The following is a 144,179-nucleotide window of genomic DNA, read 5'->3' as shown; positions in this document are numbered from 1 at the left end:
GAGAAAGAGTGATAAGTTTAAAACACTAAACTACAGACCTGTCTCCCTTCTCACCACTACATATGAACACTTTTACTACATATGAACACTTTTCACATTCTCCCATGCAACGTGGCTACTAGACCTCACTTAATGCGAAATCTTTAGGTTCTATCTCATTCCAAGTCACAAAAGCCGGCAAAAAAGTCAGTAATCGATAAATAAAACATGAATTGTATTGCTTCTTACTAGCTTTTACATCAACTTAGAAGCTTCTTCTGTGTTCTACTATGGTGCTTTTAGTGTCTCCGCATACTGCAACACGCGACATAGCTTTGTACACGATAAATGTAACCGTTTCAGAGAGAAGAGCGGCCAATGTGACGATCTGGCATTAAGTCGATTCGATAGTAAATGACGAAAACGGGCGGATTTCTCAGGTTTTTACTACATATGAACACTTTTCACATTCTTCCGTGCAACGTGGCTGCTGGACCTCCCTTCACGCGAAATCTTAAGGTCCTAGCTCATGTCCAAGGCACCAAAGCCGGCTAAAAAGTCAATAATCGATAACTAAAACTTGAGTTTTACTGCTTCTTACTGGCTATTACATCACCTTATAACTTCTTCTGTGTTCTACTGTGTTGATATTAGTGCCTCCACATACCGCAGCATGCAACATAAGTTTGCAGGCGATGAAGGTAACCGTTTCAGAGAGAAATGTCAAATTCTGTGTCTGTGTCTGCTGCCTGCTCATATTGTTTAAAGCAGGTTGCTCTAAATGCGCAGTGGATCTGATTCCATTGATACCCATTCTAAACAAACTCGGAATGGGAAAGACCAATCTCTGCTTATACTTTAGTCTGGAAATTTGACATATCTTAGAGAGTAAAGTATGATGGTTAAAGATGTCCACTGAGTATTCCCATATACACTGAAATTAGCTTTGAAAAACAAATTAATAATTGGCCACCTACTCTTGGCTCAATAGCTTCTAAGAACTTTCATTGGTGAAGGAGGTGACGACATTATTACGTCCATTAGAGGCTTCTGTAGTTTGCTGAGAATGATGTGAAATTACTGTGCCTTGTGATTTTCTGTGGAGTTCCATAGTAAGTTCTATACTGGTGCAGGATATTCATTCCTGTTGCTCTCATTCGAGGCAATCCTGGATTCTGAATCTCAAGCGCCGGAGGATTAGAAACAGCAATGCAACCTCTGTCTTTCTGGCTGTGCACTATTTCAAAGTGCTGAGGTTGACAGTCTCTTCTCGTTGTGAAATACTTGTAGATTATTGTAAATGGATTATCTGTAATATTTAGAACATCTCATTCTAAACTTTCTAAAGAATGAGACTTTTCTGTCATGACCACTTTTTGTGTGAGGTGATAAATACCAGAAATTTGGTAGTATTTTGAGGAGCTAATGGTGACTGAGATTAGTGTCTGTGTAAATTAATGAAACTGGATTTCTCCCGAGGTTGGCGGTTTTCCGAAGGTCGGCGTTTTTCCCGAGGTCGGCGATTATCCCGAGGTCGGCGTTTTCCCCTCAAGGTCGGCGTTTTCCCCCCGAGATCGGCGTTTTTCCCGAGGTCGGCGTTTTTCCCCCGACGTCTAGAAATCTATCGATATATTGAAAATCCAAAGTATTTTCATGTATATCGAACTATACTGATATGTCATGTCATCTTGAAACATATATCCGACCACTAGATATTGTTATTTATCGAGATAGCGATATATTTCGATATATCTATTTCGAGGATCGTTTTCTCAGAGGTACAGATTTATTTCGAGACATCGATTCAATTCCCATTATCGATTCCTTTCGATATAACGATATATATTGAGGAGCATGATTACTTTGGGATGTCGATTTACTTCGAGATATCTCTCTATATCGAGAAGTCGATTCATTTTGAGGTATCGATTGATTCCGAATTATCCGTTTGTGTAAAGATACCGATTTATTTTGATATACCAAAACAATTCGGTTTATCTGTATATTTCGAGGTATCGATATATTTCCATATATCGGTGTACTTCAGATACCGATTTCTTTCGAGATTACGTTATGTTTTCAAGTATCTCTATATCTCAAATAATCCATAAATTTCTAGATATCGCTATTTTTAGATATATCTTTATATTGCCAGGTATCGATATATTTCGAGATATCGACGTATTTCTAGACCTCGACTTATCTCCATATGTAGAATTATTTCGAGATATCGATCTACGTTGTAGGTCCTACTGCGTCTTGGTGTCGATATAATTCCAGATATCGACTTATTTCGATATACCGGAATATTGTATGTGTCGATTTATTTCGAGGTTTCGATTTATTTCGATGTGACGATATATTTTGACGTTATTTGTCGACTGCATCAGCTTAGAACCTATTTCGTACAGAGTGGTGCGACTGCATACCTCAGCACGCGACATTAATTGCCAGACGATAAATGTAAACGTTTCCGAGACAAAAGCGTCCTATGTGGCATTGTGGCATTACTTCGTTTAGTAAAGAAAGGACGAAAACGTAAGGTTTTCTTGAGTTCTTTTTACACATTAGCACTTCTCACGTTTTCTCGTGTAACGTGGCAGCCAGGCCTTGGTTCATGCTAAACCTTAAGGTCCTAGGTCAACTCTAACGCAGCAAATGAGGCCAATAATTGAATTTTCGATAACTAAAACATGACTTGCACGGCTCCTTACTTAAGCTTCTATCTCGTACAGAGTGGTGCGACTGCATACCTCAGCAGGCGACATTGATTGACAGACGATGAATGTAAACGTTTCCGAGAGAAAAGCGTCCGATGTGATGAATTGGCACTACGTCATTATGAAAACAAATGACGAAAACGTTAGGTTTTCTTCGGTTTTTCTGCCACTCAAAGTGCTGCCAACTTTCACCCCACCCCCTCCTCCCCCTCCCCAGTCGTGGCGATCAGCTGGTGTGATGGTAATGGACACAGGAAAGTAATAACGTTTCATGAAATCCCATTCCAGGGACGTGCTAGGGTAAATGTTCCAGACCGTTTATTTCCATTAAGACACGCATACTGGGCATCTACAGTGTCACATCTGCCAGATCGTTTCTATTGTGAGCAGTGGAAAACAAAACAGCGTACTGAAGAAGCCATAGTGAGACGCGGTTTTTGGTAGACGAAATAATAGGAATACTCGAGCCACTGATAATGATGAACTAATGAGAATTCTGTTTCTGTTTTGAAAGATGCATTTAAATATGCATTGAACGTAGCTCCAAATTATTTTGAGGATTATAATTGCGGTATGATGAATCTACATTGGAGATTTTGTAATGCAAAACATTTCGATCTCAGATTACTTTACGTGATAGAACGGCATTGACCTTGTGTGTCACTAGGTAAAGTTAATTTGCCGCCATTAACATAAAATTTATGTGACATTAACGTAAAATTTATGCGCCATTAACGTAAAATCTATTTTTCAGCGCACTGTAATAAGGACTCACTTCAGATGACTGGACAATTAAAGAGTAATCAAGCCGTTATTTTAATAGTATTCGTAGGTCCAATGCAGCATTTACCGTGGACAGTCCATCAGCCAAGACTGGCAGTTTTATGTAGGGAGCACTACTTTAAAATAGCACTCCGTCTTCAGGCCCCAAGTGGCCAGTCAGGACCATCCGACCGCCACGTCATCCTCACTGAGGGTGGAGGAGGAGCTGGCTCTCCCACTAGTTGTGGTAGTTTCCTTTGAGTGGAGCCGCTACTGTTCGGTCGAGTAGGTCCTCAATTGGCATCAGAAGGCTGAGTGTAACCCGAAAAATGGCAACAGGGCATGGCGGCTCGGATGGTCATCCATCCAAGTACCGACCGCGCCCGACAGTGCTAAACTTCAGTGATCTGACGGGAACCGGTGTATCCACTGCGGCAAGGCCGTTGCCCCTACCCCTTTTTCATGATATTTTTGATCATAGATCAGGTCCGTTTGCTCGAAAGAATAGACGTTTACCATGTTATGCACATTTATATTTTCCCTACGTCGACACAGCTGGTCCAATTACGACCACAGGTGATGGTAGCCATAATGATGGAGCCAAGCATCCCGCGTACATTAGTTGCACCCAAGTGTGTGGGCAGCAGAGCATTCGTGACATTTAAATTTGTTACTTCTTTGCTACTATATTCGCAATAAATTTCGCAGACAGTATCCGCATATGACGCTGAATGTACCTACAAAATTATATCATTGTACGACACATGTTTCAGGAGATACGTCATAAAAACTCAGGACAAGGCCAGACGCTGCATAGTACGGACGTGGACGCACAGCTGTAAATAAATGCCTGGTCAAGGCCAAGCTTTTCCGCTAGTCATCTATAAAGATAAAAAATCCCCAATATTGTCCACCAGCGTATTTTTGAAAAACCTTTGTTTTTTCATCCATTTTTTTCCTGTAAAAATCGTAAATACCGTGCATCATTGTGTTTTTAAAAATCGTCTCTTATTGTCATCTCTTTTTATGTATTTTAAACGATCTATCGCTTATGTAACCGTGTGGCTACAAGTCCATTCCCTTTATGGGGGAATCGAAATAATAAACAACGGAAAAAAGTGTGGGTCAATTTCTTCCTCATTTTTCGGAAGTTCTGATAATAGTAAATCGTTGGCTTTTTGAGGGCATGGTAGGTAGATACAAGAGATTAGTGTAAGATTAGAATTTGGGTCAGATACAGTGCCAGGAGGTTCTGTTTCTATCTGGCTAGCTTCAGAGTACTTCACCATCTACTAAGTAATGCGTTTCAATGTGAATAGTGTGTTCTGTGCTAGGTCTACCCTTTACTGCACAATGCTGTTCCTTCGATGCTATTAAAACCAGGATGTTATCAAAATATATGCACAGTGGGAGACTGGAGTCTGCAGAAATATTTCCAGTGGAGGGGAGGGCGGGAGGCGCGTCGGGGCTGGAGTGCATGATTCTGAAAACTGGCACTCTGTGTACAAATCAGCTGGTCAGTTACGAGGTGCATCAAGCTACGAGACACTAACTCTATAAGCGCTACAACTGGTCAAAGCTAAGGTTTAGCAGTATTGTGGAGAATTCTTATCTGGAAGAGTATAAGTATACTGTGACGAATAAAAACTCTTTACACCAGATTCCAGGGAGGGTTGGGGGCGATGGGTGAAAGTGCCCTTTTGCCTCTCCTCCCCTCCCCACCTCCTCCCCTCCCCCTCCCCTTCCAACTCGCGGACGCCAATGGCTGGCCCGTTCATTTTGAGAACATCAGAGCTGCAGTAACCTTTCTGAGAAACTGTTCTAGATGTCCTTGCGCGTCAATCTTACCACTCAGAACTCCAGGGGGAATGTCGGTTAACGCTGAAACAACTGGTTTTTGACTCTTATCAGTTTCCCAGCCTCACTTTAACCTAATTGTTAAAGCCCATCACAATACCAGTTATTGTAATAACCGATTTTTAGTCTTTTATTTACATTATTTCCTCTACTAAACGTAGAAATCAAACAGAGAGTAAAAAAAATTGACTTTTTCAAGTTCTTGATAAATGGAATCAAAACGTTAAATTAAATACTTTTATGATGACCTGCAGCCGTCCAGAACGAAATTAGAATTATATTAATACCGTCAGCTGCTCACGGGTTTCGATATATATCAACGGGGACAGGTGACAACGTGTGCCCCGTCTGGGACTCGAACCCGGGATCTCCTGCATACATGGCAGACGCTCTGTCCATCTGAGCCACCGATGGCATAGTCGATAGTGTGACTACACGAACTATCTCGCGCACGCCTCCCGCGAGACTCACATTCTCACCTTGCATGTCCACACACTACATTCGTAGTGTCCCACACCGACACACTCATTACTCGTGGAACACATTCTTACCAAGTCCCGTAACAGTTCGGGGAATACGTGTGCATCTTCACAGAAGAAGGTCATGGCTGGTATTGCCAGAACCATATACTTATATGGATATGGTGTCTGTTCTTTCGGACATGTCTTCCACGAGGAATGAGTGTGTTGGAGTGGGACTCTACGACTGTAGTGTATGGACATTCAAGGTGAGAATGTAAGTCTCGCAGGAGGCGTGCGCGAGATAGTCCCTGCAGTCGAACCATACACTGTGTTCTCGGTGGCTCAGATGGATAGAGCGTCTGTCATTGTAGCAAGAGATCCCGGGTTCGAGTCTCGGTCGCGGCACACATTTTCACTTGTCCACGTTGATATTTATCAACGACCGCGAGCAACTGATGGTATTAATATAATTCTAATTTCTTTAAATTAAATAGTCCAATAAAACTTTGTCCGCTCTTCGCTGCTGGCGAGTGCTTCTGTACTACAGAAAACTGCCAGTATTATCCTACTGATTTTAGTTTTTAGAAGCTCTGCTCAAAAATTATATTGTAATCGGTTATCACAGCACTATGCGGGCATTACGTATAGTCCAGCGATTAAGAGTGAAAACTGCGGCAGGAGAACTCTCTTTTTCGTTTTAATTTCTCTGTTTTTAAGGGCTACAAGCAGATAACGGCATACTACGTAGACACAGGCAGCAGATCAGGCACTTTCCATTTTTATCCCGAAAGATGAATGATTTGTTAAATTTTAACTTTTTTCCTTGTATGCTGTCGCAAGTCGACCATATCGACCATTGCGCTTCACTCGTACCGCATATCGTAAAATACTTCCAGATGGTGCCATTCTGTGTTACAACTGACGTTCGACAACAGCGAAACACGGCGTGTATAACAGGCACAATATTGTCTCGGCAATGCTGGACCAATCCATTTGTTGCTCGTTTCTGTCAGCAGTGTTATTAAAGTGGCATACATCACTTTTCCCATTTTTCTGTAATAACGCAGTGTTTCAGAGCTATGGAAATCTTACGAATAAAAATAACTCGTCTTTTTTAAAAAAGGTTTATTTGAAAACAAAAAATTTTACTACGGCAGCTGTGGCTAATTGATATATCTGTTTTTACGTGGTTATCAGGAAAAAATAAAAAGATACTTGTTATAACCGAGAACAAACAAATGCCGAAAGACATCGGTTATTCAGAACTAAAATACCCATATCGTTTTAACTGATCGGTTTTTCTATCCCTAAACTGCAGTGTCGCTATAGAAAAGTGTGTCGTCACATCATTGTCCATAGCAACTTTGAGATATGTAAGTGTTTATGCGCAATATCGGCAAATGGAAACACGAAGAGGTAATAAGCACCTGAGCGATAGAATTTATTTCACAGTCAGAAAAGTCGAGTGACAGACAAGACTGAATCACTGTAATAGAAATTATATGGAAAGCTGTGTAAAGGAAAATTTCCAGTTCTTTCGTGGATTCCAAAATTGAAGCAAATTCCGGGACATCAAGGTGACATAGTCTTATACGGATAGTATTCCATGACTAACGTAATTGGCCCACATACTGTACTGGTCTACGGATAATATCACACTACTAACGTAATTTACCTGAAATAATTTACAAACATGTTACTATAACATTTGCTACTACTCATTACGCTAATTCACCTTCAGCCCTTAAGCGCAACCGCAGATCACAGTTGTGATAAGTGCGCCATTCAAAATTTTATCAAGGTAGTAACTAAACACAACTACAAACGATAATTGTGTGCAAAATAAATAGCATGCCTCATAAGAAGAACATGACGGGTTTGAATGATTCCCACCGCAAAGGATTAAAAATTCAGGCTCGCACACCAGACCACTTGATAACTAACCTGAAACTCAGTTTAGTTGTAACTTGGGTGACGATCGTCTTTTTTACATTTTCCCCTTAAACTAGATAATTATGAAATGTATGCAGCTACTCTAAAATATCTGCGGCAACGGACTTGCCGCGGAGGTTGCATCGGTTCACGTGAGATCACCGAAGTTGAGTGCGTTGTTGGGCGTGGTCGGCACTTGGATGGGTGATCATCCAGGCCGCCATGCGCTCTTGCCATTTTTCGGGGTGCACTCAGCCTCATGATGCCAATCGAGGAGCTACTCGACCCAATAGTAGCGGCTCCGGTCAAAGAAAACCATCATAACGACCGGGAGAGCAGTGTGCTGACCCCACGCCCCTCCTGTTCGCATCCTCCACGGATGATGACACGGCGGTCGGATGGTGCTGTCCCAGTAGGCCACTCGTGGCCTGAAGACGGAATGCTTACAAAGCAACTACTCTCCAGTGGATGGTCGTACTACTGAGACCTTGATGCCTGGCATCAATAACAGATGGCAGCACACGAGGTTGGCTTCCGCCTACTGCCGAATTTTGCGATCTGTCGTAAGCCTGCCGAAACACGTGGGGCCTTCCGTCTTAAGTGCAAGCATATCCATAGCGTTTTCTGCCGCGCGACGTGAGTGGAATGTTTCATTATTTCTGAAATTTTATAGAAATGTTTTTCGTTGTATGTCCTCTCCATCGGTACTGAATTTACTGTAAAATTATTTGCTCAATTTTCGGAACTTCCGTTCATGGTAAATCGATACTATTTGAAGCCGTGGTAGACACGAGTCTAGTGTGCTTCACCTTCAGCACCTTGTGTGTCAGTCTCGGTTCCTATGTCGCTGATTTCACAACGAACAGTTCGTTGTCTACTGAGTATACTGTCTATTGCACGACACCATCCTTCCCACGCTGCTAAATGTGGGTCGTCGGCAAAATATGAGTGCAGTGGAACAAGGGCGTCTGCAGAAATTTCCCCAGGAGGTGGTGGTGGCATTGGTAGGTGTGTGTGTGTGTGTGTGTGTGTGTGTGTGTGTGTGTGTGTGTAGGCGTATTACTATGAAATTCACACAGTCCAAACCGCCAAGGAAAATAAACCTTGATATTTGGAAAGGGTGTTGATCTTATACCTCTTATACTGCATATTTCGAAATTCCACGTCTAAGGGGGAGACACAGGAAATGAAAGGATTTATGAAACATATAGCTATTAAGCTAAGTTTGAAGCTAGACATACGAAAATTTGTATCTGGTTTCTAGGTCAGAAATAAAGAAATATGTGTTCCAGTATTATTGGGAATTTAACCTCTATGAGGTGAAACAGTGGGTGAACCTTTTATTTTGAGATAAATAACTGTGGAAGAACTATTAAAGGAATTTTAAGGCTACATCTACGAAAATTGCTATTTGACTTCAAAGTTACAAATAAGAAAATACGTGTTTCAGTGTTTTTGGAAATTCTACCCCTAAGGGGATGAAATAGAGTGAGCTGGTGCGTTTCTGGCGCCAGTTTCTGTCGATAGTTGTTTCGATCTTTGAGTCGCGGTCCAGAGGACACTGCTCCCTAACCGACTGTAGTAGTTCTCTGTGCGGCCCAACATCGGGCTTACCGCGCTTACACTGGACACAGTTGCCAACAAAGCGCCTGCCATCGCCATATAGGTTGGGCCAAAACACGTGTTCCCGAACTCGGTTCAAGGTCTTGTAGAACCCCAAATGACCCCCTTCCGCCGAATCGTGGAAATATCTGAGTGCCATGCTAACTCATTCCTCTGGAATACAGACCTTCACTTGACCACGGTTGTCTCCCCCTTTACACAAGAGGCCCCCCCGAAGGCAATAGCCAGTAACGACCTCGCCATCCGTCAACTACTGCCGAATCGGTCCCCACCTAGGGTCCTCAGCCTGTTTGTCAGCTAAGTCGCAGAAGAAACCGGGTGTCTCGGAGAGAAGGAAATTCACCCCAAGATCCGGCTCCACGTGGCCCTTGCTTTCCCCATACTCTGTCGCGAACATACGGATAAGAGCGTCGGCCACTTCGTTGTCACTACCCCTGGTATACCGAACCTGGAGATAAATCTTGCCATCTTAACTTTACGGCATGATTTTTAGCGAAATTTAAGGGCTGGCACTGCACAAGTAACTCACGGAGGCTCATTGGTTTCAGTCCAGTTGTATTGCTCACCTATTCTCCAGATAAGGTACTGTAGTTTATGTCTCAGAGTACTGCCTGCCGTTGATGTGTGTTGTGTTCGAGATAATTGGGAGCGGGCGACGCTAGCATACATGGGAGCAGAGAGAGATTTAAGGCCATGTCCTCTCCTTTACACTCTGTGTTATGTTGTCACTTTTGCGTGATTCCATCTTTCCGGTGGAGGATTGCAACATCCGAAATTCAGTTGCATTGCAAAGTTGAGTATATTTCTATGTCATTCCCTGTCTCGTGGATCTCTCGTATTGATTTGAATCCTTGGTCTGCTCGCGTCTATCGCCAATTCACACGAAATATTGAAGCAAGCTCATTTTAAGGGTATTGTCGTATGGTCATGTTCTAATTGTAATCATTCTAAGAATATTGTTGATTAATCAACTGAGTAAGCAAATTTGAAGATCGGTTTGGTCAAAATTAAAGCACTCCCTTAATTGTTTTAGTCATTTGTATATGGTTTTGTTTAGGAAAGTTGGCTAGCCAAATGTAAAAAAAATTGTGTTCTTACGCTTAATCTGTTCCTCAGCTGATTGCAAGTAATGAGAGTTCTGCTGGGAATTCTATGGACATTTGCACTATTTAAGTAAAGCTTTACCGAAGTATATTTACCTAGTCACATTCAACAAGTTTTACGGGTCTTGTTCTGCTTAAAGAGATTTATTTATTATTTGTCCAACAGATCTGGCCTTGTAAGGCAGTCTCCTGTATTATTGTGTAAGCATTGGGACTGGTGACCTCAGCAGTTTGGTTCCATAGGAGCTTACCATAGATAGACGGTTGCCATGGGACACTCTTGAGTGGGAAACGCTCTGCTCAGGTACGCTTCTCCCTCCGCTTTTAGAATACTGCTGCACGGTGTGGGATCCTTAGCAGATAGGCTTTTCGAAGTACATCGAAAAAGTTCAAAGAAGGGCAGCACGTTTAATCGCGAAATATGGGCTGGACATCATTAAAACAAAGGCGTGTTTCATTGCGAGGAAATTCCAGTCACCAACTTTCTCCTCCGAATGCGAAAATATTTTGTTGACACCGACCTACATAGGGAGAAACGATCACTACGATAAAATAAGAGAAATCAGAGCTCGTACGGAAAGATGTAGGTGTTCGTTATTTCCGTTCGCTAAACGAGATTGGAATAATAGAGAATTGTGAAGCTTTATGCAGATCGTAACTGTTCTCGAAAGAACGGATACCATTTATGACCGTGCAGCTCCTCTAGAATAAAAATTAATTGAAATCCTCAGCCGCCGACTGTTGTTGTTGATATACCTCGGGGCACACACACATTCAGCTGTCCCCATCGAGGTATATGAACAACACCTGTCGGCAGCTGAGGTTGGGTTGGGTTGTTTGGGGGAAGAGACCAAAAAGCGAGGTCATCGGGCTCATCGAATTAGGGAAGGACGGGGAAGGAAGTCGGCCGTGACCTTTCAAAGGAACCATCCCGGCATTTGCCTGGAGCGATTTAGAGAAATCACGGAAAACCTAAATCAGGATGGTCGGACGCGGGATTGAACCGTCGTCCTCCCGAATGCGGGTCCAGGGCAGCAGAGGGTTTCAATTAATTATCAGTTGTGAAGGTAATTCGATGAACCCTCTGCCACCACTTAAATGTGATCTGCAGAGTATCGATGTAAATGAAAACTCGTCGCGTGACGCACGTGCACAAAATGATTCATACTGCAGAATGCATGCAAACATACTCGCCGAAAATACTGACGAGTAACGAGTGCTGCATATCCAGGTTACACAGATCGGCTTTTCCTGCCAAGAAGAACAGGGGGTTGCTGTCTAGGAACAATTCGAGCTAGAGGAAGGGTTGATAAGTACTCCTTTGAATTGCAGACTAAACGTAAATAACGAAAATGCATTTTTGGTAAAAATTGGTCAAAACATAATCCTGTGCCCTCCGTATTGGATTAGCCGTTTTGAATATTGAAAATCTAACTTCAGATTCGTGTTCAGCGACATTAAACACTCAGTTTATTTAACACTCAGTTTATGCAAGTCGAAGTAATAATATAACTACAAGTTTTCCCTAAACTTTGAACTTTTTTTTTTTTTTTTTTTTTTTCGAGAAACGATTTTCTCAGAACGGCATGCAGCATATTCTAAAAATGGTTCACTCTCTTAACTTCTTTCTTGGACCCCGAAAAGCAAACACTTTTCTCAGGAGCTTATACCTATAATATATGACATTTGTTAAAAGTAACTAATTTTTGTGTAGGCATAAGGAGTGAAACAAACCCCACAAAATCGAACTCAAAGTTTGAATTAGCACTGTATCGTTAAATTTAAGGTTGTTTCGTTGCGGTTATGTATGCGCTTCCATAAATTTTATGTAATATCGACTGATATTATCCATTTTTGATTTCAGAGGAATAATGTAGTATCAACTGATGTTATCCATTTTTGATTTCAGAGAAGTAATTTAGTATCAACTGATGTTATCCATTTTTGATTTCAGGTAACATCTGAGAGGCCACACTGCACGCTGTCTGCGTACTACAGACTCGCAGGCCCTTGATCAAATCATAATTACGGGCGCCGTTTACTTTTTACTGAAAATCTAAAATAAAGCTCATAGTATGATCACTCGTAATTCGCAAACAGATCCTTGGAATGTATTTTCATTTTCTAGTAAAAATTCCAAATGTACAATTTTTTGCTCATTTGAATGAGAACGTGGCCGTAACGCCGGAGATTTTTTTCGGAGACGCTGTATGTTCCCGAGAAGTATTTTGTTCTGCGCGTCTCGATGGACATCCCACTGATATTACTGTGAGTGTTCTAAGCAGTCTTGCCATTTGAGTGTACATGTTTGCATAGTTTTCCTTTCACGATGTAAACACTGCTCGGCTCAGTTGCTAACTGGTCAGTGGGTGGTTCCGAAGGTGTCGGATGTGCGGTGCGTTCGGCCAGCTATGACAACAGACTGGCGTGGTGCGATGGCAAAAGCAGACACTGAGGGAGCTAGCTGCTGGGACGCCAGCGAACAATTTATGCCAAGTAAGACGAAGAGGACTCTTCTAAAATGATGAGCCGTCTGAAAAGTGTTTACCATTAGTAAATCTTGTAGTTGAGACTGACAATCAATCTACAATAACTGACAGTTTTGTCTAGAGAGACTCCCCCCCGCCCCTCAATGAAATTTTGGTTGTGATGACAGGCCGATGGGCAGTGTAGCCCGAGGTCTAAGTTAGGTTGGAAGGGGGTAATTTGATTGAGAGTTGTTTATTCCAACGCCGGCCGTAGTGGCCGTGCGGTTCTGGGCGCTACGGTCGCAGGTTCGAATCCTGCCTCGGGCATGGATATGTGTGACGTCCTTAGGTTAGTTAGGTTTAATTGGTTCTAAGTTCTAGGCGATTGATGCCCTCAGACGTTAAGTCGCATAGTGCTCAGAGCTATTTGAACCATTTTTATGCCAAGGATTATGAATGCCGAGTAAACGTTGTGCAAGCAGATTGCCCTGTAGCGTGGCCTAGTGTTTCCGTCCGCGCCATATTTAACACACTTTCTCTGGCTGTGTACAAAAGTTGCACAACAGTCACGAAAACTACGTTTCTGGTGGGTGGGGGGGAGCGGAGAGTCCACCATGTAACGTTCACTACAATTTTTAGTAAGCACCGAAACTAGCCGAAATAGAAGCGTAATTTTAACTACATTTCCTTTTGTGGGAAAATAGTGATTCTCCTCTTTCGCCAGCAATTACAATACGTAGGCGACTTATTAGTGTTTTTTAACTCTGAATAATGATAGGAATAGACGCAGAGCTTTTTTTACGTTACTTGATTCGTGGTCGATAGTAAACAATGCAAGGTATTGGTAAATTCTTTGAAGTGTGACGGCGTCTGAAATGTTCGTAAGGCCAAGTTTGTATATATTCTGTGTCTGTTTAATTAAGGCGAGGAGGATAATGTTCAAGGAGCAGTGCATTACCAGTCTATGGAGAAGTTGAGAATTTGGATCTGACGAACGGCATGCTCGGGCAGTTCGTGCTATTCTGTTGACCACTGTGTAATTCGGACACAGTGATCATTGCCTCTCTCTAGTAACCAGGGGACTCGGGTGCTAATCCTGGTCTCGCACAAATTTTCAACAGTGCCCATTGACTAAAGTCAGTGCCCTTTGTCAGGTAATGTCATTCTTTCGGTGTTAAATTGTATTTTGTTCACGATACGCCGTTTAACTTATTCATGGATAACAGCTTTGGAAAGCGTACAGGCTGTACAGGTTATATTGATATTCGCTCGTCGTTAGTCTATGTCAACTAAAAAAAAAAAAAAACACTTTTGACAAATCTTAGGTATCCGAGTAATAAGGAATTAGTATATTTCATCAAAATATACAAGGTATTAGAGATAAAGTTAGTGAACTGCTTATAGATGTTGACTCTGAAATTATTGGTATATCTGAACACTTCTTAAATAAGGAGTAATTCAGAGGCTTTATTTACCAGGATACAGGTTGGCTGGCAGCTTTTCTAGGAGCTCTTTGCGGTGTGGGGGAGCAGCCATGTATGTGAAAAACGGCATCCCATTAGAGTCAATTGATGTTTCAAAGTAATGCACTGAAAAGGTGTTTGAATGTTGTGTAGGTGTGGTTAAATTTAATGGAACTAAACTTCTAATTGTTGTTATTTATAGATCCCCAGACGCCGATTTGACAGCATTTTTGCTAAAGCTAGAGGAGGTTTATGGTTCACTTTATAAGATATACAATAAGTTAGTTATATGTGGTGACTTCAGTATTAATTGTATAAGTGATTGTGCAAGTAAAAGGATGGTGGTAGACCTCCTTAATTCATATAATCTTATGCAAACCGTATTCTTTCCGACGAGAGTGCAAGGGAACAGTAGAACAACAATAGACCACATTTTTGTTCAATCCTCATTACTAGAAGGGCATTTTGTTAGCAAAAAGGTGAATGGCCTTTCAGATCACGATGCACAAATTTTAACTCTAAAAGATTTTTGTGCTGCAACACATGTTAGATGTGGTTATTAACTGTGTAGGAAAGCTGATCCAATTACTGTAGAGACCTTTGTAAACCTTATCAAGGAACAAGAGTGGGAAGATGTTTATAGCGCTGATACAGTAGACGATAAATATAATGCTTTTTCCAAGACTTTTCTCGTGCTCTTTGAAAGTTGCTTTCCGTTAGAACGTTCAAAACAGGGTACTAGCACAAACAGGCAGCCTGGGTGGCTGACTAGAGGGATAAGAATATCTTGTAGAACAAAGTGGCAGTTGTATCAGAACGTTAGTCAAAATCTAAATGCAGCAGCCCATTACAAAGAGTATGGTAAGGTGCTTAAAAATGTTATTAGGAAGACAAAAAGTAAGTGGTATGCAGATAGAATATCCAGGTCTCAGGATAAAATTAAAACTATGTGGTCAGTCGTAAAGGAAGTGGCTGGTCTGCAGAGACAGGTCGAGGATATAGAATCAGTGCGCAGTGGGAATGTTCGTGTTACTGATAAGTCGCATATATGTACAGTATTTAATAGTCACTTTCTGAATATAGCAGGTGAACTAAATAGAAACCTAGCCCCAACAGGGAATCATATAGTGCTTTTAGAAAATAGTGTTCCGCGACTGTTACCTGAAATGCTTCTTCATGATACTGACAAGAGGGAGATTGACTTAATTATTAAATCACTAAAGACTAAAGAACTCTCATGGATATGACGGGGTATCTAGCAGAATGCTGAAGTATTGTTCTGTGTATGTTAGCCCAATACTTAGCTACACTCCTGGAAATTGAAATAAGAACACCGTGAATTCATTGTCCCAGGAAGGGGAAACTTTATTGACACATTCCTGGGGTCAGATACATCACATGATCACACTGACAGAACCACAGGCACATAGACACAGGCAACAGAGCATGCACAATGTCGGCACTAGTGCAGTGTATATCCACCTTTCGCAGCAATGCAGGCTGCTATTCTCCCATGGAGACGATCGTAGAGATGCTGGATATATTCCTGTGGAACGGCTTGCCATGCCATTTCCACCTGGCGCCTCAGTTGGACCATCGTTCGTGCTGGACGTGCAGACCGCGTGAGACGACGCTTCATCCAGTCCCAAACATGCTCAATGGGGGACAGATCCGGAGATCTTGCTGGCCAGGGTAGTTGACTTACACCTTCTAGAGCACGTTGGGTGGCACGGGATACATGCGGACGTGCATTGTCTTGTTGGAACAGCAAGTTCCCTTGCGGTCTAGGAATGGTAGAACGATGGGTTCGATGACGGTTTGGATGTACCGTGCACTATTCAGTGTCCCCTCGACGATCACCAGAGGTGTACGGCCAGTGTAGGAGATCGCTCACCACACCATGATGCCGGGTGTTGGCCCTGTGTGCCTTGGTCGTATGCAGTCCTGATTGTGGCGCTCACCTGCACGGCGCCAAACACGCATACGACCGTCAATGGCACCAAGGCAGAAGCGATTCTCATCGCTGAAGACGACACGTCTCCATTCGTCCCTCCATTCACGCCTGTCGCGACACCACTGGAGGCGGGCTGCACGATGTTGGGGCGTGAGCGGAAGACGGCCTAACGGTGTGCGGGACCGTAGCCCAGCTTCATGGAGACGGTTGCGAATGGTCCTCGCCGATACCCCAGGAGCAACAGTGTCCCTAATTTGCTGGGAAGTGGCGGTGCGGTCCCCTGCGGCACTGCGTAGGATCCTACGGTCTTGGCGTGCATCCGTGCGTCGCTGCGGTCCGGTCCCAGGTCGACGGGCACGTGCACCTTCCGCCGACCACCGGCGACAACATCGATGTACTGTGGAGACCTCAAGCCCCACGTGTTGAGAAATTCGGCGGTACGTCCACCCGGCCTCCCGCATGCCCACAATACGCCCTCGCTCAAAGTCCGTCAACTGCACATACGGTTCGCGTCCACGCTGCCGCGGCATGCTACCAGTGTTAAAGACTGCGATGGAGCTCCGTATGCCACGGCAAACTGGCTGACACTGACGGCGGCGGTGCATAAATGCTGTGCAGCTAGCACCATTCGCCGGCCAACACCGCGGTTCCTGGTGTGTCCGCTGTGCCGTGCGTGTGATCATTGCTTGTACAGCCCTCTCGCAGTGTCCGGAGCAAGTATGGTGGGTCTGACACACCGGTGTCAATGTGTTCTTTTTTCCATTTCCAGGAGTGTATATCTGTAACTTTTCCTTTAGGAGTGGTCGGTTTCCTGACCGATTCAAGTACTCTCTAGTGAAGCCACTTTATAAAAAGGGAGACAGGGATAATGTTGACAACTTTAGACCTATTTCCATGCCATCGGTGTTTGCTAAAGTTATCGAGAAGGTAGTATGTACAAGGTTGCTGTAGCATTTAAATTCACATAATTTGTTGTCAAATGTACAGTTTGGTTTTAGAAATGGTTTAACAACTAAAAATGCTATATCCTCTTTTCTGTGTGTGGTTTTGGATGGATTAAATAAAAGGTTGCGAACGGTAGGTGTTTTCTTTGATTTAACGAAGGCTTTTGACTGTGTTGACCACAAAATATTACTGCAGAAGTTGCACCATTATGGAGTAAGGAAGTAGCATACAATTGGTTCGCCTCTTACTTTAAGAACAGAAAGCAGAAGGTAATTCTCCGCAATATTGAGAGTGGTAGTGATGTTCAGTCGCAATGGGGCTCTGTTAAGAGGGGCGTACCCCAAGGGCCGGAGACGGAGCCACTGCTGTTTCTTATTTATATAAATGATATGTCTTCTAGTATTACAGGTGATTCAAAAATATTTCTGTTTGCTGATGACACCATCTTGGCAGTGAAGGATCTTGTATGTAATATTGAAACAGTATCAAATAATTTAGTTCATGAAATAAGTCCGTGGCTTGTGGAAAACAATTTGTTGCTAAATCACAGTAATACTCAGTTTTTACAGTTTCTAAATCACAATTCAACAAGGACCGATATTTTGATCAGACATAATGGGCATATAATAAGCGAGATGGAACAGTTCAAGTTCCTAGACGTTCGGATAGATAGTAAGCTGTTGTGGAAAGCCCATGTCCAGGATCTTGTTCAGAAACTAAATGCTGCTTTATTTACCATTAGAACAGTATCTGAAATAAGTGACAGTTCAACACGAAAAATAGTCTACTTCGCATATTTTCATACGCTTATGTCGTATGGTATTATTTTTTGGGGTAATTCTTCTGATTCAAAAAGGGTATTTTTGGCTCAATACGGGCTCTTCGAGCTATATGTGGTGTAAGTTCGAAAACCTCTTGTCGACCCCTATTCAATAGTCTGGGAATTCTGACATTGCCCTGACAGCATATATTTTCTTTAATGTCGTTTGTTGTTAGCAGTATTAGTCTATTCCCAACAGTTAGCAGCTTTCGATCAGTTAATACTAGGCACAAATCAAATCTCTATGTGGAATGCACTTCCTTGACTCTTGTGCAGAAAGGAGTGCAGTATTCTGCTGCATCCATTTTCAATAAGCTACCACAAGAACTCAAAAATCTTCGCAGCAGCCCAAGATGTTTTAAGTCTAAACTGAAGAGTTTCCTCATGGCTCATTCCTTCTATTCTGTCGAGGAGCTCCTGGAAGAGCTAAAAAATTAAGCAAATTCCAGTGTTACATTCTTGATTTTCTTTATTTAAACTTACGACTTGTCGCCAGAATATGTTTTTATATTTCATTTTATCTGTTTCTACTATCGTGTTATAATTTCATGTATTGCATCGTTCCATGACCATGAAGATTTCTCCTTAATTTGGTCCCACGGAACAATTAATAAATAAAAAAAAACATTTGGAGAAAAGAGATCCACTTGCATGCATATGAAGAGCTCAGATGGAAACCCTGTTATAAGCAAAGAAGGGAAAGCAGAAAGGTGGAAGGAGTATATAGAGGATCTATACAAGGGCAATGTACTTGAGGACAGAATATGGAAATGGAAGAGCAAGTAGATGAAGATGAAATAAGAGATGATATACTGCGTGAAGAGTTTGACAGAGCACTGAAAGACCTAAGCCAAAACAAGGCCTACTGACAGCCTTGGGAGAGCCAGCCCTCAAAAAACTCTACCACCTGATGAGCAAGACGTATGAGACAGGCGAAATACCGTCAGACTTCAAGAAAGATATAATAATTCCAATCTCAAAGAAAGCAGTTGTTGATAGATGTGAAAACTACCGAACTATCTGTTTAGTAAGTGACAGGTGCAAAATACTGACGAATGGAAAATCTGATAGAAGCCGACCTCGGAGAACACCAGCTTGGTTTCCGTAGAAATACTGGAACACATGAGGCAATACTGACCCTACGACTTCTCTTAAATGCTAGATTAAGGAAAGGCACACCTACGTTTCTAGCATTTGTAGACTTAGAGCAATCTTTTGACATGTTGACTGGAATACTCTTTCAAATTCTGAAGGTGGCAGTGGTAAAATACAGGGAGCGAAAGGATATTTACAATTTGTACAGAAACCAGATAGGGGTTACAAGAGTCGAGGGGCATGAAAGGGAAGCAGTGGTTGGGATGGGAGTGAGACGGGGTTCTGGTCTATCGCCGATGTTATTTAATCTGTATATTGAGCAAGCAGTAAAGGAAACAAAAGAAAAATTCGGAGTAGGAATTAGTCAGTGGAGAAGAAATTAAAACCTTGAGGTTCGCTCATGACATTATAATTCTGTCAGAGACAGCAAACGACCTGGAAGAGCAGCTGAATGGAATGGAGTGTCCTGAAAGAATAATATAAGATGAGCATCAATGAATGCAAAACGAGGCTAATGGAATGTAGCCGAATTATGTTTGGTGATGCTGAGGGAATTAGATTAGCAATTGAGACACTTAAAGTAGAAAAGGACATTTTGCTATTTGGGGAGCAAAATAACTGATGACGGTCGAAGTAGAGGGGATACAAATTATAGACCGGCAATGCCAAGGAAAGTGTTTCCGAAGAAACGGTTACATTTATCGTGTGCAAAGCTATGTCGCGTGCTGCGGTATGCGGAGACACTAAAAGCACCATAGTAGGACACAGAAGAAGCTTCTAAGATGATGTAATAGCCAGTAAGAAGCAGTACCATTAAAGTTTAGTTATCGATTTTTGACATTTTAGGCGGATTTGGTGCCTTGGACATGAGCTAGGACCATCCAATTTTGCATGAAGGGAGGACTAGCAGTCACGTTGCACGGGCGAATGTGAAAAGTGCCCATATGTAACAAAAACCTGAGAAAACCGCCACGTATCGTCATTTGCTATCGAATTGACTTAATGAAAGATCGTCACATTGGCCGCTCTTTTCTCTGAAACGGTTACATTTATCGTGTGCAAAGAAGGCGCATGCTGCGATATGCGGAGACACTAAAAGCACATAGTAGAACACAGAAGAAGCTTCTAAGTTGATGTAATAGCCAGTAAGAAGCAGTACAGTAAAAGTTTTAGCTATCGATTTTTGACTTTTTAGACGGCTTTGGTGCCTTGGACATGAGCTAGGACCTTAAGATTTTGCATGAAGGGAGGACTAGAAGCCACGTAGCACGCTAGAATGTGAAAAGTGTTGATATGTAGTAAAAAACTGAGAAATTCGGCCGTTTTCGTCATTTGCTATCGAATCGACTTAATTCCAGATCGTCACATTGGCCGCTCTTCTCTCTGAAACTGTTACATTCATCGTGTGCAAAGCTACGATGCGTGGTGCCGAATGCGGAGACACGAAAAACACCATAGTAGAACACAGAAGAAGCTTCTAAGTTGATGTAATAGCCAGTAAGAAGCAGTACAATAAAAGTTTTAGCTGTCGATTTTTGACTTTTTAGACGGCTTTGGTGCCTTGGACATGAGCTAGGACCTTAAGATTTTGCATGAAGGGAGGACTAGCAGCCACGTAGCACGCTAGAATGTGAAAAGTGTTCATATGCAGTAAAAACCTGAGAAATCCGCCCGTTTTCTTCATTTGCTATTGAATCGACTTAATGCCAGATCGTCACATTGGCCGCTCTTCTCTCTGAAACTGTTACATTTATTGTGTACAAAGCTACGTCGCGTGGTGCGGAATGCGGAGACACTAAAGGCACCATAGTAGAACACAGAGGAAGCTTCTAAGTTTATGTATTAGCCAGTAAGAAGAAGTACAATTCAAGTTTAGTTATCGATTTTTTACTTTTTAGCCGGCTTTGGTGCCTTGAACATGAGCTAGGACCTTAAGATTTTGCATGAAGGGAAGACTAGCAGCCACGTTGCATTCTAGAATGTGAAAAGTGTTCATATGTAGTAAAAACCTGAGAAATTCGGCCGTTTTCATGATTTGCTATCGAATCGACTTAATGCCAGATCGTCATATTGGCCGCTCTTCTATCTGAAACGGTTACATTTATGAAACGTCCCCATAGAAAAATTTATACACGACTGTAATTAAACTGACGCACAATATTTTTAGTGCAACGCAATCTGACTTCCAAAAATCCCTACGAAAGAATGGCCCTGACTAACATTAACCTATACGTTTCACAAATCACTTACCTCACAAAAATCTTCGTTACTCAAGCTACTGCAATACAGCGAGCGCCACTACTGCCAGCTAAATAAAATATTCAAACTACTGAAGGCACTAACTACTGATAGGCATAGTTGGCAAATGAAAGATTTTAATACAGAACAAACAATGTATTTACCTTAATAGTCAAAATATAGATGATAGTTCATGACATACAGATTTACAAGTTACGAAACTCCGCCATATCTCTCCACACGTCCACCACTGCTGGCAGCTCACCTCCAACTGGGCAACGCTACGGGCTGTTAGCATCCAGCTGCCGTTGCCCAACACTACAATGGCAGACAACAATGCAAACCAGCCACAGACTGCACACGGCAAAGCCAGTGATATTTATACAGAGCGCTACGTGGCGGCGGCGATACCAATAAAAAAACCTAAACAGCCTACTTACACATTTATCGTGTGAAAAGGAACGTCGCGTGGTGCGGAATGCGGAGACACTAAAAGCACCATAGTAGACCACAGAAGAAGCTTCTAAGTTGATGTAATAGCCAGTAAGAAGCAGTACAATAAAAGTTTTAGCTGTCGATTTTTGACTTTTTAGCCGGCTTTGGTGCCTTGGACATGAGCTAGGGCCTTAAGATTTTGCATGAAGGGAGGACTAGCAGCCACGTTGCACGCTAGGATATGAAAAGTGTTCATATGTAGTAAAAACCTGAGAAATCCGCCCGTTTTCGTCGTTTGCTATCCAATTGACTTATTGCCAGATCGTCATATTGGCTGCTCATCTCTCTGAAACTGTTACATTCATCGTGTGCAAAGCTATGTCGCGTGCAGCGGAAATCGGAGACCCTAAAAGCACCATAGTAGAACACAGAAGAAGCTTCATAGTTTATGTAATAGCCAGTAAGAAGCAGTACAATTGAAGTTTAGTTATCAATTTTTGATTTTTAGCCGGCTTAGGTGCCTTGAACATGAGCTAGGACCTTAAGATTTTGCATGAAGGGAGGACTAGCAGCCACGTTGAACGCTAGAATGTGAAAAGTGTTCATATGTTGTAAAAACCTGAGAAATCCGCCCGTTTTCGTCATTTGCTATCGAATCGACTTAATGCCAGATCGTCACATTGGCCGATCTTCTCTCTGAAACTGTTACATTCATCGTGTGCAAAGCTATGTCGTGTGCTGCGGAAATCGGAGACTCTAAAAGCACCATAGTAGAACACAGAAGAAGCTTCTAAAGTTTATGTAATATCCAGTAAGAAGCAGTACAATTCAAGTTTAGTTATCGATTTTTGACTTTTTAGCCGGCTTTGGTGCTTTGGATATGAGCTAGGACCCTAAGATTTTGCATGAAGGGAGGACTAGCAGCCACGTTGCACGCTAGAATGTGAAAAGTGTTCATATGCAGTAAAAACCTGAGAAATCCGGCCGTTTGCGTCATTTGCTTTCGAATCGACTTAATGCCAGATCGTCACACTGGCCGCTCTTCTCTATGACACTGTTACATTCATCGTGTGCAAAGCTATGTCGCGTGCGGCGGAAATCGGACACACTTAAAGCACCATAGTAGAACATAGAAGAAGCTTCTAAGTTGATGTGATTATCTGTCCGAAGCAGTACAATTCAAGTATTAGTTATCGATTATTGACATTTTAGATGGCTTTGGTGCCTTGTGTAACATTACAGGACATATTGGGACATATTGAAGTATTCGATACTGTAGACTTTTAGGGGATGTCGATACAGATATGCAAAATGTAAAGGGAAACTTTGGTGATGTTTAAATATTGTACTGTGTCAATATTAGGACATTTTGCACAGAAAGAACAAAAATAGAATTAATGTAAATATATATTAGTGTTAGTAACCTGTTTTCATTCAATTTCGTAATTATGTTTCGTTTTGTAAATGAAATACTCACTGTTTGCTGTAGTTCTTATTAATTGTATAAATTATCAGTTTTGAGCTAAATTATTTCATATAATATGGACAAGATACTTTTAAAAACTCACCAGCTAAAGAGAAAGTCTGTGAATGATCGTTTAATGCACACTTCTGGAACTTTCTATGGAGAAATTCTATATTATGATCGCAAAAATATGAAAACTTGTGAAAACTGTTTCATAATCTAATTTCGAAAGACGATTTGTATCAAGAAATATTGCTAAAAAGATTTGTTTGCGTTTTGAAACACGATTTAAATCATTTTACATATAGATAGTTGTTCTAAATCACTCAAGAAATATCCAGAATCAAATGTCAAGATTTTTCTGGAAACATCGGTACAAATCTGGTGAAGGTTATCCAGAAACTGGTAGAAAAATGTTATAAAATCTATTTGGAAATTATGCTTGTAAGAATTTATATGTACTGATCCTTTTACTTAATTTAATCAGTACTAAAATTCTGTAACGTCTAATTTAGTTTTAAGTCGTGAATTGCTATCGTATTGTAAACAAAACATTGTCAAAGACTCTCATTGTTTGGAAAGATATTAATACACCTAGGAGTTGTCAGTTGCCAGTTCAGTTCGGATATGCAGTGCGGTTAGCTCGGAGAGTCAATTCTTGAGTCTGTGAAGTCTGTCAGTGCTGTTTTGTAAATAAACGTCTATAATGAAGAATTACTTGTTGTCGTCAATATGAACTCAAGACCTTTTGCACGAAGCAGACACCTCCTAATGCAACGTTTTAATTTGGTTGAGGAAGCTGGGATCGCTATAAGTGCAAACAAATTGAAGTGCGACGTTTTACTTTGGTGTTGAGGAGCTGAAAGTTATACTTGGATATGAGCTAGGACCTTAAGATTTTGCATGAAGGGAGGAATAGCAGCCACGTTGCCCGCTAGAATGTGAAAAGTGTTCATATGTAGTATAAACCTGAGAAATCCGCCCGTTTTCGTCATTTGCTATTGAATCGACTTAATGCCAGATCGTCACATTGGCCGCTCTTCTCTCTGAAACTGATACTTTCATCGTGTGCAAAGCTATGTCGCATGCTGCAGAAATCGGAGACACTAAAAGCACCATAGTAGTCCACAGAAGAAGCTTTTAAGTTTATGTAATAGATAGTAAGAAGCAGTACAATTCAAGTTTAGTTATCGATTTTTGACTTTCTAGCCGGCTTTGGTACCTTGGACATGTGCTGGGACATTAAGATTTTGCATGAAGGGAGGACTAGCAGTCACGTTACACGCTAGAATGTGAAAAGTGTTAATATGTAGTATAAACCTGAGAAATCCAGCAGTTTTCGTCATTTGCTATCGAATCAATGCCAGATCGTCATGTTGGCCGCACTTCTCTCTGAAACGGTTACATTTATCGTGTGCAAAGATATGTCGCGACCTGCGGTATGCGGAGACACTAAAATCACCATACTAGAACACAGAAGAAGCTTCTAAGTTGACGTGATAGCCACTACGAAGCAGTACAATTCAAGTTTTGGTTATCTATTATTCACCTTTTAGACGACTTTGGTGCCTTGGACATGAGCTAGAACCTTAAGATTTTGCGTGAAGGGAGGACTAGCAGCCACGTTGCACGCTAGAATGTGAAAAGTGTTCATATGTTCTAAAAACCTGAGAAATCCGCCCGTTTTCGTCATATGCTATCGAATCGACTTAATGCCAGATCGTCATATTGGCCGCACTTCTCTCTGAAACGGTTACATTTATCGTGTGCAAAGCTACGTCGCGTGGTGCGGAATGCGATGACACTAAAAGCACCATAGTAGACCACAGAAGAAGCTCCTAAGTTGATGTAATAGCCAGTAAGAAGCAGTACAATTCAAGTTTAATTATCGATTTTTGACTTTTTAGCCGGCTTTGGTGCCTTGGAAATGAGCTAGGACCTTAAGATTTTGCATGAGGGGAGGACTAGCAGCCACGTTGCACGCTAGAATGTGAAAAGTGTTCATATGCAGTAAAAACCTGAGAAATCCGACCGTTTTCGTTATTTGGTATCGAATCGACTTAATGCCAGATCGTCATATTGGCCGCTCTTCTCTCTGAAACGGTTACATTCATCGTGTGCAAAAATATGTCGCTTGCTGCGAAAAATGGAGACAGTAAAAGCACCATAGTAGACCACAGAAGAAGCTTCTAAGTTGATATAATAGCCAGTAAGAAGCAGTACAATTCAAGTTTAGGTATCGATCTTTGACTTTTTAGCCGGCTTTGGTGCCTTGCACATGAGCTAGGACCTTAAGATTTTGCATGAAGGGAGGACTAGCAGCCACGTTGCACGCTAGAATGTGAAAAGTGTTCATATGTAGTAAAATCCTGAGAAATCCGCCCGTTTTCGTCACTTGCTATCGAATCGACTTAATGCCAGATCGCCACATTGGCCGCTCTTCTCTCTGAAAGGGTTACATTTATCGTGTGCAAAGCTACGTCGCGTGGTGTGGAATGCAGAGACACTAAAAGCACCATAGTAGACCACAGAAGAAGCTCCTAAGTTGATGTAATAGCCAGTAAGAAGCAGTACAATTCAAGTTTAGTTTTGGTTATCTATTATTGACTTTTTAGACGACTTTGGTGCCTTGGACATGAGCTAGGACCTTACGATTTAGCATGAAGGGAGGTCTCGCAGCCGCGTTGCACGGGGGTACGTGAAAAGTGTTCATATGTAGTAAAAACCTGAGAAATCCGCCCGTTTTCGTCATATGCTATCGAATCGACTTAATGCCAGATCGTCACATTGGCCGCTCTTCTCTCTGAAACTGTTACATTCATCGTGTGCAAAGGTATGTCGCGTGCTGCGGATATCGGAGACACTAAAAGCACCATAGTAGAACACAGAAGAAGGTTCTAAGTTGATGTATTAGCCAGTAAGAAGCAGTATAATAATAGTTTTAGCTGTCCATTTTTGACGTTTTAGACGGCTTTGGTGCCTTGGACATGAGCTAGGACCTTAAGATTTTGCATGAAGGGAGGACTAGCAGCCACGTTTCACGCTAGAATGTGAAAAGTGTTCATATGTAGTAAAAACCTGACAAATCCGCCCGCTTTCATCGTTTGCTATCGAATCGACTTAATGCCAGATCGTTACATTGGCCGCTCTTCTCTCTGAAACTGTTACATTCATCGTGTGCAAAGCTATGTCGCGTGCAGCGGAAATCGGAGACACTAAAAACATTATAGTAGACCACAGAAGAAGCTTCTAAGTTGATGTAATAGCCAGTAAGAAGCAGTACAATTCAAGTTTAGTTATCGATTTTTGACTTTTTAGCCGGCTTTGGGGCCTTGGACATGAGCTAGGACCTTAAGATTTTGCATGAAGGGAGAATAGCAGCCACGTTGCACGCTAGAATGTGAAAAGTGTTCATATGTAGTAAAAACCTGAGAAATCCAGCCGTTTTCGCTATTTGGTATCAAATCGACTTTATGCCAGATCGTCATATTGGCCGCTCTTCTCTCTGAAACGGTTACATTTATCGTGTGCAAAGCTACGTCGCGTGGTGCGGAATGCGGAGACACTAAAAGCACCACAGTAGAGCACAGAAGAAGCTTCTAAGTTGATGTAATAGCCAGTAAGAAGCAGTACAATTGAAGTTTAGTTATGGATTTTTGACTTTTTAGCCGGCTTTGGGGCCTTGGACATGAGCTAGGACCTTAAGATTTTGCATGAAGAGAGGACTAGCAGCCACGTTGCACGCTAGAATGTGAAAAGTGTTCATATGTAGTAAAAACCTGAGAAATCCAGCCTTTTTCGCTATTTGGTATCGAATCGACTTAATGCCAGATCCTCATATTGGCCGCTCTTCTCTCTGAAACGGTTGCATTTATCGTGTGCAAAGCTACGTCGCGTTGTGCGGAATGCGGAAACACTAAAACCACCATAGCAGACCACAGAAGAAGCTTCTAAGTTGATGTAATAGCCAGTAAGAAGCAGTACAATTCAAGTTTAGTTATCGATTTTTGACTTTTTAGCCGGCTTTGGTACCTAGGACATGTGAAGGGACATTAAGATTTTGCATGAGGGGAGGACTAGCAGTCACGTTTCACGCTAGAATGTGAAAAGTGTTCATATGTAGTTTAATCCTGAGAAATCCAGCCGTTTTCGTCATTTGCTATCGAATCGACTTAATGCCAGATCGTCATATTGGCCGCTCGTCTCTCTGAAACGGTTACATTTATCGTGTGCAAGGCTATGGCGCGTGGTGCGGAATGCGCAGACACTAAAAGCACCATAGTGGATTTCAGAAGAAGCTTCTAAGTTTATGTAATAGCCAGTAAGAAGCTGTGCAATTCAAGTTTAGTTGTCGATTTTTGACTTTTTAGCCGGCTTTGTGTACCTTGGACATGTGCTGGGACATTAAGATTTTGCATGAATGGAGGACTAGCAGTCGCGTTGCACGCTAGAATGTTAAAAGTTTTCATATGTAGTAAAAACCCTGAGAAATCCTCCCGTTTTCGTCATATGCTAAAGAATCGACTTAATGCCAGATCGTCACATTGGCCGCTCTTCTCTCTGAAACGGTTACATTTCTCGTGTGCAAAGCTACGTCGCGTGGTGCGGAATTCGGAGACACTAAAAGCACCATAGTAGACCACAGAAGAAGATTCTGAGTTGATGTAATAGCCAGTAAGAAGAAGTACAATTCAAGTTTAGTTATCGATTTTTGGCATTTTTAGCCGGCTTTGGTGCCTTGGACTGTGCTAGGACCTTAAGATTTTGCATGAAGGGAGGACTAGCAGCCACGTTGCACGCTAGAATGTGAAAAGTGTTCAAATGTAGTAAAAACCTGAGAAATCCGCCCGTTTTCCTCATTTGCTACCGAATCGCCTTAATGCCAGATCGTCATATTGGCCGCACTTCTCTCTGAAACGGTTACATTTATGGTGTGCAAAGATATGTCGCGTCCTGCGGTATGCTGAGACACTAAAATCACCATAATAGAACACAGAAGAAGCTTCTAAGTTGACGTGATAGCCACTACACAGCAGTACAATTCAAGTTTTGGTTATCTATTATTGACTTTTTAGACGACTTTAGTACCTTGGACATGAGCTAGGACCTTACGATTTAGCATGAAGGGAGGTCTCGCAGCCGCGTTGTACGGGGGAACGTGAAAAGTGTTCATATGTAGTAAAAACCTGAGAAATTCGCCTGTTTTCGTCATTTGCTATCGAATCGACTTAATGCCAGATCGTCTTATTGTCCGCACTTCTCTCTGAAACGGTTACATTTTTCATGTGCAAAGGTATGTCGCGTCCTGCGGAATGCTCAGACACTAAAATCACCATAATAGAACACAGAAGAAGCTTCTATGTTGACGTGATAGCCACTACGCAACAGTACAATTCAAGTTTTGGTTATCTATTATTGACGTTTTAGATTACTTTGGTGCCTTGGACATGAGCTGGGACCTTACGATTTAGCATGAAGGGAGGTCTCGCAGCCGCGTTGCACGGGGGAAAGGGGAAAGTGTTCATATGTAGAGAAAACCTGAGAAATCCGACCGTTTTCGTCATTTGCTATCGAATCGACTTAATGCCAGATTGTCACATTGGCCGCTCTTCTCTCTGAAACTGCTACATTCATCGTGTGCAAAGGTATGTCGCGTGCTGCGGATATCGGAGACACTAAAAGTGCCATAGTAGAACACAGAAGAAGCTTCTAAGTTTTGGTAATAGCCAGTAAGAAGCAGTACAATTCAAGTTTAGTTATCGATTTTTGACTTTTTAGCCGGCTTTGGTACCTTGGACATGTGCTGGGACCTTAAGATTTTGCATGAAGGGAGGACTAGCAGCCACGATTCACGCTAGAATGTGAAAAGTGTTCATATGTTCTGAAAACAATAGAAATCCGCCCGTTTTCGTCATATGCTATCGAATCGACTTAATGCCAGATCGTCATATTGGCCGCACTTCTCTCTGAAACGGTTACATTTATGGTGTGCAAAGATATGTCGCGTCCTGCGGTATGCTGAGACACTAAAATCACCATAATAGAATACAGAAGAAGCTTCTAAGTTGACGTGATAGCCACTACGCAGCAGTACAATTCAAGTTTTGGTTATCTATTATTGACTTTTTAGACGACTTTGGTGCCTTGGACATGAGCTAGGACCTTACGATTTAGCATGAAGGGAGGTCTCGCAGCCGCGTTGCACGGGGGAACGTGAAAAGTGTTCATATGTAGTAAAAACCTGAGAAATTCGCCCGTTTTCGTCATTTGCTATCGAATCGACTTAATGCCAGATCGTTACATTGGCCGCTTTTCTCTCTGAAACTGTTACATTCATCGTGTGCAAAGCTATGTAGCGTGCAGCGGAAATCGGAGACACTAAAAGCACCATAGTAGACCACAGAAGAAGCTTCTAAGTTGATGTAATAGCCAGTAAGAAGCAGTACAATTCAAGTTTAGTTATCGATTTTTGACTTTTTAGCCGGCTTTGGTACCTTGGACATGTGCTGGGACATTAAGATTTTGCATGAAGGGAGGACTAGCAGTCAAGTTTCACGCTAGAATGTGAAAAGTGTTCATATGTAGTATAAACCTGAGAAACCCAGCCGTTTTCGTCATTTGCTATCGAATCGACTTAATGGCAGATCGTCATTTTGGCCGCACTTCTCTCTGAAACGGTTACATTTATCGTGTGCAAAGCTACGTCGCGTGGTGCGGAATGCGGAGACTCTAAAAGCACCACAGTAGAGCACAGAAGAAGCTTCTAAGTTGATGTAATAGCCAGTAAGAAGCAGTACAATTGAAGTTTAGTTATGGATTTTTGACTTTTTAGCCGGCTTTGGGGCCTTGGACATGAGCTAGGACCTTAAGATTTTGCATGAAGAGAGGACTAGCAGCCACGTTGCACGCTAGAATGTGAAAAGTGTTCATATGTAGTAAAAACCTGAGAAATCCAGCCTTTTTCGCTATTTGGTATCGAATCGACTTAATGCCAGATCCTCATATTGGCCGCTCTTCTCTCTGAAACGGTTGCATTTATCGTGTGCAAAGCTACGTCGCGTTGTGCGGAATGCGGAGACACTAAAACCACCATAGTAGACCACAGAAGAAGCTTCTTAGTTGATGTAATAGCCAGTTTGAAGCAGTACAATTCAAGTTTAGTTATCGATTTTTGACTTTTTAGCCGGATTTGGTACCTTGGACATGTGCTGGGACATTAAGATTTTGCATGAGGGGAGGACTAGCAGTCACGTTTCACGCTAGAATGTGAAAAGTGTTCATATGTCGTATAATCCTGAGAAATCCAGCCGTTTTCGTCATTTGCTATCGAATCGACTTAATGCCAGATCGTCATATTGGCCGCACTTCTCTCTGAAACGGTTACATTCATCGTGTGCAAAGCTACGTCGCGTGGTGCGGAATGCGGAGACACTAAAAGCACCATAGTAGATCTCAGAAGAAGCTTCTAAGTTTATGTAATAGCCACTAAGAAGCAATACAATTCAAGTTTAGTTATCGATTTTAGACGTTTTAGCCGGCTTTGGTACCTTGGACATGTGCTGGGACATTAAGATTTTGCATGAAGGGAGGACTAGCAGTCGCGTTGCACGCTAGAATGTTAAAAGTTTTCATATGTAGTAAAAACCCTGAGAAATCCTCCCGTTTTCGTCATATGCTAAAGAATCGACTTAATGCCAGATCGTCACATTGGCCGCTCGTCTCTCTGAAACGGTTACATTTATCTTGTGCAAGGCTATGGCGCGTGGTGCGGAATGCGGAGACACTAAAAGCACCATAGTGGATCTCAGAAGAAGCTTCTAAGTTTATGTAATAGCCAGTAAGAAGCTGTGCAATTCAAGTTTAGTTGTCGATTTTTGACTTTTTAGCCGGCTTTGGTGCCTTGGACATGAGCTAGGACCTTAAGATTTTGCATGAAGGGAGGACTAGCAGCCACGTTGCACGCTAGAATGTGAAAAGTGTTCATATGTAGTGTAAACCTCATAAATCCGCCCGTTTTCGTCATATGCTATCGAATAGACTTAATGCCAGATCGTCACATTGGCCGCTCTTCTCTCTGAAACGGTTACATTTATCGTGTGCAAAGCTACGTCGCGTGGTGCGGAATTCGGAGACACTAAAAGCACCATAGTAGACCACAGAAGAAGCTTCTGAGTTGATGTAATAGCCAGTAAGAAGCAGTACAATTCAAGTTTAGTTATTGATTTTTGGCATTTTTAGCCGGCTTTGGTGCCTTGGACTGTGCTAGGACCTTAAGATTTTGCATGAAGGGAGGACTAGCAGCCACGTTGCACGCTAGAATGTGAAAAGTGTTCAAATGTAGTAAAAACCTGAGAAATCCGCCCGTTTTCCTCATTTGCTACCGAATCGCCTTAATGCCAGATCGTCATATTGGCCGCACTTCTCTCTGAAACGGTTACATTTATGGTGTGCAAAGATATGTCGCGTCCTGCGGTATGCTGAGACACTAAAATCACCATAATAGAACACAGAAGAAGCTTCTAAGTTGATGTGATAGCCACTACACAGCAGTACAATTGAAGTTTTGGTTATCTATTATTGACTTTTTAGCCGGCTTTGGTACCTTGGACATGTGCTGGGACATTAAGATTTTGCGTGAAGGGAAGACTAGCAGTCACGTTTCACGCTAGATGTGAAAAGTGTTGATATGTAGTAAAATCCTCAGAAATCCGCCCGTTTTCGTCATTTGCTATCGAATCGACTTAATGCCAGATCGTCACATTGGCCACTCTTCTCTCTGAACCGGTTCCATTTATCGTGTGCAAAGCTATGGCGCATGGTGCGGAATGCGGAGACACTAAAAGCACCATAGTAGATCTCAGAAGAAGCTTCTAAGTTTATGTAATAGCCAGTAAGAAGCAGTACAATTCAAGTTTAGTTATGGATTTTTGACTTTTTAGCCGGCTTTGGGGCCTTGGACATGAGCTAGGAACTTAAGATTTTGCATGAAGGGAGGAATAGCAGCCACGTTGCACGCTAGAATGTGAAAAGTGTTCATATGTAGTAAAAACCTGAGAAATCCAGCCGTTTTCGCTATTTGGTATCGAATCGACTTAATGCCAGATCCTCATATTGGCCGCTCTTCTCTCTGAAACGGTTGCATTTATCGTGTGCAAAGCTACGTCGCGTGGTGCGGAATGCGGAGACACTAAAAGCACCATAGTAGACCACAGATGAAGCTTCTAATTTGATGTAATAGCCAGTAAGAAGCAGTACAATTCAAGTTTAGTTATCGATTTTTGACTTTTTAGCCGGCTTTGGTACCTTGGACATGTGCTGGGACATTAAGATTTTGCGTGAAGGGAAGACTAGCAGTCACGTTTCACGCTAGATGTGAAAAGTGTTCATATGTAGTAAAATCCTCAGAAATCCGCCCGTTTTCGTCATTTGCTATCGAATCGACTTAATGCCAGATCGTCATATTAGGCGCACTTCTCTCTGAAACGGTTACATTTATGGTGTGCAAAGATATGTCGCGTCCTGCGGTATGCTGAGACACTAAAATCACCATAATAGAATACAGAAGAAGCTTCTAAGTTGACGTGATAGCCACTACACAGCAGTACAATTCAAGTTTTGGTTATCTATTATTGACTTTTTAGACGACTTTGGTGCCTTGGACATGAACTAGGACCTTACGATTTAGCATGAAGGGAGGTCTCGCAGCCGCGTTGCACGGGGGAACGTGAAAAGTGTTCATATGTAGTAAAAACCTGAGAAATTCGCCCGTTTTCGTCATTTGCTATCGAATCGACTTAATGTCAGATCGTCTTATTGTCCGTACTTCTCTCTGAAACGGTTACATTTTTCGTGTGCAAAGATATGTCGCGTCCTGCGGTATGCTAAGACACTAAAATCACCATAATAGAACACAGAAGATGCTTCTATGTTGACGTGATAGCCACTACGCAACAGTACAATTCAAGTTTTGGTTATCTATTATAGACATTTTAGAATACTTTGATGCCTTGGACATGAGCTAGGACCTTACGATTTAGCATGAAGGGAGGTCACGCAGCCGCGTTGCACGGGGGAATGTGAAAAGTGTTCATATGTAGAGAAAACCTGAGAAATCCGACCGTCTTCGTCATTTGCTATCGAATCGACTTAATGCCAGATCGTCACATTGGCCGCTCTTCTCTCTGAAACTGTTACATTCATCGTGTGCAAAGCTATGTCGCGTGCAGCGGAAATCGGAGACACTAAAAGCACCATAGTAGACCACAGAAGAAGCTTCTAAGTTGATGTAATAGCCAGTAAGAAGCAGTACAATTCAAGTTTAGTTATCGATTTTTGACTTTTTAGCCGGCTTTGGTACCTTGGATATGTGCTGGGACATTAAGATTTTGCATGAAGGGAGGACTAGCAGTCACGTTTCACCCTAGAATGTGAAAAGTGTTCATATGTAGTATAAACCTGAGAAATCCAGCCGTTTTCGTCATTTGCTATCGAATCGACTTAATGCCAGATCGTCATATTGGCCGCACTTCTCTCTGATACGGTTACATTTATTGTGTGCAAAGCTACGTCGCGTGGTGCGGAATGCGGAGACACGAAAAGCACCACAGTAGACCACAGAAGAAGCTTCTAAGTTGATGTAATAGCCAGTAAGGAGCAGTACAATTCAAGTTTAGTTATCGATTTTTGACTTTTTAGCCGGCTTTGGGGCCTTGGACATGAGCTAGGACCTTACGATTTTGCATGAAGGGAGGACTAGCAGCCACGTTGCACGCTAGAATTTGAAAAGATTTCATATGTAGTAAAAACCTGAGAAATCCAGCCGTTTTCGCTATTTGGTATCGAATCGACTTAATGCCAGATCCTCATATTGGCCGCTCTTCTCTCTGAAACGGTTGCATTTATCGTGTGCAAAGCTACGTCGCGTGGTGCGGAATGCGGAGACACTAAAAGCACCATAGTAGACCACAGATGAAGCTTCTAAGTTGATTTAATAGCCAGTAAGAAGCAGTACAATTCAAGTTAAGTTATCGATTTTTGACTTTTTAGCCGGCTTTGGTACCTTGGACATGTGCTGGGACATTAAGATTTTGCGTGAAGGGAAGACTAGCAGTCACGTTTCACGCTAGAATGTGAAAAGTTTTCAAATGTAGTAAAAACCTGAGAAATCCGCCCGTTTTCGTCATTTGCTATCGAATCGACTTAATGCCAGATCGTCATATTGGCCGCACTTCTCTCTGAAACGGTTACATTTATGGTGTGCAAAGATATGTCGCGTCCTGCGGTATGCTGAGACACTAAAAGCACCATAGTAGACCACAGAAGAAGCTTCTGAGTTGATGTAATAGCCAGTAAGAAGCAGTACAATTCAAGTTTAGTTATCGATTTTAGACGTTTTAGCCGGCTTTGGTACCTTGGACATGAGCTAGGACCTTAAGATTTTGCATGAAGGGAGGACTAGTAGCCACGTTGCACGCTAGAATGGGAAAAGTGTTCATATGTTCTAAAAACCTGAGAAATCCGCCCGTTTTCGTCATATGCTATCGAATCGACTTATTGCCAGATCGTCACACTGGCCGCTCGTCTCTCTGAAACGGTTACATTCATCGTGTGCAAAGCTATGGCGCGTGGTGCGGAATGCGGAGACACTAAAAGCACCATAGTAGACCACAGAAGAAGCTTCTGAGTTGATGTAATAGCCAGTAAGAAGCAGTACAATTCAAGTTTAGTTATCGATTTTTGACTTTTTAGCCGGCTTTGGTGCCTTGGACTTGAGCTAAGACCTTTCGATTTTGCATGAATGGAGGACTAGCTACCGCGTTGCACGCTAGAGTGTGAAAAGTGTTCATATGTAGTAAAAACCTAAGAAATCCGCCCGTTTTCGTCATTTGCTATCGAATTGACTTAAAGCCAGATAGTTACATTGGCCGCTCTTCTCTCTGAAACTGTTACATTCATCGTGTGCAACGCTATGTCGCGTGCAGCGGAAATCGGAGACACTAAAAGCACCATAGTAGAACACAGAAGAAGCTTCTAAGTTGATTTAATAGCCAGTAAGAAGCAGTACAATTCAAGTTAAGTTATCGATTTTTGACTTTTTAGCCGGCTTTGGTACCTTGGACATGTGCTGGGACATTAAGATTTTGCGTGGAGGGAAGACTAGCAGTCACGTTTCACGCTAGATGTGAAAAGTGTTCATATGTAGTAAAATCCTCAGAAATCCGCCCGTTTTCGTCATTTGCTATCGAATCGACTTAATGCCAGATCGTCACATTGGCCGCTCTTCTCTCTGAACCGGTTCCATTTATCGTGTGCAAAGCTATGGCGCATGGTGCGGAATGCGGAGACACTAAAAGCACCATAGTAGATCTCAGAAGAAGCTTCTAAGTTTATGTAATAGCCAGTAAGAAGCAGTACAATTCAAGTTTAGTTATCGATTTTTGACTTTTTAGCCGGCTTTGGGGCCTTGGACATGAGCTAGGAACTTAAGATTTTGCACGAAGGGAGGAATAGCAGCCACGTTGCACGCTAGAATGTGAAAAGTGTTCATATGTAGTAAAAACCTGAGAAATCCAGCCGTTTTCGCTATTTGGTATCGAATCGACTTAATGCCAGATCCTCATTTTGGCCGCTCTTCTCTCTGAAACGGTTGCATTTATCGTGTGCAAAGCTACGTCGCGTGGTGCGGAATGCGGAGACACTAAAAGCACCATAGTAGACCACAGATGAAGCTTCTAAGTTGATGTAATAGCCAGTAAGAAGCAGTACAATTCAAGTTTAGTTATCGATTTTTGACTTTTTAGCCGGGTTTGGTACCTTGGACATGTGCTGGGACATTAAGATTTTGCGTGAAGGGAAGACTAGCAGTCACGTTTCACGCTAGATGTGAAAAGTGTTCATATGTAGTAAAATCCTCAGAAATCCGCCCGTTTTCGTCATTTGCTATCGAATAGACTTAATGCCAGATCGTCATATTAGGCGCACTTCTCTCTGAAACGGTTACATTTATGGTGTGCAAAGATATGTCGCGTCCTGCGGTATGCTGAGACACTAAAATCACCAAAATAGAATACAGAAGAAGCTTCTAAGTTGACGTGATAGCCACTACGCAGCAGTACAATTCAAGTTTTGGTTATCTATTATTGACTTTTTAGACGACTTTGGTGCCTTGGACATGAACTAGGACCTTACGATTTAGCATGAAGGGAGGTCTCGCAGCCGCGTTGCACGGGGGAACGTGAAAAGTGTTCATATGTAGTAAAAACCTGATAAATTCGCCCGTTTTCGTCATTTGCTATCGAATCGACTTAATGTCAGATCGTCTTATTGTCCGTACTTCTCTCTGAAACGGTTACATTTTTCGTGTGCAAAGATATGTCGCGTCCTGCGGTATGCTAAGACACTAAAATCACCATAATAGAACACAGAAGATGCTTCTATGTCGACGTGATAGCCACTACGCAACAGTACAATTCAAGTTTTGGTTATCTATTATAGACATTTTAGAATACTTTGGTGCCTTGGACATGAGCTAGGACCTTACGATTTAGCATGAAGGGAGGTCACGCAGCCGCGTTGCACGGGGGAATGTGAAAAGTGTTCATATGTAGAGAAAACCTGAGAAATCCGACCGTCTTCGTCATTTGCTATCGAATCGACTTAATGCCAGATCGTCACATTGGCCGCTGTTCTCTCTGAAACGGTTGCATTTATCGTGTGCAAAGCTACGTCGCGTGGTGCGGAATGCGGAGACACTAAAAGCACCATAGTAGACCACAGAAGAAGCTTCTAAGTTGATTTAATAGCCAGTAAAAAGCAGTACAATTCAAGTTTAGTTATCGATTTTTGACTTTTTAGCCGGCTTTGGTACCTTGGATATGTGCTGGGACATTAAGATTTTGCATGAAGGGAGGACTAGCAGTCACGTTTCACCCTAGAATGTGAAAAGTGTTCATATGTAGTATAAACCTGAGAAATCCAGCCGTTTTCGTCATTTGCTATCGAATCGACTTAATGCCAGATCGTCATATTGGCCGCACTTCTCTCTGATACGGTTACATTTATTGTGTGCAAAGCTACGTCGCGTGGTGCGGAATGCGGAGACACGAAAAGCACCACAGTAGACCACAGAAGAAGCTTCTAAGTTGATGTAATAGCCAGTAAGGAGCAGTACAATTCAAGTTTAGTTATCGATTTTTGACTTTTTAGCCGGCTTTGGTACCTTGGACATGTGCTGGGACATTAAGATTTTGCGTGAAGGGAAGACTAGCAGTCACGTTTCACGCTAGAATGTGAAAAGTTTTCAAATGTAGTAAAAACCTGAGAAATCCGCCCGTTTTCGTCATTTGCTATCGAATCGACTTAATGCCAGATCGTCATATTGGCCGCACTTCTCTCTGAAACGGTTACATTTATGGTGTGCAAAGATATGTCGCGTCCTGCGGTATGCTGAGACACTAAAAGCACCATAGTAGACCACAGAGGAAACTTCTGAGTTGATGTAATAGCCAGTAAGAAGCAGTACAATTCAAGTTTAGTTATCGATTTTAGACGTTTTAGCCGGCTTTGGTACCTTGGACATGAGCTAGGACCTTAAGATTTTGCATGAAGGGAGGACTAGCAGCCACGTTGCACGCTAGAATGTGAAAAGTGTTCATATGTTCTAAAAACCTGAGAAATCCGCCCGTTTTCGTCATATGCTATCGAATCGACTTATTGCCAGATCGTCACACTGGCCGCTCGTCTCTCTGAAACGGTTACATTCATCGTGTGCAAAGCTATGGCGCGTGGTGCGGAATGCGGAGACACTAAAAGCACCATAGTAGACCACAGAAGAAGCTTCTGAGTTGATGTAATAGCCAGTAAGAAGCAGTACAATTCAAGTTTAGTTATCGATTTTTGACTTTTTAGCCGGCTTTGGTGCCTTGGACTCTAGCTAGCACCTTTCGATTTTGCATGAATGGAGGACTAGCTACCGCGTTGCACGCTAGAGTGTGAAAAGTGTTCATATGTAGTAAAAACCTAAGAAATCCGCCCGTTTTCGTCATTTGCTATCGAATTGACTTAATGCCAGATAGTTACATTGGCCGCTCTTCTCTCTGAAACTGTTACATTCATCGTGTGCAACGCTATGTCGCGTGCAGCGGAAATCGGAGACACTAAAAGCACCATAGTAGAACACAGAAGAAGCTTCTGTTGATGTAATAGCCAGTAAGAAGCAGTACAATTCAAGTTTGGTTATCGATTTTTGACTTTTTAGCCGGCTTTGGCGCCTTGGACATGAGCTATTCCTAAGGATTTTGCAAGAAGGGAGGACTAGCAGCCACGTTGCACGCTAGAATGTGAAAAGTGTTCATATGTTCTAAAAACCTCAGAAATCCGCCCGTTTTCGTCGTTTGCTATCGAATCGACTTAATGCCAGATCGTCACATAGGCCGCTCTTCTCTCTGAAACGGTTACATTCATCGTGTGCAAAGCTACTACGCGTGGTGCGGAATGTGGAGACACTAAAAGCACCATAGTAGACCACAGAAGAAGCTTCTGAGTGATGTAATAGCCAGTAAGAAGCAGTACAATTCATGTTTAGTTATCGATTTTTGGCATTTTTAGCCGGCTTTGGTGCCTTGGACTGTGCTAGGACCTTAAGATTTTGCATGAAGGGTGGACTAGCAGCCACGTTGCACGCTAGAATGTGAAAAGTGTTCAAATGTAGTAAAAACCTGAGAAATCCGCCCGTTTTCGTCATTTGCTATCGAATCGACTTAATGCCAGATCGTCATATTGGCCGCACTTCTCTCTGAAACGGTTACATTTATGGTGTGCAAAGATATGTCGCGACCTGCGGTATGCTGAGACACTAAAATCTCCATAACAGAATACAGAAGACGCTTCTAAGTTGACGTGATAGCCACTACACAGCAGTACAATTCAAGTTTTAGTTATCTATTATTGACTTTTTAGACGGCTTTGGTGCCTTGGACATGAGCTAGGACCTTACGATTTAGCATGAAGGGAGGTCTCGCAGCCTTGTTGCACGGGGGAACGTGAAAAGTGTTCATATGTAGTAAAAACCTGAGAAATTCGCCCGTTTTCGTCATTTGCTATCGAATCGACTTAATGCCAGATCGTTACATTGGCCGCTTTTCTCTCTGAAACTGTTACATTCATCGAGTGCAAAGCTATGTAGCGTGCAGCGGAAATCGGAGACACTAAAAGCACCATAGTAGACCACAGAAGAAGCTCCTAAGTTGATGTAATAGCCAGTAAGAAGCAGTACAATTCAAGTTTAGTTATCGATTTTTGACTTTTTAGCCGGCTTTGGTACCTTGGACATGTGCTGGGACATTAAGATTTTGCATGAAGGGAGGACTAGCAGTCAAGTTTCACGCTAGAATGTGAAAAGTGTTCATATGTAGTATAAACCTGAGAAATCCAGCCGTTTTCGTCATTTGCTATCGAATCGACTTAATGCCAGATCGACATATTGGCCGCACTTCTCTCTGAAACGGTTACATTTATGGTGTGCAAAGATATGTCGCGTCCTGCGGTATGCTGAGACACTAAAATCACCATAATAGAATACAGAAGAAGCTTCTAAGTTAACGTGATAGCCACTACGCAGCAGTACAATTCAAGCTTTGGTTATCTATTATTGACTTTTTAGACGACTTTGGTGCCTTGGACATGAGCTAGTACCTTACGATTTAGCATGAAGGGAGGTCTCGCAGCCGCGTTGCACGGGGGAACGTGAAAAGTGTTCATATGTAGTGAAAACCTGAGAAATTCGCCCGTTTTCGTCATTTGCTATCGAATCGACTTAATGCCAGATCGTTACATTGGCCGCTTTTCTCTCTGAAACTGTTACATTCATCGTGTGCAAAGCTATGTAGCGTGCAGCGGAAATCGGAGACACTAAAAGCACCATAGTAGACCACAGAAGAAGCTTCTAAGTTGATGTAATAGCCAGTAAGAAGCAGTACAATTCAAGTTTAGTTATCGATTTTTGACTTTTTAGCCGGCTTTGGTACCTTGGATATGTGCTGGGACATTAAGATTTTGCATGAAGGGAGGACTAGCAGTCACGTTTCACCCTAGAATGTGAAAAGTGTTCATATGTAGTATAAACCTGAGAAATCCAGCCGTTTTCGTCATTTGCTATCGAATCGACTTAATGCCAGATCGTCATATTGGCCGCACTTCTCTCTGATACGGTTACATTTATTGTGTGCAAAGCTACGTCGCGTGGTGCGGAATGCGGAGACACGAAAAGCACCACAGTAGACCACAGAAGAAGCTTCTAAGTTGATGTAATAGCCAGTAAGGAGCAGTACAATTCAAGTTTAGTTATCGATTTTTGACTTTTTAGCCGGCTTTGGGGCCTTGGACATGAGCTAGGACCTTACGATTTTGCATCAAGGGAGGACTAGCAGCCACGTTGCACGCTAGAATTTGAAAAGATTTCATATGTAGTAAAAACCTGAGAAATCCAGCCGTTTTCGCTATTTGGTATCGAATCGACTTAATGCCAGATCCTCATATTGGCCGCTCTTCTCTCTGAAACGGTTGCATTTATCGTGTGCAAAGCTACGTCGCGTGGTGCGGAATGCGGAGACACTAAAAGCACCATAGTAGACCACAGAAGAAGCTTCTAAGTTGATTTAATAGCCAGTAAAAAGCAGTACAATTCAAGTTTAGTTATCGATTTTTGACTTTTTAGCCGGCTTTGGTACCTTGGATATGTGCTGGGACATTAAGATTTTGCATGAAGGGAGGACTAGCAGTCACGTTTCACCCTAGAATGTGAAAAGTGTTCATATGTAGTATAAACCTGAGAAATCCAGCCGTTTTCGTCATTTGCTATCGAATCGACTTAATGCCAGATCGTCATATTGGCCGCACTTCTCTCTGATACGGTTACATTTATTGTGTGCAAAGCTACGTCGCGTGGTGCGGAATGCGGAGACACGAAAAGCACCACAGTAGACCACAGAAGAAGCTTCTAAGTTGATGTAATAGCCAGTAAGGAGCAGTACAATTCAAGTTTAGTTATCGATTTTTGACTTTTTAGCCGGCTTTGGTACCTTGGACATGTGCTGGGACATTAAGATTTTGCGTGAAGGGAAGACTAGCAGTCACGTTTCACGCTAGAATGTGAAAAGTTTTCAAATGTAGTAAAAACCTGAGAAATCCGCCCGTTTTCGTCATTTGCTATCGAATCGACTTAATGCCAGATCGTCATATTGGCCGCACTTCTCTCTGAAACGGTTACATTTATGGTGTGCAAAGATATGTCGCGTCCTGCGGTATGCTGAGACACTAAAAGCACCATAGTAGACCACAGAGGAAGCTTCTGAGTTGATGTAATAGCCAGTAAGAAGCAGTACAATTCAAGTTTAGTTATCGATTTTAGACGTTTTAGCCGGCTTTGGTACCTTGGACATGAGCTAGGACCTTAAGATTTTGCATGAAGGGAGGACTAGCAGCCACGTTGCACGCTAGAATGTGAAAAGTGTTCATATGTTCTAAAAACCTGAGAAATCCGCCCGTTTTCGTCATATGCTATCGAATCGACTTATTGCCAGATCGTCACACTGGCCGCTCGTCTCTCTGAAACGGTTACATTCATCGTGTGCAAAGCTATGGCGCGTGGTGCGGAATGCGGAGACACTAAAAGCACCATAGTAGACCACAGAAGAAGCTTCTGAGTTGATGTAATAGCCAGTAAGAAGCAGTACAATTCAAGTTTAGTTATCGATTTTTGACTTTTTAGCCGGCTTTGGTGCCTTGGACTCTAGCTAGCACCTTTCGATTTTGCATGAATGGAGGACTAGCTACCGCGTTGCACGCTAGAGTGTGAAAAGTGTTCATATGTAGTAAAAACCTAAGAAATCCGCCCGTTTTCGTCATTTGCTATCGAATTGACTTAATGCCAGATAGTTACATTGGCCGCTCTTCTCTCTGAAACTGTTACATTCATCGTGTGCAACGCTATGTCGCGTGCAGCGGAAATCGGAGACACTAAAAGCACCATAGTAGAACACAGAAGAAGCTTCTGTTGATGTAATAGCCAGTAAGAAGCAGTACAATTCAAGTTTGGTTATCGATTTTTGACTTTTTAGCCGGCTTTGGCGCCTTGGACATGAGCTATTCCTTACGATTTTGCAAGAAGGGAGGACTAGCAGCCACGTTGCACGCTAGAATGTGAAAAGTGTTCATATGTTCTAAAAACCTCAGAAATCCGCCCGTTTTCGTCGTTTGCTATCGAATCGACTTAATGCCAGATCGTCACATAGGCCGCTCTTCTCTCTGAAACGGTTACATTCATCGTGTGCAAAGCTACTACGCGTGGTGCGGAATGTGGAGACACTAAAAGCACCATAGTAGACCACAGAAGAAGCTTCTGAGTGATGTAATAGCCAGTAAGAAGCAGTACAATTCATGTTTAGTTATCGATTTTTGGCATTTTTAGCCGGCTTTGGTGCCTTGGACTGTGCTAGGACCTTAAGATTTTGCATGAAGGGTGGACTAGCAGCCACGTTGCACGCTAGAATGTGAAAAGTGTTCAAATGTAGTAAAAACCTGAGAAATCCGCCCGTTTTCGTCATTTGCTATCGAATCGACTTAATGCCAGATCGTCATATTGGCCGCACTTCTCTCTGAAACGGTTACATTTATGGTGTGCAAAGATATGTCGCGACCTGCGGTATGCTGAGACACTAAAATCTCCATAATAGAATACAGAAGACGCTTCTAAGTTGACGTGATAGCCACTACACAGCAGTACAATTCAAGTTTTAGTTATCTATTATTGACTTTTTAGACGGCTTTGGTGCCTTGGACATGAGCTAGGACCTTACGATTTAGCATGAAGGGAGGTCTCGCAGCCTTGTTGCACGGGGGAACGTGAAAAGTGTTCATATGTAGTAAAAACCTGAGAAATTCGCCCGTTTTCGTCATTTGCTATCGAATCGACTTAATGCCAGATCGTTACATTGGCCGCTTTTCTCTCTGAAACTGTTACATTCATCGAGTGCAAAGCTATGTAGCGTGCAGCGGAAATCGGAGACACTAAAAGCACCATAGTAGACCACAGAAGAAGCTCCTAAGTTGATGTAATAGCCAGTAAGAAGCAGTACAATTCAAGTTTAGTTATCGATTTTTGACTTTTTAGCCGGCTTTGGTACCTTGGACATGTGCTGGGACATTAAGATTTTGCATGAAGGGAGGACTAGCAGTCAAGTTTCACGCTAGAATGTGAAAAGTGTTCATATGTAGTATAAACCTGAGAAATCCAGCCGTTTTCGTCATTTGCTATCGAATCGACTTAATGCCAGATCGACATATTGGCCGCACTTCTCTCTGAAACGGTTACATTTATGGTGTGCAAAGATATGTCGCGTCCTGCGGTATGCTGAGACACTAAAATCACCATAATAGAATACAGAAGAAGCTTCTAAGTTAACGTGATAGCCACTACGCAGCAGTACAACTCAAGCTTTGGTTATCTATTATTGACTTTTTAGACGACTTTGGTGCCTTGGACATGAGCTAGTACCTTACGATTTAGCATGAAGGGAGGTCTCGCAGCCGCGTTGCACGGGGGAACGTGAAAAGTGTTCATATGTAGTGAAAACCTGAGAAATTCGCCCGTTTTCGTCATTTGCTATCGAATCGACTTAATGCCAGATCGTTACATTGGCCGCTTTTCTCTCTGAAACTGTTACATTCATCGTGTGCAAAGCTATGTAGCGTGCAGCGGAAATCGGAGACACTAAAAGCACCATAGTAGACCACAGAAGAAGCTTCTAAGTTGATGTAATAGCCAGTAAGAAGCAGTACAATTCAAGTTTAGTTATCGATTTTTGACTTTTTAGCCGGCTTTGGTACCTTGGACATGTGCTGGGACATTAAGATTTTGCATGAAGGGAGGACTAGCAGTCAAGTTTCACGCTAGATTGTGAAAAGTGTTCATATGTAGTATAAACCTGAGAAATGCAGCCGTTTTCGTCATTTGCTATCGAATCGACTTAATGCCAGATCGTCATATTGGCCGCACTTCTCTCTGAAACGGTTACATTTATCGTGTGCAAAGCTACGTCGCGTGGTGCGGAATGCGGAGACACTAAAAGCACCACAGTAGAGCACAGAAGAAGCTTCTAAGTTGATGTAATAGCCAGTAAGAAGCAGTACAACTGAAGTATAGTTATGGATTTTTTGCTTTTTAGCCGGCTTTGGGGCCTTGGACATGAGCTAGGAACTTAAGATTTTGCATGAAGGGAGGACTAGCAGCCACGTTGAACGCTAGAATGTGAAAAGTGTTCATATGTAGTAAAATCCTCGGAAATCCGCCCGTTTTCGTCATTTGCTATCGAATCGACTTAATGCCAGATCGTCATATTGGCCGCACTTCTTTCTGAAACGGTTACATTTATGGTGTGCAAAGATATGTCGCGTCCTGCGGTATGCTGAGACACTAAAATCACCATAATAGAATACAGAAGAAGCTTCTAAGTTGACGTGATAGCCACTACGCAGCAGTACAATTCAAGTTTTGGTTATCTATTATTGACTTTTTAGACGACTTTGGTGCCTTAGACATGAGCTAGGACCTTACGATTTAGCATGAAGGGAGGTCTCGCAGCCGCGTTGCACGGGGGAACGTTGAAAGTGTTCATATGTAGTAAAAACCTGAGAAATTCGCCCGTTTTCGTCATTTGCTACCGAATCGACTTAATGCCAGATCGTTACATTGGCCGCTTTTCTCTCTGAAACTGTTACATTCATCGTGTGCAAAGCTATGTAGCGTGCAGCGGAAATCGGAGACACTAAAAGCACCATAGTAGATCTCAGAAGAAGCTTCTAAGTTTATGTAATAGCCAGTAAGAAGCAGTACAATTCAAGTTCAGTTATCGATTTTAGACGTTTTAGCCGGCTTTGGTGCATTGGACATGAGCTAGGACCTTACGATTTTGCATGAATGGAGGACTAGCAGCCACGTTGCACGCTAGAATGTGAAAAGTGTTCATATGTTCTAAAAACCTCAGAAATCCGCCCGTTTTTGTCGTTTGCTATCGGATCGACTTAATGCCAGATCGTCACATAGGCCGCTCTTCTCTCTGAAACGGTTACATTCATCGTGTGCAAAGCTACTACGCGTGGTGCGGAATGTGGAGACACTAAAAGCACCATAGTAGACCACAGAAGAAGCTTCTGAGTGATGTAATAGCCAGTAAGAAGCAGTACAATTCATGTTTAGTTATCGATTTTTGGCATTTTTAGCCGGCTTTGGTGCCTTGGACTGTGCTAGGACCTTAAGATTTTGCATGAAGGGTGGACTAGCAGCTACGTTGCACGCTAGAATGTGAAAAGTGTTCAAATGTAGTAAAAACCTGAGAAATCCGCCCGTTTTCGTCATTTGCTATCGAATCGACTTAATGCCAGATCGTCATATTGGCCGCACTTCTCTCTGAAACGGTTACATTTATGGTGTGCAAAGATATGTCGCGACCTGCGGTATGCTGAGACACTAAAATCTCCATAATAGAATACAGAAGGAGCTTCTAAGTTGACGTGATAGCCACTACGCAGCAGTACAATTCAAGTTTTAGTTATCTATTATTGACTTTTTAGACGACTTTGGTGCCTTGGACATGAGCTAGGACCTTACGATTTAGCATGAAGGGAGGTCTCGCAGCCTTGTTGCACGGGGGAACGTGAAAAGTGTTCATATGTAGTAAAAACCTGAGAAATTCGCCCGTTTTCGTCATTTGCTATCGAATCGACTTAATGCCAGATCGTTACATTGGCCGCTTTTCTCTCTGAAACTGTTACATTCATCGTGTGCAAAGCTATGTAGCGTGCAGCGGAAATCGGAGACACTAAAAGCACCATAGTAGACCACAGAAGAAGCTCCTAAGTTGATGTAATAGCCAGTAAGAAGCAGTACAATTCAAGTTTAGTTATCGATTTTTGACTTTTTAGCCGGCTTTGGTACCTTGGACATGTGCTGGGACATTAAGATTTTGCATGATGGGAGGACTAGCAGTCAAGTTTCACGCTAGAATGTGAAAAGTGTTCATATGTAGTATAATCCTGAGAAATCCAGCCGTTTTCGTCATTTGCTATCGAATCGACTTAATGCCAGATCGACATATTGGCCTCACTTCTCTCTGAAACGGTTACATTTATGGTGTGCAAAGATATGTAGCGTCCTGCGGTATGCTGAGACACTAAAATCACCACAACAGAATACAGAAGAAGCTTCTATGTTGACGTGATAGCCACTACGCAGCAGTACAATTCAAGTTTTGGTTATCTATTATTGACTTTTTAGACGACTTTGGTGCCTTGGACATGAGCTAGTACCTTACGATTTAGCATGAAGGGAGGTCTCGCAGCCGCGTTGCACGGGGGAACGTGAAAAGTGTTCATATGTAGTAAAAACCTGAGAAATTCGCCCATTTTCGTCATTTGCTATCGAATCGACTTAATGCCAGATCGTCTTATTGGCCGCACTTCTCTCTGAAACGGTTACATTTTTCGTGTGCAAAGATATGTCGCGTCCTGCGGTATGCTGAGACACTAAAATCACCATAATAGAATACAGAAGAAGCTTCTAAGTTGACGTGATAGCCACTACGCAGCAGTACAATTCAAGTTTTGGTTATCTATTATTGACTTTTTAGACGACTTTGGTGCCTTAGACATGAGCTAGGACCTTACGATTTAGCATGAAGGGAGGTCTCGCAGCCGCGTTGCACGGGGGAACGTGGAAAGTGTTCATATGTAGTAAAAACCAGAGAAATTCGCCCGTTTTCGTCATTTGCTACCGAATCCTCTTAATGCCAGATCGTTACATTGGCCGCTTTTCTCTCTGAAACTGTTACATTCATCGTGTGCAAAGCTATGTAGCGTGCAGCGGAAATCGGAGACACTAAAAGCACCATAGTAGACCACAGAAGAAGCTTCTGAGTTGATGTAATAGCAAGTAAGAAGCAGTACAATTCAAGTATAGTTATCGATTTTTGGCATTTTTACCCGGCTTTGGTGCCTTGGACTGTGCTAGGACCTTAAGATTTTGCATGAAGGGAGGACTAGCAGTCACGTTTCACGCTAGAATGTGAAAAGTGTTCATATGTAGTATAAGCCTGAGAAATCCAGCCGTTTTCGTCATTTGCCATCGAATCGACTTAATGCCAGATCGTCATATTGGCCGCACTTCTCTCTGAAACGGTTACATTTATCGTGTGCAAAGCTACGTCGCGTGGTGCGGAATGCGGAGACACTAAAAGCACCACAGTAGAGCACAGAAGAAGCTTCTAAGTTGATGTAATAGCCAGTAAGAAGCAGTACAATTCAAGTTTGGTTATCGATTTTTGACTTTTTAGCCGGCTTTGGGGCCTTGGACATGAGCTAGGCCTTACGATTTTGCAAGAAGGGAGGACTAGCAGCCACGTTGCATGCTAGAATGTGAAAAGTGTTCATATGTTCTAAAAACCTCTGAAATCCGCGCGTTTTCGTCGTTTGCTATCGAATCGACTTAATGCCAGATCGTCACATAGGCCGCTCTTCTCTCTGAAACAGTTACATTCATCGTGTGTAAAGCTACTACGCGTGGTGCGGAATGTGGAGACACTAAAAGCACCATAGTAGACCACAGAAGAAGCTTCTGAGTTGATGTAATAGCCAGTAAGAAGCAGTACAATTCATGTTTAGTTATCGATTTTTGGCATTTTTAGACGGCTTTGGTGCCTTGGACTGTGCTAGGACCTTAAAATTTTGCATGAAGGGAGGTCTCGCAGCCGCGTTGCACGGGGGAACGTGAAAAGTGTTCATATGTAGTAAAGACCTGAGAAATTCGCCCGTTTTCGTCATTTGCTATCGAATCGACTTAATGCCAGATCGTTACATTGGCCGCTTTTCTCTCTGAAACTGTTACATTCATCGTGTGCAAAGCTATGTAGCGTGCAGCGAAAATCGGAGACACTAAAAGCACCATAGTAGACCACAGAAGAAGCTCCTAAGTTGATGTAATAGCCAGTAAGAAGCAGTACAATTCAAGTTTAGTTATCGATTTTTGACTTTTTAGCCGGCTTTGGTACCTTGGACATGTGCTGGGACATTAAGATTTTGCATGAAGGGAGGACTAGCAGTCAAGTTTCACGCTAGAATGTGAAAAGTGTTCATATGTAGTATAAACCTGAGAAATCCAGCCGTTTTCGTCATTTGCTATCGAATCGACTTAATGCCAGATCGACATATTGGCCGCACTTCTCTCTGAAACGGTTACATTTATGGTGTGCAAAGATATGTAGCGTCCTGCGGTATGCTGAGACACTAAAATCACCACAACAGAATACAGAAGAAGCTTCTATGTTGACGTGATAGCCACTACGCAGCAGTACAATTCAAGTTTTGGTTATCTATTATTGACTTTTTATACGACTTTGGTGCCTTGGACATGAGCTAGTACCTTACGATTTAGCATGAAGGGAGGTCTCGCAGCCGCGTTGCACGGGGGAACGTGAAAAGTGTTCATATGTAGTAAAAACCTGAGAAATTCGCCCGTTTTCGTCATTTGCTACCGAATCGACTTAATGCCAGATCGTTACATTGGCCGCTTTTCTCTCTGAAACTGTTACATTCATCGTGTGCAAAGCTATGTAGCGTGCAGCGGAAATCGGAGACACTAAAAGCACCATAGTAGATCTCAGAAGAAGCTTCTAAGTTTATGTAATAGCCAGTAAGAAGCAGTACAATTCAAGTTCAGTTATCGATTTTAGACGTTTTAGACGGCTTTGGTACCTTGGACATGAGCTAGGACCTTAAGATTTTGCATGAAGGGAGGACTAGCAGCCACGTTGCACGCTAGAATGTGAAAAGTGTTCATATGTTCTACAAACCTGAGAAATCCGCCCGTTTTCGTCATATGCTATCGAATCGACTTATTGCCAGATCGCCACACTGGCCGCTCGTCTCTCTGAAACGGTTACATTCATCGTGTGCAAAGCTATGGCGCGTGGTGCGGAATGCGGAGACACTAAAAGCAGCATAGTAGACCACAGAAGAAGCTTCTGAGTTGATGTAATAGCAAGTAAGAAGCAGTACAATTCAAGTTTAGTTATCGATTTTTGGCATTTTTACCCGGCTTTGGTGCCTTGGACTGTGCTAGGACCTTAAGATTTTGCATGAAGGGAGGACTAGCAGTCACGTTTCACGCTAGAATGTGAAAAGTGTTCATATGTAGTATAAGCCTGAGAAATCCAGCCGTTTTCGTCATTTGCTATCGAATCGACTTAATGCCAGATCGTCATATTGGCCGCACTTCTCTCTGAAACGGTTACATTTATCGTGTGCAAAGCTACGTCGCGTGGTGCGGAATGCGGAGACACTAAACGCACCACAGTAGAGCACAGAAGAAGCTTCTAAGTTGATGTAATAGCCAGTAAGAAGCAGTACAATTCAAGTTTGGTTATCGATTTTTGACCTTTTAGCCGGCTTTGGGGCCTTGGACATGAGCTAGGCCTTACGATTTTGCAAGAAGGGAGGACTAGCAGCCACGTTGCACGCTAGAATGTGAAAAGTGTTCATATGTTCTAAAAACCTCTGAAATCCGCCCGTTTTCGTCGTTTGCTATCGAATCGACTTAATGCCAGATCGTCACATAGGCCGCTCTTCTCTCTGAAACGGTTACATTCATCGTGTGTAAAGCTACTACGCGTGGTGCGGAATGTGGAGACACTAAAAGCACCATAGTAGACCACAGAAGAAGCTTCTGAGTTGATGTAATAGCCAGTAAGAAGCACTACAATTCATGTTTAGTTATCGATTTTTGGCATTTTTAGCCGGCTTTGGTGCCTTGGACTGTGCTAGGACCTTAAAATTTTGCATGAAGGGAGGTCTCGCAGCCGCGTTGCACGGGGGAACGTGAAAAGTGTTCATATGTAGTAAAGACCTGAGAAATTCGCCCGTTTTCGTCATTTGCTATCGAATCGACTTAATGCCAGATCGTTACATTGGCCGCTTTTCTCTCTGAAACTGTTACATTCATCGTGTGCAAAGCTATGTAGCGTGCAGCGAAAATCGGAGACACTAAAAGCACCATAGTAGACCACAGAAGAAGCTCCTAAGTTGATGTAATAGCCAGTAAGAAGCAGTACAATTCAAGTTTAGTTATCGATTTTTGACTTTTTAGCCGGCTTTGGTACCTTGGACATGTGCTGGGACATTAAGAGTTTGCATGAATGGAGGACTAGCAGTCAAGTTTCACGCTAGAATGTGAAAAGTGTTCATATGTAGTATAAACCTGAGAAATCCAGCCGTTTTCGTCATTTGCTATCGAATCGACTTAATGCCAGATCGACATATTGGCCGCACTTCTCTCTGAAACGGTTACATTTATGGTGTGCAAAGATATGTAGCGTCCTGCGGTATGCTGAGACACTAAAATCACCACAACAGAATACAGAAGAAGCTTCTATGTTGACGTGATAGCCACTACGCAGCAGTACAATTCAAGTTTTGGTTATCTATTATTGACTTTTTAGACGACTTTGGTGCCTTGGACATGAGCTAGTACCTTACGATTTAGCATAAAGGGAGGTCTCGCAGCCGCGTTGCACGGGGGAACGTGAAAAGTGTTCATATGTAGTAAAAACCTGAGAAATTCGCCCGTTTTCGTCATTTGCTACCGAATCGACTTAATGCCAGATCGTTACATTGGCCGCTTTTCTCTCTGAAACTGTTACATTCATCGTGTGCAAAGCTATGTAGCGTGCAGCGGAAATCGGAGACACTAAAAGCACCATAGTAAATCTCAGAAGAAGCTTCTAAGTTTATGTAATAGCCAGTAAGAAGCAGTACAATTCAAGTTCAGTTATCGATTTTAGACGTTTTAGCCGGCTTTGGTACCTTGGACATGAGCTAGGACCTTAAGATTTTGCATGAAGGGAGGACTAGCAGCCACGTTGCACGCTAGAATGTGAAAAGTGTTCATATGTTCTAAAAACCTGAGAAATCCGCCCGTTTTCGTCATATGCTATCGAATCGTCTTATTGCCAGATCGCCACACTGGCCGCTCGTCTCTCTGAAACGGTTACATTCATCGTGTGCAAAGCTATGGCGCGTGGTGCGGAATGCGGAGACACTAAAAGCAGCATAGTAGACCACAGAAGAAGCTTCTGAGTTGATGTAATAGCAAGTAAGAAGCAGTACAATTCAAGTTTAGTTATCGATTTTTGGCATTTTTACCCGGCTTTGGTGCCTTGGACTGTGCTAGGACCTTAAGATTTTGCATGAAGGGAGGACTAGCAGTCACGTTTCACGCTAGAATGTGAAAAGTGTTCATATGTAGTATAAACCTGAGAAATCCAGCCGTTTTCGTCATTTGCTATCGAATCGACTTAATGCCAGATCGTCATATTGGCCGCACTTCTCTCTGAAACGGTTACATTTATCGTGTGCAAAGCTACGTCGCGTGGTGCGGAATGCGGAGACACTAAAAGCACCACAGTAGAGCACAGAAGAAGCTTCTAAGTTGATGTAATAGCCAGTAAGAAGCAGTACAATTCAAGTTTGGTTATCGATTTTTGACTTTTTAGCCGGCTTTGGGGCCTTGGACATGAGCTAGGCCTTACGATTTTGCAAGAAGGGAGGACTAGCAGCCACGTTGCACGCTAGAATGTGAAAAGTGTTCATATGTTCTAAAAACCTCTGAAATCCGCCCGTTTTCGTCGTTTGCTATCGACTCGACTTAATGCCAGATCGTCACATAGGCCGCTCTTCTCTCTGAAACGGTTACATTCATCGTGTGTAAAGCTACTACGCGTGGTGCGGAATGTGGAGACACTAAAAGCACCATAGTAGACCACAGAAGAAGCTTCTGAGTTGATGTAATAGCCAGTAAGAAGCAGTACAATTCATGTTTAGTTATCGATTTTTGGCATTTTTAGCCGGCTTTGGTGCCTTGGACTGTGCTAGGACCTTAAGATTTTGCATGAAGGGAGGTCTCGCAGCCTTGTTGCACGGGGGAACGTGAAAAGTGTTCATATGTAGTAAAGACCTGAGAAATTCGCCCGTTTTCGTCATTTGCTATCGAATCGACTTAATGCCAGATCGTTACATTGGCCGCTTTTCTCTCTGAAACTGTTACATTCATCGTGTGCAAAGCTATGTAGCGTGCAGCGGAAATCGGAGACACTAAAAGCACCATAGTAGACCACAGAAGAAGCTCCTAAGTTGATGTAATAGCCAGTAAGAAGCAGTACAATTCAAGTTTAGTTATCGATTTTTGACTTTTTAGCCGGCTTTGGTACCTTGGATATGTGCTGGGACATTAAGATTTTGCATGAAGGGAGGACTAGCAGTCACGTTTCACGCTAGAATGTGAAAAGTGTTCATATGTAGTATAAACCTGAGAAATCCAGCCGTTTTCGTCATTTGATATCGAATCGACTTAATGCCAGATCGTCATATTGGCCGCACTTCTCTCTGAAACGGTTACATTTATCGTGTGCAAAGCTACGTCGCGTGGTGCGGAATGCGGAGACACTAAAAGCACCACAGTAGAGCACAGAAGAAGTTTCTAAGTTGATGTAATAGCCAGTAAGAAGCAGTACAATTCAAGTTTAGTTATCGATTTTTGACTTTTTAGCCGGCTTTGGGGCCTTGGACATGAGCTAGGACCTTACGATTTTGCATGAAGGGAGGACTAGCAGCCACGTTGCACGGGGGAATGTGAAAAGTGTTCATATGTAGAGAAAACCTGAGAAATCCGACCGTTTTCGTCATTTGCTATCGAATCGACTTAATGCCAGATCGTCACATTGGCCGCTCTTCTCCCTGAAACTGTTACATTCATCGTGTGCAAAGCTATGTCGCGTGCAGCGGAAATCGGAGACACTAAAAACACCATAGTAGACCACAGAAGAAGCTTCTAAGTTGATGTAATAGCCAGTAAGAAGCAGTACAATTCAAGTTTAGTTATCGATTTTTGACTTTTTAGCCGGCTTTGGTACTTTGGACATGTGCTGGGACATTAAGATTTTGCATGAAGGGAGGACTAGCAGTCACGTTTCACGCTAGAATGTGAAAAGTGTTCATATGTAGTATAAACCTGAGAAATCCAGCCGTTTTAGTCATTTGCTATCGAATCGACTCAATGCCAGATCGTCATATTGGCCGCACTTCTCTCTGAAACGGTTACATTTATGGTGTGCAAAGATATGTCGCGTCCTGCGGTATGCTGAGACACTAAAATCACCATAATAGAATACAGAAGAAGCTTCTAAGTTGACGTGATAGCCACTACGCAGCAGTACAATTCAAGTTTTGGTTATCTATTATTGACTTTTTAGACGACTTTGGTGCCTTGGACATGAACTAGGACCTTACGATTTAGCATGAAGAGAGGTCTCGCAGCCGCGTTGCACGGGGGAACGTGAAAAGTGTTCATATGTAGTAAAAACCAGAGAAATTCGCCCGTTTTCGTCATTTGCTATCGAATCGACTTAATGTCAGATCGTCTTATTGTCCGTACTTCTCTCTGAAACGGTTACATTTTTCGTGTGCAAAGATATGTCGCGTCCTGCGGTATGCTAAGACACTAAAAACACCATAATAGAACACAGAAGAAGCTTCTATGTTGACGTAATAGCCACTACGCAACAGTACAATTCAAGTTTTGGTTATCTATTATAGACTTTTTAGAATACTTTGGTGCCTTGGACATGAGCTAGGACCTTACGATTTAGCATGAAGTTAGGTCACGCAGCCGCGTTGCACGGGGGAATGTGAAAAGTGTTCATATGTAGAGAAAACCTGAGAAATCCGACCGTTTTCGTCATTTGCTATCGAATCGACTTAATGCCAGATCGTTACATTGGCCGCTTTTCTCTCTGAAACTGTTACATTCATCGTGTGCAAAGCTATGTAGCGTGCAGCGGAATTCGGAGACACTAAAAGCACCATAGTAGACCACAGAAGAAGCTTCTGTTGATGTAATAGCCAGTAAGAAGCAGTACAATTCAAGTTTAGTTATCGATTTTTGACTTTTTAGCCGGCTTTGGTACCTTGGACATGTGCTGGGACATTAAGATTTTGCATGAAGGGAGGACTAGCAGTCAAGTTTCACGCTAGAATGTGAAACGTGTTCATATGTAGTATAAACCTGAGAAATCCAGCCGTTTTCGTCATTTGCTATCGAATCGACTTAATGCCAGATCGTCATATTGGCCGCACTTCTCTCTGAAACGGTTACATTTATCGTGTGCAAAGCTTCGTCGCGTGGTGCGGAATGCGGAGACACTAAAAGCACCACAGTAGAGCACAGAAGAAGCTTCTAAGTTGATGTAATAGCCAGTAAGAAGCAGCAGTACAATTGAAGTTTAGTTATGGATTTTTGACTTTTTAGCCGGCTTTGGGGCCTTGGACATGAGCTAGGAACTCAAGATTTTGCATGAAGGGAGGACTAGCAGCCACGTTGCACGCTAGAATGTGAAAAGTGTTCATATGTAGTAAAAACCTGAGAAATCCAGCCGTTTTCGCTATTTGGTATCGAATCGACTTAATGCCAGATCCTCATATTGGCCGCTCTTCTCTCTGAAACTGTTACATTCATCGTGTGCAAAGCTATGTAGCGTGCAGCGGAAATCGGAGACACTAAAAGCACCATAGTAGACCATAGAAGAAGCTCCTAAGTTGATGTAATAGCCAGTAAGAAGCAGTACAATTCAAGTTTAGTTATCGATTTTTGACTTTTTAGCCGGCTTTGGTACCTTGGACATGTGCTGGGACATTAAGATTTTGCGTGAAGGGAAGACTAGCAGTCACGTTTCACGCTAGATGCGAAAAGTGTTCATATGTAGTAAAATCCTCGGAAATCCGCCCGTTTTCGTCATTTGCTATCGAATCGACTTTATGCCAGCTCGTCACATAGGCCGCTTTTCTCTCTGAAACTGTTACATTCATCGTGTGCAAAGCTACGTCGCGTGGTGCGGAATGCGGAGACACTAAAAGCACCATAGTAGACCACAGAAGAAGCTTCTGAGTTGATGTAATAGCCAGTAAGAAGCAGTACAATTCAAGTTTAGTTATCGATTTTTGGCATTTTTACCCGGCTTTGGTGCCTTGGACTGTGCTATGACCTTAAGATTTTGCATGAAGGGAGGACTAGCAGCCACGTTGCACGCTCGAATGTGAAAAGTGTTCAAATGTAGTAAAAACCTGAGAAATCCGCCCGTTTTCTTCATTTGCTATCCAATCGACTTAATGCCAGATCGTCATATTGGCCGCACTTCTCTCTGAAACGGTTACATTTATGGTGTGCAAAGATATGTCGCGTCCTGCGGTATGCTGAGACACTAAAATCACCATAATAGAATACAGAAGAAGCTTCTAAGTTGACGTGATAGCCACTACGCAGCAGCACAATTCAAGTTTTGGTTATCTATTATTGACTTTTTAGACGACTTTGGTGCCTTGGACATGAACTAGGACCTTACGATTTAGCATGAAGAGAGGTCTCGCAGCCGCGTTGCACGGGGGAACGTGAAAAGTGTTCATATGTAGTAAAAACCAGAGAAATTCGCCCGTTTTCGTCATTTGCTATCGAATCGACTTAATGTCAGATCGTCTTATTGTCCGTACTTCTCTCTGAAACGGTTACATTTTTCGTGTGCAAAGATATGTCGCGTCCTGCGGTATGCTAAGACACTAAAAACACCATAATAGAACACAGAAGAAGCTTCTATGTTGACGTGATAGCCACTACGCAACAGTACAATTCAAGTTTTGGTTATCTATTATAGACTTTTTAGAATACTTTGGTGCCTTGGACATGAGCTAGGACCTTACGATTTAGCATGAAGTTAGGTCACGCAGCCGCGTTGCACGGGGGAATGTGAAAAGTGTTCATATGTAGAGAAAACCTGAGAAATCTGCCCGTTTTCGTCATTTGCTATCGAATCGACTTAATGCCAGATCGTCATATTGGCCGCTCTTCTCTCTGAAACTGTTACATTCATCGTGTGCAAAGCTATGTCGCGTGCAGCGGAAATCGGAGACACTAAAAACACCATAGTAGACCACAGAAGAAGCTTCTAAGTTGATGTAATAGCCAGTAAGAAGCAGTACAATTCAAGTTTAGTTATCGATTTTTGACTTTTTAGCCGGCTTTGGTACCTTGGACATGTGCTGGGACATTAAGATTTTGCATGAAGGGAGGACTAGCAGTCACGTTTCACGCTAGAATGTGAAAAGTGTTCATATGTAGTATAAACCTGAGAAATCCAGCCGTTTTAGTCATTTGCTATCGAATCGACTCAATGCCAGATCGTCATATTGGCCGCACTTCTCTCTGAAACGGTTACATTTATGGTGTGCAAAGATATGTCGCGTCCTGCGGTATGCTGAGACACTAAAATCACCATAATAGAATACAGAAGAAGCTTCTAAGTTGACGTGATAGCCACTACGCAGCAGTACAATTCAAGTTTTGGTTATCTATTATTGACTTTTTAGACGACTTTGGTGCCTTGGACATGAACTAGGACCTTACGATTTAGCATGAAGAGAGGTCTCGCAGCCGCGTTGCACGGGGGAACGTGAAAAGTGTTCATATGTAGTAAAAACCAGAGAAATTCGCCCGTTTTCGTCATTTGCTATCGAATCGACTTAATGTCAGATCGTCTTATTGTCCGTACTTCTCTCTGAAACGGTTACATTTTTCGTGTGCAAAGATATGTCGCGTCCTGCGGTATGCTAAGACACTAAAAACACCATAATAGAACACAGAAGAAGCTTCTATGTTGACGTGATAGCCACTACGCAACAGTACAATTCAAGTTTTGGTTATCTATTATAGACTTTCTAGAATACTTTGGTGCCTTGGACATGACCTAGGACCTTACGATTTAGCATGATGTTAGGTCACGCAGCCGCGTTGCACGGGGGAATGTGAAAAGTGTTCATATGTAGAGAAAATCTGAGAAATCCGACCGTTTTCGTCATTTGCTATCGAATCGACTTAATGCCAGATCGTTACATTGGCCGCTTTTCTCTCTGAAACTGTTACATTCATCGTGTGCAAAGCTATGTAGCGTGCAGCGGAAATCGGAGACACTAAAAGCACCATAGTAGACCACAGAAGAAGCTTCTGTTGATGTAATAGCCAGTAAGAAGCAGTACAATTCAAGTTTAGTTATCGATTTTTGACTTTTTAGCCGGCTTTGGTACCTTGGACATGTGCTGGGACATTAAGATTTTGCATGAAGGGAGGACTAGCAGTCAAGTTTCACGCTAGAATGTGAAACGTGTTCATATGTAGTATAAACCTGAGAAATCCAGCCGTTTTCGTCATTTGCTATCGAATCGACTTAATGCCAGATCGTCATATTGGCCGCACTTCTCTCTGAAACGGTTACATTTATCGTGTGCAAAGCTACGTCGCGTGGTGCGGAATGCGGAGACACTAAAAGCACCACAGTAGAGCACAGAAGAAGCTTGTAAGTTGATGTAATAGCCAGTAAGAAGCAGTACAATTGAAGTTTAGTTATGGATTTTTGACTTTTTAGCCGGCTTTGGGGCCTTGGACATGAGCTAGGAACTTAAGATTTTGCATGAAGGGAGGACTAGCAGCCACGTTGCACGCTAGAATGTGAAAAGTGTTCATATGTAGTAAAAACCTGAGAAATCCAGCCGTTTTCGCTATTTGGTATCGAATCGACTTAATGCCAGATCCTCATATTGGCCGCTCTTCTCTCTGAAACTGTTACATTCATCGTGTGCAAAGCTATGTAGCGTGCAGCGGAAATCGGAGACACTAAAAGCACCATAGTAGACCATAGAAGAAGCTCCTAAGTTGATGTAATAGCCAGTAAGAAGCAGTACAATTCAAGTTTAGTTATCGATTTTTGACTTTTTAGCCGGCTTTGGTACCTTGGACATGTGCTGGGATATTAAGATTTTGCGTGAAGGGAAGACTAGCAGTCACGTTTCACGCTAGATGTGAAAAGTGTTCATATGTAGTAAAATCCTCGGAAATCCGCCCGTTTTCGTCATTTGCTATCGAATCGACTTTATGCCAGCTCGTCATATTGGCCGCACTTCTCTCTGAAACGGTTACATTTATGGTGTGCAAAGATATGTCGCGTCCTGCGGTATGCTGAGACACTAAAATCACCATAATAGAATACAGAAGAAGCTTCTATGTTGACGTGATAGCCACTACGCAACAGTACAATTCAAGTTTTGGTTATCTATTATAGACTTTTTAGAATACTTTGGTGCCTTGGACATGAGCTAGGACCTTACGATTTAGCATGAAGTTAGGTCACGCAGCCGCGTTGCACGGGGGAATGTGAAAAGTGTTCATATGTAGAGAAAACCTGAGAAATCCGACCGTTTTCGTCATTTGCTATCGAATCGACTTAATGCCAGATCGTTACATTGGCCGGTTTTCTCTCTGAAACTGTTACATTCATCGTGTGCAAAGCTATGTAGCGTGCAGCGGAAATCGGAGACACTAAAAGCACCATAGTAGACCACAGAAGAAGCTTCTGTTGATGTAATAGCCAGTAAGAAGCAGTACAATTCAAGTTTAGTTATCGATTTTTGACTTTTTAGCCGGCTTTGGTACCTTGGACATGTGCTGGGATATTAAGATTTTGCGTGAAGGGAAGACTAGCAGTCACGTTTCACGCTAGATGTGAAAAGTGTTCATATGTAGTAAAATCCTCGGAAATCCGCCCGTTTTCGTCATTTGCTATCGAATCGACTTTATGCCAGCTCGTCATATTGGCCGCACTTCTCTCTGAAACGGTTACATTTATGGTGTGCAAAGATATGTCGCGTCCTGCGGTATGCTGAGACACTAAAATCACCATAATAGAATACAGAAGAAGCTTCTATGTTGACGTGATAGCCACTACGCAACAGTACAATTCAAGTTTTGGTTATCTATTATAGACTTTTTAGAATACTTTGGTGCCTTGGACATGAGCTAGGACCTTACGATTTAGCATGAAGGGAGGTCACGCAGCCGCGTTGCACGGGGGAATGTGAAAAGTGTTCATATGTAGAGAAAACCTGAGAAATCCGACCGTTTTCGTCATTTGCTATCGAATCGACTTAATGCCAGATCGTCACATTGGCCGCTCTTCTCTCTGAAACTGTTACATTCATCGTGTGCAAAGCTATGTCGCGTGCAGCGGAAATCGGAGACACTAAAAGCACCATAGTAGACCACAGAAGAAGCTTCTAAGTTGATGTAATAGCCAGTAAGAAGCAGTACAATTCAAGTTTAGTTATCGATTTTTGACTTTTTAGCCGGCTTTGGTACCTTGGATATGTGCTGGGACATTAAGATTTTGCATGAAGGGAGGACTAGCAGTCACGTTTCACGCTAGAATGTGAAAAGTGTTCATATTTAGTATAAACCTGAGAAATCCAGCCGTTTTCGTCATTTGCTATCGAATCGACTTAATGCCAGACCGTCATATTGGCCGCACTTCTCTCTGAAACGGTTACATTTATCGTGTGCAAAGCTACGTCGCGTGGTGCGGAATGCGGAGACACTAAAAGCACCACAGTAGAGCACAGAAGAAGCTTCTAAGTTGATGTAATAGCCAGTAAGAAGCAGTACAATTCAAGTTTAGTTATCGATTTTTGACTTTTTAGCCGGCTTTGGGGCCTTGGACATGAGCTAGGACCTTACGATTTTGCATGAAGGGAGGACTAGCAGCCACGTTGCGCGCTAGAATGTGAAAAGTGTTCATATGTAGTAAAAACCTGAGAAATTCGCCCGTTTTCGTCATTTGCTATCGAATCGACTTAATGCCAGATCGTTACATTGGCCACTCTTCTCTCTGAAACTGTTACATTCATCGTGTGCAAAGCTATGTAGCGTGCAGCGGAAATCGGTTACACTATAAGCACCAAAGTAGATCTCAGAAGAAGCTTCTAAGTTTATGTAATAGCCAGTAAGAAGCAGTACAATTCAAGTTTAGTTATCGATTTTAGACGTTTTAGCCGGCTTTGGTACCTTGGACATGAGCTAGGACCTTAAGATTTTGCATGAAGGGAGGACTAGCAGCCACGTTGCACGCTAGAATGTGAAAAGTGTTCATATGTTCTTAAAACCTGAGAAATCCGCCCGTTTTCGTCATATGCTATCGAATCGACTTATTGCCAGATCGTCACATTGGCCGCTCGTCTCTCTGAAACGGTTACATTCATCGTGTGCAAAGCTATGGCGCGTGGTGCGGAATGCGGAGACACTAAAAGTACCATAGTAGACCACAGAAGAAGCTTCTGAGTTGATGTAATAGCCAGTAAGAAGCAGTACAATTCAAGTTTAGTTATCGATTTTTGGCATTTTTACCCGGCTTTGGTGCCTTGGACTGTGCTATGACCTTAAGATTTTGCATGAAGGGAGGACTAGCAGCCACGTTTCACGCTAGAATGTGAAAAGTGTTCAAATGTAGTAAAAACCTGAGAAATCCGCCCGTTTTCTTCATTTGCTATCCAATCGACTTAATGCCAGATCGTCATATTGGCCGCACTTCTCTCTGAAACGGTTACATTTATGGTGTGCAAAGATATGTCGCGTCCTGCGGTATGCTGAGACACTAAAATCACCATAATAGAATACAGAAGAAGCTTCTAAGTTGACGTGATAGCCACTACGCAGCAGTACAATTCAAGTTTTGGTTATCTATTATTGACTTTTTAGACGACTTTGGTGCCTTGGACATGAACTAGGACCTTACGATTTAGCATGAAGAGAGGTCTCGCAGCCGCGTTGCACGGGGGAACGTGAAAAGTGTTCATATGTAGTAAAAACCAGAGAAATTCGCCCGTTTTCGTCATTTGCTATCGAATCGACTTAATGTCAGATCGTCTTATTGTCCGTACTTCTCTCTGAAACGGTTACATTTTTCGTGTGCAAAGATATGTCGCGTCCTGCGGTATGCTAAGACACTAAAAACACCATAATAGAACACAGAAGAAGCTTCTATGTTGACGTGATAGCCACTACGCAACAGTACAATTCAAGTTTTGGTTATCTATTATAGACTTTTTAGAATACTTTGGTGCCTTGGACATGAGCTAGGACCTTACGATTTAGCATGAAGTTAGGTCACGCAGCCGCGTTGCACGGGGGAATGTGAAAAGTGTTCATATGTAGAGAAAACCTGAAAAATCCGACCGTTTTCGTCATTTGCTATCGAATCGACATAATGCCAGATCGTCACATTGGCCGCTTTTCTCTCTGAAACTGTTACATTCATCGTGTGCAAAGCTATGTAGCGTGCAGCGGAAATCGGAGACACTAAAAGCACCATAGTAGACCACAGAAGAAGCTTCTAAGTTGATGTAATAGCCAGTAAGAAGCAGTACAATTCAAGTTTAGTTATCGATTTTTGATTTTTAGTTGGCTTTGGTACCTTGGACATGTGCTGGGACATTAAGATTTTGCATGAAGGGAGGACTAGCAGTCACGTTTCACGCTAGAATGTGAAAAGTGTTCATATGTAGTATAAACCTGAGAAATCCAGCCGTTTTCGTCATTTGCTATCGAATCGACTTAATGCCAGATCGTCATATTGGCCGCACTTCTCTCTGAAACGGTTACGTTTATCGTGTGCAAAGCTACGTCGCGTGGTGCAGAATGCGGAGACACTAAGAGCACCATAGTAGACCACAGAAGAAGCTTCTGAGTTGATGTAATAGCCAGTAAGAAGCAGTACAATTCAAGTTTAGTTATCGATTTTTGGCATTTTTAGCCGGCTTTGGTGCCTTGCACTGAACTAGGACCTTAAGATTTTGCATGAAGGGAGGACTTGCAGACACTTTGCACGCTAGAATGTGAAAAGTGTTCAAATGTAGTAAAAACCTGAGAAATCCGCCCGTTTTCGCTATTTGGTATCGAATCGACTTAATGCCAGATCGTCATATTGGCCGCACTTCTCTCTGAAACGGTTACATTTATGGTGTGCAAAGATATGTCCCGTCCTGCGGTATGCTGAGACACTAAAATCACCACAACAGAATACAGAAGAAGCTTCTAAGTTGACGTGATAGCCACTACGCAGCAGTACAATTCAAGTTTTGGTTATCTATTATTGACTTTTTAGACGACTTTGGTGCCTTGGACATGAGCTAGTACCTTACGATTTAGCATGAAGGGAGGTCTCGCAGCCGCGTTGCACGGGGGAACGTGAAAAGTGTTCATATGTAGTAAAAACCTGAGAAATCCGCCCGTTTTTGTCATTTGCTATCGAATCGACTTAATGCCAGATCGTCACATTGGCCGCTCTTCTCTCTGAAAATGTTACATTCATCGTGTGCAAAGGTATGTCGCGTGCAGCGTAAATCGAAGACACTAAAAGCACCATAGTAGAACACAGAAGAAGATTCTAAGTTTATGTAATAGCCAGTAAAAACCAGTACAATTCAAGTTTAGTTATCGATTTTTGACTTGTTAGCCTGCTTTGGTGCCTTGGACTTGAGCTAGGACCTTTCGATTTTGCATGAATGGAGGACTAGCTACCGCGTTGCACGCTAGAGTGTGAAAAGTGTTCATATGTAGTAAAAACCTAAGAAATCCGCCCGTTTTCGTCATTTGCTATCGAATTGACTTAATGCCAGATAGTTACATTGGCCGCTCTTCTCTCTGAAACTGTTACATTCATCGTGTGCAACGCTATGTCGCGGGCAGCGGAAATCGGAGACACTAAAAGCACCATAGTAGAACACAGAAGAAGCTTCTAAGTTGATGTAATAGCCAGTAAGAAGCACTACAATAACAGTTTTAGCTGTTGATTTTTGACTTTTTAGACGGCTTTGGTGCCTTGGACTTGAGCTAGGACCTTTCGATTTTGCATGAATGGAGGACAAGCTACCGCGTTGCACGCTAGAGTGTGAAAAGTGTTCATATGTTGTAAAAACCTGAGAAATCCGCCCGTTTTCGTCATTTGCTGTTGAATCGACTTAATGCCAGATCGTCACATTAGCCGCTATTCTCTCTAAAACGGATACATTCATCGTGTGCAAAGCTATGTCGCATGTAGCGGTAATCGCAGACACTAAAAGCACCATAGTAGAACACAGAAGAAGCTTCCAAGTTGATGTGATAGCCAGTAAGAAGCAGTACAATAACAGTTTTAGCTGTCGATTTTTGACTTTTTAGACGGTTTGCTGCCTTGGACATGAGCTAGGACCTTACGATTTTGCATGAATGGAGGACTAGCTACCGCGTTGCACGCTACATTGTGAAAAGTGTTCATATGTTGTAAAAACCTGAGAAATCCAGCCGTTTTCGTCATTTGCTATCGAATCGACTTAATGCCAGATCGTTACATTGGCCGCTCTTCTCTCTGCAACTGTTACAATCATCGTGTGCAAAGCTATGTCGCGTGCAGCGGAAATCGGAGACACTAAAAGCACCATAGTAGAACACAGAACAAGCTTCCAATTTGATCTAATAGCCAGTAAGAAGCAGTACAATAACAGTTTTAGCTGTCGATTTTAGACTTTTAAGACTGCTTTGGTGAGTTGGACATGAGCTATAACCTAACGATTTTGCATGAATGGAGTACTAGCAGCCACGTTGCACGCTAGAATGTGAAAAGTGTTCATATGATCTAAAAACCTGAGAAATCCGCCCATTTTCGTCATTTGATATCGAATCGAGTTAATGCCAGATCGTCATATTGGCCGCACTTATCTCTGAAACGGTTACATTTATTGTGTGCAAAGATATGTCGCGTCCTGCGGTATGCTGAGACACTAAAATCACCATAACAGAACACAGAAGAAGCTTCTAAGTCGACGTGATAGTCACTACGCAGCAGTACAATTCAAGTTTTGGTTATCTATTATTGACTTTTTAGATTACTTTGGTGCCTTGGACATGAGCTAGGACTTTACTACTTTGCATGAATGGAGGACTAGCAGCCACGTTGCACGCTAGAATGTGAAAAGTGTTCATATGTTGTAAAAACCTGAGAAATCCACCCGTTTTCGTCATTTGCTATCGAATTGACTTAATGCCTGATCGTCAAATTGGCCGCTCTTCTCTCTGAAACTGTTACATTCATCGTGTGCTAAGGTATGTCGCGTGCAGCGGAAATCGAAGACACTAAAAGCACCATAGCAGAACACAGAAGAATCTTCTAAGTTTATGTAATAGCCAGTAAGAACCAGTACAATTCAAGTTTAGATATCGATTTTTGAATTTTTAGCCGGCTTTGGTGCCTTGGACTTGAGCTAGGACCTTTCGATTTTGCATGAATGGAGGACTAGCTACCGCGTTGCACGCTAGAGTGTGAAAAGTGTTCATATGTTGTAAAAACCTGAGAAATCCGCCCGTTTTCGTCACTTGCTGTCGAATCGACTTAATGTCAGATCGTCACATTAGCCGCTCTTCTCTCTGAAAAGGATACATTCATCGTGTGCAAAGGTATGTCGCGTGCAGCGGAAATCGGAGACACTAAAAGCACCATAGTAGAACACAGAAGAAGCTTCCAAGTTGATGTAATAGCCAGTAAGATGCAGTACAATAACAGTTTTAGCTGTCGATTTTTGACTTTTTAGATTACTTTGGTGCCTTGGACATGAGCTAGGACTTTACTACCTTGCATGAATGGAGGACTAGCAGCCACGTTGCACGCTAGAATGTGAAAAGTGTTCATATGTTGTAAAAACCTGAGAAATCTGCCCGTTTTCGTCGTTTGCTACCGAATCGACTTAATGCCAGATCGTCACATTGGCCGCTCTTCTCTCTGAAACGGTTACATTCATCGTGTGGAAAGCTATGGCGCGTGGTGCGGAATGCGGAGACACTAAAAGCACCATAGTAGAACACAGAAGAAGCTTCTAAGTTGATGTAATAGCCAGTAAGAAGCAATACAGTTCAAGTTTAGGTATCGATTTTTGACTTTTTAGCCGGCTTTGGTGCCTTGGACTTGAGCTAGGACCTTTCGATTTTGCATGAATGGAGGACTAGCTACCGCGTTGCACACTAGAGTGTGAAAAGTGTTCATTTGTTGTAAAAACCTGAGAAATCCGCCCGTTGTCGTCATTTGCTGTCGAATCGACTTAATGCCAGATCGTCACAATAGCCGCTCTTCTCTCTGAAACGGATACATTAATCGTGTGCAAAGCTATGTCGCGTGTAGCGGTAATCGGAGACACTAAAAGCACCATAGTAGAACACAGAAGAAGCTTCTAAGTTGATGTAATAGCCAGTAAGAAGCAGTACAATAACAGTTTTAGCTGTCGATTTTTGACTTTTTAGACGGTGTGGTGCCTTGGACATGAGCTAGGACCTTACGATTTTGCATGAATGGAGGACTAGCTACCGCGTTGCACGCTACAGTGTGAAAAGTGTTCATATGTTGTAAAAACCTGAGAAATCCAGCCGTTTTCGTCATTTGCTATCGAATCGACTTAATGCCAGATCGTTACATTGGCCGCTCTTCTCTCTGAAACTGTTACATTCATCGTGTGCAAAGCTATGTCGCGTGCAGCGGGAATCGGAGACACTAAAAGCACCATAGTAGAACACAGAACAAGCTTCCAAGTTGATCTAATAGCCAGTAAGAAGCAGTACAATTCAAGTGTAGTTATCGATTTTTGACTTTTTAGCCGGCTTTGGTGCCTTGGACATGAGCTAGGACCTTAAGATTTTGCATGAATGGAAGAGTAGCAGCCACGTTGCACGCTAGCATGTGAAAAGTGTTCATATGTTGTAAAAACCCTGAGAAATCCGCCCGTTTTCGTCGTTTGCTATCGATTCGACTTAATGCCAGATCGTCGCATTGGCCGCTCTTCTCTCTGAAACGGTTACATTCATCGTGTGCAAAGCTATGGCGCGTGGTGCGGAATGCGGAGACACTAAAAGCACCATAGTAGAACACAGAAGAAGCTTCTAAGTTGATGTAATAGCCAGTAAGATGCAGTACAATAACAGTTTTAGCTGTCGATTTTTGACTTTTTAGGCGGCTTTGGTGCCTTGGACATGAGCTAGGACCTTACGATTTTGCATGAATGGAGGACTAGCAGCGACGTTGCACGCTAGAATGTGAAAAGTGTTCATATGTAGTAAAAACGTGAGAAATCCGCCAGTTCTCGACATTTGCTATCGAATCGACTTAATGCCAGATCGTCACATTGGCCGCTCTTCTCCCTGAAACGGTTACATTCATCGTGTGCAAAGCTATGGCGCGTGATGCGGAATGCGGATACACTAAAAGCAGCATAGTAGAACACAGAAGAAGCTTCTAAGTTGATGTAATAGCCAGGAAGAAGCAGTACAATAACAGTTTTAGATGTCGATTTTTGACTTTTTAGACGGCTTTGGTGCCTTGGACATGAGCTAGGACCTTACGATTTTGCATGAATGGAGTACTAGCAGCCACGTTGCACGCTAGAATTTGAAAAGGGTTCATATGTTGTTAAAACCTGAGAAATCCGCCCGTTTTCGACATTTGCTATCGAATCGAGTTAATGCCAGATCGTCATATTGGCCGCACTTCTCTCTGAAACGGTTACATTTATCGTGTGCAAAGATATGTCGCGTCCTGCGGTATGCTGAGACACTAAAATCACCATAACAGAACACAGAAAAAGCTTCTAAGTCGACGTGATAGTCACTACGCAGCAGTACAATTCAAGTTTTGGTTATCTATTATTGACTTCTTAGATTACTTTGGTGCCTTGGACATGAGCTAGGACTTTACTACTTTGCATGAATGGAGGACTAGCAGCCACGTTGCACGCTAGAATGTGAAAAGTGTTCATATGTTGTAAAAACCTGAGAAATCTGCCCGTTTTCGTCGTTTGCTATCGAATCGACTTAATGCCAGATCGTCACATTGGCCGCTCTTCTCTGTGAAACGGTTACATTCATCGTGTGCAAAGCTATGGCGCGTGGTGCGGAATGCGGAGACACTAAAAGCACCATAGTAGAACACAGAAGAAGCTTCTAAGTTGATGTAATAGCCAGTAAGAAGCAGTACAGTTCAAGTTTAGGTATCGATTTTTGACTTTTTAGCAGGCTTTGGTGCCTTGGACTTGAGCTAGGACCTTTCGATTTTGCATGAATGGAGGACTAGCTACCGCGTTGCACGCTAGAGTGTGAAAAGTGTTCATATGTTGTAAAAACCTGAGAAATCCGCCCGTTTTCGTCATTTGCTGTCGAATCGACTTAATGCCAGATCGTCACATTAGCCGCTCTTCTCTCTGAAACGGATACATTAATCGTGTGCAAAGCTATGTCGCGTGTAGCGGTAATCGGAGACACTAAAAGCACCATAGTAGAACACAGAAGAAGCTTCTAAGTTGATGTAATAGCCAGTAAGAAGCAGTACAATAACAGTTTTAGCTGTCGATTTTTGACTTTTTAGACGGTGTGGTGCCTTGGACATGAGCTAGGACCTTACGATTTTGCATGAATGGAGGACTAGCTACCGCGTTGCACGCTACAGTGTGACAAGTGTTCATATGTTGTAAAAACCTGAGAAATCCAGCCGTTTTCGTCATTTGCTATCAAATCGACTTAATGCCAGATCGTTACATTGGCCGCTCTTCTCTCTGAAACTGTTACATTCATCGTGTGCAAAGCTATGTCGCGTGCAGCGGGAATCGGAGACACTAAAAGCACCATAGTAGAACACAGAACAAGCTTCCAAGTTGATCTAATAGCGAGTAAGAAGCAGTTTAATTCAAGTTTAGTTATCGATTTTTGACTTTTTAGCCGGCTTTGGTGCCTTGGACTTGAGCTAGGACCTTTCGATTTTGCATGAATGGAGGACTAGCTACCGCGTTGCACGCTAGAGTGTGAAAAGTGTTCATATGTTGTAAAAACCTGAGAAATCCGCCCGTTTTCGTCATTTGCTGTCGAATCGACTTAATGCCAGATCGTCACATTAGCCGCTCTTCTCTCTGAAACGGATACATTAATCGTGTGCAAAGCTATGTCGCGTGTAGCGGTAATCGGAGACACTAAAAGCACCATAGTAGAACACAGAAGAAGCTTCTAAGTTGATGTAATAGCCAGTAAGAAGCAGTACAATACCAGTTTTAGCTGTCGATTTTTGACTTTTTAGACGGTGTGGTGCCTTGGACATGAGCTAGGACCTTACGATTTTGCATGAATGGAGGACTAGCTACCGCGTTGCACGCTACAGTGTGACAAGTGTTCATATGTTGTAAAAACCTGAGAAATCCAGCCGTTTTCGTCATTTGCTATCGAATCGACTTAATGCCAGATCGTTACATTGACAGCTCTTCTCTCTGAAACTGTTACATTCATCGTGTGCAAAGCTATGTCGCGTGCAGCGGGAATCGGAGACACTAAAAGCACCATAGTAGAACACAGAACAAGCTTCCAAGTTGATCTAATAGCCAGTAAGAAGCAGTTTAATTCAAGTTTAGTTATCGATTTTTGACTTTTTAGCCGGCTTTGGTGCCTTGGACATGAGCTAGGACCTTAAGATTTTGCATGAATGGAGGAGTAGCAGCCACGTTGCACGCTAGAATGTGAAAAGTGTTCATATGTTGTAAAAACCTGAGAAATCCGCCCGTTTTCGTCGTTTGCTATCGAATCAACTTAATGCCAGATCGTCGCATTGGCCGCTCTTCTCTCTGAAACGGTTACATTCATCGTGTGCAAAGCTATGGCGCGTGGTGCGGAATGCGGAGACACTAAAAGCACCATAGTAGAACACAGAAGAAGCTTCTAAGTTGATGTAATAGCCAGTAAGAAGCAGTACAATAACAGTTTTAGCTGTCGATTTTTGACTTTTTACACGGTGTGGTGCCTTGGACATGAGCTAGGACCTTACGATTTTGCATGAATGGAGGACTAGCTACCGCGTTGCACGCTACAGTGTGACAAGTGTTCATATGTTGTAAAAACCTGAGAAATCCAGCCGTTTTCGTCATTTGCTATCGAATCGACTTAATGCCAGATCGTTACATTGGCCGCTCTTCTCTCTGAAACTGTTACATTCATCGTGTGCAAAGCTATGTCGCGTGCAGCGGGAATCGGAGACACTAAAAGCACCATAGTAGAACACAGAAGAAGCTTCTAAGTTGATGTAATAGCCAGGAAGAAGCAGTATAATAACAGTTTTAGATGTCGATTTTTGACTATTTAGACGGCTTTGGTGCCTTGGACATGGGCTAGGACCTTAAGATTTTGCATGAATGGAGTACTAGCAGCCACGTTGCACGCTAGAATGTGAAAAGTGTTCATAGGTTGTTTAAACCTGAGAAATCCGCCCGTTTTCGACATTTGCTATCGAATCGAGTTAATGCCAGATCGTCATATTGGCCGCACTTCTCTCTGAAACGGTTACATTTATCGTGTGCAAAGATATGTCGCGTCCTGCGGTATGCTGAGACACTAAAATCACCATAACAGAACACAGAAAAAGCTTCTAAGTCGACGTGATAGTCACTACGCAGCAGTACAATTCAAGTTTTGGTTATCTATTATTGACTTTTTAGATTACATTGGTGCCTTGGACATGAGCTAGGACTTTACTACTTTGCATGAATGGAGGACTAGCAGCCACGTTGCACGCTAGAATGTGAAAAGTGTTCATATGTTGTAAAAACCTGAGAAATCTGCCCGTTTTCGTCGTTTGCTATCGAATCGACTTAATGCCAGATCGTCACATTGGCCGCTCTTCTCTGTGAAACGGTTACATTCATCGTGTGCAAAGCTATGGCGCGTGGTGCGGAATGCGGAGACACTAAAAGCACCATAGTAGAACACAGAAGAAGCTTCTAAGTTGATGTAATAGCCAGTAAGATGCAGTACAATAAAAGTTTTAGCTGTCGATTTTTGACTTTTTAGGCGGCTTTGGTGCCTTGGACATGAGCTAGGACCTTACGATTTTGCATGAATGGAGGACTAGCAGCCACGTTGCACGCTAGAATGTGAAAAGTGTTCATATGTAGTAAAAACGTGAGAAATCCGCCCGTTTTCGTCGTTTGCTATCGAATCGACTTAATGCCAGATCGTCACATTGGCCGCTCTTCTCCCTGAAACGGTTACATTCATCGTGTGCAAAGCTATGGTGCGTGATGCGGAATGCGGAGACACTAAAAGCACCATAGCAGAACACAGAAGAAGCTTCTAAGTTGATGTAATAGCCAGGAAGAAGCAGTATAATAACAGTTTTAGATGTCGATTTTTGACTATTTAGAGGGCTTTGGTGCCTTGGACATGGGCTAGGACCTTACGATTTTGCATGAATGGAGTACTAGCAGCCACGTTGCACGCTAGAATGTGAAAAGTGTTCATATGTTCTAAAAACCTGAGAAATCCGCCCGTTTTCGACATTTGCTATCGAATCGAGTTAATGCCAGATCGTCATATTGGCCGCACTTCACTCTGAAACGGTTACATTTATCGTGTGCAAAGATATGTCGCGTCCTGCGGTATGCAGAGACACTAAAATCACCATAACAGAACACAGAAAAAGTTTCTAAGTCGACGTGATAGTCACTACGCAGCAGTACAATTCAAGTTTTGGTTATCTATTATTGACTTTTTAGATTACTTTGGTGCCTTGGACATGAGCTAGGACTTTACTGCTTTGCATGAATGGAGGACTAGCAGCCACGTTGCACACTAGAATGTGAAAAGTGTTCATATGTTGTAAAAACCTGAGAAATCGGCCCGTTTTCGTCGTTTGCTATCGAATCGACTTAATGCCAGATCGTCACATTGGCCGCTCTTCTTCCTGAAACGGTTACATTCATCGTGTGCAAAGCTATGTCGCGTGTAGCGGTAATCGGAGACACTAAAAGCACCATAGTAGAACACAGAATAAGCTTCTAAGTAGATGTAATAGCCAGTAAGAAGCAGTACAATAACAGTTTTAGCTGTCGATTTTTGACTTTTTAGACGGTTTGGAGCCTTGGACATGAGCTAGGACCTTACGATTTTGCATGAATGGAGGACTAGCTACCGCGTTGCACGCTACAGTGTGAAAAGTGTTCATATGTTGTCAAAACCTGAGAAATCCAGCCGTTTTCGTCATTTGCTATCGAATCGACTTAATGCCAGATCGTTACATTGGCCGCTCTTCTCTCTGAAACTGTTACATTCATCGTGTGCAAAGCTATGTCGCGTGCAGCGGGAATCGGAGACACTAAAAGCACCATAGTAGAACACAGAACAAGCTTCCAAGTTGATCTAATAGCCAGTAAGAAGCAGTACAATTCAAGTGTAATTATCGATTTTTGACTTTTTAGCCGGCTTTGGTGCCTTGGACATTATGTAGGACCTTAAGATTTTGCATGAAGGGAGGACTAGCAGCCACGTTGCACGCTAGAATGTGAAAAGTGTTCATATGTAGTATAAACGTGAGATATCCTCCAGTTTTCGTCGTTTGCTATCGAAGCGACTTAATGCCAGATCGTCACATTGGCCGCTCTTCTCTCTGAAACCGTTACATTCATCGTGTGCAAAGCTATGGTGCGTGGTGCGGAATGCGGAGACACTAAAAGCACCATAGTAGAACACAGAAGAAGCTTCTAAGTCGACGTGATAGTCACCACGCAGCAGTACAATTCAGGTTTTGGTTATCTATTATTGACTTTTTAGATTACTTTGGTGCCTTGGACATGAGCTAGGACTTTACTATTTTGCATGAATGGAGGACTAGCAGCCACGTTGCACGCTAGAATGTGAAAAGTGTTCATATGTTGTAAAAACCTGAGAAATCCACCCGTTTTCGTCATTTGCTATCGAAAAGACGTAATGCCAATTTGTTACATTGGCCGCTCTTCTCTCTGAAACTGTTACATTCATCGTGTGCAAAGCTATGTCGCGTGCAGCGGAAATCGGAGACACTAAAAGCACCATAGTAGAACACAGAAGAAGCTTCTAAGTTGATGTAATAGCCAGTAAGATGCAGTACAATAACAGACTTAGCTGTCGATTTTTGACTTTTTAGGCGGCTTTGGTGCCTTGGACATGAGCTAGGACATTACGATTTTGCATGAATGGAGGACTAGCAGCCACGTTGCACGCTATAATGTGAAAAGTGTTCATATGTAGTAAAAACGTGAGAAATCCGCCAGTTTTCGTCGTTTGCTATCGAATCGACTTAATGCCAGATCGTCACATTGGCCGCTCTTCTCCCTGAAACGGTTACATTCATCGTGTGCAAAGCTATGGTGCGTGATGCGGAATGCGGAGACACTAAAAGCACCATAGTAGAACACAGAAGAAGCTTCTAATTTGATGTAATAGCCAGGAGGAAGCAGTATAATAACAGTTTTAGATGTCGATTTTTGACTTTTTAGACGGCTTTGGTGCCTTGGACATGAGCTAGGACCTTACGATTTTGCATGAATGGAGGACTAGCTACCGCGTTGCACGCTACAGTGTGAAAAGTGTTCATATGTTGTAAAAACCTGAGAAACACAGCCGTTTTCGTCATTTGCTATCGAATCGACTTAATGCCAGATCGTTACATTCGCCGCTCTTCTCCCTGAAACTGTTACATTCATCGTGTGCAAAGCTATGTCGCGTGCAGCGGAAATCGGAGACACTAAAAGCACCATAGTAGAACACAGAACAAGCTTCCAAGTTGATCTAATAGCCAGTAAGAAGCAGTACAATTCAAGTTTAGTTATCGATTTTTGACTTTTTAGCCGGCTTTGGTGCCTTGGACATGAGGTAGGACCTTAAGATTATGCATGAAGGGAGGACTTGCAGCCACGTTGCACGCTAGAATGTGAAAAGTGTTCATATGTTGTAAAAACCTGAGAAATCCACCCGTTTTCGTCATTTGCTATCGAAACGACGTAATGCCAATTTGTTACATTGGCCGCTCTCCTCTCTGAAACTGTTACATTCATCGTGTGCAAAGCTATGTCGCGTGCAGCCAAAATCGCAGACACTAAAAGCACCATAGTAGAACACAGAAGAAGCTTCTAAGTTGATGTAATAGCCAGGAAGAAGCAGTACAATAACAGTTTTAGATGTCGATTTTTGACTTTTTAGACGGTTTTGGTGCCTTGGACATGAGCTAGGACCTTACGATTTTGCATGAATGGAGGACTAGCAGCCACGTTGCACGCTAGAATGTGAAAAGTGTTCATATGTTCTAAAAACCTGAGAAATCCGCCCGTTTTCGACATTTGCTATCGAATCGAGTTAATGCCAGATCGTCACATTGGCCGCTCTTCTCTCTGAAACGGTTACATCTATCGTGTGCAAAGATATGTCGCAACCTGCGGTATGCTGAGACACTTAAATCACCATAACAGAACACAGAAAAAGCTTCTAAGTCGACGTGATAGTCACGACGTAGCAGTACAATTCAAGTTTTGGTTATCTATTATTGACTTTTTAGATTACTTTGGAGTCTGGGACATGAGCTAGGACTTTACTACTTTGCATGAATGGAGGACTAGCAGCCACGTTGCACGCTAGAATGTGAAAAGTGTTCATATGTTGTAAAAACCTGAGAAATCCACCCGTTTTCGTCGTTTGCTATCGAATCGACTTAATGCCAGATCGTCACATTGGCCGCTCTTCTCTCTGAAACTGTTACATTCATCGTGTGCAAAGCTATGTCGCGTGCAGCGGGAATCGGAGACACTAAAAGCACCATAGTAGAACACAGAAGAAGCTTCTAAGTTGATGTAATAGCCAGGAAGAAGCAGTATAATAACAGTTTTAGATGTCGATTTTTGACTATTTAGAGGGCTTTGGTGCCTTGGACATGGGCTAGGACCTTACGATTTTGCATGAATGGAGTACTAGCAGCCACGTTGCACGCTAGAATGTGAAAAGTGTTCATATGTTCTAAAAACCTGAGAAATCCGCCCGTTTTCGACATTTGCTATCGAATCGAGTTAATGCCAGATCGTCATATTGGCCGCACTTCACTCTGAAACGGTTACATTTATCGTGTGCAAAGATATGTCGCGTCCTGCGGTATGCAGAGACACTAAAATCACCATAACAGAACACAGAAAAAGTTTCTAAGTCGACGTGATAGTCACTACGCAGCAGTACAATTCAAGTTTTGGTTATCTATTATTGACTTTTTAGATTACTTTGGTGCCTTGGACATGAGCTAGGACTTTACTGCTTCGCATGAATGGAGGACTAGCAGCCACGTTGCACACTAGAATGTGAAAAGTGTTCATATGTTGTAAAAACCTGAGAAATCGGCCCGTTTTCGTCGTTTGCTATCGAATCGACTTAATGCCAGATCGTCACATTGGCCGCTCTTCTTCCTGAAACGGTTACATTCATCGTGTGCAAAGCTATGTCGCGTGTAGCGGTAATCGGAGACACTAAAAGCACCATAGTAGAACACAGAATAAGCTTCTAAGTAGATGTAATAGCCAGTAAGAAGCAGTACAATAACAGTTTTAGCTGTCGATTTTTGACTTTTTAGACGGTTTGGAGCCTTGGACATGAGCTAGGACCTTACGATTTTGCATGAATGGAGGACTAGCTACCGCGTTGCACGCTACAGTGTGAAAAGTGTTCATATGTTGTCAAAACCTGAGAAATCCAGCCGTTTTCGTCATTTGCTATCGAATCGACTTAATGCCAGATCGTTACATTGGCCGCTCTTCTCTCTGAAACTGTTACATTCATCGTGTGCAAAGCTATGTCGCGTGCAGCGGGAATCGGAGACACTAAAAGCACCATAGTAGAACACAGAACAAGCTTCCAAGTTGATCTAATAGCCAGTAAGAAGCAGTACAATTCAAGTGTAATTATCGATTTTTGACTTTTTAGCCGGCTTTGGTGCCTTGGACATTATGTAGGACCTTAAGATTTTGCATGAAGGGAGGACTAGCAGCCACGTTGCACGCTAGAATGTGAAAAGTGTTCATATGTAGTATAAACGTGAGATATCCTCCAGTTTTCGTCGTTTGCTATCGAAGCGACTTAATGCCAGATCGTCACATTGGCCGCTCTTCTCTCTGAAACCGTTACATTCATCGTGTGCAAAGCTATGGTGCGTGGTGCGGAATGCGGAGACACTAAAAGCACCATAGTAGAACACAGAAGAAGCTTCTAAGTCGACGTGATAGTCACCACGCAGCAGTACAATTCAGGTTTTGGTTATCTATTATTGACTTTTTAGATTACTTTGGTGCCTTGGACATGAGCTAGGACTTTACTATTTTGCATGAATGGACGACTAGCAGCCACGTTGCACGCTAGAATGTGAAAAGTGTTCATATGTTGTAAAAACCTGAGAAATCCACCCGTTTTCGTCATTTGCTATCGAAAAGACGTAATGCCAATTTGTTACATTGGCCGCTCTTCTCTCTGAAACTGTTACATTCATCGTGTGCAAAGCTATGTCGCGTGCAGCGGAAATCGGAGACACTAAAAGCACCATAGTAGAACACAGAAGAAGCTTCTAAGTTGATGTAATAGCCAGTAAGATGCAGTACAATAACAGACTTAGCTGTCGATTTTTGACTTTTTAGGCGGCTTTGGTGCCTTGGACATGAGCTAGGACATTACGATTTTGCATGAATGGAGGACTAGCAGCCACGTTGCACGCTATAATGTGAAAAGTGTTCAAATGTAGTAAAAACGTGAGAAATCCGCCAGTTTTCGTCGTTTGCTATCGAATCGACTTAATGCCAGATCGTCACATTGGCCGCTCTTCTCCCTGAAACGGTTACATTCATCGTGTGCAAAGCTATGGTGCGTGATGCGGAATGCGGAGACACTAAAAGCACCATAGTAGAACACAGAAGAAGCTTCTAATTTGATGTAATAGCCAGGAGGAAGCAGTATAATAACAGTTTTAGATGTCGATTTTTGACTTTTTAGACGGCTTTGGTGCCTTGGACATGGGCTAGGACCTTACGATTTTGCATGAATGGAGTACTAGCAGCCACGTTGCACGCTAGAATGTGAAAAGTGTTCATATGTTGTAAAAACCTGAGAAATCGGCCCGTTTTCGTCGTTTGCTATCGAATCGACTTAATGCCAGATCGTCACATTGGCCGCTCTTCTCTCTGAAACGGTTACATTCATCGTGTGCAAAGCTATGTCGCGTGCTGCGGAAATCGGAGACAATAAAAGCACCATAGTAGAACAGAGAAGAAGCTTCTAAGTTGATGTAATAGCCAGTAAGAAGCAGTACAATTCAAGTTTAGTTATCGATTTTTGACTTTTTAGCCGGCTTTGGTGCCTTGGACTTGAGCTAGGACCTTGAGATTTTGCATGAAGGGAGGACTAGCAGCCACGTTGCACGCTAGAATGTGAAAAGTGGTCATATGTAGTAAAAACGTGAGAAATCCGCCAGTTTTCGTCATTTGCTATCGAATCGACTTAATGCCAGATCGTCACATTGGCCGCTCTTCTCCCTGAAACGGTTACATTCATCGTGTGCAAAGTTATGGCGCGTGATGCGGAATGCGGTGACACTAAAAGCACCATAGTAGAACACAGAAGAAGCTTCTAAGTTGATGTAATAGCCAGGAAGAAGCAGTACAATAACAGTTTTAGCTGTCGATTTTTGACTTTTTAGACGGTTTGGTGCCTTGGACATGAGCTAGGACCTTACGATTTTGCATGAATGGAGGACTAGCTACCGCGTTGCACGCTACAGTGTGAAAAGTGTTCATATGTTGTAAAAACCTGAGAAACACAGCCGTTTTCGTCATTTGCTATCGAATCGACTTAATGCCAGATCGTTACATTCGCCGCTCTTCTCCCTGAAACTGTTACATTCATCGTGTGCAAAGCTATGTCGCGTGCAGCGGAAATCGGAGACACTAAAAGCACCATAGTAGAACACAGAACAAGCTTCCAAGTTGATCTAATAGCCAGTAAGAAGCAGTACAATTCAAGTTTAGTTATCGATTTTTGACTTTTTAGCCGGCTTTGGTGCCTTGGACATGAGGTAGGACCTTAAGATTATGCATGAAGGGAGGACTTGCAGCCACGTTGCACGCTAGAATGTGAAAAGTGTTCATATGTTGTAAAAACCTGAGAAATCCACCCGTTTTCGTCATTTGCTATCGAAACGACGTAATGCCAATTTGTTACATTGGCCGCTCTCCTCTCTGAAACTGTTACATTCATCGTGTGCAAAGCTATGTCGCGTGCAGCCAAAATCGCAGACACTAAAAGCACCATAGTAGAACACAGAAGAAGCTTCTAAGTTGATGTAATAGCCAGGAAGAAGCAGTACAATAACAGTTTTAGATGTCGATTTTTGACTTTTTAGACGGTTTTGGTGCCTTGGACATGAGCTAGGACCTTACGATTTTGCATGAATGGAGGACTAGCAGCCACGTTGCACGCTAGAATGTGAAAAGTGTTCATATGTTCTAAAAACCTGAGAAATCCGCCCGTTTTCGACATTTGCTATCGAATCGAGTTAATGCCAGATCGTCACATTGGCCGCTCTTCTCTCTGAAACGGTTACATCTATCGTGTGCAAAGATATGTCGCAACCTGCGGTATGCTGAGACACTTAAATCACCATAACAGAACACAGAAAAAGCTTCTAAGTCGACGTGATAGTCACGACGTAGCAGTACAATTCAAGTTTTGGTTATCTATTATTGACTTTTTAGATTACTTTGGAGTCTGGGACATGAGCTAGGACTTTACTACTTTGCATGAATGGAGGACTAGCAGCCACGTTGCACGCTAGAATGTGAAAAGTGTTCATATGTTGTAAAAACCTGAGAAATCCACCCGTTTTCGTCGTTTGCTATCGAATCGACTTAATGCCAGATCGTCACATTGGCCGCTCTTCTCTCTGAAACGGTTACATTCATCGTGTGCAAAGCTATGGCGTGTGGTGCGGAATGCGGAGACACTAAAAGCACCATAGTAGAACACAGAAGAAGCTTCTAAGTTGATGTAATAGCCAGTAAGAAGCATTACATTTCAAGTTTAGTTACCGATTTTTACTTTTTAGCCGGCTTTGGTGCCTTGGACTTGAGCTACGACCTTGAGATTTTGCATGAAGGGAGGACGAGCAGCCACGTTGCACGCTAGAATGTGAAAAGTGGTCATATGTATTAAAAACGTGAGAAATCCGCCAGTTTTCGTCATTTGCTATCGAATCGACTTAATGCCAGATCGTCACATTGGCCGCTCTTCTCCCTGAAACGGTTACATTCATCGTGTGCAAAGTTATGGCGCGTGATGCGGAATGCGGTGACACTAAAAGCACCATAGTAGAACACAGAAGAAGCTTCTAAGTTGATGTAATAGCCAGGAAGAAGCAGTACAATAACAGTTTTAGCTGTCGATTTTTGACTTTTTAGACGGCTTTGGTGCCTTGGACATGAGCTAGGACCTTACGATTTTGCATGAATGGAGTACTAGCAGCCACGTTGCACGCTAGAATGTGAAAAGTGTTCATATGTTGTAAAAACCTGAGAAATCCGCCCGTTTTCGTCGTTTGCTATCGAATCGACTTAATGCCAGATCGTCACATTGGCCGCTCTTCTCCCTGAGACGGTTACATTCATCGTGTGCAAAGCTATGGCGCGTGATGCGGAATGCGGAGACACTAAAAGCACCATAGTAGAACACAGAAGAAGCTTCTAAGTTGATGTAATAGCCAGTAAGAAGCAGTACAATTCAAGTTTAGTTATCGATTTTTGACTTTTTAGCCGGCTTTGGTGCCTTGGACTTGAGCTAGGACCTTTCGATTTTGCATGAATGGAGGACTAGCTACCGCGTTGCACGCTAGAGTGTGAAAAGTGTTCATATGTTGTAAAAACCTGAGAAATCCGCCCGTTTTCGTAATTTGCTGTCGAATCGACTTAATGCCAAATCGTCACATTAGCCGCTCTTCTCCCTGAAACGGATACATTCATCGTGTGCAAAGCTATGTCGCGTGTAGCGGTAATCGGAGACACTAAAAGCCCCATAGTAGAACACAGAAGAAGCTTCTAAGTTGATGTAATAGCCAGTAAGAAGCAGTACAATAACAGTTTTAGCTGTCGATTTTTGACTTTTTAGACGGTTTGGTGCCTTGGACATGAGCTAGGACCTTACGATTTTGCATGAATGGAGGACTAGCTACCGCGTTGCACGCTACAGTGTGAAAAGTGTTCATATGTTGTAAAAACCTGAGATATACAGCCGTTTTCGTCATTTGCTATCGAATCGACTTAATGCCAGATCGTTACATTCGCCGCTCTTCTCCCTGAAACTGTTACATTCATCGTGTGCAAAGCTATGGCGCGTGATGCGGAATGCGGAGACACTAAAAGCACCATAGTAGAACACAGAACAAGCTTCCAAGTTGATCTAATAGCCAGTAAGAAGCAGTACAATTCAAGTTTAGTTATCGATTTTTGACTTTTTAGCCGGCTTTGGTGCCTTGGACATGAGGTAGGACCTTAAGATTATGCATGAAGGGAGGACTTGCAGCCACGTTGCACGCTAGAATGTGAAAAGTGTTCATATGTTGTAAAAACCTGAGAAATCCACCCGTTTTCGTCATTTGCTATCGAAACGACGTAATGCCAATTTGTTACATTGGCCGCTCTCCTCTCTGAAACTGTTACATTCATCGTGTGCAAAGCTATGTCGCGTGCAGCCGAAATCGCAGACACTAAAAGCACCATAGTAGAACACAGAAGAAGCTTCTAAGTTGATGTAATAGCCAGGAAGAAGCAGTACAATAACAGTTTTAGATGTCGATTTTTGACTTTTTAGACGGCTTTGGTGCCTTGGACATGAGCTAGGACCTTACGATTTTGCATGAATGGAGGACTAGCAGCCACGTTGCACGCTAGAATGTGAAAAGTGTTCATATGTTCCAAAAACCTGAGAAATCCGCCCGTTTTCGACATTTGCTATCGAATCGAGTTAATGCCAGATCGTCACATTGGCCGCTCTTCTCTCTGAAACGGTTACATTTATCGTGTGCAAAGATATGTCGCAACCTGCGGTATGCTGAGACACTTAAATCACCATAACAGAACACAGAAAAAGCTTCTAAGTTGACGTGATAGTCACTACGCAGCAGTACAATTCAAGTTTTGGTAATCTATTATTGACTTTTTAGATTACTTTGGTGTCTTGGACATGAGCTAGGACATTACTACTTTGCATGAATGGAGGACTAGCAGCCACGTTGCACGCTAGAATGTGAAAAGTGTTCATATGTTGTAAAAACCTGAGAAATCCATCCGTTTTCGTCGTTTGCTATCGAATCGACTTAATGCCAGATCGTCACATTGGCCGCTCTTCTCTCTGAAACGGTTACATTCATCGTGTGCAAAGCTATGGCGTGTGGTGCGGAATGCGGAGACACTAAAAGCACCATAGTAGAACACAGAAGAACCTTCTACGTTGATGTAATAGCCAGTAAGAAGCATTACAATTCAAGTTTAGTTATCGATTTTTACTTTTTAGCCGGCTTTGGTGCCTTGGACTTGAGCTAGGACCTTTCGATTTTGCATGAATGGAGGACTAGCTACCGCGTTGCACGCTACAGTGTGAAAAGTGTTCAAATGTTGTAAAAACCTGAGAAACACAGCCGTTTTCGTCATTTGCTATCGAATCGACTTAATGCCAGATCGTTACATTCGCCGCTCTTCTCCCTGAAACTGTTACATTCATCGTGTGCAAAGCTATGTCGCGTGCAGCGGAAATCGGAGACACTAAAAGCACCATAGTAGAACACAGAACAAGCTTCCAAGTTGATCTAATAGCCAGTAAGAAGCATTACAATTCAAGTTTAGTTACCGATTTTTACTTTTTAGCCGGCTTTGGTGCCTTGGACTTGAGCTACGACCTTGAGATTTTGCATGAAGGGAGGACGAGCAGCCACGTTGCACGCTAGAATGTGAAAAGTGGTCATATGTATTAAAAACGTGAGAAATCCGCCAGTTTTCGTCATTTGCTATCGAATCGACTTAATGCCAGATCGTCACATTGGCCGCTCTTCTCCCTGAAACGGTTACATTCATCGTGTGCAAAGTTATGGCGCGTGATGCGGAATGCGGTGACACTAAAAGCACCATAGTAGAACACAGAAGAAGCTTCTAAGTTGATGTAATAGCCAGGAAGAAGCAGTACAATAACAGTTTTAGCTGTCGATTTTTGACTTTTTAGACGGCTTTGGTGCCTTGGACATGAGCTAGGACCTTACGATTTTGCATGAATGGAGTACTAGCAGCCACGTTGCACGCTAGAATGTGAAAAGTGTTCATATGTTGTAAAAACCTGAGAAATCCGCCCGTTTTCGTCGTTTGCTATCGAATCGACTTAATGCCAGATCGTCACATTGGCCGCTCTTCTCCCTGAAACGGTTACATTCATCGTGTGCAAAGCTATGGCGCGTGATGCGGAATGCGGAGACACTAAAAGCACCATAGTAGAACACAGAAGAAGCTTCTAAGTTGATGTAATAGCCAGTAAGAAGCAGTACAATTCAAGTTTAGTTATCGATTTTTGACTTTTTAGCCGGCTTTGGTGCCTTGGACTTGAGCTAGGACCTTTCGATTTTGCATGAATGGAGGACTAGCTACCGCGTTGCACGCTAGAGTGTGAAAAGTGTTCATATGTTGTAAAAACCTGAGAAATCCGCCCGTTTTCGTAATTTGCTGTCGAATCGACTTAATGCCAAATCGTCACATTAGCCGCTCTTCTCCCTGAAACGGATACATTCATCGTGTGCAAAGCTATGTCGCGTGTAGCGGTAATCGGAGACACTAAAAGCCCCATAGTAGAATACCGAAGAAGCTTCCAAGTTGATCTAATAGCCAGTAAGAAGCAGTACAATTCAAGTTTAGTTATCGATTTTTGACTTTTTAGCCGGCTTTGGTGCCTTGGACATGAGGTAGGACCTTAAGATTATGCATGAAGGGAGGACTTGCAGCCACGTTGCACGCTAGAATGTGAAAAGTGTTCATATGTTGTAAAAACCTGAGAAATCCACCCGTTTTCGTCATTTGCTATCGAAACGACGTAATGCCAATTTGTTACATTGGCCGCTCTCCTCTCTGAAACTGTTACATTCATCGTGTGCAAAGCTATGTCGCGTGCAGCCGAAATCGCAGACACTAAAAGCACCATAGTAGAACACAGAAGAAGTTTCTAAGTTGATGTAATAGCCAGTAAGAAGCAGTACAATAACAGTTTTAGCTGTCGATTTTTGACTTTTTAGACGGTTTGGTGCCTTGGACATGAGCTAGGACATTACGATTTTGCATGAATGGAGGACTAGCTACCGCGTTGCACGCTACAGTGTGAAAAGTGTTCATATGTTGTAAAAACCTGAGAAATACAGCCGTTTTCGTCATTTGCTATCGAATCGACTTAATGCCAGATCGTTACATTCGCCGCTCTTCTCCCTGAAACTGTTACATTCATCGTGTGCAAAGCTATGTCGCGTGCAGCGGAAATCGGAGACACTAAAAGCACCATAGTAGAACACAGAACAAGCTTCCAAGTTGATCTAATAGCCAGTAAGAAGCAGTACAATTCAAGTTTAGTTATCGATTTTTGACTTTTTAGCCGGCTTTGGTGCCTTGGACATGAGGTAGGACCTTAAGATTATGCATGAAGGGAGGACTTGCAGCCACGTTGCACGCTAGAATGTGAAAAGTGTTCATATGTTGTAAAAACCTGAGAAATCCACCCGTTTTCGTCATTTGCTATCGAAACGACGTAATGCCAATTTGTTACATTGGCCGCTCTCCTCTCTGAAACTGTTACATTCATCGTGTGCAAAGCTATGTCGCGTGCAGCCGAAATCGCAGACACTAAAAGCACCATAGTAGAACACAGAAGAAGCTTCTAAGTTGATGTAATAGCCAGGAAGAAGCAGTACAATAACAGTTTTAGATGTCGATTTTTGACTTTTTAGACGGCTTTGGTGCCTTGGACATGAGCTAGGACCTTACGATTTTGCATGAATGGAGGACTAGCAGCCACGTTGCACGCTAGAATGTGAAAAGTGTTCATATGTTGTAAAAACCTGAGAAATCCGCCCGTTTTCGACATTTGCTATCGAATCGAGTTAATGCCAGATCGTCACATTGGCCGCTCTTCTCTCTGAAACGGTTACATTTATCGTGTGCAAAGATATGTCGCAACCTGCGGTATGCTGAGACACTTAAATCACCATAACAGAACACAGAACAAGCTTCTAAGTCGACGTGATAGTCACTACGCAACAGTACAATTCAAGTTTTGGTTATCTATTATTGACTTTTTAGATTACTTTGGTGTCTTGGACATGAGCTAGGACTTTACTACTTTGCATGAATGGAGGACTAGCAGCCACGTTGCACGCTATAATGTGAAAAGTGTTCATATGTTGTAAAAACCTGAGAAATCCACCCGTTTTCGTCGTTTGCTATCGAATCGACTTAATGCCAGATCGTCACATTGGCCGCTCTTCTCTCTGAAACGGTTACATTCATCGTGTGCAAAGCTATGGCGTGTGGTGCGGAATGCGGAGACACTAAAAGCACCATAGTAGAACACAGAAGAAGCTTCTAAGTTGATGTAATAGCCAGTAAGAAGCATTACATTTCAAGTTTAGTTACCGATTTTTACTTTTTAGCCGGCTTTGGTGCCTTGGACTTGAGCTAGGACCATTCGATTTTGCATGAATGGAGGACTAGCTACCGCGTTGCTCGCTAGAGTGTGAAAAGTGTTCATATTTTGTAAAAACCTGAGAACTCCGCCCGTTTTCGTCATTTGCTGTCGAATCGACTTAATGCCAGATCGTCACATTAGCCGCTCTTCTTTCTGAAACGGATACATTCATCGTGTGCAAAGCTATGTCGCGTGTAGCGGTAATCGGAGACACTAAAAGCACCATAGTAGAACACAGAAGAAGCTTCTAAGTTGATGTAATAGCCAGTAAGAAGCAGTACAATAACAGTTTTAGCTGTCGATTTTTGACTTTGTAGACGGTTTTTAGCCTTGGACGTGAGCTAGGACCTTACGATTTTGCATGAATGGAGGACTAGCTACCGCGTTGCACGCTACAGTGTCAAAAGTGTTCATATGTTGTAAAAACCTGAGAAATTCAGCCGTTTTCGTCATTTGCTATCGAATCGACTTAATGCCAGATCGTTACATTGGCCGCTCTTCTCTCTGAAACTGTTACATTCATCGTGTGCAAAGCTATGTCGCGTGCAGCGGAAATCGGAGACACTAAAAGCACCATAGTAGAACACAGAACAAGCTTCCAAGTTGATCTAATAGCCAGTAAGAAGCAGTACAATTCAAGTGTAGTTATCGATTTTTGACTTTTTAGCCGGCTTTGGTGCCTTGGACACGATGTAGGACCTTAAGATTTTGCATGAAGGGAGGACTAGCAGCCACGTTGCACGCTAGAATGTGAAAAGTGTTCATATGTAGTAAAAACGTGAGATATCCTCCAGTTTTCGTCGTTTGCTATCGAAGCGACTTAATGCCAGATCGTCACATTGGCCGCTCTTCTCTCTGAAACCGTTACATTCATCGTGTGCAAAGCTATGGTGCGTGGTGCGGAATGCGGAGACACTAAAAGCACCATAGTAGAACACAGAAGAAGCTTCTAAGTCGACGTGATAGTCACTACGCAGCAGTACAATTCAGGTTTTGGTTATCTATTATTGACTTTTTAGATTACTTTGGTGCCTTGGGCATGAGCTAGGACTTTACTACTTTGCATGAATGGAGGACTAGCAGCCACGTTGCACGCTAGAATGTGAAAAGTGTTCATATGTTGTAAAAACCTGAGAAATCCACCCGTTTTCGTCATTTGCTATCGAAAAGACGTAATGCCAATTTGTTACATTGGCCGCTCTTCTCTCTGAAACTGTTACATTCATCGTGTGCAAAGCCATGTCGCGTGCAGCGGAAATCGGAGACACTAAAAGCACCATAGTAGAACACAGAAGAAGCTTCTAAGTTGATGTAATAGCCAGTAAGATGCAGTACAATAACAGTCTTAGCTGTCGATTTTTGACTTTTTAGGCGGCTTTGGTGCATTGGACATGAGCTAGGACATTACGATTTTGCATGAATGGAGGACTAGCAGCCACGTTGCACGCTAGAATGTGAAAAGTGTTCATATGTTGTAAAAACATGAGAAATCCGACCGTCTTCGTCGTTTGCTATCGAATCGACTTAATGCCAGATCGTCACATTGGCCGCTCTTCTCTCTGAAACGGTTACATTTATCGTGTGCAAAGATATGTCGCGTCCTGCGGTATGCTGAGACACTTAAATCACCATAACAGAACACAGAAAAAGCTTCTGAGTCGACGTGATAATCACTACGCAGCAGTACAATTCAAGTTTTGGTTATCTATTATTGACTTTTTAGATTACTTTGGTGCCTTGGACATGAGCTAGGACTTTACTACCTTGCGTGAATGGAGGACTAGCAGCCACGTTGCACGCTAGAATGTGAAAAGTGTTCATATGTTGTAAAAACCTGAGAAATCCGCCCGTTTTCGACATTTGCTATCGAATCGACTTAATGCCTGATCGTCACATTGGCCGCTCTTCTCCGTGAAACGGTTACATTCATCGTGTGCAAAGCTATGGCGCGTGATGCGGAATGCGGAGACACTAAAAGCACCATAGTAGAACACAGAAGAAGCTTCTAAGTTGATGTAATAGCCTGGAAGAAGCAGTATAATAACAGTTTTAGCTGTCGATTTTTGACTTTTTAGACGGCTTTGGTGCCTTGGACATGAGCTAGGACCTTACGATTTTGCATGAATGGAGGACTAGCAGCCACGTTGCACGCTAGAATGTGAAAAGTGTTCATATGTTGTAAAAACCTGAGAAATCCGACCGTCTTCGTCGTTTGCTATCGAATCGACTTAATGCCAGATCGTCACATTGGCCGCTCTTCTCTCTGAAACGGTTACATTCATCGTGTGCAAAGCTATGGCGCGTGGTGCGGAATGCGGAGACACTAAAAGCACCATAGTAGAACACAGAAGAAGCCTCTACGTTGATGTAATAGCCAGTAAGAAGCATTACAATTCAAGTTTAGTTATCGATTTTTACTTTTTAGCCGGCTTTGGTGCCTTGGACTTGAGCTAGGACCATTCGATTTTGCATGAATGGAGGACTAGCTACCGCGTTGCACGCTAGAGTGTGAAAAGTGTTCATATGTTGTAAAAACCTGAGAACTCCGCCCGTTTTCGTCATTTGCTGTCGAATCGACTTAATGCCAGATCGTCACATTAGCCGCTCTTCTCTCTGAAACGGATACATTCATCGTGTGCAAAGCTATGTCGCGTGTAGCGGTAATCGGAGACACTAAAAGCACCATAGTAGAACACAGAAGAAGCTTCTAAGTTGATGTAATAGCCAGTATGAAGCAGTACAATAACAGTTTTAGCTGTCGATTTTTGACTTTTTAGACGGTTTGGAGCCTTGGACGTGAGCTAGGACCTTACGATTTTGCATGAATGGAGGACTAGCTACCGCGTTGCACGCTACAGTGTCAAAAGTGTTCATATGTTGTAAAAGCCTGAGAAATCCAGCCGTTTTCGTCATTTGCTATCGAATCGACTTAATGCCAGATCGTTACATTGGCCGCTCTTCTCTCTGAAACTGTTACATTCATCGTGTGCAAAGCTATGTCGCGTGCAGCGGAAATCGGAGACACTAAAAGCACCATAGTAGAACACAGAACAAGCTTCCAAGTTGATCTAATAGCCAGTAAGAAGCAGTACAATTCAAGTGTTGTTATCGATTTTTGACTTTTTAGCCGGCTTTGGTACCTTGGACATGATGTAGGACCTTAAGATTTTGCATGAAGGGAGGACTAGCAGCCACGTTGCACGCTAGAATGTGAAAAGTGTTCATATGTAGTAAAACCGTGAGATATCCTCCAGTTTTCGTCGTTTGCTATCGAAGCGACTTAATGCGAGATCGGCACATTGGCCGCTCTTCTCTCTGAAACCGTTACATTCATCGTGTGCAAAGTTATGGTGCGTGGTGCGGAATGCGGAGACCCTAAAAGCACCATAGTAGAACACAGATGAAGCTTCTAAGTCGACGTGATAGTCACTACGCAGCAGTACAATTCAGGTTTTGGTTATCTATTATTGACTTTTTAGATTACTTTGGTGCCTTGGGCATGAGCTAGGACTTTACTACATTGCATGAATGGAGGACTAGCAGCCACGTTGCACGCTAGAATGTGAGAAGTGTTCATATGTTGTAAAAACCTGAGAAATCCACCCGTTTTCGTCATTTGCTATCGAAAAGACGTAATGCCAATTTGTTACATTGGCCGCTCTTCTCTCTGAAACTGTTACATTCATCGTGTGCAAAGCTGTGTCGCGTGCAGCGGAAATCGGAGACACTAAAAGCACCATAGTAGAACACAGAAGAAGCTTCTAAGTTGATGTAATAGCCAGTAAGATGCAGTACAATAACAGTCTTAGCTGTCGATTTTTGACTTTTTAGGCGGCTTTGGTGCATTGGACATGAGCTAGGACATTACGATTTTGCATGAATGGAGGACTAGCAGCCACGTTGCACGCTAGAATGTGAAAAGTGTTCATATGTAGTAAAAACGTGAGAAATCCGCCAGTTTTCGTCGTTTGCTATCGAATCGACTTAATGCCAGATCGTCACATTGGTCGCTCTTCTCCCTGAAACGGTTACATTCATCGTGTGCAAAGCTATGGTGTGTGATGCGGAATGCGGAGACACTAAAAGCACCATAGTAGAACACAGAAGAAGCTTCTAAGTTGATGTAATAGCCAGGAAGAAGCAGTACAATAACAGTTTTAGATGTCGATTTTTGACTTTTTAGACGGCTTTGGTGCATTGGACATGAGCTAGGACCTTACGATTTTGCATGAATGGAGTACTAGCAGCCACGTTGCACGCTAGAATGTGAGAAGTGTTCATATGTTCTAAAAACCTCAGAAATCCGCCCGTTTTCGACATTTGCTATCGAATCGAGTTAATGCCAGATCGTCATATTGGCCGCACTTCTCTCTGAAACGGTTACATTTATCGTGTGCAAAGATATGTCGCGTCCTGCGGTATGCTGAGACACTAAAATCACCATAACAGAACACAGAAAAAGCTTCTAAGTCGACGTGATAGTCACTACGCAGCAGTACAACTCAAGTTTTGGTTATCTATTATTGACTTTTTAGATTACTTTGGTGCCTTCGACATGGGCTAGGACTTTACTACTTTGCATGAATGGAGGACTAGCAGCCACGTTGCACGCTATAATGTGAAAAGTGTTCATATGTTGTAAAAAGCTGAAAAATCCACCCGTTTTCGTCATTTGCTATCGAAACGACGTAATGCCATTTCGTTACATTGGCCGCTCTTCTCTCTGAAACTGTTACATTCATCGTGTGCAAAGCTATGTCGCGTGCAGCGAAAATCGGAGACACTAAAAGCACCATAGTAGAACACAGAAGAAGCTTCTACGTTTATGTAATAGCCAGTAAGAAGCAGTACAATTCAAGTTTAGTGATCGATTTTTTGACTTTTTAGCCGGCTTTGGTGCCTTGGACGTGAGCTAGGACCTTAAGATTTTGCATGAATGGAGGACTAGCAGCCACGTTGCACGCTAGAATGTGAAAAGTGTTCATATGTTGTAAAAACCCTGAGAAATCCGCCCGTTTTCGTCGTTTGCTATCGAATCGAGTTAATGCCAGATCGTCATATTGGCCGCACTTCTCTCTGAAACGGTTACATTTATCGTGTGCAAAGATATGTCGCGTCCTGCGGTATGCTGAGACACTAAAATCACCATAACAGAACACAGAAAAAGCTTCTAAGTCGACGTGATAGTCACTACGCAGCAGTACAATTCAAGTTTTGGTTATCTATTATTGACTTTATAGATTACTTTGGTGCCTTGGACATGAGCTAGGACTTTACTACTCTGTATGAATGGAGGACTAGCAGCCACGTTGCACGATAGAATGTAAAAAGTGTTCATTCGTTGTAAAAACCTGAGAAATCCGCCCGTTTTCGTCGTTTGCTATCGAATCGACTTAATGGCAGATCGTCACATTGGCCGCTCTTCTCTCTGAAACGGTTACATTCATCGTGTGCAAAGCTATGGCGCGTGGTGCGGAATGCAGAGACACTAAAAGCACCATAGTAGAACACTAAAGAAGCTTCTAAGTTGATGTTATAGCCAGTAAGAAGAAGTACAATTCAAGTTTAGTTATCGATTTTTGACTTTTTAGCCGGCATTGGTGCATTGGACATGAGCTAGGACCTTCAGATTTAGCACGAGGGGAGGACTAGCAGCCACGTTGCACGCTAGAATGTGAAAAGTTGTTCATATGTAGTAAAAACGTGAGAAATCCACCCGTTTTCGTCATTTGCTATCCAATCGACTTAATGCCAGATCGTCACATTGGCCGCTCTTCTCACTGAAACGGATACTTTCATCGTGTGCAAACCTATGTCGCGTGCAGCGGAAATCGGAAACACTAAAAGCACCATAGTAGAACACAGAAGAAGCTTCTAAGTTGATGTAATAGCCAGTAAGAAGCAGTACAATTCAAGTTTTGTTATCTTTTTTTTGACTTTTTAGCCGGCTTTGGTACATTGGACATGAGCTAGGACAATAAGATTTTGCACGAAGGGAGGACTAGCAGCCACGTTGCACGCTAGGATGTGAAAAGTGTTCATATGTAATAAAAACGTGAGAAATCCGCCCGTTTTCGTCATTTGCTATCGAATCGACTTAATGCCAGATCGTCACATTGGCCGCTCTTCTCACTGAAACGGATACTTTCATCATGTGCAAACCTATGTGCGTGCAGCGGAAATCGGAGACACTAAAAGCACCATAGTAGAACACAGAAGAAGTTTCTAAGTTGATGTAATAGCCAGTAAGAAGCAGTACAATTCAAGTTTAGTTATCTTTTTTTGAGTTTTTAGCCGGATTTGGTACATTGGACATGAGCTAGGACAATAAGATTTTGCACGAAGGGAGGACCAGCAGCCACGTTGCACGCTAGGATGTGAAAAGTGTTCATATGTAATAAAAACGTGAGAAATCCGCCCGTTTTCGTCATTTGCTATCGAATCGACTTAATGCTAGATCTTCACATTGGCCGCTCTTCTCGCTGAAACTGTTACAATCATCGTGTGCAAAGCTATGTCGCGTGCTGCGGAAATCGGAGACACTAAAAGCACCATAGTAGAACACAGAAGAAGTCTCTAAGTTGATGTAACAGCCAGTAATAAGCAGTACAATAATAGTTTTAGCTGTCGATTTTTGACTTTTTAGACGGCTTTAGTGCCTTGGACATGAGCTAGAACCTTACGATTTTGCATGAATGGAGGACTAGCAGCCACGTTGCACGCTAGAATGTGAGAAGTGTTCATATGTTGTAAAAACCTGAGAAATCCCCCCTTTTTCGTCATATGGTATCTAAACGACTTAGTGCCAGATCGTCACATTGGGCGCTCTTCTCTCTGAAACGGTTACATTCATCGTGTGCAAAGCTATGCCGGGTGGTGCGGAATGCGGAGACACTAAAAGCACCATAGTAGAACACAGAAGAAGCTTCTAAGTTGATGTAATAGCCAGTAAGATGCAGTACAATAACAGTTTTAGCTGTCGATTTTTGACTTTTTAGGCGGCTTTGGTGCCTTGGACATGAGCTAGGACCTTACGATTTTGCATGAATGGAGGACTAGCAGCCACGTTGCACACTAGAATGTGAAAAGTGTTCATATGTAGTAAAAACGTGAGAAATCCGCCAGTTTTCGTCGTTTGCTATCGAATCGACTTAATGCCAGATCGTCACATTGGCCGCTCTTCTCCCTGAAACGGTTACATTCATCGTGTGCAAAGCTATGGTTCGTGATGCGGAATGCGGAGACACTAAAAGAACCATAGTAGAACACAGAAGAAGCTTCTAAGTTGATGTAATAGCCAGGAAGAAGCAGTACAAAAACAGTTTTAGCTGTCGATTTTTGACTTTTTAGACGGGTTTGGTGCCTTGGACATGAGCTAGGACTTTACGATTTTGCATGAATGGAGTACTAGCAGCCACGTTGCACGCTAGAATGTGAAAAGTTTTCATATGTTCTAAAAACCTGAGAAATCCGCCCGTTTTCGACATTTGCTATCAAATCGAGATAATGCCAGATCGTCATATTGGCCGCACTTCTCTCTGAAACGGTTACATTTATCGTGTGCAAAGATATGTCACGTCCTGCGGTATGCTGAGACACTAAAATCACCATAACAGAACACAGAAAAAGCTTCTAAGTCGACGTGATAGTCACTACGCAGCAGTACAATTCAAGTTTTGGTTATCTATTATTGACTTTTTAGATTACTTTGGTGCCTTGGACATGAGCTAAAACTTTACTACTTTGTATGAATGGAGGACTAGCAGCCACGTTGCACGATAGAATGTGAAAAGTGTTCATATGTTGTAAAAACCTGAGAAATCCGCTCGTTTTCCTCGTTTGCTATCGAATCGACTTAATGCCAGATCGTCACATTGGCCGCTCTTCTTTCTGAAACGGTTACATTCATCGTGTGCAAAGCTATGGCGCGTGGTGCGGAATGCGCAGACACTAAAAGCACCATAGTAGAACACTAAAGAAGCTTCTAAGTTGATGTAATAGCCAGTAAGAATCAGTACAATTCAAGTTTAGTTATCGATTTTTGACTTTTTACCCGGCGTTAATGCATTGGACATGAGCTAGGACCTTAAAATTTTGCACGAGGGGAGGACTAGCTGCCACGTTGCACGCTAGAATGTGAAAATTTGTTCATATGTAGTAAAAACGTGAGAAATCCACCCGTTTTCGTCATTTGCTATCGAATCGACTTAATGCCAGATCGTCACATTGGCCGCTCTTCTCACTGAAACGGATACTTTCATCGTGTGCAAACCTATGTCGCGTGCAGCGGAAATCGGAGACACTAAAAGCACCATAGTAGAACACAGAAGAAGTTTCTAAGTTGATGTAATAGCCAGTAAGAAGCAGTACAATTCAAGTTTAGTTATCTTTTTTTGAGTTTTTAGCCGGATTTGGTACATTGGACATGAGCTAGGACAATAAGATTTTGCACGAAGGGAGGACTAGCAGCCACGTTGCACGCTAGGATGTGAAAAGTGTTCATATGTAATAAAAACGTGAGAAATCCGCCCGTTTTCGTCATTTGCTATCGAATCGACTTAATGCTAGATCTTCACATTGGCCGCTCTTCTCGCTGAAACTGTTACAATCATCGTGTGCAAAGCTATGTCGCGTGCTGCGGAAATCGGAGACACTAAAAGCACCATAGTAGAACACAGAAGAAGTCTCTAAGTTGATGTAACAGCCAGTAATAAGCAGTACAATAATAGTTTTAGCTGTCGATTTTTGACTTTTTAGACGGCTTTAGTGCCTTGGACATGAGCTAGAACCTTACGATTTTGCATGAAGGGAGGACTAGCAGCCACGTTGCACGCTAGAATGTGAGAAGTGTTCATATGTTGTAAAAACCTGAGAAATCCCCCCTTTTTCGTCATATGGTATCCGAACGACTTAGTGCCAGATCGTCACATTGGGCGCTCTTCTCTCTGAAACGGTTACATTCAACGTGTGAAAGCTATGTCGGGTGTTGCGGAATGCGGAGACACTAAAAGCACCATAGTAGAACACTAAAGAAGCTTCTAAGTTGATGTTATAGCCAGTAAGAAGAAGTACAATTCAAGTTTAGTTATCGATTTTTGACTTTTTAGGCGGCATTGGTGCATTGGACATGAGCTAGGACCTTAAGATTTAGCACGAGGGGAGGACTAGCAGCCACGTTGCACGCTAGAATGTGAAAAGTTGTTCATATGTAGTAAAAACGTGAGAAATCCACCCGTTTTCGTCATTTGCTATCGAATCGACTTAATGCCAGATCGTCACATTGGCCGCTCTTCTCACTGAAACGGATACTTTCATCGTGTGCAAACCTATGTCGCGTGCAGCGGAAATCGGAGACACTAAAAGCACCATAGTAGAACACAGAAGAAGTTTCTAAGTTGATGTAATAGCCAGTAAGAAGCAGTACAATTCAAGTTTAGTTATCTTTTTTTGAGTTTTTAGCCGGATTTGGTACATTGGACATGAGCTAGGACAATAAGATTTTGCACGAAGGGAGGACTAGCAGCCACGTTGCACGCTAGGATGTGAAAAGTGTTCATATGTAATAAAAACGTGAGAAATCCGCCCGTTTTCGTCATTTGCTATCGAATCGACTTAATGCTAGATCTTCACATTGGCCGCTCTTCTCGCTGAAACTGTTACAATCATCGTGTGCAAAGCTATGTCGCGTGCTGCGGAAATCGGAGACACTAAAAGCACCATAGTAGAACACAGAAGAAGTCTCTAAGTTGATGTAACAGCCAGTAATAAGCAGTACAATAATAGTTTTAGCTGTCGATTTTTGACTTTTTAGACGGCTTTAGTGCCTTGGACATGAGCTAGAACCTTACGATTTTGCATGAATGGAGGACTAGCAGCCACGTTGCACGCTAGAATGTGAGAAGTGTTCATATGTTGTAAAAACCTGAGAAATCCCCCCTTTTTCATCATATGGTATCTAAACGACTTAGTGCCAGATCGTCACATTGGGCGCTCTTCTCTCTGAAACGGTTACATTCAACGTGTGCAAAGCTATGCCGGGTGTTGCGGAATGCGGAGACACTAAAAGCACCATAGTAGAACACAGAAGAAGCTTCTAAGTTGATGTAATAGCCAGTAAGAAGCAGTACAATTCAAGTTTAGTTATCGATTTTTGACTTTTTAGCCGGCTTTGGTGCCTTGGACATGAGCTAGGACCTTACGATTTTGCATGAATGGAGGCCTAGCAGCCACGTTGCACGCTAGAATGTGAAAAGTGTTCATATGTAGTAAAAACCTGAGAAATCCGCCCGTTTTCGTCGTTTGCTGTCGAATCGACTTCATGCCAGATCGTCAGATTGACCGCTCTTCTCTCTAAAACTGTTACATTCATCGTGTGCAAAGCTATGTCGCGTGCTGCGGAAATCGGAGACACTAAAAGCACCATAGGAGAACACAGAAGAAGCTCCTAAGTTGATGTAATAGCCAGTAAGAAGCAGTACAATTCAAGGTTACTTATCGATTTTTGACTTTTTAGTCGGCTTTGGTGCCTTGGACATGAGCTAGGACCTAAAGATTTTGCGTGAAGGGAGGACTAGCAGCCACGTTGTACGCTAGAATGTCGAAAGTGTTCATATGTTGTAAAACCCTGAGAAATCCGACCGTTTTCGTCATATGCTATCGAATCGACTTAATGCCAGATCGTCACATTGGCCGCTCTTCTATCTGAAACGGTTACATTCATCGTGTGCAAAGCTATGGCGCGTGGTGCGGAATGCGGAGACACTAAAAGCATCATAGTAGAACACAGAAGAAGATTAGAAGTTGAAGTAATAGCCAGTAAGAAGCAGTACAATAACAGTTTTAGCTGTCGATTTTTGACTTTTTAGACGGCTTTGGTGCCTTGGACATGAGCTAGGACCTTACGATTTTGCATGAATGGAGGACTAGCAGCGGCGTTGCACGCTAGAATGTGAAAAGTGTTCATATGTAGTAAAAACCTGAGAAATCCTTTCGTTTTCGTCATATGCTATCGAATCGACTTAATGCCAGTTCGTCACATTGGCCGTTCTTGTGTCTGAAACGGTTACATTCATCGTGTGCAAAGCTATGGCGCGTGGTGCGGAATGCAGAGACACTAAAAGCACCATAGTAAAACACAGAAGAAGCTTCTAAGTTGATGTAATAGCCAGTAAGAAGCAGTACAATAACAGTTTTAGCTGTCGATTTTTGAGTTTTTAGACGGCTTTGGTGCCTTGGACATGAGCTAGGACCTTACGATTTTGCATGAATGGAGGACTAGCAGCCACGTTACACGCTAGAATGTGAAAAGTGTTCATATGTAGTAAAAACCTGAGAAATCCGCCCGTTTTCGTCGTTTGCTATCGAATCGACTTGATGCCAGATCGTCACATTGGCCGCTCTTCTCTCTGAAACGGTTACACTCATCGTGTGCAAAGTTATGGCGCGTGGTGCGGAATGCGGAGGCACTAAAAGCACCATAGTAGAACACAGAAGAAGCTTCTAAGTTGATGTAATAGCCAGTAAGAAGCAGTACAATAAAAGTTTTAGCTGTCGATTTTTGACTTTTTAGACGGATTTGGTGCCTTGGGCATGAGCTAGGACCTTACGATTTTGCATGAATGGAGGACTAGAAGCCACGTTGCACGCTAGAATGTGAAAAGTAATAATATGTTGTAAAAACCTGAGAAATCCGCCCGTTTTCGTCGTTTGCTATCGAATCGACTTAATGCCAGATCGTCACATTGGCCACTCTTCTCTCTGGAACGGTTACATTCATCGTGTGCAAAACTAGGGCGCGTGGCGCGGAATGCGGAGACACTGAAAGTACCATAGTAGAACGCAGAAGAAGCTTCTAAGTTGATGTTATAGCCAGTAAGAATCAGTACAATAACAGTTTTAGCTGTCGATTTTTGACTTTTGAGACGGTTTTGGTGCCTTGGACATGAGCTAGGACCTCTGTTAGAATATTGCTGCGCGGTGTGGGATCCTTACCAGGTGGGATTGACGGAGGACATCGAGAGAGTGCAAAGAAGGGCAGCTCGTTTTGTATTATCGCGTTATAGAGGAGAGAGTGTGGCAGATATGATACACGAGTTGGGATGGAAGTCATTACAGCATAGACGTTTTTCGTGGCGGCGAGAGCTTTTTACGAAATTTCAGTCACCAACTTTCTCTTCCGAATCCGAAAATATTTTGTTGAGCCCAACCTACATAGGTAGGAATGATCATCAAAATAAAATAAGAGAAATCAGAGCTCGAACAGAAAGGTTTAGGTGTTCGTTTTTCCCGCTCGCTGTTCGGGAGTGGAATAGTAGAGAGATAGTATGATTGTGGTTCGATGAACCCTCTGCCAAGCACTTAAATGTGAATTGCACAGTAGTCATGTAGATGTAGATTTTGCATGAATGGAAAGCTAGCAGCCACGTTGCACGCTAGAATGTGAAAAGTGTTCATTTGTAATAAAAACCTGAGAAATCCGCCCATTTTCGTCATATGCTATCGAATCGACTTAATGCCAGATCGTCACATTGGCCGCTCTTCTCTATGAAACGGTTACATTCATCGTGTGCAAAGCTATGGCGCGTGGTGCGGCATGCGGAGACACTAAAAGCACCATACTAAAACACAGAAGAAGCTTCTAAGTTGATGTTATAGCCAGTAAGAAGCAGTACAATAACAGTTTTAGCTGTCGATGTTTGACTTTTTAGACGGCCTTGGTGCCTTGGACATGAGCTAGGACCTTACGATTTTGCATGAATGGAGGACTAGCAGCCACGTTGCACGCTAGAATGTGAAAAGTGTTCATATGTAGTAAAAACCTGAGAAATCCGCCCGTTTTCGTCATATGCTATCGTATCGACTTAATGCCAGATCGTCACATTGGCCGCTCTTCTCTCTGAAACAGTTACATTCATCGTGTGCAAAGCTACGGCGCGTGGTGCGGAAATCGGAGACACTAAAAGCACCATAGGAGAACACAGAAGAAGCTCCTAAGTTGATGTAATAGCCAGTAAGAAGCAGTACAATTCAAGTTTAGTTATCGATTTTTGAATTATTAGCCGGTTTTGGTGCCTTGGACATGAGCTAGGACCTTAAGATTTTGCATGAAGGGAGGACTAGCAGCCAAGTTGCACGCTAGAACGTGAAAAGTGTTCATATGTAGTAAAAACCTAAGAAATCCGCCCGTTTTCGTCGTTTGCTATCGAATCGACAATGCCAGATCGTCACATTGGCCGCTCTTCTCTCTGAAACGGTTACATTCATCGTGTGCAAAGCTATGCCGCGTGGTGCGGAATGCGGAGACACTAAAAGCACCATAGTTGAACACAGAAGAAGCTTCTAAGTTGATGTAATAGCCAGTAAGTAGCAGTACAATAACAGTTTTAGCTGTCGATTTTTGACTTTTTAGACGGCTTTGGTGCCTTGGACATGAGCTAGGACCTTACGATTTTGCATGAATGGAGGACTAGCAGCCACGTTGTACGCTAGAATGTCGAAAGTGTTCATATGTTGTAAAACCCTGAGAAATCCGACCGTTTTCGTCATATGCTATCGAATCGACTTAATGCCAGATCGTCACATTGGCCGCTCTTCTATCTGAAACGGTTACATTCATCGTGTGCAAAGCTATGGCGCGTGGTGCGGAATGCGGAGACACTAAAAGCATCATAGTAGAACACAGAAGAAGATTAGAAGTTGAAGTAATAGCCAGTAAGAAGCAGTACAATAACAGTTTTAGCTGTCGATTTTTGACTTTTTAGACGGCTTTGGTGCCTTGGACATGAGCTAGGGTCTTACGATTTTGCATGAATGGAGGACTAGCAGCGACGTTGCACGCTAGAATGTGAAAAGTGTTTATATGTAGTAAAAACCTGAGAAATCCTTTCGTTTTCGTCATATGCTATCGAATCGACTTAATGCCAGATCGTCACATTGGCCGTTCTTGTGTCTGAAACGGTTACATTCATCGTGTGCAAAGCAATGGGCGTGGTGCGGAATGCAGAGACACTAAAAGCACCATAGTAAAACACAGAAGAAGCTTCTAAGTTGATGTTATGGCCAGTAAGAAGCAGTACAACAACAGTTTTAGCTGTCGATTTTTGAGTTTTTAGACGGCTTTGGTGCCTTGGACATGAGCTAGGACCTTACGATTTTGCATGAATGGAGGACTAGCAGCCACGTTGCACGCTAGAATGTGAAAAGTGTTCATTTGTAGTAAAAACCTGAGAAATCCGCCCGTTTTCGTCATATGCTATCGAATCGACTTAATGCCAGATCGTCACATTGGCCGCTCTTCTCTCTGAAACGGTTACATTCATCGTGTGCAAAGCTATGGCGCGTTGTGCGGAATGCGGAGATACTAAAAGCACCATAGTAGAACACAGAAGAAGCTTCTAAGTTGATGTAATAGCCAGTAAGAAGCAGTACAATAACAGTTTTAGCTGTCGATTTTTGACTTTTTAGACGGCTTTGGTGCCTTGGACATGAGCTATGACCTTACGATTTTGCATGAATGGAGGACTAGCAGCCACGTTGCCCGGGGGAATGTGAAAAGTGTTCATATGTAGTAAAAACCTGAGAAATCCGCCCGTTTTCGTCATATGCTATCGAATCGACTTAATGCCAGATCGTCACATTGGCCGCTCTTCTCTCTGAAACGGTTACATTCATCGTGTGCAAAGCTATGGCGCGTGGTGCGGAATGCGGAGACATTAAAAGCACCATAGTAGAACACAGAATAAGCTTCTAAGTTGATGTAATAGCCAGTAAGAAGCAGTACAATAACAGTTTTAGCTGTCGATTTTTGACTTTTTAGACGGCTTTGGTGCCTTGGACATGAGCTAGGACCTTACGATTTTTCATGAATGGAGGACTAGCAGCCACGTTGCACGCTAGAATGTGAAAAGTGTCCATTTGTAGTAAAAATCTGAGAAATCCGCCCGTTTTCGTCATATGCAATCGAATCGACTTAATGCCAGTTCGTCACATTGGCCGCTCTTCTCTCTGAAACGGTTACATTCATCGCTTGCAAAGCTATGGCGCGTGGTGCAGAATGCGGAGACACTAAAAGCACCATAGTAAAACACAGAAGAAGCTTCTAAGTTGATGTTATGGCCAGTAAGAAGCAGTACAATAACAGTTTTAGCTGTCGATTTTTGAGTTTTTAGACGGCTTTGGTGCCTTGGACATGAGCTAGGACCTTACGATTTTGCATGAATGGAGGACTAGCAGCGGCGTTGCACGCTAGAATGTGAAAAGTAATAATATGTTGTACAAACCTGAGAAATCCGCCCGTTTTCGTCGTTTACTATTGAATCGACTTAATACCAGATCGTCACAATGGCCACTCTTCTCTGTGGAACGGTTAAATTCATCGTGTGCGAAACTAGGGTGCGTGGTGCGGAATGCGGAGACACTGAAAGCACCATAGTAGAACACAAAGAAGCTTCTAAGTTGAAGTAATAGCCAGTAAGAAGCAGTACAATAACAGTTTTAGCTGTCGATTTTTGACTTTTTAGACGGCTTTGGTGCCTTGGACATGAGCTAGGACCTTACGATTTTTCATGAATGGAGGACTAGCAGCCACGTTGCACGCTAGAATGTGAAAAGTGTTCATATGTAGTAAAAACCTGAGAAATCCGCCCGTTTTCGTCGTTTGCTATCGAATCGACTTAATGCCAGATCGTCACATTGGCCGCTCTTCTCTCTGAAATGGTTACAGTCATCGTGTGCAAAGCTATGGCGCGTGGTGCGGAATGCGGAGACACTAAAAAGCACCATAGTAGAACACAGAAGAAGCTTCTAAGTTGATGTAATAGCCAGGAAGAAGCAGTACAATAACAGTTCTAGCTATCGATTTTTGACTTTTTAGACGGCTTTGGTGCCTTGGACATGATCTAGGACCTTACGATTTTGCATGAATGGAGGACTAGCAGCCACGTTGCACGCTAGAATGTGAAACGTGTTGATATGTTGTAAAAACCTGAGAAATCCGCCCTTTTCGTCGTTTGCTATCGAATCGACTTAATGCCAGATCGTCACAATGGCCACTCTTATCTCTGGAACAGTTAAATTCATCGTGTGCAAAACTAGGGCGCGTGGTGCGGAATGCGGAGACACTGAAAGCACCATAGTAGAACACAGAAGAAGCTTCTTAGTTGATGTAATAGCCAGTAAGAAGCAGTACAATAACAGTTTTAGCTGTCGATTTTTGACTTTTTAGACGGCTTTGGTGCCTTGGACATGAGCTAGGACCTTACGATTTTGCATTAATGGAGGACTAGCAGCCACGTTGCACGCTAGAATGTGAAAAGTGTTCATATGTTGTAAAAACCTGAGAAATCCGCCCGCTTTCGTCATATGCTATCGAATCGACTTAATGCCAGATCGTCACATTGGCCGCTCTTCTCTCTGAAACGGTTACATTAATCGTGTGCAAAGCTATGGCGCGTGGTGCGGAATGCGGAGACACTAAGAGCACTATAGTAGAACACAGAAGAAGCTTCTAAGTCGATGTAATAGCCAGTAAGAAGCAGTACAATAACAGTTTTAGCTGTCGATTTCTAATTTTTTAGACGGCTTTGGTGTCTGGACATGAGCTGGAACCTTACGATTTTGCATGAATGGAGGACTAGCAGCCACGTTGCACGCTAGAATGTGAAAAGTGTTCATATGTTGTAAAAACCTGAGAAATCCGCTCGTTTTCGTCGTTTGCTATCGAATCGACTTAATGCCAGATCGTCACATTGGCCGCTCTTCTCTCTGAAACGGCTATATTCATCGTGTGCAAAGCTATGGCGCGTGGTGCGGAATGCGGAGACACTAAAAGCACCATAGTAGAACACAGAAGAAGCTTCTAAGTTGATGTAATAGCCAGTAAGAAGGAGTAAAATAACAGGTTTAGCTGTCGATTTTTGACTTTTTAGACGCCTTTGGTGCCTGGACATGAGCTAGGACCTTAAGATTTAGCATGAAGGGAGGTCTCGCAGCCGCGTTGCACGGGGGAATGTGAAAAGTGTTCATATGTAGTAAAAACCTGAGAAATCCTTTCGTTTTCGTCATATGCTATCGAATCGACTTAATGCCAGATCGTCACATTGGCCGTTCTTGTGTCTGAAACGGTTACATTCATCGTGTGCAAAGCTATGGCGCGTGGTGCGGAATGCAGAGACACTAAAAGCACCATAGTAAAACACAGAAGAAGCTTCTAAGTTGATGTTATGGCCAGTAAGAAGCAGTACAATAACAGTTTTAGCTGTCGATATTTGAGTTTTTAGACGGCTGTGGTGCCTTGGACATGAGCTAGGACCTTACGATTTTGCATGAATGGAGGACTAGCAGCCACGTTGCACGCTAGAATGTGAAAAGTGTTCATTTGTAGTAAAAACCTGAGAAATCCGCCCGTTTTCGTCATATGCTATCGAATCGACTTAATGCCAGATCGTCACATTGGCCGCTCTTCTCTATGAAACGGTTACATTCATCGTGTGCAAAGCAATGGCGCGTGGTGCGGAATGCGGAGACACTAAAAGCACCATAGTAAAACAAAGAAGAAGCTTCTAAGTTGATGTAATAGCCAGTAAGAAGCAGTACAATAACAGTTTTAGCTGTCGATTTTTGACTTTTTAGACGGCTTTGGTCCCTTGGACATGAGCTAGGACCTTACGATTTTGCATGAATGGAGGACTAGCAGCCACGTTGCACGCTAGAATGTGAAAAGTGTTCATATGTAGTAAAAACCTGTGAAATCCGCCCGTTTTCGTCATATGCTATCGAATCGACTTAATGCCAGATCGTCACATTGGCCGCTCTTCTCTCTGAAACGGTTACATTCATCGTGTGCAAAACTATGGCGCGTTGTGCGGAATGCGGAGACACTAAAAGCACCATAGTAGAACACAGAAGAAGCTTCTAAGTTGATGTAATAGCCAGTAAGAAGCAGTACAATAACAGTTTTAGCTGTCGATTTTTGACTTTTTAGACGGCTTTGGTGCCTTGGACATGAGCTATGACCTTACGATTTTGCATGAATGGAGGACTAGCAGCCACGTTGCCCGGGGGAATGTGAAAAGTGTTCATATGTAGTAAAAACCTGAGAAATCCGCCCGTTTTCGTCATATGCTATCGAATCGACTTAATGCCAGATCGTCACATTGGCCGCTCTTCTCTCTGAAACGGTTACATTCATCGTGTGCAAAGCTATGCCGCGTGGTGCGGAATGCGGAGACGCTAAAAGCACCATAGTAGAACACAGAATAAGCTTCTAAGTTGATGTAATAGCCAGTAAGAAGCAGTACAATAACAGTTTTAGCTGTCGATTTTTGACTTTTTGACGGCTTTGGTGCCTTGGACATGAGCTAGGACCTTACGATTTTTCATGAATGGAGGACTAGCAGCCACGTTGCACGCTAGAATGTGAAAAGTGTCCATTTGTAGGAAAAATCTGAGAAATCCGCCCGTTTTCGTCATATGCAATCGAATCGACTTAATGCCAGATCGTCACATTGGCCGCTCTTCTCTCTGAAACGGTTACATTCATCGCTTGCAAAGCTATGGCGCGTGGTGCAGAATGCGGAGACACTAAAAGCACCATAGTAAAACACAGAAGAAGCTTCTAAGTTGATGTTATGGCCAGTAAGAAGCAGTACAATAACAGTTTTAGCTGTCGATTTTTGACTTTTTAGACGGCTTTGGTGCCTTGGACATGAGCTAGGACATTACGATTTTGCATGAATGGTGGACTAGCAGCCACGTTGCACGCTAGAATGTGAAAAGTAATAATATGTTGTACAAACCTGAGAAATCCGCCCGTTTTCGTCGTTTGCTATTGAATCGACTTAATACCAGATCGTCACAATGGCCACTCTTCTCTGTGGAACGGTTAAATTCATCGTGTGCGAAACTAGGGTGCGTGGTGCGGAATGCGGAGACACTGAAAGCACCATAGTAGAACACAAAGAAGCTTCTAAGTTGAAGTAATAGCCAGTAAGAAGCAGTACAATAACAGTTTAAGCTGTCGATTTTTGACTTTTTAGACGGCTTTGGTGCCTTGGACATGAGCTAGGGTCTTACGATTTTGCATGAATGGAGGACTAGCAGCCACGTTGCACGCTAGAATGTGAAAAGTGTTCATATGTAGTAAAAACCTGAGAAATCCGCCCGTTTTCGTCGTTTGCTATCGAATCGACTTAATGCCAGATCGTCACATTGGCCGCTCTTCTCTCTGAAATGGTTACAGTCATCGTGTGCAAAGCTATGGCGCGTGGTGCGGAATGCGGAGACACTAAAAAGCACCATAGTAGAACACAGAAGAAGCTTCTAAGTTGATGTAATAGCCAGGAAGAAGCAGTACAATAACAGTTTTAGCTTTCGATTTTTTACTTTTTAGACGGCTTTGGTGCCTTGAACATGAGCTAGGACCTTACGATTTTGCATTAATGGAGGACTAGCAGCCACGTTGCACGCTAGTATGTGAAAAGTAATAATATGTTGTAAAAACCTGAGAAATCCGCCCGTTTTCGTCGTTTGCTATCGAATCGACTTAATGCCAGATCGTCACAATGGCCACTCTTCTCTCTGGAACAGTTAAATTCATCGTGTGCAAAACTAGGGCGCGTGGTGCGGAATGCGGAGACACTGAAAGCACCATAGTAGAACACAGAAGAAGCTTCTTAGTTGATGTAATAGCCAGTAAGAAGCAGTACAATAACAGTTTTAGCTGTCGATTTTTGACTATTTAGACGGCTTTGGTGCCTTGGACATGAGCTAGGACCTTACGATTTTGCATTAATGGAGGACTAGCAGCCACGTTGCACGCTAGAATGTGAAAAGTGTTCATATGTTGTAAAAACCTGAGAAATCCGCCCGTTTTCGTCATATGCTATCGAATCGACTTAATGCCAGATCGTCACATTGGCCGCTCTTCTCTCTGAAACGGTTACATTAATCGTGTGCAAAGCTATGGCGCGTGGTGCGGAATGCGGAGACACTAAGAGCACCATAGTAGAACACAGAAGAAGCTTCTAAGTCGATGTAAAAGCCAGTAAGAAGCAGTACAATAACAGTTTTAGCTGTCGATTTCTGATTTTTTAGACGGCTTTGGTGTCTGGACATGAGCTGGGACCTTACGATTTTGCATGAATGGAGGACTAGCAGCCACGTTGCACGCTAGAATGTGAAAAGTGTTCATATGTTGTAAAAACCTGAGAAATCCGCTCGTTTTCGTCGTTTGCTATCGAATCGACTTAATGCCAGATCGTCACATTGGCCGCTCTTCTCTCTGAAACGGTTATATTCATCGTGCGCAATGCTATGGCGCGTGGTGCGGAATGCGGAGACACTAAAAGCACCATAGTAGAACACAGAAGAAGCTTCTAAGTTGATGTAATAGCCAGTAAGAAGGAGTAAAATAACAGGTTTAGCTGTCGATTTTTGACTTTTTAGACGCCTTTGGTGCCTGGACATGAGCTAGGACCTTAAGATTTAGCATGAAGGGAGGTCTCGCAGCCGCGTTGCACGGGGGAATGTGAAAAGTGTTCATATGTTGTGAAAACCTGAGAAATCCGGCCTTTTTCGTCATTTGCTATCGAATCGACTTAATGCCAGAACGACATATTGGCCGCACTTCTCTCTGAAACGGTTACATTTATCGTGTGCAAAGCTATGTCGCGTGCTGCGGAAATCGGAGACACTAAATGCACCATAGTAGAACACAGACGAAGCTTCTAAGTTGAAGTAATAGCCAGTAAGAAGCGGTACAATTCAAGTTTAGTTATCGATTTTTGACTTTTTAGCCGGCTTTGGTGCCTTGGCCATGAGCTAGGACCTTACGATTTTGCATGAATGGAAGACTAGCAGCCACGTTGCATGCTAGAATGTGAAAAGTGTTCATACGTTCTAAAAACCTGAGAAATCCGCTCGTTTTCGTCGTTTGCTATCGAATCGACTTAATGCCAGATCGTCACATTGGCCGCTCTTCTATCTGAAACGGTTACATTCAACGTGTGCAAAGCTATGGAGCGTGGTGCGGAATGCGGAGACACTTAAAGTACCATAGTAGAACACAGAAGAAGCTTCTAAGTTGGTGTAATAGCCAGTAAGAAGCAGTAAAATAACAGTTTTAGCTGTCGATTTTTAACTTTTTAGACGGCTTTGGTGCCTTGGACATGAGCTAGGACCTTAAGATTTAGCATGAAGGGAGGTCTCGCAGCCGCGTTGCACGGGGGAATGTGAAAAGTGTTCATGTGTAGTGAAAACCTGAGAAATCCGGCCGTTTTCGTCATTTGCTATCGAATCGACTTAATGCCAGAACGACATATTGGCCGCACTTCTCTCTGAAACGGTTACATTCATCGTGTGCAAAGCTATGGCGCGTGGTGCGGAATGCGGAGACACTAAAAAGCACCATAGTAGAACACAGAAGAAGCTTCTAAGTTGATGTAATAGCCAGTAAGAAGCAGTAAAATAACAGTTTTAGCTGTCGATTTTTGACTTTTTAGACGGCCTTGGTGCCTGGACATGAGCTAGGACCTTAAGATTTAGCATGAAGGGAGGTCTCACAGCCGCGTTGTACGGGGGAATGTGAAAAGTGTTCATATGTAGTGAAAACCTGATAATTCCGGCCGTTTTCGTCATTTGCTATCGAATCGACTCAATGCCAGAACGACATATTGGCCGCACTTCTCTCTGAAACGGTTACATTTATCGTGTGCAAAGCTATGTCGCGTGCTGCGGAAATCGGAGACACTAAATGCACCATAGTAGAACACAGATGATACTTCTAAGTTGATGTAATAGCCAAGAAGAAGCAGTACTACAATAGTTTTAGCTGTCGATTTTTGACTTTTTAGACGGCTTTGGTGCCTTGGACATGAGCTAGGGTCTTACGATTTTGCATGAATGGAGGACTAGCAGCCACGTTGCACGCTAGAATGTGAAAAGTGTTCATATGTTGTAAAAACCTGAGAAATCCGCCCGTTTTCGTCATATGCTATCGAATCGACTTAATGCCAGATCGTCACATTGGCCGCTTTTCTCTCTGAAACGGTTACATTCATCGTGTGCAAAGCTATGGCGCGTGGTGCGGAATGCGGAGACACTAAGAGCACCATAGTAGAACACAGAAGAAGCTTCTAAGTCGATGTAATAGCCAGTAAGAAGCAGTACAATAACAGTTTTAGCTGTCGATTTTTGACTTTTTAGACGGCTTTGGTGCCTTGGACATGAGCTAGGACCTTACGATTTTGCATGAATGGAGGACTAGCAGCCACGTTGCACGCTAGAATGTGAAAGGTGTTCATATGTTGTAAAAACCTGAGAAATCCGCTCGTTTTCGTCGTTTGCTATCGAATCGACTTAATGCCAGATCGTCACATTGGCCGCTCTTCTCTCTGAAACGGTTATATTCATCGTGTGCAAAGCTATGGCGCGTGGTGCGGAATGCGGAGACACTAAAAGCACCATAGTAGAACACAGAAGAAGCTTCTAAGTTGATGTAATAGCCAGTAAGAAGGACTAAAATAACAGGTTTAGCTGTCGATTTTTGACTTTTTAGACGCCTTTGGTGCCTGGACATGAGCTAGGACCTTAAGATTTAGCATGAAGGGAGGTCTCGCAGCCGCGTTGCACGGGGGAATGTGAAAAGAGTTCATATGTAGTGAAAACCTGAGAAATCCGGCCTTTTTCGTCATTTGCTATCGAATCGACTTAATGCCAGAACGACATATTGGCCGCACTTCTCTCTGAAACGGTTACATTTATCGTGTGCAAAGCTATGTCGCGTGCTGCGGAAATCGGAGACACTAAATGCACCATAGTGGAACACAGACGAAGCTTCTAAGTTGAAGTAATAGCCAGTAAGAAGCAGTACAATTCAAGTTTAGTTATCGATTTTTGACTTTTTAGCCGGCTTTGGTGCCTTGGACATGAGCTAGGACCTTACGATTTTGCATGAATGGAGGACTAGCAGCCACGTTGCACTCTAGAATGTGAAAATGTTCATATGTAGTAAAAACCTGAGAAATCCGCCCGTTTTCGTCGTTTGCTATCGAATCGACTTAATGCCAGATCGTCACATTGGCCGCTCTTCTCTCTGAAACGGTTACATTCATCGTGTGCAAAGCTATGGCGCGTGGTGCGGAATGCGGAGACACTAAAAAGCACCATAGTAGAACACAGAAGAAGCTTCTAAGTTGATGCAATAGCCAGTAAGAAGCAGTACTATAATAGTTTCAGCTGTCTATTTTTGCTTTTTAGACGGCTTTGGTGAGTTGGACATTAGCTAGGACCTTACGATTTTGCATGAATGGAGGACTAGCAGCCACGTTGCACGCTAGAATGTGAAAAGTGTTCATATGTAGCAAAAACCTGAGAAATCCGCCCGTTTTCGTCGTTTGCTATCGTATCGACTTAATGCCAGATCGTCACATTGGCCGCTCTTCTCTCTGAAACGGTTACATTCATCGTGTGCAAAGCTATGGCGCGTGGTGCGGAATGCGGAGACAGTAAAAAGCACCATAGTAGAACACAGAAGAAGCTTCTAAGTTGAAGTAATAGCCAGTAAGAAGCAGTACAATTCAAGTTTAGTTATCGATTTTTGACTTTTTAGCCGGCTTTGGTGACTTGGACATGAGCTAGGACCTTACGATTTTGCATGAATGGAAGACTAGCAGCCACGTTGCACTCTAGAATGTGAAAATGTTCATATGTAGTAAAAACCTGAGAAATCCGCCCGTTTTCGTCGTTTGCTATCGAATCGACTTCATGCCAGATCGTCACATTGGCCGCTCTTCTCTCTGAAACGGTTACATTCATCGTGTGCAAAGCTATGGAGCGTGGTGCGGAATGCGGAGACACTTAAAGTACCATAGTAGAACACAGAAGAAGCTTCTAAGTTGATGTAATAGCCAGTAAGAAGCAGTACTATAATAGACGGCTTTGGTGAGTTGGACATTAGCTAGGACCTTACGATTTTGCATGAATGGAGGACTAGCAGCCTCGTTGCACGCTAGAATGTGAAAAGTGTTCATATGTAGTAAAAACCTGAGAAATCCGCCCGTTTTCGTCGTTTGCTATCGAATCGACTTCATGCCAGATCGTCACATTGGCCGCTCTTCTCTCTGAAACGGTTACATTCATCGTGTGCAAAGCTATGGAGCGTGGTGCGGAATGCGGAGACACTTAAAGCACCATAGTAGAACACAGAAGAAGCTTCTAAGTTGATGTAATAGCCAGTAAGAAGCAGTACTATAATAGTTTCAGCTGTCGATTTTTGACTTTTAAGACGGATTTGGTGAGTTGGACATTAGCTAGGACCTTACGATTTTGCATGAATGGAGGACTAGCAGCCACGTTGCACGCTAGAATGTGAAAAGTGTTCATATGTAGCAAAAACCTGAGAAATCCGCCCGTTTTCGTCCTTTGCTATCGAGTCGACTTAATTCCAGAACGACATATTGGCCGCACTTCTCTCTGAAACGGTTACATTTATCGTGTGCAAAGCTATGTCGCGTGCTGCGGAAATCGGAGACACTAAATGCACCATAGTAGAACGGAGACAAAGCTTCTAAGTTGAAGGAATAGCCAGTAAGAAGCAGTGCAATTACAGTTTAGTTATCGATTTTTGACTTTTTAGACGGCTTTGGTGCCTTGGACATGAGCTAGGACATTACGATTTTGCATGAATGGAGGACTAGCAGCCACGTTGTACTCTAGAATGTGAAAATGTTCATATGTAGTAAAAACCTGAGAAATCCGCCCGTTTTCGTCGTTTGCTATCGAATCGACTTCATGCCAGATCGTCACATTGGCCGCTCTTCTCTCTGAAACGGTTACATTCATCGTGTGCAAAGCTATGGCGCGTGGTGCGGAATGCGGAGACACTAAAAAGCACCATAGTAGAACACAGAAGAAGCTTCTAGGTTGATGTAATAGTTAGTAAGAAGCAGTACTATAATAGTTTCAGCTGTCGATTTTTGACTTTTTAGACGGCTTTGGAGATTTGGACATTAGCTAGGACCTTACGATTTTGCATGAATGGAGGACTAGCAGCCACGTTGCACGCTAAAATGTGAAAAGTGTTCATATGTAGCAAAAACCTGAGAAATCCGCCCGTTTTCGTCCTTTGCTATCGAATCGACTTAATGCCAGATCGTAACATTCGCCACCCTTCTCTCTGGAAAGGTTACATTCATCGTGTGCAAAACTAGGGCGCGTGGTGCGGAATGCGGAGACACTGAAAGCACCATAGTAGAACACAGAAGAAGCTTCTAAGTTGAAGTAATAGCCAGTTAGAAGCAGTACAATAACAGTTTAAGCTGTCGATTTCTGACTTTTTAGACGGCTTTGGTGCCTTGGACATGAGCTAGGACCTTACGATTTTGCATGAATGGAGGACTAGCAGCCACGTTGCACGCTAGAATAAGAAAAGTGTTCATATGTTGTAAAAACCTGAGAAATCCGCCCGTTTTCGTCATATGCTATCGAATCGACTTAATGCCAGATCGTCACATTAGCCACTCTTCTCTCTGAAACGGTTACATTCATCGTGTGCAAAGCTATGGCGCGTGGTGCGGAATGCGGAGACACTAAAAGCACCATAGTAGAACACAGAAGAAGCTTCTAAGTTGATGTAATAGCCAGTAAGGAGCAGTACAATAATTGTTTTAGCTGTCGATTTTTGACTTTTTAGACGGCTTTGGTGCTTGGACATGAGCTAGGACCTTACGATTTTGCATGAATGGAGGACTAGCAGCCACGTTGCACGCTAGAATGTGAAAAGTGTTCATATGTTGTAAAAACCTGAGAAATCCGCTCGTTTTCGTCGTTTGCTATCGAATCGACTCAATGCCAGATCGTCACATTGGCTGCTCTTCTCTCTGAAACGGTTACATTCATCGTGTGCAAAGCTATGGCGCGTGTTGCGGAATGCAGAGACACTAAAAGCACCATAGTAGAACACAGAAGAAGCTTCTAAGTTGATGTAATAGCCAGTAAGAAGCAGTAAAATAACAGTTTTAGCTGTCGATTTTTGACTTTTTAGACGGCTGTGGTGCCTTGGACATGAGCTAGGACCTTAAGATTTAGCATGAAGTGAGGTCTCGCAGCCGCGTTGCACGGGGGAATGTGAAAAGTGTTCATATGTAGTGAAAACCTGAGAAATCCGGCCGTTTTCGTCATTTGCTATCGAATCGACTGAATGCCAGGACGACATATTGGCCGCATTTCTCTCTGAAACGGTTACATTTATCGTGTGCAAAGCTATGTCGCGTGCTGCGGAAATCGGAGACACTAAATGCACCATAGTGGAACACAGACGAAGCTTCTAAGTTGAAGTAATAGCCAGTAAGAAGCAGTACAATTCAAGTTTAGTTATCGATTTTTGAATTTTAGCCGGCTTTGGTGACTTGGACATGAGCTAGGACCTTACGATTTTGCATGAATGGAAGACTAGCAGCCACGTTGCACCCTAGAATGTGAAAATGTTCATATGTAGTAAAAACCTGAGAAATCCGCCCGTTTTCGTCGTTTGCTATCGAATCGACTTCATGCCAGATCGTCACATTGGCCGCTCTTCTATCTGAAACGGTTACATTCAACGTGTGCAAAGCTATGGAGCGTGGTGCGGAATGCGGAGACACTTAAAGTACCATAGTAGAACACAGAAGAAGCTTCTAAGTTGATGTAATAGCCAGTAAGAAGCAGTAAAATAAAAGTTTTAGCTGTCGATTTTTGACTTTTTAGACGGCTTTGGTGCCTTGGACATGAGCTAGGACCTTAAGATTAAGCATGAAGGGAGGTCTCGCAGCCGCGTTGCACGGGGGAATGTGAAAAGTGTTCATATGTAGTGAAAATCTGAGAAATCCGGCCGTTTTCGTCATTTGCTATCGAATGGACTTAATGCCAGAACGACATATTGGCCGCATTTCTCTCTGAAACGGTTACATTTATCGTGTGCAAAGCTATGTCGCGTGCTGCGGAAATCGGAGACACTAAATGCACCATAGTAGAACACAGATGAAGCTTCTAAGTTGAAGTAATAGCCAGTAAGAAGCAGTGCAATTACAGTTTAGTTATCGATTTTTGACTTTTTAGCCGGCTTTGGTGCCTTGGACATGAGCTAGGACCTTACGATTTTGCATGAATGGAGGACTAGCAGCCACGTTGCACGCTAGAATGTGAAAATGTTCATATGTAGTAAAAACCTGAGAAGTCCGCCCGTTTTCGTCGTTTGCTATCGAATCGACTTCATGCCAGATCGTCACATTGGCCGCTCTTCTCTCTGAAACGGTTACATTCATCGTGTGCAAAGCTATGGCGCGTGGTGCGGAATGCGGAGACAGTAAAAAGCACCATAGTAGAACACAGAAGAAGCTTCTAAGTTGAAGTAATAGCCAGTAAGAAGCAGTACAATTCAAGTTTAGTTATCGATTTTTGAGTTTTTAGCCGGCTTTGGTGACTTGGACATGAGCTAGGACCTTACGATTTTGCATGAATGGAAGACTAGCAGCCACGTTGCACTCTAGAATGTGAAAATGTTCATATGTAGTAAAAACCTGAGAAATCCGCCCGTTTTCGTCGTTTGCTATCGAATCGACTTCATGCCAGATCGTCACATTGGCCGCTCTTCTCTCTGAAACGGTTACATTCATCGTGTGCAAAGCTATGGAGCGTGGTGCGGAATGCGGAGACACTTAAAGTACCATAGTAGAACACAGAAGAAGCTTCTAAGTTGATGTAATAGCCAGTAAGAAGCAGTACTATAATAGTTTCAGCTGTCGATTTTTGACTTTTTAGACGGCTTTGGTGAGTTGGACATTAGCTAGGACCTTACGATTTTGCATGAATGGAGGACTAGCAGCCTCGTTGCACGCTAGAATGTGAAAAGTGTTCATATGTAGTAAAAACCTGAGAAATCCGCCCGTTTTCGTCGTTTGCTATCGAATCGACTTCATGCCAGATCGTCACATTGGCCGCTCTTCTCTCTGAAACGGTTACATTCATCGTGTGCAAAGCTATGGAGCGTGGTGCGGAATGCGGAGACACTTAAAGCACCATAGTAGAACACAGAAGAAGCTTCTAAGTTGATGTAATAGCCAGTAAGAAGCAGTACTATAATAGTTTCAGCTGTCGATTTTTGACTTTTAAGACGGCTTTGGTGAGTTGGACATTAGCTAGGACCTTACGATTTTGCATGAATGGAGGACTAGCAGTACGTAGCACGCTAGAATGTGAAAAGTGTTCATATGTAGCAAAAACCTGAGAAATCCGCCCGTTTTCGTCCTTTGCTATCGAATCGACTTAATTCCAGAACGACATATTGGCCGCACTTCTCTCTGAAACGGTTACATTTATCGTGTGCAAAGCTATGTCGCGTGCTGCGGAAATCGGAGACACTAAATGCACCATAGTAGAACGGAGACAAAGCTTCTAAGTTGAAGGAATAGCCAGTAAGAAGCAGTGCAATTACAGTTTAGTTATCGATTTTTGACTTTTTAGACGGCTTTGGTGCCTTGGACATGAGCTAGGACATTACGATTTTGCATGAATGGAGGACTAGCAGCCACGTTGTACTCTAGAATGTGAAAATGTTCATATGTAGTAAAAACCTGAGAAATCCGCCCGTTTTCGTCGTTTGCTATCGAATCGACTTCATGCCAGATCGTCACATTGGCCGCTCTTCTATCTGAAACGGTTACATTCAACGTGTGCAAAGCTATGGAGCGTGGTGCGGAATGCGGAGACACTTAAAGTACCATAGTAGAACACAGAAGAAGCTTCTAAGTTGATGTAATAGCCAGTAAGAAGCAGTAAAATAAAAGTTTTAGCTGTCGATTTTTGACTTTTTAGACGGCTTTGGTGCCTTGGACATGAGCTAGGACCTTAAGATTAAGCATGAAGGGAGGTCTCGCAGCCGCGTTGCACGGGGGAATGTGAAAAGTGTTCATATGTAGTGAAAATCTGAGAAATCCGGCCGTTTTCGTCATTTGCTATCGAATGGACTTAATGCCAGAACGACATATTGGCCGCATTTCTCTCTGAAACGGTTACATTTATCGTGTGCAAAGCTATGTCGCGTGCTGCGGAAATCGGAGACACTAAATGCACCATAGTAGAACACAGATGAAGCTTCTAAGTTGAAGTAATAGCCAGTAAGAAGCAGTGCAATTACAGTTTAGTTATCGATTTTTGACTTTTTAGCCGGCTTTGGTGCCTTGGACATGAGCTAGGACCTTACGATTTTGCATGAATGGAGGACTAGCAGCCACGTTGCACGCTAGAATGTGAAAATGTTCATATGTAGTAAAAACCTGAGAAGTCCGCCCGTTTTCGTCGTTTGCTATCGAATCGACTTCATGCCAGATCGTCACATTGGCCGCTCTTCTCTCTGAAACGGTTACATTCATCGTGTGCAAAGCTATGGCGCGTGGTGCGGAATGCGGAGACAGTAAAAAGCACCATAGTAGAACACAGAAGAAGCTTCTAAGTTGAAGTAATAGCCAGTAAGAAGCAGTACAATTCAAGTTTAGTTATCGATTTTTGAGTTTTTAGCCGGCTTTGGTGACTTGGACATGAGCTAGGACCTTACGATTTTGCATGAATGGAAGACTAGCAGCCACGTTGCACTCTAGAATGTGAAAATGTTCATATGTAGTAAAAACCTGAGAAATCCGCCCGTTTTCGTCGTTTGCTATCGAATCGACTTCATGCCAGATCGTCACATTGGCCGCTCTTCTCTCTGAAACGGTTACATTCATCGTGTGCAAAGCTATGGAGCGTGGTGCGGAATGCGGAGACACTTAAAGTACCATAGTAGAACACAGAAGAAGCTTCTAAGTTGATGTAATAGCCAGTAAGAAGCAGTACTATAATAGTTTCAGCTGTCGATTTTTGACTTTTTAGACGGCTTTGGTGAGTTGGACATTAGCTAGGACCTTACGATTTTGCATGAATGGAGGACTAGCAGCCTCGTTGCACGCTAGAATGTGAAAAGTGTTCATATGTAGTAAAAACCTGAGAAATCCGCCCGTTTTCGTCGTTTGCTATCGAATCGACTTCATGCCAGATCGTCACATTGGCCGCTCTTCTCTCTGAAACGGTTACATTCATCGTGTGCAAAGCTATGGAGCGTGGTGCGGAATGCGGAGACACTTAAAGCACCATAGTAGAACACAGAAGAAGCTTCTAAGTTGATGTAATAGCCAGTAAGAAGCAGTACTATAATAGTTTCAGCTGTCGATTTTTGACTTTTAAGACGGCTTTGGTGAGTTGGACATTAGCTAGGACCTTACGATTTTGCATGAATGGAGGACTAGCAGCCACGTAGCACGCTAGAATGTGAAAAGTGTTCATATGTAGCAAAAACCTGAGAAATCCGCCCGTTTTCGTCCTTTGCTATCGAATCGACTTAATTCCAGAACGACATATTGGCCTCACTTCTCTCTGAAACGGTTACATTTATCGTGTGCAAAGCTATGTCGCGTGCTGCGGAAATCGGAGACACTAAATGCACCATAGTAGAACGGAGACAAAGCTTCTAAGTTGAAGGAATAGCCAGTAAGAAGCAGTGCAATTACAGTTTAGTTATCGATTTTTGACTTTTTAGACGGCTTTGGTGCCTTGGACATGAGCTAGGACATTACGATTTTGCATGAATGGAGGACTAGCAGCCACGTTGTACTCTAGAATGTGAAAATGTTCATATGTAGTAAAAACCTGAGAAATCCGCCCGTTTTCGTCGTTTGCTATCGAATCGACTTCATGCCAGATCGTCACATTGGCCGCTCTTCTCTCTGAAACGGTTACATTCATCGTGTGCAAAGCTATGGAGCGTGGTGCGGAATGCGGAGACACTTAAAGCACCATAGTAGAACACAGAAGAAGCTTCTAAGTTGATGTAATAGCCAGTAAGAAGCAGTACTATAATAGTTTCAGCTGTCGATTTTTGACTTTTAAGACGGCTTTGGTGAGTTGGACATTAGCTAGGACCTTACGATTTTGCATGAATGGAGGACTAGCAGCCACGTAGCACGCTAGAATGTGAAAAGTGTTCATATGTAGCAAAAACCTGAGAAATCCGCCCGTTTTCGTCCTTTGCTATCGAATCGACTTAATTCCAGAACGACATATTGGCCTCACTTCTCTCTGAAACGGTTACATTTATCGTGTGCAAAGCTATGTCGCGTGCTGCGGAAATCGGAGACACTAAATGCACCATAGTAGAACGGAGACAAAGCTTCTAAGTTGAAGGAATAGCCAGTAAGAAGCAGTGCAATTACAGTTTAGTTATCGATTTTTGACTTTTTAGACGGCTTTGGTGCCTTGGACATGAGCTAGGACATTACGATTTTGCATGAATGGAGGACTAGCAGCCACGTTGTACTCTAGAATGTGAAAATGTTCATATGTAGTAAAAACCTGAGAAATCCGCCCGTTTTCGTCGTTTGCTATCGAATCGACTTCATGCCAGATCGTCACATTGGCCGCTCTTCTCTCTGAAACGGTTACATTCATCGTGTGCAAAGCTATGGCGCGTGGTGCGGAATGCGGAGACACTAAAAAGCACCATAGTAGAACACAGAAGAAGCTTCTAGGTTGATGTAATAGTTAGTAAGAAGCAGTACTATAATAGTTTCAGCTGTCGATTTTTGACTTTTTAGACGGCTTTGGAGATTTGGACATTAGCTAGGACCTTACGATTTTGCATGAATGGAGGACTAGCAGCCACGTTGCACGCTAAAATGTGAAAAGTGTTCATATGTAGCAAAAACCTGAGAAATCCGCCCGTTTTCGTCCTTTGCTATCGAATCGACTTAATGCCAGATCGTAACATTCGCCACCCTTCTCTCTGGAAAGGTTACATTCATCGTGTGCAAAACTAGGGCGCGTGGTGCGGAATGCGGAGACACTGAAAGCACCATAGTAGAACACAGAAGAAGCTTCTAAGTTGAAGTAATAGCCAGTTAGAAGCAGTACAATAACAGTTTAAGCTGTCGATTTCTGACTTTTTAGACGGCTTTGGTGCCTTGGACATGAGCTAGGACCTTACGATTTTGCATGAATGGAGGACTAGCAGCCACGTTGCACGCTAGAATAAGAAAAGTGTTCATATGTTGTAAAAACCTGAGAAATCCGCCCGTTTTCGTCATATGCTATCGAATCGACTTAATGCCAGATCGTCACATTAGCCACTCTTCTCTCTGAAACGGTTACATTCATCGTGTGCAAAGCTATGGCGCGTGGTGCGGAATGCGGAGACACTAAAAGCACCATAGTAGAACACAGAAGAAGCTTCTAAGTTGATGTAATAGCCAGTAATTAGCAGTACAATAATTGTTTTAGCTGTCGATTTTTGACTTTTTAGACGGCTTTGGTGCTTGGACATGAGCTAGGACCTTACGATTTTGCATGAATGGAGGACTAGCAGCCACGTTGCACGCTAGAATGTGAAAAGTGTTCATATGTTGTAAAAACCTGAGAAATCCGCTCGTTTTCGTCGTTTGCTATCGAATCGACTCAATGCTAGATCGTCACATTGGCTGCTCTTCTCTCTGAAACGGTTACATTCATCGTATGCAAAGCTATGGCGCGTGTTGCGGAATGCGGAGACACTAAAAGCACCATAGTAGAACACAGAAGAAGCTTCTAAGTTGATGTAATAGCCAGTAAGAAGCAGTAAAATAACAGTTTTAGCTGTCGATTTTTGACTTTTTAGACGGCTGTGGTGCCTTGGACTTGAGCTAGGACCTTAAGATTTAGCATGAAGTGAGGTCTCGCAGCCGCGTTGCACGGGGGAATGTGAAAAGTGTTCATATGTAGTGAAAACCTGAGAAATCCGGCCGTTTTCGTCATTTGCTATCGAATCGACTGAATGCCAGGACGACATATTGGCCGCATTTCTCTCTGAAACGGTTACATTTATCGTGTGCAAAGCTATGTCGCGTGCTGCGGAAATCGGAGACACTAAATGCACCATAGTGGAACACAGACGAAGCTTCTAAGTTGAAGTAATAGCCAGTAAGAAGCAGTACAATTCAAGTTTAGTTATCGATTTTTGACTTTTTAGCCGGCTTTGGTGACTTGGACATGAGCTAGGACCTTACGATTTTGCATGAATGGAAGACTAGCAGCCACGTTGCACCCTAGAATGTGAAAATGTTCATATGTAGTAAAAACCTGAGAAATCCGCCCGTTTTCGTCGTTTGCTATCGAATCGACTTCATGCCAGATCGTCACATTGGCCGCTCTTCTATCTGAAACGGTTACATTCAACGTGTGCAAAGCTATGGAGCGTGGTGCGGAATGCGGAGACACTTAAAGTACCATAGTAGAACACAGAAGAAGCTTCTAAGTTGATGTAATAGCCAGTAAGAAGCAGTAAAATAAAAGTTTTAGCTGTCGATTTTTGACTTTTTAGACGGCTTTGGTGCCTTGGACATGAGCTAGGACCTTAAGATTAAGCATGAAGGGAGGTCTCGCAGCCGCGTTGCACGGGGGAATGTGAAAAGTGTTCATATGTAGTGAAAATCTGAGAAATCCGGCCGTTTTCGTCATTTGCTATCGAATGGACTTAATGCCAGAACGACATATGGGCCGCATTTCTCTCTGAAACGGTTATATTTATCGTGTGCAAAGCTATGTCGCGTGCTGCGGAAATCGGAGACACTAAATGCACCATAGTAGAACACATATGAAGCTTCTAAGTTGAAGTAATAGCCAGTAAGAAGCAGTGCAATTACAGTTTAGTTATCGATTTTTGACTTTTTAGCCGGCTTTGGTGCCTTGGACATGAGCTAGGACCTTACGATTTTGCATGAATGGAGGACTAGCAGCCACGTTGCACGCTAGAATGTGAAAATGTTCATATGTAGTAAAAACCTGAGAAGTCCGCCCGTTTTCGTCGTTTGCTATCGAATCGACTTCATGCCAGATCGTCACATTGGCCGCTCTTCTCTCTGAAACGGTTACATTCATCGTGTGCAAAGCTATGTCGCGTGGTGCGGAATGCGGAAACACTAAAAAGCACCATAGTAGAACACAGAAGAAGCTTCTAAGTTGATGTAATAGCCAGTAAGAAGCAGTACTATAATAGTTTCAGCTGTCGATTTTTGACTTTTTAGACGTCTTTGCTGAGTTGGACATTAGCTAGGACCTTACGATTTTGCATGAATGGAGGACTAGCAGCCACGTTGCACGCTAGAATGTGAAAAGTGTTCATATGTAGTAAAAACCTGAGAAATCCGACCGTTTTCGTCCTTTGCTATCGAATCGACTTAATGCCAGATCGTCATATTGGCCGCACTTCTCTCTGAAACGGTTACATTCATCGTGTGCAAAGCTATGGCGCGTGGTGCGGAATGCGGAGACGCTAAAAGCACCATAGTAGAACACAGAAGAAGCTTCTAAGTTGATGTAATAGCCAGTAAGAAGCAGTACAATAACAGTTTTAGCTGTCGATTTTTGACTTTTTAGACGGCTTTGGTGCCGTGGACATGAACTAGGACCTTACGATTTTGCATGAATTGAGGACTAGCAGCCACCTTGCACGCTAGAATGTGAATAGTGTTCATATGTTGTAAAAACCTGAGAAATCCGCCCGTTTTCGTCGTTTGCTATCGTATCGACTTAATGCCAGATCTTCACATTGGCCGCTCTTCTCTCTGAAACGGTTACATTCATCGTGTGCAAAGCTATGGCGCGTGGTGGGGAATGCGGAGACATTAAAAAGCACCATAGTAGAACACAGAAGAAGCTTCTAAGTTTATGTAATAGCCAGTAAGAAGCAGTACAATAACAGTTTTAGCTGTAGATTTTTGACTTTTTAGACGGCTTTGGTGCCTTGGACATGAGCTAGGACCTTACGATTTTGCATGAATGGAGGACTAGCAGCCACGTTGCACGCTGGAATGTGAAAAGTAATAATATGTTGTAAAAACCTGAGAAATCCGCCCGTTTTCGTCGTTTGCTATCGAATCGACTTCATGCCAGATCGTCACATTGGCCACTCTTCTCTCTGGAACTGTTACATTCATCGTGTGCAAAACTAGGGCGCGTGGTGCGGAATGCGGAGACACTGAAAGCACCATAGTAGAACACAGAAGAAGCTTCTAAGTTGAAGTAATAGCCAGTAAGAAGCAGTACAATAACAGTTTTAGCTGTCGATTTTTGACTTTTTAGACCGCTTTGGTGCCTTGGACATGATCTAGGACCTTACGATTTTGCATGAATGGAGGACTAGCAGCCACGTTGCACGCTAGAATGTGAAAAGTTTTCATATGTTCTAAAAACCTGAGAAATCCGCCCGTTTTCGACATTTGCTATGGAATAGAGTTAATGCCAGATCGTCATATTGGCCGCACTTCTCTCTGAAACGGTTACATTCATCGTGTGCAAAGCTATGGCGCGTGGTGCGGAATGCGGAGACACTAAAAGCACCATAGTAGAACACAGAAGAAGCTTCTAAGTTGATGTAATAGCCAGTAAGAAGCAGTACTATAATAGTTTTAGCTGTCGATTTTTGACTTTTTAGACGGCTTTGGTGCCTTGGACATTAGCTAGGATCTTACGATTTTGCATGAATGGAGGACTAGCAGCCACGTTGCACGCTAGAATGTGAAAAGTGTTCATATGTAGTAAATACCTGAGAAATCCGCCCATTTTCGTCATATGCTATCGAATCGACTTAATGCCAGATCGTCACATTGGCCGCTCTTCTATCTGAAACGGTTACATTCAACGTGTGCAAAGCTATGGAGCGTGGTGCGGAATGCGGAGACACTTAAAGTACCATAGTAGAACACAGAAGAAGCTTCTAAGTTGATGTAATAGCCAGTAAGAGGCAGTAAAATAACAGTTTTAGCTGTCGATTTTTGACTTTTTAGACGGCTTTGGTGCCTTGGACATGAGCTAGGACCTTACGATTTTGCATGAATGGAGGACTAGCAGCCACGTTGCACGCTAGAATGTGAAAAGTGTTCATATGTTGTAAAACCCTTAGAAATCCATCCGTTTTCGTCATATGCTATCGAATCGACTTAATGCCAGATCGTCACATTGGCCGCTCTTCTCTCTGAAACGGTTACATTCATCGTGTGCAAAGCTATGGCGCGTGGTGCGGAATGCGGAGAAACTAAAAAGCACCATAGTAGAACACAGAAGAAGCTTCTAAGTTGATGCAATAGCCAGTAAGAAGCGGTACTATAATGGTTCCAGCTGTCGATTTTTGAGTTTTTAGACGGCTTTGGTGAGTTGGACATGAGCTAGAACCTTACGATTTTGCATGAATGGAGGACTAGCAGCCACAATGCACGCTAGAATGTGAACAGTGTTCATATGTTGTAAAAACTTGAGAAATCCGCCCGTTTTCTTCGTTTGCTATCGACTCGACTTAATGCCAGATCGTCACATTGGCCGCTCTTCCCTCTGAAACGGTTACATTCATCGTGTGCAAAGCTATGGAGCGTGGTGCGGAATGCGGAGACGCTAAAAGCACCATAGTAGAACACAGAAGAAGCTTCTAAGTTGATGTAATAGCCAGTAAGAAGCAGTACAATAACAGTTTTAGCTGTCGATTTTTGACTTTTTAGACGGCTTTGGTGCCGTGGACATGAACTAGGACCTTACGATTTTGCATGAATGGAGGACTAGCAGCCACCTTGCACGCTAGAATGTGAATAGTGTTCATATGTTGTAAAAACCTGAGAAATGCGCCCGTTTTCGTCGTTTGCTATCGTATCGACTTAATGCCAGATCGTCACATTGGCCACTCTTCTCTCTGGAACGGTTACATTCATCGTGTGCAAAACTAAGGCGTGTGGTGCGGAATGCGGAGACACTGAAAGCACCATAGTATAACACAGAAGAAGCTTCTAAGTTGAAGTATTAGCCAGTAAGAAGCAGTACAATAACAGTTTTAGCTGTCGATTTTTGACTTTTTAGACGGCTTTGGTGCCTTGGACATGAGCTAGGACCTTACGATTTTGCATGAATGGAGGACTAGCAGCCACGTCGCACGCTGGAATGTGAAAAGTAATAATATGTTCTAAAAACCTGAGAAATCCGCCCGTTTTCGACATTTGCTATGGAATCGAGTTAATGCCAGATCGTCATATTGGCCGCATTTCTCTCTGAAACGGTTACATTCATCGTGTGCAAAGCTATGGCGCGTGGTGCGGAATGCGGAGACACTAAAAGCTCCATAGTAGAACACAGAAGAAGCTTCTAAGTTGATGTAATAGCCAGTAAGAAGCAGTACTATAATAGTTTTAGCTGTCGATTTTTGACTTTTTAGACGGCTTTGGTGCCTTGGACATTAGCTAGGATCTTACGATTTTGCATGAATGGAGGACTAGCAGCCACGTTGCACGCTAGAATGTGAAAAGTGTTCATATGTAGTAAAAACCTGAGAAATCCGCCCATTTTCGTCATATGCTATCGAATCGACTTAATGCCAGATCGTCACATTGGCCGCTCTTCTATCTGAAACGGTTACATTCAACGTGTGCAAAGCTATGGAGCGTGGTGCGGAATGCGGAGACACTTAAAGTACCACAGTAGAACACAGAAGAAGCTTCTAATTTGATGTAATAGCCAGTAAGAGGCAGTAAAATAACAGTTTTAGCTGTCGATTTTTGACTTTTTAGACGGCTTTGGTGCCTTGGACATGAGCTAGGACTTTAAGATTAAGCTTGAAGGGAGGTCTCGCAGCCGCGTTGCACGGGGGAATGTGAAAAGTGTTCATATGTAGTGAAAATCTGAGAAATCCGGCCGTTTTCGTCATTTGCTATCGAATCGACTTAATGCCAGAACGACATATTGGCCGCACTTCTCTCTGAAACGGTTACATTTATCGTGTGCAAAGCTATGTCGCGTGCTGCGGAAATCGGAGACACTAAATGCACCATAGTAGAACACAGACGAAGCTTCTAAATTGAAGTAATAGCCAGTAAGAAGCAGTTCAATTACAGTTTCGTTATCGATTTTTGACTTTTTAGCCGGCTTTGGTGCCTTGGACATGAGCTAGGACCTTACGATTTTGAATGAATGGAGGACTAGCAGCCACGTTGCACTCTAGAATGTGAAAATGTTCATATGTAGTAAAAACCTGAGAAATCCGCCCGTTTTCGTCGTTTGCTATCGAATCGACTTAATGCCAGATCGTCACATTGGCCGCTCTTCACTCTGAAACGGTTACATTCATGGTGTGCAAAGCTATGGCGCGTGGTGCGGAATGCGGAGACACTAAAAAGCACCATAGTAGAACACAGAAGAAGCTTCTAAGTTGATGTAATAGCCAGTAAGAAGCAGTACTATAATAGTTTCAGCTGTCGATTTTTGACTTTTTAGACGGCTTTGGTGAGTTGGACATTAGCTAGGACCTTACGATTTTGCATGAATGGAGGACTAGCAGCCACAATGCACGCTAGAATGTGAACAGTGTTCATATGTTGTAAAAACTTGAGAAATCCGCCCGTTTTCTTCGTTTGCTATCGACTCGACTTAATGCCAGATCGTCACATTGGCCGCTCTTCCCTCTGAAACGGTTACATTCATCATGTGCAAAGCTATGGAGCGTGGTGCGGAATGCGGAGGCACTAAAAGCACCATAGTAGAACACAGAAGAAGCTTCTCAGTTGATGTAATAGCCAGTAAGAAGCAGTACAATAACAGTTTTATCTGTCGATTTTTGACTTTTTAGAAGGCTTTGGTGCCTGGACATGAGCTAGGACCTTACGATTTTGCATGAATGGAGGACTAGCAGCCACGTTGCATGCTAGAATGTGAAAAGTGTTCATATGTTGTAAAAACCTGAGAAATCCGCTCGTTTTCGTCGTTTGCTATCGAATCGACTTAATGCCAGATCGTCACATTGGCCGCTCTTCTCTCTGAAACGGTTACATTCATCGTGTGCAAAGCTATGGCGCGTGGTGTGGAATGCGGAGACACTAAAAGCACCATAGTAGAACACAGAAGAAGCTTCTAAGTTGATGTAATAGCCAGTAAGAAGCAGTAAAATAACAGTTTTAGCTGTCGATTTTTGACTTTTTAGACGGCTTTGGTGCCTTGGACATGAGCTAGGACCTTAAGAATTAGCATGAAGGGAGGTCTCGCAGCCGCGTTGCACGGGGGAATGTGAAAAGTGTTCATATGTAGTGAAAACCTGAGAAATCCGCCCGTTTTCGTCATTTGCTATCGAATCGACTTAATGCCAGAACGACATATTGGCCGCACTTCTCTCTGAAACGGTTACATTCATCGTGTGCAAAGCTATGTCGCGTGCTGCGGAAATCGGAGACACTAAATGCACCATAGTAGAACACAGACGAAGCTTCTAAGTTGAAGTAATAGCCAGTAAGAAGCAGTACAATTCAAGTTTAGTTATCGATTTTTGACATTTTAGCCGGCTTTGGTGCCTTGGTCATGAGCTAGGACCTTACGATTTTGCATGAATGGAGGACTAGCAGCCACGTTGCACGCTAGAATGTGAAAAGTGTTCATATGTAGCAAAAACCTGAGAAATCCGCCCGTTTTCGTCGTATGCTATCGTATCGACTTAATGCCAGATCGTCACATTGACCGCTCTTCTCTCTGAAACGGTTACATTCATCGTGTGCAAAGCTATGGCGCGTGGTGGGGAATGCGGAGACACTAAAAGCACCATAGTAGAACACAGAAGAAGCTTCTAAGTTTATGTAATAGCCAGTAAGAAGCAGTACAATAACAGTTTAACCGTCGATTTTTGACTTTTTAGACGGCTTTGGTGCCTTGGACATGAGCTAGTATCTTACGATTTTGCATGAATGGAGGACTAGCAGCCACGTCGCACGCTGGAATGTGAAAAGTAATAATATGTTGTAAAAACCTGAGAAATCCGCCCGTTTTCGTCGTTTGCTATCGAATCGACTTAATGCCAGATCGTCACATTGGCCACTCTTCTCTCTGGAACGGTTACATTCATCGTGTGCAAAACTAGGGCGCGTGGTGCGGAATGCGGAGACACTGAAAGCACCATAGTAGAACACAGAGGAAGCTTCTAAGTTGAAGTAATAGCCAGTAAGAAGCAGTACAATAACAGTTTTAGCTGTCGATTTTTGACTTTTTAGACGGCTTTGGTGCCTTGGACATGAGCTAGGACCTTACGATTTTGCATGAATGGAGGACTAGCAGCCACGTTGCACGCTAGAATGTGAAAAGTGTTCATATGTTGTAAAACCCTTAGAAATCCACCCGTTTTCGTCATATGCTATCGAATCGACTTAATGCCAGATCGTCACATTGGCCGCTCTTCTCTCTGAAACGGTTACATTCATCGTGTGCAAAGCAATGGCGCGTGGTGCGGAATGCGGAGACACTAAAAAGCACCATAGTAGAACACAGAAGAAGCTTCTAAGTTGATGTAATAGCCAGTAAAAAGCAGTACTATAATAGTTTTAGCTGTCGATCTTTGACTTTTTAGACGGCTTTGGTGAGTTGGACATTAGCTAGGTCCTTACGATTTTGCATGAATGGAGGACTAGCAGCCACGTTGCACGCTAGAATGTGAGAAGTGTTCATATGTAGAAAAAACCTGAGAAATCCGCCCGTTTTCGTCCTTTGCTATCGAATCGACTTAATGCCAGATCGTCACATTGGCCGCACTTCTCTCTGAAACGGTTACATTCATCGTGCGCAAAGCTATGGCGCGTGGTGCGGAATGCGGAGACACTAAAAGCACCATAGTAGAACACAGAAGAAGCTTCTAAGTTGATGTAATAGCCAGTAAGAAGCAGTACAATAACAGTTTTAGCTGTCGATTTTTGACTTTTTAGACGGCTTTGGTGCCTTGGACATGAGCTAGGACCTTACGATTTTGCATGAATGGAGGACTAGCAGCCACGTTGCACTCTAGAATGTGAAAAGTGTTCATATGTAGTAAAAACCTGAGAAATCCGCCCGTTTTCGTCGTTTGCTATCGAATCGACTTCATGCCAGATCGTCTGATTGGCCGCTCTTCTCTCTGAAACGGTTACATTCATCGTGTGCAAAGCTATGGCGCGTGGTGCGGAATGCGGAGACACTAAAAGCACCATAGTAGAACACAGAAGAAGCTTCTAAGTTGATGTAATAGCCAGTAAGGAGCATTACAATAACAGTTTTAGCTGTCGATTTTTGACTTTTTAGAGGCTTTTGGTGCCTTGGACATGAGCTAGGACCTTACGACTTTGCATGAATGGAGGACTAGCAGCCACAATGCACGCTAGAATGTGAACAGTGTTCATATGTTGTAAAAACCTGAGAAATCCGCCCGTTTTCTTCGTTTGCTATCGACTCGACTTAATGCCAGATCGTCACATTGGCCGCTCTTCCCTCTGAAACGGTTACATTCATCGTGTGCAAAGCTATGGAGCGTGGTGCGGAATGCGGAGGCACTAAAAGCACCATAGTAGAACACAGAAGAAGCTTCTAAGTTGATGTAATAGCCCGTAAGAAGCTGTACAATAACAGTTTTAGCTGTCGATTTTTGACTTTTTAGACGGCTTTGGTTCCTTGGACATGAGCTAGGAACTTACGATTTTGCATGAATGGAGGACTAGCAGCCACGTTGCACGCTAGAATGTGAAAAGTAATAATATGTTGTAAAAACCTGAGAAATCCGCCCGTTTTCATCGTTTGCTATCGAATCGACTTAATGCCAGATCGTCACATTGGCCACTCTTCTCTCTGGAACGGTTACATTCATCGTGTGCAAAACTAGGGCGCGTGGTGCGGAATGCGGAGACACTAAAAGCACCATAGTACAACACTGAAGAAGCTTCTAAGTTTATGTAATAGCCAGTAAGAAGCAGTAAAATAACAGTTTTAGCTGTCGATTTTTGACTTTTTAGACGGCTTTGGTGCCTTGGACATGAGCTAGGACCTTACGATTTTGCATGAATGGAGGACTAGCAGCCACGTTGCCCGCTAGATTGTGAAAAGTGTTCATATGTAGTAAAAACCTGAGAAATCGGCTCGTTTTCGTCCTTTGCTATTGAATCGACTTAATGCCAGATCGTCACATTGGCCGCTCTTCTCTCTGAAACGGTTACACTCATCGTGTGCAAAGCTATGGCGCGTGGTGCGGAATGCGGAGACACTAAAAGCACCATAGTAGAACACAGAAGAAGCTTCTAAGTTGAAGTAATAGCCAATAAGAAGCAGTACAATAACAGTTTTAGCTGCCGATTTTTGACTTTTTAGACGGCTTTGGTGTCTTGGACATGAGCTAGGACCTTACGATTTTGCATGAATGGAGGACTAGCAGCCACGTTGCACTCTAGAATGTGAAAAGTGTTCATATGTAGTAAAAACCTGAGAAATCCGCCCATTTTCGTCATATGCTATCGAATCGACTTAATGCCAGATCGTCACATTGGCCGCTCTTCTATCTGAAACGGTTACATTCAACGTGTGCAAAGCTATGGAGCGTGGTGCGGAATGGGGAGACACTAAAAGCACCATAGTAGAACACAGAAGAAGCTTCTAAGTCGATGTAATAGCCAGTAAGAAGCAGTACTATAATAGTTTTACCTGTCAATTTTTGACTTTATAAACGGCTTTGGTGCCTTGGACATGAGCTAGGACCTTACGATTTTACATGAATGGAGGACTAGCAGCCACGTTGCACGCTAGAATGTGAAAAGTGTTCATATGTTGTAAAAACCTGAGAAATCCGCCCGTTTTCGTCGTTTGCTATCGAATCGACTTAATGCCAGATCGTCACATTGGCCGCTCTTCTCTCTGAAACGGTTACATTCATCGTGTGCAAAGCTATGGCGCGTGGTGGGGAAGGCGGAGACACTAAAAAGCACCATAATAGAACACAGAAGAAGCTTCTAAGTTTATGTAATAGCCAGTAAGAAGCAGTACAATAACAGTTTTAGCTGTCGATTTTTGACTTTTTAGACGGCTTTGGTGCCTTGGACATGAGCTAGGACCTTACGATTTTGCATGAATGGAGGACTAGCAGCCACGTTGCACGCTAGAATGTGAAAAGTAATAATATGTTGTAAAAACCAGAGAAATCCGGCCGTTTTCGTCGTTTGCTATCGAATCGACTTAATGCCAGATCGTCACATTGGCCACTCTTCTCTCTGGAACGGTTACATTCATCGTGTGCAAAACTAGGGCGCGTGGTGCGGAATGCGGAGACACTGAAAGCTCCATAGTATAACACAGAAGAAGCATCTTAGTTTAAGTAATAGCCAGTAAGAATCAGTACAATAACAGTTTAAGCTGTCGATTTTTGACTTTTTAGACGGCTTTGGTGCCTTGGACATGAGCTAGGACCTTACGATTTTGCATGAATGGAGGACTAGCAGCCACGTTGCACGCTAGAATGTGAAAAGTGTTCATATGTTGTAAAAACCTGAGAAATCCGCCCGTTTTCGTCGTTTGCTATCGAATCGACTTAATGCCAGATCGTCACATTGGCCACTCTTCTCTCTGAAACGGTTACATTCATCGTGTGCAAAGCTATGGCGCGTGGTGCGGAATGCGGAGACACTAAAAGCACCATAGTAGAACACAGAAGAAGCTTCTAAGTTGATGTAATAGCCAGTAAGAAGCAGTAAAATAAAAGTTTTAGCTGTCGATTTTTGATTTTTAGACGGCTTTGGTGCCTTGTACATGAGCTAGGACCTTAAGATTTAGCATGAAGGGAGGTCTCGCAGCCGCGTTGCACGGGGGAATGTGAAAAGTGTTCATATGTAGTGAAAACCTGAGAAATCCGGCCGTTTTCGTCATTTGCTATCGAATCGACTTAATTCCAGAACGACATATTGGCCGCACTTTTCTCTGAAACGGTTACATTTATCGTGTGCAAAGCTATGTCGCGTGCTGCGGAAATCGGAGACACTAAGTGCACCATAGTGGAACACAGACGAAGCTTCTAACTTGAAGTAATAGCCAATAAGAAGCAGTAGAATAACAGTTTTAACTGCCGATTTTTGACTTTTTAGACGGCTTTGGTGTCTTGGACAAGAGCTAGGACCTTACGATTTTGCATGAATGGAGGACTAGCAGCCACGTTGCACGGGGGAATGTGAAAAGTATTCATATGTAGTGAAAACCTGAGAAATCCGCCCATCTTCGTCATATGCTAACGAATCGACTTAATGCCAGATCGTCACATTGGCCGCTCTTCTATCTGAAACGGTTACATTCATCGTGTGCAAAGCTGTGGAGCGTGGTTCGGAATGGGGAAGCACTAAAAGCACCATAGTAGAACACAGAAGAAGCTTCTAAGTTGATGTAATAGCCAGTAAGAAGCAGTAAAATAACAGTTTTAGCTATCGATTTTTGACTTTTTAGACGGCTATGGTGCCTTGGACATGGGCTAGGACCTTAAGATTTAGCATGAAGGGAGGTCTCGCAGCCGCGTTGCACGGGGGAATGTGAAAAGTGTTCATATGTAGTGAATACTTGAGAAATCCGGCCGTTTTCGTCATTTGCTATCGAATCGACTTAATGCCAGCACGACATATTGGCCGCACTTCTCTCTGAAACGGTTACATTTATCGTGTGCAAAGCTATGTCACACTGCGGAAATCAGAGACACTAAATGCACCATAGTAGAACACAGACGAAGCTTCTAAGTTGAAGTAATAGCCAGTAAGAAGCAGTACAATTCAAGTTTAGTTATCGATTTTTGACATTTTAGCCGGCTTTGTGTGCCTTGGACATTATCTAGGACCTTTCGATTTTGCATGAATGGAGGACTAGCAGCCACGTTGCACGCTAGAATGTGAAAAGTGTTCATATGTTGTAAAAACCTGAGAAATCCGCCCGTTTTCGTCGTTTGCTATCGAATCGACTTAATGCCATATCGTCAAATTGGCCACTCTTCTCTCAGAAACGGTTATATTCATCGTCTGCAAAACAATGGCCAGTGGTGCGGAATGCGGAGACACTAAAAGCACCATAGTAGAACACAGAAGAAGCTTCTATGTGGATGTAATAGCCAGTAAGAAGCAGTACAATAACAGTTTTAGCTGTCGATTTTTGACTTTTTAGACGCCTTTGGTGCCTTGGACATGAGCTAGGACCTTACGATTTTGCATGAATGGAGGACTAGCAGCCACGTTGCACGCTAGAATGTGAAAAGTGTTCATATGTTGCAAAACCCTTAGAAATCCACCCGTTTTCGTCATATGCTATCGAATCGACTTAATGCCAGATCGTCACATTGGCCGCTCTTCTCTCTGAAACGGTTACATTCATCGTGTGCAAAGCTATGGCGCGTGGTGCGGAATGCGGAGACACTAAAAAGGACCATAGTAGAACACAGAAGAAGCTTCTAAGTTGATGTAATAGCCAGTAAGAAGCAGTACTATAATAGTTTCAGCTGTCGATTTTTGACTTTTTAGACAGCTTTGGTGAGTTGGACATTAGCTAGGACCTTACGATTTTGCATGAATGGAGGACTAGCAGCCACGTTGCACGCTAGAATGTGAAAAGTGTTCATATGTAGCAAAAACCTGAGAAATCCGCCCGTTTTCGTCCTTTGCTATCGAATCGACTTAATGCCAGATCGTCACATTGGCCGCACTTCTCTCTGAAACGGTTACATTCATCGTGTGTAAAGCTATGGCGCGTGGTGCGGTTGCCGAGACACTAAAAGCACCATAGTAGAACACAGAAGATGCTTCTAAGTTTATGTAATAGCCAGTAAGAAGCAGTACAATAACAGTTTTAGCTGACGATTTTTGACTTTTTAGATGGCTTTGGTGCCTTGGACATGAGCTAGGACCTTAAGATTTAGCATGAAGGGAGGTCTCGAAGCCGCGTTGCACGGGGGAATGTGAAAAGTGTTCATATGTAGTGAAAACCTGAGAAATCCGGCCGTTTTCGTCATTTGCTATCGAATCGACTTCATTCCAGAACGACATATTGGCCGCACTTTTCTCTGAAACGGTTACATTTATCGTGTGCAAAGCTATGTCGCGTGCTGCGGAAATCGGAGACACTAAGTGCACCATAGTGGAACACAGACGAAGCTTCTAACTTGAAGTAATAGCCAATAAGAAGCAGTAGAATAACAGTTTTAACTGCCGATTTTTGACTTTTTAGACGGCTTTGGTGTCTTGGACAAGAGCTAGGACCTTACGATTTTGCATGAATGGAGGACTAGCAGCCACGTTGCACGGGGGAATGTGAAAAGTGTTCATATGTAGTGAAAACCTGAGAAATCCGCCCATTTTCGTCATATGCTAACGAATCGACTTAATGCCAGATCGTCATATTCGCCGCTCTTCTATCTGAAACGGTTACATTCATCGTGTGCAAAGCTATGGAGCGTGGTGCGGAATGGGGAAGCACTAAAAGCACCATAGTAGAACACAGAAGAAGCTTCTAAGTTGATGTAATAGCCAGTAAGAAGCAGTAAAATAACAGTTTTAGCTATCGATTTTTGACTTTTTAGACGGCTATGGTGCCTTGGACATGGGCTAGGACCTTAAGATTTAGCATGAAGGGAGGTCTCGCAGCCGCGTTGCACGGGGGAATGTGAAAAGTGTTCATATGTAGTGAATACTTGAGAAATCCGGCCGTTTTCGTCATTTGCTATCGAATCGACTTAATGCCAGAACGACATATTGGCCGCACTTCTCTCTGAAACGGTTACATTTATCGTGTGCAAAGCTATGTCACACTGCGGAAATCAGAGACACTAAATGCACCATAGTAGAACACAGACGAAGCTTCTAAGTTGAAGTAATAGCCAGAAAGAAGCAGTACAATTCAAGTTTAGTTATCGATTTTTGACATTTTAGCCGGCTTTGTGTGCCTTGGACATTATCTAGGACCTTTCGATTTTGCATGAATGGAGGACTAGCAGCCACGTTGCACGCTAGAATGTGAAAAGTGTTCATATGTTGTAAAAACCTGAGAAATCCGCCCGTTTTCGTCGTTTGCTATCGAATCGACTTAATGCCATATCGTCAAATTGGCCACTCTTCTCTCAGAAACGGTTATATTCATCGTCTGCAAAACAATGGCCAGTGGTGCGGAATGCGGAGACACTAAAAGCACCATAGTAGAACACAGAAGAAGCTTCTATGTGGATGTAATAGCCAGTAAGAAGCAGTACAATAACAGTTTTAGCTGTCGATTTTTGACTTTTTAGACGCCTTTGGTGCCTTGGACATGAGCTAGGACCTTACGATTTTGCATGAATGGAGGACTAGCAGCCACGTTGCACGCTAGAATGTGAAAAGTGTTCATATGTTGTAAAAACCTGAGAAATCCGCCCGTTTTCGTCGTTTGCTATCGAATCGACTTAATGCCATATCGTCAAATTGGCCACTCTTCTCTCAGAAACGGTTATATTCATCGTCTGCAAAACAATGGCCAGTGGTGCGGAATGCGGAGACACTAAAAGCACCATAGTAGAACACAGAAGAAGCTTCTAAGTTGATGTAATAGCCAGTAAGAAGCAGTACTATAATCGTTTCAGCTGTCGATTTTTGACTTTTTAGACGGCTTTGGTGAGTTGGACATTAGCTAGGACCTTACGATTTTGCATGAATGGAGGACTAGCAGCCACGTTGCACGCTAGAATGTGAAAAGTGTTCATATGTAGCAAAAACCTGAGAAATCCGCCCGTTTTCGTCCTTTGCTATCGAATCGACTTAATGCCAGATCGTCACATTGGCCGCACTTCTCTCTGAAACGGTTACATTCATCGTGTGTAAAGCTATGGCGCGTGGTGCGGTTGCCGAGACACTAAAAGCACCATAGTAGAACACAGAAGAAGCTTCTAAGTTTATGTAATAGCCAGTAAGAAGCAGTACAATAACAGTTTTAGCTGACGATTTTTGACTTTTTAGATGGCTTTGGTGCCTTGGACATGAGCTAGGACCTTAAGATTTAGCATGAAGGGAGGTCTCGCAGCCGCGTTGCACGGGGGAATGTGAAAAGTGTTCATATGTAGTGAAAACCTGAGAAATCCGGCCGTTTTCGTCATTTGCTATCGAATCGACTTAATGCCAGAACGACATATTGGCCGCACTTCTCTCTGAAACGGTTACATTTATCGTGTGCAAAGCTATGTCGCGTGCTGCGGAAATCGGAGACACTAAAAGCACCATAGTAGAACACAGAAGAAGCTTCTAAGTCGAAGTAGTAGCCAGTAAGAAGCAGTACAATTCAAGTTCAGTTATAGATTTTTGACTTTTTTGCTGGCTTTGGTGCCTTGGACATGAGCTAGGATCATACGATTTTGCATGAATGGAGGACCAGCAGCCACGTTGCACTCTAGAATGTGAAAATGTTCATATGTAGTAAAAACCTGAGAAATCCGCCCGTTTTCGTCGTTTGCTATCGAATCGACTTCATGACAGATCGTCACATTGGCCGCTCTTCTCTCTGAAACGGTTACATTCATCGTGTGCAAAGCTATGGCGCGTGGTGCGGAATGCGGAGACACTAAAAGCACCATAGTAGAACACAGAAGAAGCTTCTAAGTTGAAGTAATAGCCAGTAAGAAGCAGTACAATAACAGTTTTAGCTGTCGATTTTTGAGTTTTTAGAGGGCTTTGGTGCCTTGGACATGAGCTAGGACCTTACGATTTTGCATGAATGGAGGACTAGCAGCCACAATGCACGCTAGAATGTGAACAGTGTTCATATGTTGTAAAAACCTGAGAAATCCGCCCGTTTTCTTCGTTTGCTATCGACTCGACTTAATGCCAGATCGTCACATTGGCCGCTCTTCCCTCTGAAACGGTTACATTCATCGTGTGCAAAGCTATGGAGCGTGGTGCGGAATGCGGAGGCACTAAAAGCACCATAGTAGAACACAGAAGAAGCTTCTAAGTTGATGTAATAGCCAGTAAGAAGCAGTACAATAACAGTTTTATCTGGCGATTTTTGACTTTTTAGAAGGCTTTGGTGCCTGGACATGAGCTAGGACCTTACGATTTTGGATGAATGGAGGACTAGCAGCCACGTTGCATGCTAGAATGTGAAAAGTGTTCATATGTTGTAAAAACCTGAGAAATCCGCTCGTTTTCGTCGTTTGCTATCGAATCGACTTAATGCCAGATCGTCATATTGGCCGCTCTTCTCTCTGAAACGGTTACATTCATCGTGTGCAAAGCTATGGCGCGTGGTGCGGAATGCGGAGACACTAAAAATCACCATAGTAGAACACAGAAGAAGCTTCTAATTTGATGTAATAGCCAGTAAGAAGCAGTACTATAATAGTTTCAGCTGTCGATTTTTGACTTTTTAGACGGCTTTGGTGAGTTGGACATTAGCTAGGACCTTACGATTTTGCATGAATGGAGGACTAGCAGCCACGTTGCACGCTAGAATGAGAAAAGTGTTCATATGTAGCAAAAACATGAGAAATCCGCCCGTTTTCGTCGTATGCTATCGTATCGACATAATGCCAGATCGTCACATTGATCGCTCTTCTCTCTGAAACGGTTACATTCATCGTGTGCAAAGCTATGGCGCGTGGTGGGGAATGCGGAGACACTAAAAAGCACCATAGTAGAACACAAAGAAGCTTCTAAGTTTATGTAATAGCCAGTAAGAAGCAGTACAATAACAGTTTTAGCTGCCGATTTTTGACTTTTTAGACGGCTTTGGTGCCTTGGACATGAGCTAGGATCTTACGATTTTGCATGAATGGAGGACTAGCAGCCACGTTGCACGCTGGAATGTGAAAAGTAATAATATGTTGTAAAAACCTGAGAAATCCGCCCGTTTTCGTCGTTTGCTATCGAATCGACTTAATGCCAGATCGTCACATTGGCCACTCTTCTCTCTGGAACGGTTACATTCATCGTGTGCAAAACTAGGGCGCGTGGTGCGGAAATCGGAGACACTAAATTCACCATAGTAGAACACAGACGAAGCTTCTAAGTTGAAGTAGTAGCCAGTAAGAAGCAGTACAATTCAAGTTCAGTTATCGATTTTTGACTTTTTAGACGGCTTTAGTGCCTTGGACATGAGCTAGGACCTTACGATTTTGCATGAATGGAGGGCTAGCAGCCACGTTGCACTCTAGAATGTGAAAATGTTCATATGTAGTAAAAACCTGAGAAATCCGCCCGTTTTCGTCGTTTGCTATCGAATCGACTTCATGCCAGATCGTCACATTGGCCGCTCTTCTCTCTGAAACGGTTACATTCATCGTGTGCAAAGCTATGGCGCGTGGTGCGGAATGCGGAGACACTAAAAGCACCATAGTAGAACACAGAAGAAGCTTCTAAGTTGTAGTAATAGCCAGTAAGAAGCAGTTCAATAATAGTTCTAGCTGTCGATTTTTGACTTTTTAGACGGCTTTGGTGCCTTGGACATGAGCTAGGACCTTAAGATTTAGCATGAAGGGAGGTCCCGCAGCCGCGTTGCACGGGGGAATGTGAAAAGTGTTCATATGTAGTGAAAACCTGGAAATCCGGCCGTTTTCGTCATTTGCTGTCGAATCGACTTAATGCCAGAACGACATATTGGCCGCACTTCTCTCTGAAACGGTTACATTTATCGTGTGCAAAGCTATGTCGCGTGCTGCGGAAATCGGAGACACTAAATGCACCATAGTAGAACACAGACGAAGCTTCTAAGTTGAAGTAGTAGCCAGTAAGAAGCAGTACAATTCAAGTTCAGTTATCGATTTTTGACTTTTTAGACGGCTTTTGTGCCTTGGACATGAGCTAGGACCTTACGATTTTGCATGAATGGAGGACTAGCAGCCTCGTTGCACTCTAGAATGTGAAAGTGTTCATATGTAGTAAAAACCTGAGAAATCCGCCCGTTTTCGTCGTTTGCTATCGTATCGACTTAATGCCAGATCGTCACATTGGCCGCTCTTCTCTCTGTAACGGTTACATTCATCGTGTGCAAAGCTATGGCGCGTGGTGGGGAATGCGGAGACACTAAAAAGCACCATAGTAGAACACAGAAGAAGCTTCTAAATTTATGTAATAGCCAGTAAGAAGCAGTACAATATCAGTTTTAGCTGTCGATTTTTGACTTTTTAGACGGCTTTGGTGCCTTGGACATGAGCTAGGACCTTAAGATTTAGCATGAAGGGAGGTCTCGCAGCCGCGTTGCACGGGGGAATGTGAAAAGTGTTCATATGTAGTGAAAACCTGAGAAATCCGGCCGTTTTCGTCATGTGCTATCGAATCGACTTAATGCCAGAACGACATATTGGCCGCACTTCTCTCTGAAACGGTTACATTTATCGTGTGCAAAGCTATGTCGCGTGCTGCGGAAATCGGAGACACTAAAAGCACCATAGTAGAACACAGAAGAAGCTTCTAAGTCGAAGTAGTAGCCAGTAAGAAGCAGTACAATTCAAGTTCAGTTATAGATTTTTGACTTTTTTGCTGGCTTTGGTGCCTTGGACATGAGCTAGGATCTTACGATTTTGCATGAATGGAGGACCAGCAGCCACGTTGCACTCTAGAATGTGAAAATGTTCATATGTAGTAAAAACCTGAGAAATCCGCCCGTTTTCGTCGTTTGCTATCGAATCGACTTCATGACAGATCGTCACATTGGCCGCTCTTCTCTCTGAAACGGTTACATTCATCGTGTGCAAAGCTATGGCGCGTGGTGCGGAATGCGGAGACACTAAAAGCACCATAGTAGAACACAGAAGAAGCTTCTAAGTTGAAGTAATAGCCAGTAAGAAGCAGTACAATAACAGTTTTAGCTGTCGATTTTTGAGTTTTTAGAGGGCTTTGGTGCCTTGGACATGAGCTAGGACCTTACGATTTTGCATGAATGGAGGACTAGCAGCCACAATGCATGCTAGAATGTGAACAGTGTTCATATGTTGTAAAAACCTGAGAAATCCGCCCGTTTTCTTCGTTTGCTATCGACTCGACTTAATGCCAGATCGTCACATTGGCCGCTCTTCCCTCTGAAACGGTTACATTCATCGTGTGCAAAGCTATGGAGCGTGGTGCGGAATGCGGAGGCACTAAAAGCACCATAGTAGAACACAGAAGAAGCTTCTAAGTTGATGTAATAGCCAGTAAGAAGCAGTCCAATAACAGTTTTATCTGTCGATTTTTGACTTTTTAGAAGGCTTTGGTGCCTGGACATGAGCTAGGACCTTACGATTTTGGATGAATGGAGGACTAGCAGCCACGTTGCATGCTAGAATGTGAAAAGTGTTCATATGTTGTAAAAACCTGAGAAATCCGCTCGTTTTCGTCGTTTGCTATCGAATCGACTTAATGCCAGATCGTCACATTGGCCGCTCTTCTCTCTGAAACGGTTACATTCATCGTGTGCAAAGCTATGGCGCGTGGTGCGGAATGCGGAGACACTAAAAATCACCATAGTAGAACACAGAAGAAGCTTCTAATTTGATGTAATAGCCAGTAAGAAGCAGTACTATAATAGTTTCAGCTGTCGATTTTTGACTTTTTAGACGGCTTTGGTGAGTTGGACATTAGCTAGGACCTTACGATTTTGCATGAATGGAGGACTAGCAGCCACGTTGCACGCTAGAATGAGAAAAGTGTTCATATGTAGCAAAAACATGAGAAATCCGCCCGTTTTCGTCGTTTGCTATCGAATCGACTTAATGCCAGATCGTCACATTGGCCACTCTTCTCTCTGGAACGGTTACATTCATCGTGTGCAAAACTAGGGCGCGTGGTGCGGAAATCGGAGACACTAAATTCACCATAGTAGAACACAGACGAAGCTTCTAAGTTGAAGTAGTAGCCAGTAAGAAGCAGTACAATTCAAGTTCAGTTATCGATTTTTGACTTTTTAGACGGCTTTAGTGCCTTGGACATGAGCTAGGACCTTACGATTTTGCATGAATGGAGGGCTAGCAGCCACGTTGCACTCTAGAATGTGAAAATGTTCATATGTAGTAAAAACCTGAGAAATCCGCCCGTTTTCGTCGTTTGCTATCGAATCGACTTCATGCCAGATCGTCACATTGGCCGCTCTTCTCTCTGAAACGGTTACATTCGTCGTGTGCAAAGCTATGGCGCGTGGTGCGGAATGCGGAGACACTAAAAGCACCATAGTAGAACACAGAAGAAGCTTCTAAGTTGTAGTAATAGCCAGTAAGAAGCAGTTCAATAATAGTTCTAGCTGTCGATTTTTGACTTTTTAGACGGCTTTGGTGCCTTGGACATGAGCTAGGACCTTAAGATTTAGCATGAAGGGAGGTCCCGCAGCCGCGTTGCACGGGGGAATGTGAAAAGTGTTCATATGTAGTGAAAACCTGGAAATCCGGCCGTTTTCGTCATTTGCTGTCGAATCGACTTAATGCCAGAACGACATATTGGCCGCACTTCTCTCTGAAACGGTTACATTTATCGTGTGCAAAGCTATGTCGCGTGCTGCGGAAATCGGAGACACTAAATGCACCATAGTAGAACACAGACGAAGCTTCTAAGTTGAAGTAGTAGCCAGTAAGAAGCAGTACAATTCAAGTTCAGTTATCGATTTATGACTTTTTAGACGGCTTTTGTGCCTTGGACATGAGCTAGGACCTTACGATTTTGCATGAATGGAGGACTAGCAGCCTCGTTGCACTCTAGAATGTGAAAGTGTTCATATGTAGTAAAAACCTGAGAAATCCGCCCGTTTTCGTCGTTTGCTATCGTATCGACTTAATGCCAGATCGTCACATTGGCCGCTCTTCTCTCTGTAACGGTTACATTCATCGTGTGCAAAGCTATGGCGCGTGGTGGGGAATGCGGAGACACTAAAAAGCACCATAGTAGAACACAGAAGAAGCTTCTAAGTTTATGTAATAGCCAGTAAGAAGCAGTACAATATCAGTTTTAGCTGTCGATTTTTGACTTTTTAGACGGCTTTGGTGCCTTGGACATGAGCTAGGACCTTAAGATTTAGCATGAAGGGAGGTCCCGCAGCCGCGTTGCACGGGGGAATGTGAAAAGTGTTCATATGTAGTGAAAACCTGGAAATCCGGCCGTTTTCCTCATTTGCTATCGAATCGACTTAATGCCAGAACGACATATTGGCCGCACTTCTCTCTCAAACGGTTACATTTATCGTGTGCAAAGCTATGTCGCGTTCTGCGGAAATCGGAGACACTAAATGCACCATAGTAGAACACAGACGAAGCTTCTAAGTTGAAGTAGTAGCCAGTAAGATGCAGTACAATTCAAGTTCAGTTATCGATTTTTGACTTTTTAGACGGCTTTAGTGCCTTGGACATGAGCTATGACCTTACGATTTTGCATGAATGGAGGACTAGCAGCCACGTTGCGCTCTAGAATGTGAAAATGTTCATATGTAGTAAAAACCTGAGAAATCCGCCCGTTTTCGTCGTTTGCTATCGAATCGACTTCATGCCAGATCGTCACATTGGCCGCTCTTCTCTCTGAAACGGTTACATTTATCGTGTGCAAAGCTATGGCGTGTGGTGCGGAATGCGGAGACACTAAAAAGCACCATAGTAGAACACAGAAGAAGCTTCTAAGTTGAAGTAATAGCCAGTAAGAAGCTGTACAATAACAGTTTTAGCTGTCGATTTTTGACTTTTTAGACGGGTTTGGTTCCTTGGACATGAGCTAGGAACTTACGATTTTGCATGAATGGAGGACTAGTAGCCACGTTGCACGCTAGAATGTGAAAAGTAATAATATGTTGTAAAAACCTGAGAAATCCGCCCGTTTTCGTCGTTTGCTATCGAATCGACTTAATGCCAGATCGTCACATTGGCCACTCTTCTCTCTGGAACGGTTACATTCTTCGTGTGCAAAACTAGGGCGCGTGGTGCGGAATGCGGAGACACTAAAACCACCATAGTAGAACACAGAAGAAGCTTCTAAGTTGATGTAATAGCCAGTAAGAAGCAGTAAAATAACAGTTTTAGCTGTCGATTTTTGACTTTTTAGACGGCTTTGGTGCCTTGTACATGGGCTAGGACCTTAAGATTTAGCATGAAGGGAGGTCTCGCAGCCGCGTTGCACGGGGGAATGTTAAAAGTGTTCATATGTAGTGGAAACCTGAGAAATCCGGCCGTTTTCGTCATTTGCTATCGAATCGACTTAATGCCAGAACGACACATTGGCCGCACTTCTCTCTGAAACGGTTACATTTATCGTGTGCAAAGCTATGTCGCGTGCTGCGGAAATCGGAGACACTAAATGCACCATAGTGGAACACAGCCGAAGCTTCTAAGTTGAAGTAATAGCCAGTAAGAAGAAGTACAATAACAGTTTAGTTATCGATTTTTGACTTTTTAGCCGGCTTTGGTGCCTTGGACTTGAGCTAGGTCGTTACGATTTTGCATGAATGGAGGACTAGCAGCCACGTTGCCCGCTAGAATGTGAAAAGTGTTCATATGTAGTAAAAACCTGAGAAATCGGCCCGTTTTCGTCCTTTGCTATCGAATCGACTTAATGCCAGATCGTCACATTGGCCGCTCTTCTCTCTGAAACGGTTACATTCATCGTGTGCAAAGCTATGGCGTGTGGTGCGGAATGCGGAGACACTAAAAAGCACCATAGTAGAACACAGAAGAAGCTTCTAAGTTGAAGTAATAGCCAGTAAGAAGCTGTACAATAACAGTTTTAGCTGTCGATTTTTGACTTTTTAGACGGGTTTGGTTCCTTGGACATGAGCTAGGAACTTACGATTTTCATGAATGGAGGACTAGTAGCCACGTTGCACGCTAGAATGTGAAAAGTAATAATATGTTGTAAAAACCTGAGAAATCCGCCCGTTTTCGTCGTTTGCTATCGAATCGACTTAATGCCAGATCGTCACATTGGCCACTCTTCTCTCTGGAACGGTTACATTCTTCGTGTGCAAAACTAGGGCGCGTGGTGCGGAATGCGGAGACACTAAAACCACCATAGTAGAACACAGAAGAAGCTTCTAAGTTGATGTAATAGCCAGTAAGAAGCAGTAAAATAACAGTTTCAGCTGTCGATTTTTGACTTTTTAGACGGCTTTGGTGCCTTGTACATGGGCTAGGACCTTAAGATTTAGCATGAAGGGAGGTCTCGCAGCCGCGTTGCACGGGGGAATGTTAAAAGTGTTCATATGTAGTGGAAACCTGTGAAATCCGGCCGTTTTCGTCATTTGCTATCGAATCGACTTAATGCCAGAACGACACATTGGCCGCACTTCTCTCTGAAACGGTTACATTTATCGTGTGCAAAGCTATGTCGCGTGCTGCGGAAATCGGAGACACTAAATGCACCATAGTGGAACACAGACGAAGCTTCTAAGTTGAAGTAATAGCCAGTAAGAAGAAGTACAATAACAGTTTAGTTATCGATTTTTGACTTTTTAGCCGGCTTTGGTGCCTTGGACTTGAGCTAGGTCCTTACGATTTTGCATGAATGGAGGACTAGCAGCCACGTTGCCCGCTAGAATGTGAAAAGTGTTCATATGTAGTAAAAACCTGAGAAATCGGCCCGTTTTCGTCCTTTGCTATCGAATCGACTTAATGCCAGATCGTCACATTGGCCGCTCTTCTCTCTGAAACGGTTACATTCATCGTGTGCAAAGCTATGGCGCGTGGTGCGGAATGCGGAGACACTAAAAGCACCATACTAGAACACAGAAGAAGCTTCTAAGTTGATGTAATAGCCAGTAAGAAGCAGTAAAATAACAGTTTTAGCTGTCGATTTTTGACTGTTTAGAAGGCTTTGGTGCCTTGGACATGGGCTAGGACCTTAAGATTTAGCATGAAGGGAGTTCTCGCAGCCGCGTTACACGGGGGAATGTGAAAAGTGATCATATGTAGTGAATACCTGTGAAATCGGGCCGTTTTCGTCATTTGCTATCGAATCGACTTAATGTCAGAACGACGTATTGGCCGCACTTCTCTCTGAAACGGTTACATTTATCGTGTGCAAACCTATGTCGCGTGCTGCGGAAATCAGAGACACTAAATGCACCATAGTAGAACACAGACGAAGCTTCTAAGTTGAAGTAATAGCCAGTAAGAAGCAGTACAATTCAAGTTTAGTTATCGATTTTTGACTTTTTAGCCGGCTTTGATGCCTTGGACATGCGCTAGGACATTTCGATTTTGCATGAATAGAGGACTAGCAGCCACGTTGCACTCTAGAATGTGAAAATGTTCATATGTAGTAAAAACCTGAGAAATCCGCCTGTTTTCGTCGTTTGCTATCGAATCGACTTCATGCCAGATCGTCACATTGGACGCTCTTCTCTCTGAAACGGTTACATTCATCGTGTGCAAAGCTATGGCGCGTGGTGTGGAATGCGGAGACACTAAAAAGCACCATAGTAGAACACAGAAGAAGCTTCTAAGTGAATGTAATAGCCAGTAAGAAGCAGTACTATAATAGTTTTAGCTGTCAATTTTTGAGTTTTTAAACGGCTTTGGTGCCTTGGACATGAGCTAGGACCTTACGATTTTGCATGAATGGAGGACTAGCAGCCACGTTGCACGCTAGAATGTAAAAAGTGTTCATATGTTGTAAAAACCTGAGAAATCCGCCCGTTTTCGTCGTTTGCTATCGAATCGACTTAATGCCAGATCGTCACATTGGCCGCTCTTCTCTCTGAAACGGTTACATTCATCGTGTGCAAAGGTATGGCGCGTGGTGGGGAATGCGGAGACACTAAAAAGCACCATAATAGAACACAGAAGAAGCTTCTAAGTTTATGTAATAGCCAGTAAGAAGCAGTACAATAACAGTTTTAGCTGTCGATTTTTGACTTTTTAGACGGCTTTGGTGCCTTGGACATGAGCTAGGACCTTACGATTTTGCATGAATGGAGGACTAGTAGCCACGTTGCACGCTAGAATGTGAAAAGTAATAAAATGTTGTAAAAACCAGAGAAATCCGCCCGTTTTCGTCGTTTGCTATCGAATCGACTTAATGCCAGATCGTCACATTGGCCACTCTTCTCTCTGGAACGGTTATATTCATCGTGTGCAGAACTAGGGCGCGTGGTGCGGAATGCCGAGACACTGAAAGCACCATAGTAGAACACAGAAGAAGCATCTTAGTTGAAGTAATAGCCAGTAAGAATCAGTACAATAACAGTTTAAGCTGTCGATTTTTGACTTTTTAGACGGCTTTGGTGCCTTGGACATGAGCTAGGACCTTACGATTTTGCATGAATGGAGGACTAGCAGCCACGTTGCACGCTAGAATGTGAAAAGTGTTCATATGTTGTAAAAACCTGAGAAATCCGCCCGTTTTCGTCATATGCTATCGAATCGACTTAATGCCAGATCGTCACATTGGCCGCTCTTCTCTCTGAAACGGTTACATTCATCGTGTGCAAAGCTATGGCGCGTGGTGCGGAATGCGGAGACACTAAAAGCACCATAGTAGAACACAGAAGAAGCTTCTAAGTTGATGTAATAGCCAGTAAGAAGCAGTACAATAACAGTTTTAGCTGTCGATTTTTGACTTTTTAGACGGCTTTGGTGCCTGGACATGAGCTAGGACCTTACGATTTTGCATGAATGGAGGACTAGCAGCCACGTTGCACGCTAGAATGTGAAAAGTGTTCATATGTTGTAAAAACCTGAGAAATCCGCTCGTTTTCGTCGTTTGCTATCGAATCGACTTAATGCCAGATCGTCACATTGGCCGCTCTTCTCTCTGAAACGGTTACATTCATCGTGTGCAAAGCTATGGCGCGTGGTGCGGAATGCGGAGACACTAAAAGCACCATAGTAGAACACAGAAGAAGCTTCTAAGTTGATGTAATAGCCAGTAAGAAGCAGTAAAATAACAGTTTTATCAGTCGATTTTTGACTTTTTAGACGGCTTTGGTGCCTTGTACAGGAGCTAGGACCTTAAGATTTAGCATGAAGGGAGGTCTCGCAGCCGCGTTGCACGGGGGAATGTGAAAAGTGTTCATATGTAGAGAAAACCTGATAAATCCGGCCGTTTTCGTCATTTGCTATCGAATCGAGTTAATGCCAGATCGACATATTGGCCGCACTTCTCTCTGAAACGGTTACATTTATCGTGTGCAAAGTTATGTCGCGTGCTCCGGAAATCGGAGACACTAAGTGCACCATAGTGGAACACAGACGAAGCCTCTAACTTGAAGTAATAGCCAATAAGAAGCAGTACAATAACAGTTTTAACTGCCGATTTTTGACTTTTTAGACGGCTTTGGTGTCTTGGACATGAGCTAGGACGTTACGATTTTGCATGAATGGAGGACTAGCAGCCACGTTGCACGGGGGAATGGGAAAAGTGTTCATATGTAGTAAAAACCTGAGAAATCCGCCCATTTTCGTCATATGCTAACGAATCGACTTAATGCCAGATCGTCACATTGGACGCTCTTCTATCTGAAACGGTTACATTCATCGTGTGCAGAGCTATGGAGCGTGGTGCGGAATGCGGAGACACTAAAAGCACCATAGTAGAACACAGAAGAAGCTTCTAAGTTGATGTAATAGCCAATAAGAAGCAGTAAAATAACAGTTTTAGCTATCGATTTTTGACTTTTTAGACGGGTTTGGTGCCTTGGACATGGGCTAGGACCTTACGATTTTGCATGAATGGACGACTAGCAGCCACGTTGCACGCTAGAATGTGAAAAGTGTTAATATGTTGTAAAAACCTGAGAAATCCGCCCGTTTTCGTCGTTTGCTATCGAATCGACTTAATGCCAGATCGTCACGTTGGCCGCTCTTCTCTCTGAAACGGTTACATTCATCGTGTGCAAAGCTATGGCGCGTGGTGCGGAATGCGGAGACACTAAAAGCACCATACTAGAACACAGAAGAAGCTCCTAAGTTGATGTAATAGCCAGTAAGAAGCAGTAAAATAACAGTTTTAGCTGTCGATTTTTGACTGTTTAGATGGCTTTGGTGCCTTGGACATGGGCTAGGACCTTAAGATTTAGCATGAAGGGAGGTCTCGCAGCCGCGTTGCACGGGGGAACGTGAAAAGTGTTCATATGTAGTGAATACCTGAGAAATCCGGCCGTTTTCGTCCTTTGCTGTCGAATCGACTTAATGCCAGATCGTCACATTGGCCGCTCTTCTCTCTGAAACGGTTACATTCATCGTGTGCAAAGCTATGGCGCGTGGTGCGGAATGCGGAGACACTAAAAGCACCATACTAGAACACAGAAGAAGCTCCTAAGTTGATGTAATAGCCAGTAAGAAGCAGTAAAATAACAGTTTTAGCTGTCGATTTTTGACTGTTTAGATGGCTTTGGTGCCTTGGACATGGGCTAGGACCTTAAGATTTTGCATGAAGGGAGTTCTCGCAGCCGCGTTACACGGGGGAATGTGAAAAGTGATCATATGTAGTGAATACCTGTGAA

The sequence above is a fragment of the Schistocerca gregaria genome, chromosome 11 (genome assembly GCF_023897955.1).
Source record: "Schistocerca gregaria isolate iqSchGreg1 chromosome 11, iqSchGreg1.2, whole genome shotgun sequence".
Taxonomy (NCBI): Eukaryota; Metazoa; Arthropoda; class Insecta; order Orthoptera; family Acrididae; genus Schistocerca; species Schistocerca gregaria.
This window is presented reverse-complemented; position numbering follows the sequence as displayed.